At 45.8% G+C, this 144,179-nt stretch overlaps 4 protein-coding genes across 7 annotated transcripts; 1 reads left to right on the forward strand and 3 right to left on the reverse strand.

The window, feature by feature from the left end:
• Positions 1-8,365: 8,365 nt before the first annotated feature.
• On the reverse strand, positions 8,366-25,559 carry ASB14 (ankyrin repeat and SOCS box containing 14). Of its 2 annotated transcripts, XM_077278551.1 has the most exons (10): positions 25,150-25,559; positions 23,918-24,048; positions 23,731-23,783; positions 22,068-22,199; positions 21,616-21,774; positions 20,931-21,176; positions 20,103-20,274; positions 18,083-18,626; positions 16,546-16,699; positions 8,366-9,262 (listed from the first exon to the last, which is right to left on the reverse strand). In XM_077278551.1, exons 2-10 carry the CDS (start codon positions 24,037-24,039, stop codon positions 9,084-9,086), a joined length of 1,761 nt encoding a protein of 586 aa, XP_077134666.1. In that variant the 5' UTR covers positions 24,040-24,048; positions 25,150-25,559; the 3' UTR covers positions 8,366-9,083. The 2 variants fall into 2 exon arrangements, with proteins under 2 accessions (XP_077134666.1, XP_077134665.1); XM_077278550.1 differs by lacking the exon at positions 25,150-25,559 and having other exon boundaries at positions 23,918-25,082.
• A 515-nt stretch (positions 25,560-26,074) lies between these two features.
• Positions 26,075-108,694, reverse strand: DNAH12 (dynein axonemal heavy chain 12). 3 transcript variants are annotated; one of them, XM_077278565.1, is made up of 74 exons: positions 108,604-108,694; positions 107,438-107,625; positions 107,266-107,356; positions 106,828-106,854; positions 104,571-104,760; positions 102,050-102,125; positions 101,808-101,966; positions 101,496-101,691; positions 99,897-100,085; positions 98,575-98,731; positions 97,989-98,080; positions 96,429-96,607; positions 96,064-96,199; positions 95,531-95,656; positions 93,680-93,814; positions 91,512-91,705; positions 90,489-90,738; positions 89,988-90,173; positions 88,889-89,089; positions 88,427-88,621; positions 88,025-88,146; positions 86,917-87,199; positions 86,545-86,664; positions 83,649-83,805; positions 80,955-81,127; positions 80,675-80,827; positions 80,341-80,580; positions 78,931-79,176; positions 78,227-78,346; positions 76,037-76,146; positions 75,757-75,937; positions 74,427-74,567; positions 72,685-72,768; positions 70,356-70,544; positions 70,146-70,265; positions 69,379-69,567; positions 68,811-68,962; positions 68,237-68,375; positions 67,482-67,648; positions 67,127-67,382; positions 66,660-66,959; positions 66,196-66,374; positions 61,859-62,051; positions 61,617-61,778; positions 60,981-61,175; positions 60,757-60,890; positions 60,056-60,218; positions 59,383-59,463; positions 58,049-58,225; positions 57,844-57,975; positions 57,686-57,775; positions 57,477-57,617; positions 57,139-57,380; positions 54,169-54,316; positions 53,652-53,797; positions 53,310-53,524; positions 48,386-48,578; positions 47,593-47,785; positions 45,929-46,101; positions 43,167-43,307; positions 42,912-43,070; positions 40,832-40,976; positions 40,128-40,278; positions 38,981-39,237; positions 38,642-38,782; positions 38,423-38,560; positions 36,469-36,702; positions 35,818-36,006; positions 34,455-34,558; positions 33,122-33,326; positions 32,325-32,462; positions 30,949-31,040; positions 30,053-30,120; positions 26,075-26,968 (listed from the first exon to the last, which is right to left on the reverse strand). In XM_077278565.1, the coding sequence occupies exons 2-74, from the start codon at positions 107,623-107,625 to the stop codon at positions 26,778-26,780; spliced, it is 11,919 nt and encodes a 3,972-aa protein (XP_077134680.1). In that variant the 5' UTR covers positions 108,604-108,694; the 3' UTR covers positions 26,075-26,777. The 3 variants fall into 3 exon arrangements, with proteins under 3 accessions (XP_077134680.1, XP_077134678.1, XP_077134679.1); XM_077278563.1 differs by lacking the exons at positions 106,828-106,854; positions 107,266-107,356; positions 107,438-107,625; positions 108,604-108,694; XM_077278564.1 differs by lacking the exons at positions 38,423-38,560; positions 106,828-106,854; positions 107,266-107,356; positions 107,438-107,625; positions 108,604-108,694.
• An 8,014-nt stretch (positions 108,695-116,708) lies between these two features.
• On the forward strand, positions 116,709-120,787 carry PDE12 (phosphodiesterase 12). The gene is made up of 3 exons (XM_077278569.1): positions 116,709-117,981; positions 119,387-119,465; positions 120,257-120,787. The coding sequence occupies exons 1-3, from the start codon at positions 116,806-116,808 to the stop codon at positions 120,697-120,699; spliced, it is 1,698 nt and encodes a 565-aa protein (XP_077134684.1). The 5' UTR covers positions 116,709-116,805; the 3' UTR covers positions 120,700-120,787.
• A 5,758-nt stretch (positions 120,788-126,545) lies between these two features.
• ARF4 (ARF GTPase 4) lies at positions 126,546-143,006 on the reverse strand. Its single transcript, XM_077278573.1, has 6 exons — positions 142,618-143,006; positions 131,209-131,289; positions 130,630-130,739; positions 129,517-129,588; positions 128,555-128,680; positions 126,546-127,659 (listed from the first exon to the last, which is right to left on the reverse strand). The coding sequence occupies exons 1-6, from the start codon at positions 142,682-142,684 to the stop codon at positions 127,573-127,575; spliced, it is 543 nt and encodes a 180-aa protein (XP_077134688.1). The 5' UTR covers positions 142,685-143,006; the 3' UTR covers positions 126,546-127,572.
• Between the last annotated feature and the right edge of the window lie 1,173 nt (positions 143,007-144,179).

Below are 144,179 nucleotides of genomic sequence, written 5' to 3' on the forward strand. Positions count from 1 at the left end.
GCGTCTCTCTGGAGAACGGGGGGCATGTTTCGTGCCGGTGTGAAAAAATTGGTGGTCGGGCATACACAACTTTTTAAATTGATTTTTATAGTTGTGGGAACCGCTGGGGGCACGTGCGCAGGGGGCGCAAATGGATAGGTGGCCAGGCATGCTCAACTTTTTCTATTCATTTTTATAGTTGTGGGAACTGCAGAGGGCACGTGCACAGGGGCCACAAATGAATAGATGGCTGGGCATGGCCACTTTTTCTATTCATTTTTATATTTGTGAGAACCGCTAGGGGCACGTGCTCAAGGGGCCACAAATGGATAAAAGATGTTTGTAGCACAAAACTGGGCCCAAAATCGACATAGATGCCGACGTGGACAGTCATGAGCCCTGAATGGAGAGTTGGCTGGGACTGCAGTTATTAAGGGACATATTAAACCTAAAGGTTTTCTATATTTTCAGGGTTGTTAAGATGGCATGCCACCTTTGGAGATACGACTCTCACATGGGTTGGGTTGGAAATGCTGCAGATTTGTGCAGAAAATTTGCACCAGATTGCAGTAAGATCCTCGCTGAGGCTTCACCGGAGTCTCCCCGCGGTGCAGATTGTAAAATTTGCAGCAAGTCAATTTTTTTTTGCTGATTTTGACACCGAATTTCATCCTTTTCTATATATTGTTGAATCCACGATGAAATCCACCACAAATCAGCAGCAGAATTCACTTTTTTCCGCATGCAGATTTTACCGTACTCCGGTGGACTTTTTTTTTTTCATCCCGTATAACCATACCCTCTCAGTGGTCTCATCTCCACCTTTTCTAGAACGGCCGTTCATGTCATACATCGTCCCCGGCGTGCGTTTTTCTTACATAGACGTATTTATCAAGAGACAAATTTCCTATTACTACTTCTGCGATTTGGATGATGAACCTATGAATTTCTATGTGAATGTAACGGTTTGCACTAATCTTTGTAAATAGTTTTAATAACTAATTTAAAGGGGTCGGTCCAGGATTTAAAAAGAAAAAATAGTTTTCTTTTACTCTCCAGAAACAGCGCCACTCTTATTCATAGGCTGTGTCTGGTATTGCAGCATTGTTCCAACTGTAATACCGAACACAAGAAGCGGATCAACATGTTGCTGTTTTTGGGGAAGAAACTGATCCTGGACAACTCTTTTAAGTCACGTTTGACAAGGGAGTTTTATGACTAGATGTTCATGTGGAAAGGTTGATATTTTCGGAGCAGTTGGTGACGTATAGATTTGGGGTTATTTGCTTCTCGTTTGATTACTGTGGTGTGTTGAGTCATTTATAATATTTGTAAACTGATCAGCGTATTTGTACACGTCCATATACACCACTGAGGAGGAGGCGGAGGTATTTAAAGGGTTTGTCTGGCTTTGAACAGTCCAAAAATAAAATAGTCACTCGGCTTCTTTTGACTTTTAATGGAAAGTGTCATCAGAAAATGATTTAGGTCTTATGTTAAATGTGATTTATAAAGGTTTTTGGATGTTATTTTATTATTCATATTACTATCTATCTAAAAAAATTGCAATTTTTACATTGACCACTAGGCCTAATATTCGAGTCCTACTTCCTGTTCTTAACATGGATATTAGCGGCAATAAAATTACACAGACCCTGTTTATTTGTAAAGAAGTGTTATCTAGTCATGCTCAAGTCAGTTGAAGAGGTGAGCTGTGATATTGCCTATCGTTAATGGTGGAATCCGTGTTATTCACTATATGTAGATCCTGTCTGTGATGATCATGAGACTTCTGAAAAATCATCTGTACAGAACAGCAAGTATGAGTCTAGTATAAGGGCTAGTGGCCAGTGTGAAAAAGAGTTCTGGAAAAAAAAAATTATATATATATATATATATATATATATATATATATATAATATATATACACATATATACACAGTATATGTATGTGTTAAAAAAAAAATTGGAACCGCACCAAACACAGTACCTTAACAAAGTGCACGCATCCCCGGCCAGCAATCTCAGAAGGCTCCTTGCAATAGTGGAAAAAAAGGGGAAACAGCACAGCAGACTTCCAGAAAAAAAAGTGACGTTTCGGATACAATCCGCACTCGAGAAAGGATTGTATCCGAAACGTCGCCACGCCATTTGGGCAAATAAACATCACATTTTTTTTTTTTTCTTTTTCTGGAGGTCTGCTGTGATATATTATATATATATATATATATATATATATTTGTATGGAGAGAAAAAATTACCAACATGTTTAATAAATACTGAGTTGTACAGTAAGCACCGCCTCATACTGTATCTCTAGAGGTGGGAGCAAAGACAAAAATGCAAAAGTGACCAAACAGCCAAAAAGAGAACAGAGAAATGGTCTGTGGTCACCCCTGCAGAGCCGCTCCTTTATAGGGGTTGTACTGCTAATTTTCTATCATTTCTACCTGTTGTCTGTGCCATTTTCACAACAGCAGGAGAAACTGATTAACAATTGGTGTGGCTTCATAACTGGACAGGTTGGTTTCTTTATCGCCTCTCATTGGGGGACACAGGAACGATGGGTGTATTCTGCTGCCACTAGGAGGCTGACACTATGCAAATAAAAAAGTTAGCTCCTCCTCTGCAGTGTACACCCCACCGACTGGCATTATACTCTTCAGTTTTATCTTCGGGATACAAGATAGAGTTCGTTTCACGACCCCGGGATCGTTTTTTCGAATCTCGACCTCCAAGAGATCCCATTCTAGTCCCGGGTTTCTTCGCAGCCATCACCTCTCTCCTCAAAGCTGGGGTAATTGTTCCCGTCCCAGAAAAAGAACGGTTCACAGGTTTCTATTCAAACCTTTTTGTGGTACCGAAAAAAGACGGCAGGGTGTGTCCCATTCTGGATCTCAAATTGCTGAACAGGAGAGTTCGTCTGAAGCACTTCAGGATGGAATCCCTTCGTTCAGTAATTGCTTCCATGGAGGCTCAGGAATTTCTCTGTTCCATAGATATTCAGGACGCCTACCTCCATGTTGCGATATTCCCAGGACATCACCGATACCTGCGCTTTGCAGTGCTTCAGGAACATTTTCAGTTCGTCGCCCTGCCGTTCGGTCTTGCAACCGCCCCAAGAGTTTTCACGAAGATCATGGCGGCGCTGATGGCCATCTTGAGGGTCAGAGGCCTGGTTCTGTTTCCATACCTCGACGGCATCCTCATCAAGGCTCCGTCCTTTTCTCAGGCCCACAAAAGCCTGTCCATCGTTCTCGACACCCTAGCCCGTTTCGGGTGGCTGGTCAACCGGAAGAAGTCCTGCCTTATTCCTTCTCAGCGCATCATCTTTTTGGGCATGCTCTTCGACACTCGTCAGTCCAAGGTCTTTCTTCCCGAAGACAAGAGATCCATTCTTCGTCGGGACATATGCGTGCTCCAGGGCCCTCGGTCTCCCTCCTTCCGATCAGCCATGAAGGTTTTGGGGAGGATGGTAGCAACATTGGAAGCGATTCCCTTTGCCCAATTTCACTCGCGACCTCTTCAGCAAGCCATCCTGTCTCAGTGGAACAGGTCTGTCTTCTCCCTGGACCGCCCGATCCGACTCTCTCCCCGGGTCAAACGGTCTTTCAACTGGTGGCTCACGTCACCTCTCGTCTCCCAGGGCCGGTCCTTCCTTCCAGTTCACTGGCAAGTGGTGACGACAGATGCCAGCCTACTCGGCTGGGGTGCGGTGTTTCGCCACCTGACTGTACAGGGCCACTGGTCGGCGCAGGAGTCAACCTTGCCGATCAATGTCCTCGAGATCCGGGCCATTTTTCTGTCCCTTCGTCACTGGGAAGGGATTCTCAGGGGCCTTCCAATCCGAATCCAGACAGACAATGCCATGGCGGTGGCATATGTCAACCATCAAGGGGGGACTCGGAGCGCCTTGGCCAAGGTATCCAAGATCCTCCTCTGGGCAGAGGCAACGGTTCCGGTGATATCCGTGGTGCATATCCCCGGCGTGGACAATTGGGCCGCCGACTTCCTCAGCCGCGAGGGTCTCGCAGCAGGGGAATGGTCCTTGCATCCGGAGGTCTTCCATCAGATTTGTCTTCGATGGGGAACTCCGGACGTGGACCTCACGGCGTCTCGAATGAACAGGAAGGTTCCGCAGTTCGTCTCCAGGTCTCGCGATCCTCTTGCAGTGGGCGTCGACGCTCTGGCCATTCCTTGGTCACAGTCCGTGCTGCCCTACCTGTTCCCACCCCTTCCATTACTTCCCAAACTGTTGAAAAAGATCAAAGCGGAAGGGGTGCCGGTCATTCTGATCGCCCCGGATTGGCCCAGGAGAGCTTGGTTCGCGGAGCTCGTCAATCTTCTCGCGGACGCTCCCTGGCGCCTTCCAGATAGGCCCGATCTGCTCTTTCAGGGTCTGATCTGCCACCCGAATTCTCGGTCGCTCAGTTTAACGGCGTGGTTGTTGAGACCGCAGTTCTAAGAGCGTCCGGCCTTTCGGACCGGGTGATTCATACCATGATTCAGGCTCGGAAGCCTTCGTCTTCCAGGATCTACTATCGTACCTGGAAGGCTTATTTCCGTTGGTGCGAGTCCAACCGCGTTTCATCTATGTCCTTTTCCCTGCCTTCCATTTTGGCCTTCCTTCAAGCAGGACTGGATTCGGGCCTAGCCCTTAGTTTCCTGAAGGGTCAGGTTTCTGCGCTTTCCATCCTTTTTCAGAAGACTTTAGCTTCCCGACCACAGGTTAAGACCTTCCTTCAAGGGGTAGCCCACGCTGTCCCTCCGTACAGAGCCCCTGTGGATTAATTGGATTTAACCCTGGTACTGGACGTTCTGAGGGTTTCCCCCTTTGAGCCTCTCAGGGAGGTCCCTCTGTCAGTTCTATCTTGGAAGGTGGCCTTTCTTGTGGCCATCACTTCTATCTGTCGCTTTTCCGAGTTGGCGGCCCTGTCTTGCCGTCCTCCGTTCTTGGTTATCCACCAGGACGAGGTGGTCCTCAGGCCTCCGCCTTCTTTTCTTCCTAAGGTGGTTTCCACCTTCCACCTCAACGAGGACATCGTTCTACCTTCCTTTTGGCCAGCTCCGACTCATCCTCTGGAGCGATCGTTGAACAACTGGACCTCGTCAGGGCAGTGAAGATCTACCTGGATAGAACGTCCACTTTCTGGGAAGACTGATTCTCTTTTCGTCATTCCTGATGGCCCGCGCAGAGGCCAACCGGCTTCTAAGGCGACTATTGCTCGCTGGATCAGAACGGCTATTCTGGAGGCTTACCGGGTCAAGAACAACAGAGTGCCCCCTCCTGGGATCAAGGCTCACTCTACCCGGGCAGTCGGCGCCTCCTGGGCGGTGCACCACAGGGCTTCCGCCCTACAGCTTTGCAAAGCGGCAACTTGGTCTTCCATCCACATGTTCGCCAAATTTTACAAGGTCCATACCTACGCTTCAGCGGACGCCAGCCTAGGCAGAAGGATCTTGCAGGCGGCAGTGGTGAGTCCTCTGGCCTGATGGAAGTCTGTTTCTTCCCGCCCTTGGGACTGCTTTGGGATGTCCCATGGTTCCTGTTTTCACAGAAGTGTGATTGACTTGGAGTCACATTGTGTTGCTTAAGTCTTCCCTTCATTTTTTTGAGCAGTGTGTGTGTGTATAGATCTATCTATATCTATAGATATATAATATCTTGTTTAAAAAGGGTTTTCTTGAGATTTTATTTTCTGATGACACATTCCCTTTAACATGTATCCTTTCACATTATCCAATCTACAGGCATCATGTTAAGAATCAAGAGGAATTGAGTAGATTAATGTATAACTTCGTGGAAAACGATTCAGTATAGCTTTATTGAATTCCCGGACATCCTTGCTCACTGTAAAATTAGGAGTCCGGTGGGCGGAGTTATTCTATGATCGACAGTGATTTTTACAATTTCTCTGCATTTTAAAGATTTTAACTATTAACCAAAAGTTCATTTCACCCAAAAATATTCCAATATTTTTAAAGAATGTGATTTATTTTTTTTGCTCTAAACTATTTGTCTCCCAAATTGTGACTCGCTGCATGCTAGAAGTTGCAGTTTTAGAAGAATTGGAGAGCCCGAGGTTGGAGACCATTCATCTGGACTCCAGGCACAGTATCGGGTGTAGTTCCTTCCGCCTTACTGTTTGCTTCAGTAACAGGTTACAGGAAAGATAGATATAAAAAGAGAATAAGACAAAAAAGTAGAGACCTTTTCTATAGGAACAAATCTGATTCCACTTCTCATTTTTCAGCGACTCTTGGAAAGTAAAGCAGTGATCTGATTGATTGCCTTGTGACGCTGCTCCACTTTGCAACAATTTTCAGAACTCTCTCCTACTAATTTTACAGTCATCTTTGCTTTCCAGCAATTTTTTTTTGTAAAATCTTTTTCTTTAGTGCCTTTAATTGTCCATAATTAATAATACAGGTCATATACTGTATAAATATGATTACAGAATTAAGTGTTTTCCAGGTTTGGGATGAAGTCCTCAGAACGCGCGCTGTTAGGATTCTCCGGTGCCAGTGGCGAGAGCGGACATTCGCATGACCGCAAGTGTGATATTTGCATACTTCTGGCCACATTCCGACTAGTCGTGCACAGCCTCACTCAATACAAGTGAATTGAGCACGTCTAGTCTGAATGTGACTGCATGCAGATAGGCACTGGTGAATCAATACAGCTTGTGATGCAAAGATTCTGAACTTTCATCCCAAACCTGAACAGCCCCTTTTAAAGATGCTCTTATTTTAGGGAGTTTTTGCATTTTATCATTTACTGGAAAGCCATATATTTTGGATCTTGAGGTGCAGGTTAGAAAACATTTTGGCTGATCCTATATATCACAGACTATGAATTCCCGTCTGTCGACTGTATGCTCCTCCATGCCTCGAGACCGCCTTTCCATGCACTGAATAGCTGGAGTTGGGCAATCTTCTCCAGTCATAAAATACACGTAGTATAACGGTTATATGGAACTTACCGCCATGGACACTTCTAGGCGTTTCTGTCCTCCACGCTGGGTGTCCCGAGACTTCGACCATGCCTTGAGATTTAAGTGTTTGCGATTTGTATAGAACACTACGTAGTGGAGACTTTTTCCGACTCTTGTCGATCCTTTCTGGAGATTCTGTGTACTGTATGTATCTGTTATATGTGATAACGGCACAAGAAAGCATTTTACTAAACCGACTGTGTGGATTTATTTGTTAAAATTCCAAGTTCCTTGGTTTACACAAGCTTCTTCTCTTGGCTCTACGTATCCTAGGATGAGCGGGGCAAGATTTCCAGCTTAAAAAAAAAATTAAAAAACAATTATTTTCGGTATACTCTGTGGGGAGCTGTTTATACTATATGTGATATAAATGGCAGCCTGCAAAATAAACCAAGAAAAAAAGGTAAGGGTGGACATATGTGTGTCCTATACCTCCTGGTATTTGGCACGGTTGCACTAGGTTAGATGTTGCATCTCTTCCCGAGCCATCACCTTACTGTAGTAACCTTCTCACAACTCCGACTGAGGAGTTCAAAAGGGTGGTTCCATTTTGGTTTTGCGTCTGCTCTTCCTTGGCACCCATACAGGTGCATCCTCCATAGATGGTGGCGCTTTGCAGCCACTCATCACTATACGGCTGGGTGCACATGCACTTTTTTTAAGCAGAAACGCTCCAAATCTTCCTCTAAATCTAAAAACCTCTCAATAATGGCGCAGTCAGACCAAGATCGGAACGCGGTGCACGGACTGGCCGGCGGCTCTCCCCACCCGAGTGTGACAGCTGCATGGAAATACACGAAGCTGTCACGTTCCAGTCCGGAGAGCCGCCGGCCAGTCTGTGCGCTGCTTTCCGATTTATATGGCCGTCTGACTCCACACACCCTAAGGTTACATTCACACCACCGTATTTTCGGTCTCGGTGATGTCCCTGGGGAAAAAAAAAATCTGACCTCCCACGAACAGCAGTAGTGCCGGTCAGATGGCCGTATTTTCACTAGGGCCGAGTATCCATGTAAAAAATAGCAGCATGTGCAGAATTTGGATGAGACTTGTTTATTCAAGCGTAAGGGTGCACAGTAAAAAAAAAAATTTGGTCCGAGTGCTATCCGATAAAACACCAGATCACACTAGGACCAACATTGGACCATGGGGCTGCGCAAATGTCCGATTTTTGTCTTGGACAGAATCTGGCAAAGGAAAAAAACCGCAGCGAGCTCAATTTGCATCTGATATTCGGATCGCACGCACTCGGCCATGCAAGTCAATAAATAAGTCTGTAGAAAACATCGAGCTGCACTCGGATCACATCTGAGTGCAGTCCAATTTCCATCTGAGATAATTGGATCACACTCTGATCCACATAATCTGCGCTATTCTCTTGGATGGGAGAACATACGGTTGTACGGTGACCCCGGCCTGAAGAATTTCCCAGATATTGACCACATCCAATATTTAAATTATATGCATTTTATTAACATGTCACAATAATTACACGGAAACTGCGCACAATGATCAGCAAAATATCCTCGTCCTCTGATGTCTGTTTTTTATTAGTTTACCAGAAAGACAATTTTTTTAATTTTAATTTTTTTAATATTCAGTCCATGTAGGTACCGTAGTTTTCTCTTAAAGGGGGCTGTCCATGACCGCTCTTGTTTACTTATAGAATGTGATTTAGGAGTAAGTTTCATAGAAAAGAAGACACAAGTCCTTCGTGTCCAACTATGATGATCCAGAGGAAGGCTGAAGACCAATAAGTTGGTGGAGAGAAGGTCCAACCTCTGGACCCCCCCTGCCAATTCGAGGAACCACGAATGTCTGTTCTTGCACTATCCTTTTCCATCGAGATGTCTAAGAGTTTGGAAACTTTTCTGCACAATGCTATAAACAGATTCTCCGAAGCAATGGGGATCTCAGGGGTTGGAGCCCAAGTTTAATAACCACCTGATTGATGATAAAAGTAAAATGGATTGTCCGAAAACAGCTAAAAGTGAACACCGACCCGACGGATTCTCTGCTTCCATCAATAGGGGAAAGTTACCGTTCATGAAAGATGAAGAAGTAGCGAGTTCATCCAGGGAATGTCCGGCCGCTGCACCTTACGGCTTCTCACCAGCTCCGCACAAAGTTCCCTTGTCCGTACAGATCGTATTCCTTGTACAGGATATAATCTTTCAATCTGTTGGGCAGTGGCAGAAATGACATGAAAACCGGACAGCGCAGATGAAGCCTCCCCATACACTTCCGGATCTTCAGACGACACAAGTGCTTCAGGGAGCGCGGATTGGCTGGGGAGAAAAAAAGGAAACTGGGAAATGTCATATCCAAAATGTTTCTGTTCCCCTTTATTTCTCCATTCCTCCATAACAACATATCGTCTTCCCTTTTGCATTTTTTTATGTGAGCAAACCCCCAAACAGTGGTGTTTCCATAGGGGTCCCAGCAGTTCCAAGTGCTACTGGGTGCCTATCCTTCAGAAGTGCAAATTGCCTCTTCAGACAGAAAGAGGGCTTGAGCTCTATAGCGCCACCTGTTGTAAGTAACGATCTTACAAGTCACAACCCTTTAACGAGTCTTGTAATATAACTTAGGATAAAAGCCAAATCAGTATCTCAATTCGCAGACACGGTGTTTCGGGCTGTTGGCCCTCATCAGTGCGAAGCATGAGAACTGATTTGGCTAGGTGAGGGGCTCTGGACTGAGGTCTAAGGGGTAAGGTTTCTCCTTGTGGAGACTGACCTTCAGAAGATAACCAGACCCATTCGGTCTAGTTACACCTATGATGGGGGACGACTTGGCACTATATACCCCCTTATAGTGTTATGTTTTGAAGTTTGGGCAAAGTAAAAAAAAAAACATTGACTTCACTCCACTTCAGAATGGCTTAAGAAAAACAAAATTAAGACTTTGGAGTGGCCTAGTAAAGTCCTGACCTAAATCCGATTGAGTTGCTGTGTCATGACCTTAAAAAGGCGGTTCATGGTTGGAAACCCTCCAATATGGCTGAATTACAACACTTCTGCAAAGATGAGTGGGCCAAAATTCCTCCAGAGCGATGTAAAAGATTAATTGCCAGTTATCGCAAACACTTGATTGCCGTTGTTGCTGCTAAGCGCGGCCCAACCAGTTATTAGATTTAGGGGGCAATCACTTTTTCACACAGGGCCCTGTAGGTTTGGATTTTTTTTTTCCCTTAATAATAAAGACCATCTAAAAACTGCATTTTGTGATTGTGTTATCTTTGCCTAATATTTACATTTATTGGTGATCTGAAAACATTTAAGTGTGACAATCATGCAAAAGAATAGGAAATCAGGAAGGGGGCAAACTTTTTCACACAACTGTATGTCTAAATGTATCAATTGGAAGTGCTAAAGGGAACCGGTCACCTCTGAAAAAGCCATTTATCACAGAAACAGGGCTAATCTGCAGGTGAATAGCATTGCAATGCTTCCTGGCTGCCGGCTTTCAGTCACTGGGTTGCTAAACTGTAGGCGTCAGCTGTGAGTACACCCTGACACTGACAGCTTGCAGTGCGGCGTGTATGTGCAGTGCGAGCTGTCAATCAAGGTGCTGGGTCGTGCTTACAGAATAGTGAGCGTTGACTGTGGCTGCTCCGTGCACGCCTGAGTGACTGAAAGCCGGCGGCTATTGGTAAGAAATAACTTAATTTTCTCCCAGTAGCTGCACTTTCAGTAAGGCGGACAGGTAGCATTGTAACATTATTTACCTGCAGATAAATAACATTTTATCGGTCGTCCATGACAGCACTACGGAGAGAGGGGATCCGCCCTTCAGGAACAGGAAACCTACAGATACATAAGGGCGGCACCTCTCCCACGCATCAGTTGGTTTCCTGTTCCTGGAGGACAGGATTCCCTGCAGATACGACTTCGTTTCTCCTATCAATACCCAGGCCGGCTGTCCGACCCAGGTAGCGAGGGGGTCTCCTACCTCGGGCAGTGCGGGTCCCTGGAAGCGCCACGGTGGGTCCGGGTAGGGCTCCACGACAGTGAGCGGTGCAGTGTGGAGCGACGTCCGGAGGAGGTCCATCCCCAGTGGTCAGCAGGTGAGTATGTCCCCCCCCCGGGGTCCGCTCTCCCCCCTGGGCCTCGGTCTTCCCCACTCTCCCCGTCGGTGCGGTGCAGCGCGGCGTCCTGTGTGCTCCTTTCGATTCGGGACCGGAGCTGGGGGTCGGACGCCGGCCTCTGCCGCGGTCACCGCTGGGCTGCGGCCGTGGAAGCGGCGGTGGCGTAGCGGGGGGGCGGCTGGGGGGTCCGGCGGCGCCGTTCCCAGGCTTCCGGGCACGTTTCTGAGCGTTCTGCCCGAAACCGGAAGTGACGCGCAGGGGGCGGGGCCAAAACCGGAAGTCAAACGCCGGCCGGTTTTTTTCTAAAAACGCCGCTGTCCTGCATGCGGCGGGGGCGTTTGGGTGCAGGGGGGGGTGGAGCAGTCACCTGCAAGTCGGGGGGGTGGATTTGGCCACACACCTGCACTGATTCCGGATCCGGGGGAGGGCTATTTATAGCCAAACAAAATGCTGCAGCACTGCTTGTGAGCCCATCTGCAGCTATGGATGAGCCGGAAGCTGCCGTCGGTCTGCTGGAGCAGGAGCAGGATGGATCCTCGGAGAAGTCCCATGCGAACCCCCAGCTGAAGACCCGCGGACGCAGTAACCAGACCAGTCGCAGATCTAAGCAGAAGGATCTGGACCGACCCCCCAGTAATCCGGTACCTACCGCTACTGCCTGGGTAAGAGATCTTCGTGAATGTACCCTGATGCAGTCTTTTCCTATGTTTATTTCCGTAGGGGAAAAAAAGCGCTGGTAAATCAAAAAACAAGGAGTGCGCGCTATGCGCTTGCCCTTTGCCAGACGCCTACCCTAAGAGACTTTGTCAGTCGTGTGTACGGCAGACGGTAGGAAATAAATTGATGGGAACACTGATAGCGGTAGCGCCAGATAAATTACATAGCCTTTTTCTCCGCTCCCATAGGTGGCGGAAGAGTCTCCTGATTTCACATCAAGCCTTAGGGAGATTATCAGGAAGGAGGTGAAAGATTCCCTGAAATCCCTGTCCCGGGGGGAGTCTTCCAAAAGAAGAAGGGAGCCTAGCGCCTCAGAGTCGGATTTGTCCGCTGGCCCTAGTAGGGAGAATGAGTCAGACGCCTCTGTCTCCTCAGCGTCCTCTTCGGAAGAGGAGTCTAACCGGTTCTGTTTCCCATTGGACCAAATGGACAAACTTATTAAGTCAGTTAGATCCACCATGGGGGTGGCTGATGAAAGGCCAGAACTCTCTACACAGGACCTAATGTTTGGCGGTCTAGACCCTAAAAAACGTAGGTCTTTTCCGCTCAATGACAAGGTCCAGAACCTCATCAAAAGGGAATGGAAAAAACCGGAGAAGAAAGGCTCTTTTCCACCTGCCTTTAAACGCAGATATCCCTTTGAGGACCCCATGGTGAATACATGGGATAAGGCGCCGAAATTGGACGCAGCGGTGTCTAAGGCGTCTAAAAAATCATCTATCCCCTTCGACGACATGGCTTCCCTAAAGGACCCTCTCGATAAGAAGGCTGACTCATTCCTTAAAGGGACATGGGAGATGTCGGCGGGTGCCCTGAGACCTGCTGTAGCGGCGACATGTGCAGCCAGATCGATGATGGTCTGGCTGGATCAGCTAGGGTCTAAGTTGGAAGGCGGTGTTTCCAGAGACTCTATGTTGAAATTCCTGCCAACAATTCAGAATGCCGCTGCCTTTCTCGCGGACGCATCTGCGGATTCGGCAAGAATGGCGGCTAGGGCGGCCGGACTATCAAACGCAGCACGCAGGGCCCTGTGGCTGAAATGTTGGCCAGGTGACCTTCAATCCAGATCCCGTCTGTGCTCTATCCCATGCGAAGGGGAATACCTGTTTGGTCCAGTCCTAGACGAACTGCTGGAGAAAGCTGGAGACGAGAAGAAAAAGTTTCCCAATCTACCAACTACCTCTTACAGGCGTCCCTTCGCAGGGAAGAGATTCTTTCGGAGGAGACCAGCCAGAGACCAGAGCAGATGGGATGAGAAAAAGAAGAAAGGTACTGGATTTATGTTTGGAGGTGGAGGACGTCAGGAGCCATCCCGTGAGGTCAAAAAACCACCCCAATGACTAGTCGCCCCGGTGGGAGGTAGACTATCTGCCTTCTACCCGGCCTGGTCCAAAATCTCCAGTAGTGATTGGATTTTGGGGTTAATAGCTACGGGTCTGCGGCTAGAGTTCTCCTCCATCCCTCAGAACTTCTTCAGAGTTACCCCACTCAGGTCCTCTCCAGCAGAACAGGCGGCCCTGGAAGCAGAAGTTCACGACCTGCTCAGTAAGAATGTCCTGTCAGAGGTTCCGGAAGGAGAACAGGGTAGAGGATTCTACTCTCCTCTATTTCTAATAAGTAAACCTGATGGCTCCTTCAGAACAATTATTAACCTTAGGGCTCTTAATAATTTCCTGACCGTCCAATCATTTAAGATGGAAACTATTAACACCGCAATAAAGCTGCTGTTTAAAAACTGCTTTATGGTAGTATTGGATTTGAAGGACGCCTATTACCATATCCCCATTTATGCAGGTCACCAACGATACCTGAGGGTGGCGGTAAGGTTGGATGGGGTAATCAGACACTTCCAGTATAGGGCCCTCCCCTTTGGTATATCGGTCACCCCTCGAGTGTTTACCAAAGTTATGGCGGAGGTTATGGCTCACTTGCATGAGTCCAACATTCTAATAATCCCCTACCTGGACGATCTCCTTATCGTAGGTAAAACGGCGGATCACTGTCTGGAACAGTTACATAAAGTGATGTCTGCTCTGGAGCGTCTGGGGTGGATGCTAAATGTCAAAAAATCACGCTTACAGCCCATGACGGTGCAGCGATTTTTAGGCCTGACCCTGGATTCCCAGGTTCAGGAATGCCGTTTGCCTCAAGAGAAAATTGATCGCTTGCACCTTCAGGTGCTGAATGCCTCTAAAAACCCCACCATGTCCCTTAGAAGAGCCATGTCTCTGTTGGGCTCTCTCTCGTCCTGTATTCCAGCGGTCCGATGGGCCCAGTATCATACGAGGATACTTCAGGGCGAGGTGCTGTTACAACAAAAAAGGTTGGGGGGATGTCTGGAGAGCCTGATGACCCTATCCCAAGACGCTATTATATCCCTCGGATGGTGGCTAGTCCAAGAGAACCTGTCCACAGGGGTCCCCTGGGAATATAATGTAACTCGTATAGTCACCTCGGACGCTAGCCCTTCTGGATGGGGGGCTCACATGGGGGATACATTGATCCAGGGGCTTTGGGATCGGGATCAGATAGAAATGTCTTCCAACCTAAAGGAGTTAACGGCTGTGGAACAGGCAGTTAAATCACTCCTTGTCTATCTACAGGGCCACCACGTGCGGGTATTCTCGGACAATCGGGTCGCCGTGGCATACATAAATCACCAAGGCGGGACTCGTTCCAAATCCCTAATGTGCGTAGCAGATCGTCTATTCCATCTAGCAGAGCAACATCTTCTCTCATTGACGGCTCTTCACATAAGAGGGGCAGAAAACACTACGGCGGATTTCTTAAGCCGCAACACATTGAGGCAGGGAGAGTGGTCCCTGAACGACTCCATCTTCAACCTCATCGTGGAAAGATGGGGTCAACCAGAGGTAGACCTGTTTGCCACAAAAGAAAACAGGAAAGTGGCACAATTCTGCTCTCTCAACCCCAGAGAAAATCCTCTGTCAGTAGACGCCCTCCTCATAGACTGGAACTTCAGGCTAGCCTACGCCTTTCCTCCCCTGTCTCTACTTCCTCTGGTGGTGAGGAAAATCAGGAAGGACAAAGCCACAGTGATAATAATTGCCCCCTTCTGGCCCAGAAGGACGTGGTTTCCATGCCTGAGGGCTATGTCGATATCCGACCCATGGGTCTTGCCAGACATCCCGGATCTCCTGTCCCAGGGCCCAGTCTACCATCCTCGGGCGGTTGGCCTTCATCTGACGGCGTGGATTTTGAGCGGGCGCTGTTAAAGGATAGGGGGTTCTCTCCGGGCCTCATTAACACTCTGCTGAAGAGCAGAAAAATAATCACCACAAAGATTTATGTTAGGATCTGGAAGAGGTTCCTTCAAAACTCGGGGGTAATAGCTGGTCAGTCAATACCAATAGACCAGATTTTAGAATTCTTACAGAAAGGGTTAGATATGGGGTTATCCCCAAATACACTTAAAGTGCAGGTATCAGCCTTAGGGGCCCTCTTTGGCTGCAACATTGCTGAGAATCACTGGGTCAGCAGATTCATCAGAGCGACAAAACGGTCCAGGCCAATGGTGAAGAATAGGGTCATGCCATGGGACCTGAACCTAGTCCTCTCAGCCATGACAGAGGCCCCATTTGAGCCAATTGCATCAGCCTCTATTAAAAATGTATCCCTTAAAGTAGCCTTCCTGGTGGCCCTAACATCGGCGCGTAGGATAGGCGACATCCAAGCATTATCCAGGGTTCCCCCTTACATGCAGCTTAGGGATGATAGAGTGATACTATCCCCTGATCCAGCATATCTTCCTAAAGTAGTGTCCAGGTTCCACAGAACACAGGAAATAGTTCTTCCATCCTTCCTCCCCAATCCTACTAACGATAAGGAAAGGAAGCTACACACTTTAGATGTAAAAAGATGTATCCTGGAATATCTGGCAGTAACTGATCCCTGGAAGATAGATAACGCCCTATTCGTGTCCTATCAGGGTAGTAGGAAGGGTCACAGGGCATCAAAATCTACTTTAGCTAGATGGATCAGGGAGGCTATCTCGCTGGCATACATCTCAAAGGGCAAGCCGGCGCCTGAAGGTCTAAAAGCGCATTCCACTAGAGCTATGGCGGCTTCGTGGGCAGAAAGATTGGAGGTGTCGATCGACCAAATCTGTAAGGCTGCTACTTGGTCTTCTCCACACACATTCTATAACCATTATAGATTGAACTTGGGTGCCTCTTCTGACCTTTCGTTTGGTGTAAGGGTGCTGCAAGCTGTAGTCCCTCCCTAGTTAGTTACTCTCTCTGTAATTCTCTCCGTAGTGCTGTCATGGACGACCGATAAAGTCTTAGTTACTCACCGGTTAACGGTGTTTTTCGGAGTCCATGACAGCACCTGTACATACCCTCCCGTCTTCTTAAGTTCTGGGTGTACACCTCTTCCTTTATTTATATAATTCACGGGTAGTGAATAGTTAGTTATTTGTATCATTGTTTATTATGTATGCTATTAACCTTGGTGGTCCTCTTGTGCTCTGTAAACCAACTGATGCGTGGGAGAGGTACCGCCCTTATGTATCTGTAGGTTTCCTGTTCCTGAAGGGCGGATCCCCTCTCTCCGTAGTGCTGTCATGGACTCCGAAAAACACCGTTAACCGGTGAGTAACTAAGACTTTCAGAGGCGAAAAGGTTCCCCTTAAAGGGTATGTGGGTCAACATTAATAGGGTGTGGGATTTTAAAGATCTTTCTGCTCAGTTTTAATCTATCTGTGCTTTACACTACAGCAATGGATGACCATCAGTTACTTACTTGTGATGGAGTGAATTTCAGGCCAGAGCTTCTGCTTGATCAGTGTATCCCTGAGCTTAGAGCAAATGTCCACACGGTCAACGTAGTCCAGCATGACCCGAACGACGTTTCCGGAGAGGTGCCGCAGCCACGTCAGACTGATGACCTCACAAAACTGAGAAAGCGATGGGGGAGAATTGGTGAAAAAAAACTTCTACTTATGGTACATGATCGGTTTTAATGGCGTCCAATGGTAACTGCTGTCGTGAGCAGAAATTGGATGGAAAAAGTGGTGTGTGATGTCATATTACTATAAATGTGGGGAGCACATTATTTTACAGGGTCTCTTCCTCTACTGCAAGCAGATCTGTTACCAGATTTCACAATCCGAACTGCAAACGCTATTAAACCTGATGAGGCTGGTGTGCTTACTTAGAAAATTCCAAATCGGTACACCCATTCGATCCTGATATTAAGGTGAGCATATTATATTAGGCAGGGAAACACAAAGGGTTTTTCCAGCCTTCCCTTCTGAAATGAAGTTTCAGAGTAAGTACACCTGTCTCATCAGGTCTTTAAGAGATCTTTTTTTAGTAATCTATTCATAGATTAGAAGGCATTTATATCACGTAAATCTCCTTAGCAGGTGGTTTTCATATTGGATGTCACCCGACAATCTCAAAAGTTTTATTTATTTAGCATTGTATTTAGGAATAACATTTTGGATTTGATAGAAAAGAAAAACTGAAAAACTTGGGATCGGAGTCAGAATAAGATCAATGTAACCGTAGAATGAAGCTTGAACTTTACTTACCTCTCATATCCCAAATACAAAGGAGTTTTCTTGTATGTGGACTATTCAGGCCCAAAAATCTACATAGAAAAACCCCATGTTTTTGGTGTTTTTTTTTTCTGCTTCAGTTCATTCAGAAGTTAAATTTGGAGTTTATTTAAAAAAAAAATTGGAGCTGAAAAACATGTTTCTTTTTCCGTGTGCACTTTACAAGTGTTTTACCATTGGAATAAATTGGAAGATTATGCAAAGAGTATTTGGATCTGGATTCTGGAACAGAATGTACAATTGTGGAATGATCACTAGTGATAAGTGAGTATACTCGTTGCTTGGGTGGTATACTCGCTTATCACTACTAGCGACCTTTTTTCTTGTCCACATGGCCGGTCTGTACAGGAAAGTTCCAAGTAAAGGCTGGAGACCATTCCTGTTTTTGGTACTCATAATGTCGGGGCTACATGGCCATTTAGGCTGTGACACGGGTCACTTGGCCAAGGTTTGCTACATGGCCGCATTGTGTAAGTGAGTCGGGCTGCACTGTGACACTCAAGGTACTGCGACTGCAACAAGGAAGCCACAAAAAAAAAATCTAATTTTTTGTCCCGGTACCTTTCGGGTCACAATATAATCCCATGCACTCGTGCGATGCTGCGGTGGAGGAGCCGCGTGCAGCAACCTCTGCCCATGTGACCAATGTGGCGTGTAGCCCGGGCCTTAATGCCACGCTGCAGATATGTCAGATAACCAGATGAATGTAATAAATACCATTGTATCTTTGATCACTGTAGAAGTCCATCCTTCATAGCCGAGTATAGAATGTATATTATTTCCATGCGGACACTCGAAACACTTATAGACGTCGTAGCCATAGTTGAGTAACATCCGTAGCATGACTTCATCCTTGAGCGCGTACTGCAGGGCCGACGGGAAGTGCAAAGGGTTAACTCTGCACACGTAGTTGACGTTGGCCCCGTGGCGGAGCAGTAAGTTCATCAGTTCGTAGTTGCCCATTCTTAGAGCCACCTGCAGGCAGTTAATGGGGTCTTGGTTGGGGAGAGCTCCAGCGTCTAGGAGAAGCTTAGCTGAAGAAATATCATTATTGCTAACAGCAAAGTACAAGGCCGACTTCCTCTCATCGTCGTAACCTTTGCGAACCCTTTGGGCCAGCATAAAATTTACATCAAAACCAGATCGGACGAGAAGATCCAGGCACTCGGGGTGTCCTCCTGCCGCGGCCGAGTGGACTGGACTGATGCCACTTCTTCTGATCGCGGTAATGTCAGTAACTGGAATCAGCTTTCGTAAAGCCCTGGACATGACAGATGGAAAACGTTACTAACAGGGGACATAGACGTACGGGATCTGTACCACCACCCCAGAACTATCCGAGACTATGCCCAGATACGAATCTCTGCAGTCCTCAAACATCAGGAGAACATATTCTCATACTTGACATTCATGGTGGAAGTATGGACCGCCATGCACGGACTCAATGTGGGTCGGAAGTGGCATCAGTCCGATGGTCTATGAGGCTGAGAGGACCGGTAGCCGGCCAAAATATTGCTGTCCATGCTCAGACCGTGAATGTTGGACGTGTGAAATTGGCCTCCAGATGAGCGTGTTTCATGTCTACGCTGTTCATTAGCGCGAAAAATACATAGCATGAGCCAGGAGGAGTTGTATGAAGCTGGCGCTCTCGCTAAGCTTACCCCATACCTGGTAGGTGGCAGCTATTTTACACCTGTCGATAACTGGTGTAATTGGAGCTGGCTGATTACACCTTAGATGCCGCGGTGAAAATTGACCATAGCATCTAAGTCATTACATAGAGGTTCCGGAGATCATGTGGCGGCCACAACACAATATCCAGTGTCCTGTCTTTTGGGGGGTGGTCCAATGAGGACCATTGATTTAGGGCCCCTGGATATATATGTATCTTGTAGAATGACACTTTCCTTTCCTTGGTGTGAAAACAGTCAAATTCAAGAAATTAACCTATCATGGGCTTTCTTTCTATAGCAAAAGGAACGGATCTGTGGAAAGGGGCATGTAAGGGACCAGTGGTCATCAGTGCACCAGCCCCCAGGTTCTGTCTTTTCCACAAAATCACTAAAAACTGAAAAAGCCACTGATGGTAACGGTGAGTTAGAAGTCATTACATCAATCTCTATTGGTGTCATTCGTACAACTACACGTCCCAGAATAGCCTGATCGCTAATGAGGGTCTGATCTAGTGACGTTTTTGAAGGGCATCAGTGGGATCATTTTAAGTAATGTTACAAGCAAAGCACTTTAAGATATCTCGGCGTTAATGCGCATAATGTTTGGGTGATGCTGACTCTGTCGTTTAGCAGCTACTTTAATTAGGCGCTAATACTACTGGATAATAACACTGGTCGGGGAGAATGATTATTACTGCACAGCTCCACTCATCAGCTCTTCTTCCTGTAAATGACAGACATGTTCTGCAGAAAGCTGGAGCTGGCAGCAGGCTGACTGATCCATTTTGTCTGCTTCATATACAGGACAATACGACCAGGGTACAAGTAGGGCTCGTACAAATCCTCCGTCTGGCTGGCGGAGAGCGATATGTTTTCTTATCTCACTAGGGTAAGTGGCAGACTTCCATAGAGTAGGTAACTGGTATCCTTTAATTTCCAAAAACAGCGCCCTTGTGCATTTACTCAAATAGGGTTGAGCTGCAATACCAAACACAGCCTGCCAGGCAAGGGGCGCTGTTTCCTAATAAAAAGTGCAGAATAGTATAGCAGTAATGCGTACTCACAGGAGATGCCCTCGGTATGCCGCCCTGTGTATGGGTAAGTGACCTGAGTGTTTTGGTATATTGGCGTCTGCTCCATACTCCAGGAGTAGACATACAGCATCCGGGTTACCAGCGGCGGCTGCTTCAAACAGGATGGACGCAGAGTCGGAGGCTTGTGCCATAACGCTGGCTCCTACAGCAAGAGAATAAGGACTGGTAAGTCGGGAAGGAATATATGGGGGAAGCAATATTTGCCTTCTCTGGAATAACGCGGCAGGTCTACAGGTTGAGGTTCATAGTCCGGGGATATGTAAAATGGACTATGGACCAAAATTTAAGGCCACTCCAGCACCTGCCCACCATGCGGATGAGCACAAGGAGCCGGTCATGTCTGCAAGCTGTGGTTGTGACTGGCACGATTTACCGTCTGAACCTGGTCTAACCCGAATCAACAGTTGGGTTACCCTAAAATAGGCCAGGGTCACCCCAGGTTAGACCAGGTGGACTATCTATATCACGTCATTACCCCGTCTGATTTATTGGGCAAAGCGCAATATCCATTTACAAACCTGCGCCCATCTCATACCGTGTGCCAAGTCTTACATAACCTCACTACCTGGCGAGGAGCCTGGATGCCATATGTGCAGACGCATTCTGTATACTGCCCCCTCAGCGTTACCGGGGTACATGGCTACGATTGTCCCTCCTGATCAACAGCAACGTGGAAAATGGTGACAGCCAATTTTTGCCATTTGCGCAAATTTTCACATTTTTCGGTTTCAGCAAATTCCCAAAAATTCAACCCAAATTTGATTCCTAATAGGAGGATAAAACCAGACACCTTTTTACCTTTTTGAACGAGCAGCTCCATCACATCCGTGTGTCCGCTCTGCGCGGCCAGGGCCAGAGGCGTAAAGCCAAAGTTACTGGAGAAGTCGGGGTGGGCTCCTGACCGGAGGAGTAGACCCGTAATGTCCTTGCGCCCCAGCCTCGCCGCCTCATGGAGAGCAATCCTGTTATCAGTGCATGTTAAATTTACGTTAGCATTATGGCGCAGTAGGAGCGACGCTATATCGTAAGATCCATGGCGTATCGCTGAAAAGACAGGAGAAAATAAGGAATAATTAATCCGTGCCGAGCGCTCGGCCCACCGCACGTTCAGTCTGAGCAGAACTAATTGTTATGGGCCTTGCAAGTATTTTTTTCTTATGTCGTAGACTTGGTACAAATTTGGAAAACCCCTGTTCCCCGGCTGTATTTTTAAGTGCCTTATTCACCCTTCACAGGTCCAACAATCAACCTCTACCGCTGCTTCCAGTGTTTTATTGTCTGCAGTGCTGACGCCACGTTGTCACTGCTGCAGCCAGTCAGCTGTCCACATCGGCAGATCTGCTGATCTCAATGATTGGCTGCAGTGTCGATGTGACGTCAGCACCGCAGACAACAACACGCCAGGAGATCCAACCGTGGACCTGGGGAGGGTGGTGAACGTGCCTTTTTTAACAAACGCAGCCAGAAAAACCTCTTCAATTACCTATAAGAAGTGGAGAATCTTCTGTATCGTTTTTGGCGTCCGGGTCGCAGTTATTTGCCAGCAGGAAGCTGACATTGTCTAGTCTGTTGTGATCAACGGCAACAAACAGGGGGGTTTCACCTTTCAGGGTCTCCTGCTCCCAAACTCTGTAGCTGGAAGCTGAGGGAAGAAAATTGGGTAAAAGTAATATAGACCAAACATGTCTGAGCATGGCTGCAAATGTTTCTCCTTTCGTTCTAATATTAAGGCCACACGTTTAGTATTTGGTCAGGAGCAGCGATGAGCGAACGTGAAGGTGTTATCTGAGCATGCTCATGTTTCGGCATTCTCAAAAAACATGTTCCAGTCCCCGTGGCTGCATGTTTCGACAGTCCCAACACCTGAACGTGTGAACATGGCCTTACAAATAATCGGCTATGTTTGTAAATGATAGCTTTGCCCAAGTTCCTCACATTTGAATGTCGTTTGCAGGATGGATTTATCTTTCTGAGCTGCGGCCTCATGAAGTGGAGTCCAGCCTCTGTCATCGGCCTCCTCAAATGCTGACTGATGGACGCACAACTTTTCTAACGTTTGTTCATCGCCTGCAAGTACATGGAGTAATACTGACTCAATAAAGGTATTTCCTGATTTTTTATTGATCAGTTTGTTGACAGCATGGCTGATAGGGTCAGGATAAGCGATAAGTGTCTGATCAATATGGCGCACACCGCGGGACCGGCCCCTCTCAGCGTTGGGGGATGGGGAGGCATGCAGGACCCAAGCTCATCACTACTGTAGGAACGGTGGAAAGAAAATGCAGGGACTTGCCGAGGATTCTCCCTGCCGACATCAATGAGGAAAATGAAAAAATCTGCAATCACACAGCAGATTATTTGCAGCAAACTCCAGAGCAGTAGATTATCACCTTGGATTCAGTTTTGGAGTTGGGGCAAATTTTCAGATTTTGGGTGATATCTGCAATCCTTTCACAATGAAAATTGACCTTCTGCAGATTTTTACAATCATGTAAATTTTCACCAAAGATTTTTAGCAACATGTAGATCAAATTAATTAGGATCTTATCTACAGTCATGGCCGAAAGTGTTGTCATCGTCGAAATTATTCCAGAAAGTAAAGTATTAATCCCAGGAAGTTATTACAATTACACATGTTATATTCCGCACGTTTATTTCCTTTGTTTTTTATTGGAACAGCACAAAAAAAAAAGGCAAATTGGACATCATTTCACACAAAGCTTATATATTTGTCGGACAAAATTGTTGGCACCATTAACTTAATATTTAGTTGCACACCCTTTGGAATAAATAACTGCAAGTATAGGCGGATAGTTCTCGCTGACACTGATGCACCCTGACGCTACAGGACAACTTGCATTTCTTTGGAACTTGATTGGGGCTGCTTATCCACCATCCGGACTATCCTGGGTTGCAACCTTTCATCAATTTTTCTCTGCCGTCCCCTTTATATCTAGTTTCAGGAGTGATTTTCATATTGCCCACACCTGTTACTTGCCACGGGTGAGTTTGAATGAGCATCACATTCTGGAAACAAAGTTGTTTACCCACAATTTTTGTAAACAATTTTGGAGTTTTGTGTGAAATTATGTCCAATTTGCCTTTTTTTCTCTGTTTTTTTTTTTTTTTTTGTATAACAAAACATGTATAATTGCAATCATTTTCTGGGAGAAAGACTTTATTTTCGGGAACAATTTCAAGGGCGCCAACACTTTCGGCCATGACTGTATTTCACTGCTGCTGTATCACGATTCAGATGTTTCTAGAATATACGGAACGTGTGATTGTAGATTTAGAAGCCAAGAAAAAAAGCGATCAGTTGTTGTCAGAAGGTTCACGGTAATTTTAGTCTGGCAATAAGGAACATCTCCTATTTTTATGTGGACAGCTGGCTGAGCGCGGACCATAGGGACACACATTTGATCTTACATTTTACTATGGGAATACCCTGGGATTTTTTTAAAAGTATATATATATATATATATATATATATATATATATATATATATATATATATATATATATAAATTCCTCTGTACTACCCGAATACGAGAGCACTATTTATACAGTGAATATCCTGTTGTGTATTGATACGTACCGACCCGAATAGCCGCTACTATCTTGTCATGTTCAGAACTGATGAAGTAGGAGCTGAGAAAGGTAAGAAAATAAAATCCATATTATTATTTAAAAATTCATTGGGTCATCTATAATTATTAATTATTTTGCAACTAATCTTTATTGAAGCAGATCTTTAAAATAACGCAGAAATAATGACAGCGTACCTGCAGTTCTCAGCGGCTTCCACAATGGAATCCTTCTTGTAAACCTCTCGAAGGCTTTGATGGATGACATACTGAGCCGCGACATCGTCATCCAGATCATCACTGAATGTAGACAAATCCATGATTTCACACTGGTTATAGGGAGAAGAAACAAGAAATGATCTCATCCGTCCCTCTATATTACTACATGCTGTAATATCATGGAAAATGTCTAAAATTATCAATATAGCTGGCTCCCTTGGTCTGTAGTGGTTCATGGCATTGGAGAACTTGCTGTATCTTAACAACTTATTTTATTATACGAGAGATTAGAATATTTAGGATTTTTTTTTTTTTTTTACTTGATGTGAAATAATGTCATTTTCTGGAGATATGTTCACTTTAAGTCATAACATTTTGCCACCACTAGGGGGAGCTTGATGCATGCGGTTTATAGTGTTCAATAGATAAACAGTATCCAGTTTGCTCCCCCTAGTGGTGGCTGCAGGAAGGGCGAAATATATCAATTTAGGGATTTGATTTTCGGATCAGAAAACAACAATCGATCCACAAAATGACTTAGAAATATCATTATATCTCATCCATGCACGTTTTTCATATCCTACATAAAAAAAAAAAATTGCTTATACATGAAGGTGCATGATTAAATAAAATTATGCAGGTACATGGAAAGGTTTGGTTTATTTTAGGGTCTTATATTAAAGGGGATGTCCAGGATTTTAAGAAAGTGGGCTAAGGGAATTAAATTATTTCTAAAATAAGGAAACAACCTATTCTAATTTATTAAACCCCCAGTCCGGTGATCTAGATTCATTATTATTTATGTGACCGATGCAGCCAATCCATATTATAAGCAGCCACTTGATGTATTATTACATGTGACTGTCTGCAGTGGTTATAAATTTGACGATGGATAGGGATTCATCAGTACAGGACTGCAGGTGAGAGGAGAGGAGAGGAAGGGGATTTAACTGGTGAGTAATGGTGATTTTGGCCTCATATCTCACATAATAGAAGTTGATAAAAGCCAATATTCCCTACTAACATGTCTATAATTCACCATTGCAGTGCAGACAGCGCCTCTTTAGTCAGTCATATATAGACTGCAGACAACGCCATTGTTTGCACCTGTTACCGGGACTTATATCGTGTTGTATGTCCGTTACATTTGCATCATGGCTATAGCCCCCTACATCTCCTATGAGCCCCCCGTTCCGGCTCTGACGTCTTACCTCGCCTCCCCGTATTCAGCAGATCTCGAGAATTCTTCATCCACCTTCGCTGATCCGATCTTTACAAAGCAGAAAGTTTCTCCTCTCTACGTGACGGCTCCATTCCTCAGCATTAGTTTTGTTTTGATGCAGACATGAACAGGGACTTTGCCGCTGACCTATAAATACTGGATCATGGGACAGTCGCAGACCTTCTCCTGCCCCCCATCGCAGACCTTCTCCTGCCCCCCGTCACGTGGCTGAGCTATGTTTGGTAACACAATCAGGTGGATTACAGGAGAGGAATTAGAGGAGGCTGCAGATGCCGGACTCAACGCTTCTCCGCGCAGCGCGACAAGGGGTTTATGTGCTAGAAAACGCCAAAAATGATCTGCAGCACAGCTGAGGAACACCGGCTGCCAGCAGTTCTGATAACCCCCGACGCTTCTAAACGTTGTCTGAAAATCTGAATATATACCTAATATATAATGTGTAGAGATGGGGGCCATTATACTGAGGGAGGGGCTGTGAGGGCCCTCATTCTGTGTAGGGACTCATACTGAGTAAGGGGTCCTAAACTAAGTGGGGGGCTCCTATACTGAGTGAGGGACTGTGAGGGCCCTCCTTCTGTGTAGGTACTCTTATACTGTGTAAGGGGTCCTATACTAAGTGGGGGGCTCCTATATTGACTGAGGGACTATGGGGGCCCTCATTCTATGTAGAGACTCTTATACTGTGTAAGGGGTCCTATACTAAGTGGGGGACTTTTGACCACAGGCGTTCCCGTCCCCGGGCTTAGTGGCTACCTCACTGCTCTAACAGAGCAAGGTTTCCCTGGCCTGTAATAAATAAGAAAAATATGACCGTTTTCTCCCAGAAGCAGCTCAGCTCCATTCCCTTTCATCAAGCCAGGCAGGTTAAAAGTGTATTTAAAAAACAGCCATCTTTTTCTTAACCTGAACAACCCCTTTAAATTTTACTTGTAACGTACTTTAAACATAAATCGTACTGTATTTCTGGAGATCTGTCTGCATTGTTCAGACTTTATTTTTAGACATACCGTATATACAGGAAAGTATAAGGAAAAGATTCACTGTCTCGTCTGTATGATGCATTCAATTCTGTATCCAAATTAACATCAGGAAATAAGTCCCCGAGCCATCCCCAACCTGCTATCAGTGATGAGCTTTTATTTTCTATATGTTATACACAGCACAACTTCCGATGCACGCGCAGTGCTGTGAGGTGTCTGACCGGCGCCATCTGTGCACTAAGCATGCGCTAGAGATAGATTGTGTATGACATACTGTGGGACATCTATGAAGCCAGGAAAGGGACCGGCCAGACTGTCTTCTCCCGTAACCGGCTAGACTGTCTTCTCCAGTGACCGGCCAGACTGACTTCTGCAGTGACCGGCCAGACTGACTTCTCCAGTGACCGGCCAGACTGACTTCTGCAGTGACCGGCCAGACTGACTTCTGCAGTGACCGGCCAGACTGACTTCTGCAGTGACCGGTCAGACCGGCTTCCCCTCTGACCGGCCAGACTGTCTTTATCAGTGACCGGAGAAGTCAGTCTGGCCGGTCACCGGTAAAGACAGTCTGTGGTGACTGACTGCCTTTAACAAATAAATACAATATGGCGTTTCCTTAGTCGTCGAGCTGACAGAGAAGAGCGACCCCCCTCTTTATCCAGTGCTGCACGGGTTTGCTTGTCGGCAGCAGCATGGCGATGACGAAGTTGGTGGAGTGTCCGGTGGTGGACAAGGTGCCCTTCCGCTCACTGGTCTTGTAGAGTGGACACACGTACGACTTGGTCTTCTTTATGTCTGACTTTTTATCTAAAAAAATGGAGAAAATAAAGTGGAGAATACAATGATGCATTAGTGAATGTCAGGTCGGCCTCAGCAGGGATCAGCACACTCTTATATTCTCGGCCATTTCATGACCTTTGTCCTAGGGTGTGTTCACACTGCGCCTTTCTTCAGTGGTCAAAAATGTGTTTTTGAAGCAGAAGACACTTCAGGAAACGCTCTTTTTTTCTGGAGTATCTTGCTAACGTTTTTTTCACTGATGATTTTTGTGTGTTTTTTGTCCCCATCATTTTCTGGCTGTTTTTTTTAATTTAGCAATCAATGAAGAAACTGTTAGTTTATTTTTCAGTGAAATGAAAAAAAAAGTGCAAAACCCCCCCCCTCGCCTGGGGCGCCTTTTAGCCTTCCCATTGACTTTTATTGTAAAGTGTAGAGTATCATTCTAATGGAATACGCCAGGAAGAATGGTCAGGTCACTTCTTGTAAAAGTTATCCCCAATCCACAAGATAGGGGATACCTTCTGGATCACTGTGGGTCTGAAAGCCGTGGCCCCCAAAGATCCTGAAAATTGGGGCTTTTTCCTGGCTGAATAATGGAATGGTCAATCCTGCACACGACCGCTCCATTCATCCTCAGTGGGAGCGCTGGAGATTGCTGAGCGCGGTGCTCGGCTGATCTTCATGCTCCTATTAGAATGAATGGTGCCGCAGTCCAACTCTGCTCCATTCATCCTCAGTGGGAGCGCTGGAGATTGCTGAGCGCGGTGCTCGGCTGATCTTCATGCTCCTATTAGAATGAATGGTGCCGCAGTCCAACTCTGCTCCATTCATCCTCAGTGGGAGCGCTGGAGATTGCTGAGCGCGGCGCTCGGCTGATCTTCATGCTCCTATTAGAATGAATGGTGCCGCAGTCCAACTCTGCTCCATTCATCCTCAGTGGGAGCGCTGGAGATTGCTGAGCGCGGCGCTCGGCTGATCTTCGTGCTCCTATTAGAATGAATGGTGCCGCAGTCCAACTCTGCTCCATTCATCCTCAGTGGGAGCGCTGGAGATTGCTGAGCGCAGCACTCGGCTGATCTTCGTGCTCCTATTAGAATGAATGGTGCCGCAGTCCAACTCTGCTCCATTCATCCTCAGTGGGAGCGCTGGAGATTGCTGAGCGCGGCGCTCGGCTGATCTTCGTGCTCCTATTAGAATGAATGGTGCCGCAGTCCAACTCTGCTCCATTCATCCTCAGTGGGAGCGCTGGAGATTGCTGAGCGCGGCGCTCGGCTGATCTTCGTGCTCCTATTAGAATGAATGGTGCCGCAGTCCAGCCAGGAAAAGCCCCATTCTTTGGATTGGTGGGGGCCACAGTGGTCGGACCACCAGAGATCAGAAAGTTATGAGATTTCATGAGATTTCAGCTCTGAGACTTACAGAACTGTGAATGCAGCTGTGGACCATAATACATTCTGTACTGCAGAATCTGTTATCTTATGTAGATCACTTCTGCCTATAAACTGCACGCTGATCTCTGGTGAGCACGCAGCAGCCCGGAGGCGATCCTCTGTATAGCTCCATGTGTACAGCTGACCAGGAGAGTCTGTCATTGCAGCAATTGTCAATTGGCAAGGAGTGGGCTCACAGTAGGGACCCTGAATGTCCCGGACATCAGCGACATAGAGGTCACTGTGACCTGTGATGACACGTGTCCCTTTTATTTGGGATCATAAAGTTAATTCACAAACTGCACAACACAGCGATCCCTCATCTTATAATAACCCCATCGCCTTCTATGCTAGGAATTTCCTTTTTTTTCTATAATTCCAATGCATTTAAAAAGAAAAATTTAAGAACTTTGCAATTTGTCTTGATTACAAATGTGTAACCATGGTAACAAACAACAAATAAACCTTGTGTAGTCTGATTCTGTTTACTCCTTGTTAGTCTACCAAATGTAGCTGATTGCTGAGATTGTACTAAGCCATTAGGATGACGGATATATCCATCATAAAGTGACATGTACACATGACGGATATATACATCAAATAGCGCGAAGGGGTTAAAACTACTGATTATTTTGTTTTTTTCAGGTAATGAGCTGGTGCCAGAGTTGTCTGACAATAGCTTATTACCTTTCCCACATTGAAAACATATGCATGTTTGGCTTAACTGAGCATGCATGTGCGTGAATCTATACTACAATACCGGGAATTGCAATGTATGGAGATGGGGCAAAAAGTAGCCAGAAAACTTATGAAGTGGGTGCTCCTGCTCAAGTGCTCTTGATGTGCGTCTGACCTAGCAATATAAAAATCACACAATTAATCTCACATTGGTGGAGGGTGAATTAATGACAACAGCTGCAGGGTCGCTCATATGTTCCCTATTAAGACAAAGTTCTATATCTAACACTGCGGATTTGCCAGCTGGATCCGGAGCGTACAGTAATGTTCTCATTGTGGACGACTTCCAGATTCCAAATCATGTGAAGGATAATCCACAATTTCTTGTCCTTTATTGTAGCACACAACCTTCCTGTGCGCTGGAGTAAGGTCACAGGACCTAGTGAAGGAGAGCTCAGTATTCCCATTTTGCACATTTATGGCCTATCCATAGGATGCTGAATGCTATACATTTCGGCTGGTTGTTCCGTTCCCATCTCTGGGTTCTGCCTCCTGTAATTTAGAGGTGTCTCGCCATATACAGCTCTCTATTCTGTTCTGAAAAAAGTCAAGCAAGTGTGCTGAGGGTATGTTTCAGAACTTCAATTGAAGGGAACAGAGGAAGCTGCGAATGTGCGGCCACTTCTCTATCCAAGATGACATGAGACAGGCCCGTTCTCAGGAGAGGTGCTGACCCCAAAGGTGACACATGTGTCCATCAGACATTTATGGCGTTTCCACATGTCCGAGGTTGGATCCACGTGATGACTACCAGCTTCATGGTCAATGTTGGTACAAACTAAAGAAATGGCCTAATTTCCGATGCTGTGTTCATCAGCATACCCAGTAGAGTCAGGGGAAGGATTAACATCACCAGCACAACTCATCGCCGACATTTCTATGCCGTGTATTGTATAAATGTCCTGAATTGAATGGATAATACATCTTTCCATCAGTCACTTACTTGGTTTTATCCAGATTATCGGCACGGAGTCAAACAGGATCTTGGGGTGCTGTTCCGCGAGTACGCCACTGCAAAAATGGGATTAAGGAGAGAAATAGGACTTTAATATGAAAAAAACAACCTTTTACCCATCTAATTAATATACAACGATAACGGATATGTTATTGCAAAATTGGTTTTATCATCACTTATTACAGGAGGGTTTTGCATTGTATTATTATGGTGTAATGCAGAATTCTGGTTCTTCTTGGTAACGACCAGAAACCCCCGGATTTGGGATGAATCTTTGCAGCTTAAAAAAATCTGGACAGTAGCCGAGGATTTGTTAATTGGTAATTTGGTGTTGCGGTCTGTACGGGGTTCTAAGGTTTAGATGGACAATTCAATTGAAGCATCAAAATGGTTCTGCCCAAGATTTGGACTAGAAGACTCATTTATTGCTCCATGTTCAGTTTTGTGATTGCGTTATGCCGAGTGCCGGGCTTGAGGGGAGCAGGAGTAATCTCGTTCTGTAGCTATGCACCGTTCCTCTGATGCCTCACGCTAGGCATATATGATATATCAGCTTTTCCTGGAAGATTCCTTTAATTTCCATTACTAGTGGATGCAATTATATGATCAACGGAATCCGCAGCAGCAAAAATAGTAAGTCAGGCAGGAGGAAAAAAATAGGAGGAAAAAAACAGGATTTTTGTGTACTCACCGTAAAATCCTTTTCTCCGAGCCATTCATTGGGGGACACAGTCTGTGTCCCCCAATGAAGCGAAGGAGAAACCATGGTGGTGTCAGTCTGCCTTTCTATCATACATAAGATGGTGGAGTGAACTCTGTCTTTATCCTTGATGATGAATATATAGTGACAATGTATAAATCGTGCAGCCATTGGAGTCACCGACCTCTCTTTGTCCCAGCGAGCTCCATCTAAGAACAACCCATTGATGTAGACGCCATCCTCTGGTGATGTGTCGGAGGTGTCCAAGGGCAGAACCTGGTGAAAAAAACAAAAAACGCTCTTTTAGTTCATGATAAATTGCTTTATTACATGAAATCAATGTCTCTGTCATTGGATTTCATATATTGACTTTGCTATAGAGTCATGGCCGAAAGTCTACACACCCTTGAAATTGTTCTAGAAAAAAAAGAGTACCTTGTACTTTTAACCTTATGATTATTGATATTTTTCAACAATTTTGGTTCTCAAGTCCCCAGACAGTTTTCTTCTCCTCTTTCTGTTCTCCGTGCTTTGAGTCAATTTCTCCTCTATTTATCTGGTTTCAGGTGTGATTTTCATATTGCCTGTTACTTGCCACAGGTGTGTTAGAACGAGCATCACATGCTTGAAACAAAGTTGTTTAAGTACAATTTTGGAAAGGTGACAACAATTTTGTGCCTTTTTCTCTCTATTTTTTTTTGTATTGTTCCAATGCACACAAAAGAAATAAACGTGTATAACAAAAACCACATGTAATTGTAATAATTTTCGGCCATGACTATATATATTTTTCTTTTTTTGTCTGATAGTCACATTGTTAGATTGAGTCAATACGAAGAGCAAAAATAAAACTTAAATGAAAATGACCATTTGGGACATTTATTGCATTTAGTAGGCTCCCCACTTATTGGGATATGGGAGAATATGTTCTTCTTCTACGTTTGCACCCTAAAAATGAATTCTTCATGTATGTGGCGTTCTCCATTCTACTTTATGGAAACTGCTGAATGGGTGGAGTGTTCACCGCTACACTATGGTGACAATACACGCTCATGCATGGCCGCCATTCCTTTCTTGATTGCCACATGGGGTCAGGGGACATGACCATACACTGTACTATTAGTTCTTACCCATCCTTGGTCCCATTTTACGTGCTGCTATGGTTCATTTTGGCATGAAACATACATATGAGCAGCAACCGCACACAGTCGAGCATTTCTGTGACTAAATGTTTGGGGGCCACATGGAATGTCATGGTGGGCCGCAGTCTTTGCACCCTCGCCTTATAAAAATCCCCATTCCAAATGCGTGCACGTGAACCCTACAGCCAATCATTGGCCTCAGTGGTCACGCTATGACCGTCAACTCAACCTTCACTACTAAAGCCAGTGATTGGCTGCAGTGGTAATCTGAGCCTAAGAAAGACTGGACGGACCAACAGAGCAGCTGTGCTGGGGAGGCCGGGGATTTACCTGGTAAGTATAGATGATGTAGATTGCATATAAGGCGGCCAATCCCTTTAATGAATCCTTAAGGCCCAACGTACTCATGCGAACTCACCTGAAATTCGTAGCCTAGCAAATCAATGGGGATTCTGTATTTCCTGGCATAATTCTGCATGGCTCCAGTTAAAAATGCTTGTGTGAAGAAGAAGCCCGACAGCCAGAAGACGTGAGGCTTTCCACAGTCACACCAGGTCTACAAGAAGCCAGACACATATGGCGGTATGTAATCAATAATGACGGTGGATAGATCTCTTTCCTATAGCATTGGATAAAATTAATAATAATCATATAATGCTTTACTGTGGTGCAATAGTGGAGTATGCTGTCCGTATGGGGAGACCTCCCTTTGGGGCTATGTTGGAGACCTCCCTAGGTGCAGACAAGTTTATTTTTCCTCATCTGAGAAAATTGGATCAATTTTGCTAATCACTCTCTGATCAGAATCTGATGTGAAAAAGATAAGAGAGAAAAATTTCTCCATCTTCTTTATTCTGTCAGTTTTTGCAAATCGAACTGCACTCAGATGTCATCCGAGTGCAGTCCAATGTTTTCCACAGACTCATTGACTTGCATGGTCGAGTGTGATTTGATTATCGGGTCAAACTCGAGCATACAGTGACTTTTTTCCCTCGGAGAGACATTGAAGAAAAAAATCAGACATGTGCACGGCCTCATTGAATAACATGGGGACGAGGGCGATCTGTCAAACTGATGGATGGCACTCGCCCGATTATGGTTTTCTGCACGAGCCCAAAGGTATCAGATATTGCTAAGGAAGATGGGGCCTAAAAGAGGCAGCAGCACAAAGACCCCATTTATTGAGGGAATGGGGTCCCAGCAATGATCACTCACCTGCAGGAATCTAAGCCGGGCCAGGAAATCACTGACGTAACTTCCTAGAGGTTTCAGGCTGGGATAAGACCGCTTTGCCCACGTTTCGGGAACCTTCCCCACGATTAAGCTGCCAGACAGGGCTTCCAGTTCGGAGTCCATGACCACCAGACCCTTGATGGCTTTCTGCAGGTTCTGTAGCGTTGTCCTTATAGTGCGGATTAAACTGGAAAGTATAAGACAAGATGTATTGAGTGAGAGCACGAGAAATACATCAATATAATAATAATAATAATATAACATAAATGCTTAGAGAGGTGGCTGCTGGTCACTGTGCCGGCCGTATAACGCCATCGATAATGGCAAAATGCCGCTGATCAATAAATGTCAATCACCTCCATGTACAGCAAATGATCAAACTTTTCCCTGCAATTTTCCCCTCCGTGAGACTCCGCCAAGGCGAAATAAATCCGCGCTATAGGAGCACAATCTGCTATACTGACTTATTGTACAGAGGAATTATCTATTGTCTCTCTCGTTTTCAATTTCTTTAATTCCTTTTATTTCTAGAAAGTTAATGAAACTGATTCCACGTAAGCCTTAACATAAACAAAATAAATAATACTCGCTTTATAATACATTTATTTGCTTTGGTTTTACAACGGATCAGTTTTGTGTTTTGTTTATAATATGAAAAGGTGTAGCTTATGGAAAAGATCTGTTTTGGACACTAAGGCCTTGTTCACACGTTACATCGTTTCTGCGAAAAGAAAAAAAAAAAAACGCAACGTTTTACAGCACCAGCAAAGTGACTGAGAGTTCTGAAATCTCACGCACATGTTGCGTATTTTTTCCTTGATCTTTTAACTCTGCAGCGTGGCAGCGGATTTCACCCATCAAAAAAGGAAAATCGTGCATATTTTCTACAGCTTTTTTCCTGCAAACAGACAAGTTTTTGGTGCATAAACGTCTGCCTTAAATACTTAACGTGTGCACACTCCCTAATTCTGTTTGTATGTTCCCAAGAAAGGACCAGACAAATGGAATGCACGAGTGCAAGTGTGAACACGGCAAATACAGCTCCCAACTGAGACTATTACCTGGCTGTACTGTGCCATGTTACCAGGATTAGTGTGCCCCCTGGTGGTACATCCTGGTATGTATATATTTGGAGTATAATTATTATTATTTTTATTTATCATTATGTAGAATTTTTCAAAAACGCGGCAAAAACGCACCTATTTTACGCAGTGTTTTCCTGCCAAGAAATGGTGCAGAGATTAACACTCAAAACTCGTACACCAGGTGCCAGCCCTGCCCCCGAGAGGTACAATTACACGTAAAAACCCCTTACTTGTTAAACCTCTCCATCTCCTGCACCAGCACTGTGTTCATACTCTCTTCATACCGCACCGGAAACTTCTGCAAAGCGGCCTCGATGTCAAAATCCTTAGGAAGCTGCAGAGATACGTCCGATATTAGGATTTCTTGTACTAATATTATTTCATTTTGCCATTTTTTTTATTTCATTTTTTACCAGATTTAAAGAGATTTTCTGGGATTTGACAAAAAGTTATCCATTAGTAAGGAATGTTAGAAAATAAATCACATTTTGACTTTTCCTGAGTAAATACCGTAATTCTCACCCGAGAATTATAATCGTCTCTGTGTTCAGGATAATCGTCGTGTTATCGATGATTACTTTTTTTTGGCTGTTTCCCATATTTCATTTCTGTATTCCCCCCAAATTTACAAGTTTGGAAAATTTCCGTTAAATATGACATTTTCTTAAAAGAAATCGCTACTCCTAACATATCTCATTCTATATTACCGGCACGAAGGATGTCCCACTAATAATCACGTGATCGCTGCAGCCAATCTCTGGTGTCAGTACATGACAGCTGAGACCAGTGATTGGCTACAGCAGTCATGTGACTCATGGGTGGGACGTCATTGCTCTAAATCAGGTGTGGACCCCCCAGGGAATCGGCATTGGATTCAACGGCTGAGTAATGTGTTTTGTTTTTTTATCTATAACATTCCATAATTTCGTTAAGTTTTTACAGAAACCCCTTTAAGAAGAAAATAAAGGTATACTGTATTTTTAGGACTATAACCCGCACTTTTTTCCCCAAAAAATTTGGGAGGAAAATGGGGGATGTGTCTTATAGTCCGAATGCAGGCTTACCTGGGAGTTGCGGTGGTGGTGGAGCAGGGTCCCTTACTGAGGAAGCCGGCGGCGGCAGGAGTGTGGTGATGCTGCGAGCCCGGGGTTGTCAGCAGAGTGGAGTGCATCATTGGTTTCCCGGCGGCCATTTTGCTGAACTCAATCTGTGCATGCGCCTCCGGAGGCTGCCATTTTCCTGAGGCTGTGGCATGCGCCACCTCTAGCAGCCCACGGCTTCAGGATAATGGCCCACAGCATCGCACCGCTGGGAAACTGCCTCCTCCCACCCATGGCTCTCAGCATTGCCCCACTTCTGCCGCCGCCGACTTCTTGAGCAAGGGACCATGCCTCCTGAGACCCTACTCTACCACCGCCGGCCCCCAGGCAAGAAACCTTAAATTCGAACGATAAGACGAACCCCCATCTTATAAAAATCTTTGTTTTCCTATTTTCCACACCAAAATTTGGGGTGCGTCTTATGGTCCGGTGCGTCTTATAGTCTGAAAAATACGGTATTTGATTGGAATTGATGACTGATATAAGGTCTCACCTTGCCGAGTATATCGTTAGCTATTTCATACAGCGTGTGATCACTGGCCCCGGATGACCCTCCTTGACGACTTCCCCCTTGGGTCAGGAGCAAGGACTCGAAAATGATCTTCGTTTGCTGCAGATCCTTTGATATGTCGACATTTTCGTGCAATCCAAAAACCTCCGGGTGCTGACTAAACGGGAGTCTCTGCCAGACAGGGAGAGAGATGGAAGAAAGTCACACATACGATGTTCTGGGAAGAGAACAGGACGGAGTGTTAGAGATGGAGAGCCCGTAGTATCACTTTCCAGATTCCTCTGCTGATATCATGTAAGGAGGGTATTTCAAGGTCCTATAGAAGGAAAAAAAATGCTGCTTTAATTGATCACAGCTCCGGAGCTGAAATCCCACAACATTCTTTCACCTTGGTTATTTCCATTCTAGGATGTAAACTCTTTAGGGCCAGGTGGTGTACGTTAAAATGAACTCTATAACTAGATGACAGAAGTTGTTGAGAGTGTAAACTTCAAAAAGCATGCTGACTGTTTCCAATAGCTGCAGGAAGGCAGAACTAATCGTATGCGTTCACAAATCGCAGTAATCCTACTGAATCCTGCTAATAGCAGCACTCTGATAATAATACATTGTATAGTGGCGTCTGACAATCACCTTGATAAACTCAATGTAATCGTCGTAAGTGCCTTTAGGGGGCGCTAGGTAGTTCCCACTTGGAGAGAAGGAATAACGTGGATTTTCCACTATGTCATTATTATAAAAATCTGCCAGAGTGGTCAGAAGGAGGCGCCGGTCCCAGTCATCGGTCACACGACCTCCGTAGTTACACTCTCCGGTTAGGTACGATATGGCCTCAAATGGTACATCTTCATAATCCTTCACAAAGAGCTGAAATAAAAAAGGAAAAAAAAAACGTTATTTCATCTTCTCATGTACAGCACCATGGAATTAATGGTGCTATATAAATAAATAATAATAATAATAATTACTATGAAAATAAAAAAAATTCTGCACACTCTGTCAGGTGTGAATTTACACTTTAAGGCTACTACTGGGTGTATGCTGCCATTATAGCCCTTGTATATGTGGGTGTATTAAAGAGGATCTTTCACCAGTTTGAGCATGTTAAATGTCATATCATGGAAGAGTGGCTGCAAAACGGAATAAAATATCATGCTATTTTATATTTCTCACCTATAACCAAAGGGGGCGTTAGAGTACTTTTTCCCCTGCATGAGGTTGACCAATCAGACGCAGGCACTGACATGTAGGATAAAAAAGAAAATGCCCCCATAGAAGAACAGACCCAGCTTTTTCTGTGAGATGAGTGCTGCACCATGTCGCACATATCACACTGAATTTTTCCCACTATCAGGGCATTATTAATGATGACTGGGATAAATGCAGAAAGGTGTTTGTAATAACACGCATTACAAACACCTCATTGCATTTATCCTCAGCTTTCTCTCATCTCTCAGCACTGTCAGATATGCTCTCTTCCCTCTCATTCTGTCAGTGCTGTGAGATGAGTGCTGCAGCAAGCCAGAGATAACTGCAGAGAGGTGTTTGTAATGTGTGGCATCTCACAGCACTGATAGTTTGAGGAGGAGGAGGAGAGCAGATCTGACAGCGCTGTGAGATGAGAGCTGCAGCAGGTCGCACACATCACACTGAATCTGTTCCCACTATCAGGGAATTATTCATCATGCCTGGGATTAATGCAGAGAGGTGTTTTCAATTAAACATATTACAAACATCTCACTGCATTTATCCCAGGCTTGCTGCAGCACTCATCTCACAGCAATGTCAGTTTGAGAGGGAGGGGAGCAATCTGACAGCTGTGTGTCATTATAGATCTTTCCATATCACACAGAGAAAGTCTGTCGATGTCTTGCAGCAGAAAAGAGAAAAAGTAAATGACCCCCAGTGAATAATCTCTGCCACCGTCCACTTGATTATAGTAGCATAGCAGTCATAAAATGTACTTGATAAAAACTCCACAATGGAGATGTGAAATAAAAAAAAACAATGTTTTATTCAGCGCTGCAGCCATTATTCTAAGATGTGGCTACTCTAACACGCCCAAATTGTTAAAAGGTCCTTTTTAAAGGGAATCGGTCTTTGCGACCTATTCTGAAAGATGCGTAATGTATAGACAGAGACCCTGATTTCAGCAATGTACCACTTACAGGGCTGCTTGCTGTAGTTTTGCTACAATCACTGTTTTATCAGCAGGAGATTATCACTAGAGGATTAGTAAACATGCTGCCATGTAGTCCTCCATATTCGTGAGCTTTGTATAACCTTGCCCCCGCCACTGATTGGATGCTTTCTGCCTATGAACAGTGACACAGAAATCAACCAATCAGTGATGCAGGCGGGGATTCACAACGCTCAGCATTCAGAGAACTGCTAGATCTGCATCAGATAAAACAGAGGTTTTATCAAAAGTGCAGCAAGCAGCCCAGTCAGTGACATAACACTGGAATCAGGGTCTCTGTCCCTAAATTATGCTGCTCTCAGATGAGGTAGCAAAAGCCTAGTTACAGAATCCCTTTAAGAGGATAGTGTCACCCTATAACAGTGATATAAAGCATAAAGTAATTACTTGTAGTTGCCGAATGCTGATTCTCAAATCAGACTCATTAAATCCATAGGGGATATTCCATCCCAAAGGACCAAACTTCTTCCTTTCCTGAACCAAAGCGTGGAAGAAACACACCCCAAAAAGTAACTTCTCCCATATCTGGAAGGAAAAAGCAGACGACACGGGGTTAGACTTTAGATCCCTACCATGTCGCATATAATATTAGATCGAGTCTCGTACTTGCTCTTTTCCTGGGCATCCACTGAAAAATTCTGAGTCCGAGATCGGGTCGGTGAGATAAGACTGCAGCAGGTTTAGTCTCAGTCCTGTCGGTGGCTCGTTTGTCATCTTCACACCGTTCTGGAGAATGGTCACGGGAAACTGGGGACATATGAGAAAGATTGTCGAATGCAAAGAAGATTGTACGAAAACTCAGGCCAGTCATGTCTGCACACTGTGGACGTGTCTGGCCCTGTGTGGAGATTGTATTCTTGCATGGCGGCCCACCGGAGGATTTTCCTGTTATCCGGTGGGCCAGTCCGAGCCTGAATACAACGATACATGACAGATTATTCTTACCTTGGGTGAAGGATAACTAGTTAACCACAGTCTGAAGTCTGGGTGACAGTTGTCACTGGTGAACTCCTCGCAGATCTTCTCCAGCGTTGGCATCCAGGACACGGCCAGGTGACAATTCTGCAGACAAACCCACGTCCCGTTGGCCGCGGCTTCCTTGATCATTTTTGCAGCTACTGGCCCCTGTCCCTGTCCTAGGGAGATGGCTTGGAACTTGTCGCCCCCTCCCATATTTTTGTCATTGGCAAATTTTAGCAAACCTGAAACAGAAAAGTTTCAATTGTTTATTAGCGATCTATTTATAAGAGATATATCTAAAAATGCATTATTTACCGGGTAAAATGTACCAAAAGAGGAGATAGAGGAGAAGAAAAAAGGAGGATTTTCCTATTTACCATAAGGTCTTTCTCGTAGCCTTCATTGTGGGACATAGGAGACCATGAGCTGCTCCTGAGCTCCTCACCGCTCCTGTCACCAGGACTCCTCAGCATGGTCTGGTGGGCTGCCTGACCTGGGACCCCATACAGCGCAGTTCACCACGGGTTTACCCGACGGGAACTTTTGCTTACAGGATATGCAAAAGTACAAGACCAGCGAAGGCTGGGAGGCCTGACATATATGTCTTTCAATGAGTCCAGACAGGGTTAGAGAAGAAATAGGGACAGGCGAGACGGGGTTAATGGTTGCAAGGAGAGGATGAGCCTGCTCGGGGGCCATTGTATGGGGTCCCAGGTCAGGCAGCCTACCTAGACTGGAACCTGGGCTGAGAAGCTGGAAAAGAGGTCCCGGGGACAGGTGCAGCGAGGAGCCCAGGAGAAGCTCATGGTCCGTGTCCCTCAATTATATATGTATATACATATATATATACATATATATATATATATATATATATATATATATATATATACATACATTTTTTTTCCAGAAACAGCGCCACTCTTGTCCTCAGGCTAAATGTGGTATTACAGCACAGCCCCATTAAAGTGAATATGCATTGTCGGTCCCTCAGGACGGCTGCTTTAGTTTACATTGCACAGAGAGATCCGTGCTCTGTGTGTTTCTCTGGTGCGGAGGTTTTGGTAGTTTAGAAATAGCAGATACGCTTTTTTTTTTTGTATTTTTACTGATATTTTTTATATAATATACTTACTTGCCATTGGATCAGCTCCAGGAGACAAGACAAAGATGAGCGGGATTGTGGAATTAGAGTCCAGGTAACTTTTCGATAAATCGAATGGAGGCGGCTCCACAAATTTCTTTCCAAGTTTGTCAGTCACGTAGTTGGTCACGGCCGGGCTCATCTGATAGTACAAAAAAAGGAAACACATTGCTCTAAGTATCGCATATTTACCAACAAAATTGTCACCAAAAGTGGACAACCAAGCATTTTTTTTTTATTTAAATACTTGTATTATCGGTTTAAAATCATTTTTGCAATTGGGTTTAATTATAAAATTGTGACTGTTTGGCTTTTGTGTCCCTGCACATTCAGCTTTGATGTGGTCTGTGGTAACAAATCAGCAGAGAGGAGCTCAGAAAAAGACAGCTATAAACTCCTAGTCACACTGCCATTGTGAGCTCACTGGTGGATTCCCAGTGAACTCATTCCGCAGCCAGCAATATTATTATTAGTAGTAGATCTCAGTCCTGGGTAGTACAAGGGGGTCCTGAGTGGGAGCCCTCCTATCAATAACATCCATATGGTCTAATAGGAGATAGGAAAAGGGACTTTCTTCATCAGATAACCCCTATTTGTAATGTAATATGAAAGCAAATATAGGGCAACAACATAAAAAAACAATGCTGGTAAAAATAAACTACAATTAAAAACAATGGACAATTCATATTTCTTACCTTGTCTGGTCTGAGGCATCTCAGAATAATCATCTTCTGCAGCTCATTCAGCTTCTCATTATATGGATTAGGTAATGGGACGTTGTGAGGTTCCCTGCTGTCATACAGCACGTGCCATTCATCGGGATTGTCAATTAAATGTTCCCTGTCCATACAATAACACAGAGACCGTGATGAAATACAATAGATTGCTCAACACATTTATAGTAACCATCTATGTAAAAAAAAATATAACAATCAGTCATTACAAACGTTGTTCTACATCTGACTACAGCTCTCATCTCTCAGCACTGTCATGCTGTGAGATGAATGCTGCAGTTCTTCGATGAGTGCTGGACACATTCAGCACTCTGCATCTGTCCCAGGTATTGGGGCATTATTCTCTGATGCCTGGGTAGATACAGAGTGGTGTTTGTAGCGACACACAGCTCTGCTCTTCTTCACACGCCAGTGACATCTGTTTGACCCTGTCAGCCATATCAGTCTTACCCCATCATACAGAGAAAGCCAGGTCTGGCTTCTCTGGGTGGCATTTTCTTTTATCACCCTGTATGCTGCCTCCTGCTTATGATTGGTGTTGTGAATTCCGTTCTGGAGCTCCCTCCTGTGGTTGCTAATGGTATTTTTGTGAGTTCTGCCCTTTGGCTCCCTCTGGTGGTTTCGAGTGGTACTGCTGCTCCTTTAGGTAGCTGTAGCAGCTGCCTTCACTAATCGCCTTGCCTGGGTTTGTTATTTAAACCTGCTCTGGGCTTTAGTTCATGCCAGCTGTCAATGTCTTAGGTTGGATTTGGTTCTCTCCTTGGATTTCTCATATGGCCTGTCCTTGTCAGCAAAAGATAAGTTTTTGCTAGTTCTTGTTTGTCCATTTGCTTTGGACTCTATTGCTCTGCAAATATGTCTCTTTTTGTCCAGCTTGTCACTATGTCATATTCAGGCTAGCTGGAAGCTCTGGGGAAGCAGATTTGCCCCTCCACACCGTGAGTCGGTGTGGAGTTCATTTTTGTAAACTCTGCGTGGATTTTGTAGTTTTTAACACTGACCGCACAGTATCATTTTCTCTCTGTCTATCAAGTTTAGTATTGGCCTCCTTTGCTGAAATCTGATTTCATTTCTGTGTACGTCATTTCCCTCTTCACTCACAGCCAATATTTGTGGGGGGCTGTCTTTCCTTTGGGGGTTTTCTCTGAGGCAAGATAGCTTTCTATTTCCTTCTTTAGGGGTAGTTAGTTCTTAGGCTGTGACGAGGTGTCTAGGGAGAGTCAGGAACATCCCACGGCTATTACTAGTGTTTGTGTTAGGATTAGGAACTGCGGTCAGTAGAGATACCACCTCCTCAGAGCTCGTCCCATGCTGCGTTTTAGCCACCAGGTCATATCAGTGTGGCTCCTTAACCATCAGGTCATAACAGATTGGGCAATGGCAAACAGGGGAAAAAGTAATTGTCCCCAAGTGAAAAACTACTGCTGTTGCCCCCTTAATTATAATGGAAGAGCTAATATCTCTGCAATGGAGATGAGAAATATGTTTTATTTAGATCTTCAACCACTTCATCATGATGGGGCCAGTTTACATATAAAATGCAGTGAAAAGTCCTCTTTAAGATTCTCTTAAAAAAAAAAAAGTGTCCATACAGGTCCATGAATTCACTTGTTAAGTTGCTAATAAAATGGCTGCAGTTAGAGGTGAGGAAGTATCGCTCTATAACTAAGTGATTTTTCAGTTTAAGAAAAACTTTCTCAAAAACTAATTCCAATATAAATGAGAGCACACAGAGCAAGCCTAAATATAATATAAGTGATTACTCCAGAATAATCAGAAATCAAACAGGTGCATATAAACAATAAATATAATAAATATTTAATTGAGGTATGCAACTATACAATAAAAATTAAAAGTTGATAATTAAAATCAAGAAACAATGAAAGCAAGGGGAGGCTAATGAGAGACACAAAATAATGAAAATAAGACAAAACAAGAGGTAGCCACTAGATGGCAGAATACTACCAAGGAATGATGTATGGCCACAAAATTAATAACAATGCAATTCTGAAAGTTGGATGTGATCTATTAGAACGCTTACCTCATTCTCTTAAAAGAAGGTAAATCGCTTGCACGACAAATCTCATCCCAGCTTTTATCTGGAAGCCAGCCCGGCGCCGGGTTTGCAACATTATTTTGCAGGCCGACACCGCCAGTAAGCAAGAACATAAATTCTTGGTGTTCGATTTCCTTCTTTGCCCTAAAATTATAATGGGTAAAACGTCAGTGTGAAAGATGGCAAACAATTATGTGGCCGTAGTTTATACCGCCTGCCGGCGCTCGGAGGAAGACGTACATGAGGAGGTTGCAGCAGAGCAAGAAGGAGAACAGGAGCTTGTCCTTCTCGAACAGCGAGCGGCACACGTTGCAGTACAAGTTATAGGTGAAGTGATCGATCAGGTAACGGAGACGCTTTTCAAGGATTTTAGATTTGTTGCTGAAAACAAACACATGAATATTATATATACAGTATACAGTTAGGTCCATATATATTTGGACAGAGACAACATTTTTCTAATTTTGGTTATAGACATTACCACGATGAATTTTAAACAAAACAATTCAGATGCAGTTGAAGTTCAGACTTTCTGCTTTCATTTGAGGGTATCCACATTAAAATTGGATGAAGGGTTTAGGAGTCTCAGCTCATTAACATGTGCCACCCTGTTTTTAAAGGGACCAAAAGTAATTGGACAGATTCAATAATTTTAAATAAAATGTTCATTTTTAGTACTTGGTTGAAAACCCTTTGTTGGCAATGACTGCCTGAAGCCTTGAACTCATGGACATCACCAGACGCTGTTTCCTCCTTTTTGATGCTCTGCCAGGACTTCACTGTGGTGGTTTTCAGTTGCTGTTTGTTTGTGGGCCTTTCTGTCTGAAGTTTAGTCTTTAACAAGTGAAATGCTGCTCAATTGGGTTGAGATCAGGTGACTGACTTGGCCATTCAAGAATATTCCACTTCTTTGCTTTAATAAACTCCTGGGTTGCTTTGGCTTTATGTTTTGGGTCATTGTCCATCTCTAGTATGAAACGACGACCAATCAGTTTGCCTGCATTTGGCTGGATCTGAGCACACAGTATGGCGGCTCTGAAGACCTCAGAATTCATTCGGCTGCTTCTGTCCTGTGTCACATCATCAATAAACACTAGTGACCCAGTGCCACTGGCAGCCATGCATGCCCAAGCCATCACACTGCCTCCGCTGTGTTTTACAGATGATGTGGTATGCTTTGGATCATGAGCTGTACCACGCCTTCGCCATACTTTTCTCTTTCCATCATTCTGGTAGAGGTTGATCTTGGTTTCATCTGTCCAAAGAATGTTCTTCCAGAACTGTGCTGGCTTTTTTAGATGTTTTTCAGCCTTTTTATTCTTGATGCTTATGAGTGGCTTGCACCGTGCAGTGAACCCTCTGTATTTACTTTCATGCAGTCTTCTCTTTATGGTAGATTTGGATATTGATACGCCGACCTCCTGGAGAGTCTTGTTCACTTGGTTGGCTGTTGTGAAGGGGTTTCTCTTCACCATGGAGATTATTCTGCGATCATCCACCACTGTTGTCTTCCGTGGGCGCCCAGGTCTTTTTGCATTGATGAGTTCACCAGTGCTTTCTTTCTTTCTCAGGATGTACCAAACTCTAGATTTTGCCACTCCTAATATTGTAGCAATTTCTCGGATGGGTTTTTTCTGTTTTCGCAGCTTAAGGATGGCTTGTTTCACCTGAACGGAGAGCTCCTTTGACCGCATGTTTATTTCACAGCAAAACCTTCCAAATGCAGGAACCACACCTCAAATCAACTCCAGGCCTTTTATCTGCTTAATTGAGAATGACATAACGAAGGGATTGCCCTCACCTGTCCATGAAATAGCCTTGGAGTCAATTGTCCAATTACTTTTGGTCCCTTTAAAAACAGGGTGGCACATGTTAAGGAGCTGAAACGCCTAAACCCTTCATCCAATTTTAATGTGGATACCCTCAAATGAAAGCTGAAAGTCTGAACTTCAACTGCATCGGAATTGTTTTGTTTAAAATTCATTGTGGTAATGTCCATAACCAAAATTAGAAAAATGTTGTCTCTGTCCAAATATACACTCACCGGCCACTTTATTAGGTACACCATGCTAGTAACGGGTTGGACCCCTTTTGCCTTCAGAACTGCCTCAATTCTTCGTGGCATAGATTCAACAAGGTGCTGGAAGCATTCCCCAGAGATTTTGGTCCATATTGACATGATGACATCACACAGTTGCCGCAGATTTGTCGGCTGCACATCCCAAAGATGCTCCATACAAGGCAGGATGGATCCATGCTTTCATGTTGTTTACGCCAAATTCTGACCCTACCATCCGAATGTCGCAGCAGAAATCGAGACTCATCAGACCAAGCAACGTTTTTCCAATCTTCTACTGTCCAATTTCGATGAGCTTGTACAAATTGTAGCCTCAGTTTCCTGTTCTTAGCTGAAAGGAGTGGTACCCGGTGTGGTCTTCTGCTGCTGTAGCCCATCTGCCTCAAAGTTCGACGCACTGTGCGTTCAGAGATGCTCTTAGGCCTACCTTGGTTGTAACGGGTGGCGATTTGAGTCACTGTTGCCTTTCTATCAGCTCGAACCAGTCTGCCCATTCTCCTCTGACCTCTGGCATCAACAAGGCATTTCCGCCCACAGAACTGCCGCTCACTGGATTTTTTTTCTTTTTCGGACCATTCTCTGTAAACCCTAGAGATGGTTGTGCGTGAAAATCCCAGTAGATCAGCAGTTTCTGAAATACTCAGACCAGCCCTTCTGGCACCAACAACCATGCCACGTTCAAAGGCACTCAAATCACCTTTCTTCCCCATACTGATGCTCGGTTTGAACTGCAGGAGATTGTCTTGACCATGTCTACATGCCTAAATGCACTGAGTTGCCGCCATGTGATTGGCTGATTAGAAATTAAGTGTTAACAAGAAGTTGGACAGGTGTACCTAATAAAGTGGCCAGTGAGTGTATATGGACCTAACTGTATATACATGTCCACATATATATTTCACCAAGTGTGATCGTGAACCCTCACCTGTCCTGGATGGAGTTGATATAAAGGTTGACAAACCAGTTGAGCGCATACTGATACATCGGGTCAATGTTAGCAAGGTCCGCGATACTGAAGAACAGCACGGATGAATGTTTGGCGATGGGCCTGTAGCCTTCTCTGGACTCTGCAATTTTTATTTCTGTTTTCTCTGCAATCTATAGAAGCAGACAAAAAAGGATACAAATCTAGAAAATCAGCAATTACTATCCAAAAATACAACTTTACTATGGCCTCCAAGCTGTCTTTTCGGGTGACTTTGCAGAATAAGCTACATGAAAAATAATAAAATTTCTGGTCATTATATGACTTGTATCCCACATTTTGTTCACTAATTTCCCCTCTGCAGACACTAATTTTCAGTTGTCTCTGAGCTAGTGATGTAGAGTGACTCTTTTGATGTGTCCTGTACACTGCACACAGACACGAGGGATTCCTGCAGTCTGTATGTAGCACATGTTCAGAAGCAGCATAAGGATGAAAAATATTATACAGCAGTGAAGGGTGAATCCACCACTGAAATAAAACATATACAGCAGTACTGAGCAGTGTAGAGGTGAATCCACCACTAAAATAAAACATATACAGCAGTACTGAGCAGTGTAGAGGTGAATCCACCACTGAAATAAAACATATACAGCAGTAATGAGCAGTGTAGAGGTGAATCCACCACTGAAATAACACATACAGCAGTACTGAGCAGTGTAGAGGTGAATCCACCAATGAAATAAAACATATACATCAGTAATGAGCAGTGTAGAGATGAATCCACCACTGAAATAAAACATATACAGCAGTACTGAGCAGTGTAGAGGTGAATCCACCACTGAAATAAAACATATACAGCAGTAATGAGCAGTGTAGAGGTGAATTCACCACTGAAATAAAACATTATTAGAAAACAGCAGGATGACCTGTCTGTTTTTCTCTGTCTGTTCTCCCTCTTCCTTCCTGTGCTCACTGTTCTCCAGCCTCATCCCCCCTCTATCCATAGACTTCAACTGGTAGCTATAATCAGTCTGCATTGTTTTACCCAAGATGAAATGTAGCTATTTTTCAGAGTGGATGATGAATTTATTAGATGGAGGAATGGGAGACGTGGAGAGAACTGGCTCCTAAGTGGAGAAAGAAGCATTTTTCTTGATATAAGATATATTACAATATTTCTTATTTTTGCTTATACTATTGATTTATGCAAAGTTTGTTGGCCATTTAAAGGGAACCTGTCATGTGCAAAAGTGCTATTTTCCTGCATATATGGGGTTAATTTTCTAGTAAATAGCGTTAAAATGCTGGTTGGCTGCTTTACTGAAAGTGCGGCTACCAGGAGGAAATTAACATATACTTCTGGGAGCCGCCGGACATGGAATGGTTACAGACGGCTATAATCCCTCCTCGGAACTCTGATTGACAGCTCACTGCGCAGCGTGTGTGCGCAGCGTGTGTGCACAGCGTGTGTGCAGCGTGTGTGTGTGCAGCGTGTGTGTGCAGCGTGTGTGCGCAGCGTGTGTGCGCAGCGTGTGTGTGCAGCGCGTGTGTGTGTGCGCAGCGTGTGCGCAGCGTGTGTGCGCAGCGTGTGTGCGCAGCGTGTGTGCGCAGGGAGAGCTGTCAATCAAAGTGTAGGGAGAAGCTACAGCCATTTTGCTCACCTGTTGCTTTTTGGTGATCTCATTGCTCATGATCTTGGCTGAATCCAAGATCTGAATGGCACTCTCATCTTCCAAGATGTTCCCTTCTGAGGACTGTAAGGTCTCTAATATTTTGTCTTCAATCTCCTTCAGCTGTTTCTTATTGGCGGCTGATTGTAAAATTAAAGCGTTCCTCTCTTCCTCGAGCTCAGGCCTGTAATGAGGAAAGTATAAAGGTAAATATAAAGTATAAATATATATAATAGTAAAACTAAAGCAGAGCAGAAAGCACAATGAAGCTCCGGTTGCACACATGTATTCTTCCCAGTTTTGGTTCTCAGGGGGCACGTTGGTCTTTATGGGGTACTTCCTCGGAGCACATTAATAAATTATAAAATACACTACACCCTCCAGTCCTAGACCCTCTCCTGTGTTTTGTTGCCTCCCCCACTGCACAGCGGCACTAGTGATGAGTGAACGTGCTGGGATAAGGTGTTATCTGAGCATGCTCGGGTGCTAACCAAGTGACTTTGGTGTACTCGAAAAATATGTTTGAGTCCCTGCGGCTGTTCGCCACATGCAGGGATTACCTAACAAATAGGCAGTCCCTGCATGTGTTGTGGCTGTCGAACAGCCGCAGGGACTCAAACATAGTATTCGAGCACGCCGAAGACACTCGGTTAGGACCCGAGCATGCTCAGATAACACCTTATCCCGGCACGTTCGCTCATCACTAGTGCGGAGGACTGGAGATCTGCGACAATGGAATCGGCATAAGACAGTAGAGGGCCTAGGACAGGCGAGGACCGCTCACCTCTCTTTTGCTACTACGATGCCAAGTAACTGATCTTCCAGCCCCTCGGGGGTGATCATAAAGTTTAGCAGGGACACTTTTGTTGCTAACTCAGGCAGATAATGAGGATTTCTCAGTTTCGTTGTGATATAAAATCTGAAGTCCGCAGAATATTCGATGATTGTTTCTCCGAGTCTGATGCAGTCCATGCCGCCTGTGAATGCAAAAGCAATTCATTATACAACGGGCGTAAACGGGAATCACACACGGAGACTTCAAAAAAATACATTTGTTCTTAGGGAAAGTGAAAAAAAAAGCTCTTTTATCCACACAATACTTATACCCCAGGGGTAATTTTTGTACATTGCTTTACTACAATACTTAAAGGGAATGTTTTTACGTAGGGTATGGCTGTATAAGCACTCGTCTCCCAATAAAGATTATATCTTTTGTGCAGGGATCCGTCATGAGAAATCTATTGTAGAAAGCCATATGCAAATCAGACTGGAAGTGCACAAGGGGCAGAAGCTTTACAAGTGCACTGACACGCCCCCATGCACTGACACAACAACATGCACTGACACGCCCCCAGCGTACTGACAAGCCCCCATGCACTGACATGCCCCCAGTGTACTGACACGCCCCCATGCACTGACACGCCCCCAGTGTACTGACACGCCCCCAGTGCACATTCAGCCTTATTTGCATGTGGCTTTTATGCTGAATTTCTCATGACTGGCACATCAGATCTCTACATATCATTTTTACTGCATGCGTGGCCATACATAGTGACCAGACCCCCAGCAATCAGTACATTATCATCCATCCTGTGGTTAGCTCAAAGCTTGCTGAGATGAGAATAAGCCTTTAAAGTGGTCGTCTCATCTTGTTAAATGGGTAAAATTGCAAATCGCATGTAAAAATACGCAAATTTGCAACTTACCCATTATTAAAAATCAGCTGCGCTCCTAAAGGCAACACAAGACCCCCTTAGCACAATATATCTAACATTTTACATGCTTCACCCACAAGTGGGGTCACACAAATTGACAAATAAAGACACGAATGACACTGCTCTAATGTTTGTAGGCAGGAACATCTAATGGCAAGATGTGGATTACCTTCATCTGTTCCAAGGAGGCAGAAATAGAGAGAATGGCGACAATAAAAATAAAAAGTGATTAGAGTGAAGTCGATGAAGAACTGATGTCAACTTTTTTCTATAACTAATTTTAAAAGGTTTTTTTTTTTTTTTCTTCAGAAAGACCACCCCGTCTATATCCCCAAGAAATTACCGCCTCTATAAGGGCAGAGTCAGATGGGCGTATAAATCGGAGCGAAATGTGAACGCAGTGCATGGACTGGCTGGTGGCTCTCCCTACGCGAGTGTGATGGGCTCATGTATTTCTTTGGGTCGGAAGAGCCACTAGCCAGTCCGTGCACTGTATTCTGATCTCGGTCCGATTTAGGCTGGGGTCACACTTGGCGTAAGACAATACGCCACGTATTATACGTCCGTACTACGGCCGTAATACGGAGAAATGTTCCCAAAATAGTGATCCGTAGGCAGGGTGTGTCAGCGTATTTTGCGCATGGCATCCTCCGTATGTAATCCGTATGGCATCCCTACTGCGAGATTTTTGCGCAGGCTTGCAAAACCGACATCTAATGGATTTATGTGCTCAAATGTTCATTAAAACATATATACAGTATATATACATATATATATATGTCATTGAGACACATATATATATATATATTCTGTATTTAGATTTCATTCAGCGCGATATCTGTGAAAAGCCGGTAATTCAATTGCCGGCTTCTCATTTCTCCTGCACAAACCCGACAGGATATGAGACATGGTTTACATACAGTAAACCATCTCATATCCCCCTTTTTTTTGCATATTCCACACTACTAATGTTAGTAGTGTGTATGTGCAAAATTTCAGCGCTGTAGCTGCTAAAATAAAGGGTTAAATGGCAGAAAAAATTGGCGTGGGCTCCCGCGCAATTTTCTCCGCCAGAATGGTAAAGCCAGTGACTGAGGGCAGATATTAATAGCCAGGAGAGGGTCCATGGTTATTGGCCCCCCCGTGGCTAAAAACATCTGCCCCCAGCCACCCCATAAAAGGCACATCTGGAAGATGCGCCTATTCTGGCACTTGGCCACTCTCTTCCCACTCCCGTGTAGCGGTGGGATATGGGGTAATGAAGGGTTAATGCCACCTTGCTATTGGAAGGTGACATTAAGCCAGATTAATAATGGAGAGGCGTCAATTATGACACCTATCCATTATTAATCCAATTGTAGGAAAGGGTTAAAAAACACACACACACATGATTTAAAAGTATTTTAATGAAATAAACACAGCGGTTGTTTTAATAATTTATTGCTCTCTCAATCCATCAGCAACACCCTCGCTTGGCAAAATAATAAACGCACAAGATACATACCCTCAGCTGAACCGTCACGTCCCACGAGGTAATCCATGATCTGAAGGGGTTAAAATAATTTACAAGCAGGAGCCCTGCAAAGGCAGCTGTGCTCCGTGCCTGTAATCCCCGGCGAATGAATGAAATGTAGGTAATTGACCTACATTTCCTACAGTCGCGGTGATGCGCCCCCTGGTGGATGTCCTCATATGACCTGGAGCGTGGGAAAAAGTTCCCAGGCTGCAGTTCATGAGAACATCCAGCAGGGGCGCATCACCGCGACTCAATGTAAGTACAGATCCAGCTTTCCTTTCAGCACCCGGGGATTACAGGCACGAGCGAGTGGTTTATCGCAGCTCGTGCCTGTAATATTAGTTAACCCCTTCAGATGGATTACCTCGTTGGACGTGATAGGACATCAGAAGGTATGTATCTTGTGCGTTTATTATTTTTCCAAGCGAGGGCCTGGAAATGGATTGAGAGAGCAATAAATTATTAAAGCAACCGCTGTGTTTATTTCATTAAAATACTTTTAAATCATGTGTGTGTGTGTTTTTTAACCCTTTCATACAATTGGATTAATAATGGATAGGTGTCATAATTGACGCCTCTCCATTACTAATCTGGCTTAATGTCACCTTACAATAGCAAGGTGGCATTAACCCTTCATTACCCCATATCCCACCGCTACAGGGAGTGGGAAGAGAGTGGCCAAGTGCCAGAATAGGCGCATCTTCCAGATGTGCCTTTTCTGGGGTGGCTGGGGGCAGATGTTTTTAGCCACGGGGGGGCCAATAACCATGGACCCTCTCCTGGCTATTAATATCTGCCCTCAGTCACTGGCTTTACCATTCTGGCGGAGAAAATTGCGCGGGAGCCCACGCCAATTTTTTCTGCCATTTAACCCTTTATTTTAGCAGCTACAGCGCTGAAATTTTGCACATACACACTACTAACATTAGTAGTGTGGAATATGCAAAAAAAATGGGGATATGAGATGGTTTACTATATGTAAACCATGTCTCATATCCTGTCGGGTTTAGGAAGGAGAAATGAAAAGCCGGCAATTGAATTACCGACTTTTCACTAACACCGCTGCGTATTTCTCGCAAGTCACACTGCTGGTCCGTGTGGAATCCGTATTTTTCTCGCCCCCATAGACTTTCATTGGCGTATTATTTGCGCAATACGCTGACAAACGCAGCATGCTGCGATTTTGTACGGCCGTAGAAAGCCGTGTATTACGGATCCGTAATATACGGCTGATAGGAGCAGCCCCATTGAGAATAATTGTGCCGTATGTAATGCGAGTTTTACGGACGTAGTTTCTGCGCTCTTACGTCCGTAAAACACGCATGTGTGACCCCAGCCTTATACAGCCGACAAACTGGCTGGCAGCTCTCCCGACCCAAAAGTGAGAGCTTCATGAATTTATTTGGGTCGGTAGAGCCGCTGGCCAGTCCGGGCACTGCATTCCGATCTCGGTCCGATTTATACAGCTGACAAACTGGCCGGCGGCTCTCCTGACCCGAGTGTGACAGCTTCATGTATTTCTTTGGGTCGGAAGAGCCGCTGGCCAGTCCGTGCACTGCATTCCTATCTCGGTCATATACATACAGCTGTCAAACTGGCTGGCAGCTCTCCCGACCCAAAAGTGAGAGCTTCATGTATTTATTTGGGTAGGGAGAGCCGACGGCCAGTCCGTGCACTGCATTCCGATCTCGGTCCGATTTATACAGCCAACAAACTGGCCGGCGGCTCTCCTGACCCGAGTGTGACAGCTTCATGTATTTCTTTGGGTCGGGAGAGACACCAGCCAGTCTGTGCACTGCATTCCGAACTTGGTCCGATTTATACAGCCAGTGAACTGGCCGGTGGTTCTCCCGACCGTAGTGTTAGAGCTTCACGTATTTATGTAGGTCGGTAGATCCGCCGGCCAGTCCGTGCACGGCATTCCGATCTCGGTCCAATTTATACGGTTGTCGAACTGGCCAAAGGCTCTCCCAACCCGTGAGGGACAACTTCATATATTTCTTTGGGTCAAGAGAGCCGCCGGCCAGTCCGTGCACTGTGTTCTGCTCTCAGTCAGATTTATACAGCTGTTGAACTGGCTGGCGGCTCTCCCGACCAGAGCGTGACAGCTTCTTGTACGGTATTTCTTTCGGGAGAGCCATCGGCCAGTCTGTGCACTGCGTTCTGATCTCGGTCCGATTTATACAGCTGTCAAACTGGCCGGCGGCTCTCCCGACCAGAGCGTGACAGCTTCATTTATTTCTTTTGGGAGAACCGTCGTCCGGTCTGTGCACTGCGTTCCGATCTCGGGCCGATTTATACGGCCGTCAGACTGCGCTCTAATCGAAAGTGGACAGCGGCTAACAAGCAGTAGCCCTTGTTCAGGAGGCCTGGAGCCTCTTATACGTCACGTAGATGACCACTCATGTAAGTGGCCACCATACTACCTGCAGTGACCACTAACATTACAAAGCGACCACTTTCATTGTCGCACGTGCCTTGTTTAAACGTTTGCTTTAATAATAAAGGCTCCAGCGACGGATCCAAATCTTCTCCCACGTTCTCCAATAACAGTGGCGTCCCGAATTGGATGCAGTTCTCCAGGGTTCGCATGTAGTCTGAATCTGTCAATTTGATGACACTCAGTTGGTTGTCTCTCTCTGAATTCTTAATCCACTTGTTGGCTTGGCCCTGAGGGTCTATCATTAAAGGCCTGAAGAAGAGACACACCGGGGACATTAATCTTGGTTTTAGTCTTCTTCTATACTCGACAACTAATATGTAATAAAACATTCAAAAAATTAAGATTAATAACTTGTTAAAAGCGGCACAGTACTGACCAGCGTCTTGAGTTGCTGACAATGACGCCGTTATCTACCGAGAAGCTGTCCGTCGGTAATCCGGCGATATTCCAGGCTCTGATTTTGATCGGGTCACCGAGAGTCTTACTCAATGAAAAGTCATCGGAGCATGGAATATTTTTACTCTAAAATAAATAAATAATATTGCCTTTAACTTAAAGGGATGTTCCAGGATTAGTTTTTTTATGCTTTTGTGATGCCTCGAGGTCACAACCCCCAGTATTTGTTGACAGGCTGCAGGGGTGATATTAGAACTACAGCATAAGTGACCTCTGCAGCCAATCACTGAGCTCAGTAGTGATGTCGAGTTGCTTGGCACAAGAGAGCTGAAGTCTAGTGACTGGCTGCAGCGGTTGCATGCTATCCTTCCCCAACAATACAGATCTTGGTGCTAGGACTGATATGATGAACTTTTGGATTGTTCTTACCTTCTCCAAATTAGTTCAGACCAAAATAAAGAAAAAAAAAAGAAATACCCCCCTCCCGGTACATTCACCTTGCACAGCTTGCTCCATTCTCTGGTACATTCTTGTCGGAAGCCGGCCGTGAAAGCTCCCAGGTAGGCAATGACGCCGGCAGATACCAGGACGTCTCCGGTTAGGTTATCATACATGTTTTGAAGTGAATCAGCGGCATTGGACCATCTAATGATCGATGCAGTAAAATAAAAAAAACTTAGTGCTAAATACAACATCCAATATCCATAAACAAAGAAACAAGTAATATAATGCCAACGATGACGGGACAGATGCTGGACCACAAAAATTACCGTATGTCTAGAATTTATAGGTTAGTGGTAAAATATAAATTGAGAATTAAAAGGTATTTTTCCCTAAACCCATTTCCCAGGTTCAGGCTTTTTTTTTCTAAAAATGGGCTATACTCACCCTTCCTGGGTCCAGTGCTGCGTCTTCACCGCTGCTCGCGATGTTTGTTATTGTCTGCAGCGCTGATGTAATGTCGTCAGCATCGCAGCCAATATCTGAGCTCAGTGACTCTGCCTGAGTTTATGGGAAGAGACGCTAAGCTCACTGATTGGTTGCAGCGCTGTCAACGTGATGTCATGGCTGGACCCAGGGATGGTGAATAAGGCACACTTAGGGAACAGTGCTTTCCAAACCTGGAAAACCCATTTGGGAAATAGGTGGTGCCCAAACTGTTTAACGGATGCTAAATAGAGCTGGCAGCTGTTGGGCAAAAACTACCTAATGTGGATGGAAAAGAGTTAGAGAAGAGTTGGAAAGTCAATCGCTGAAGCTTTAGATCGTAAGGACGCTTGCCATCAGTTTTTCAGACCAAATCATAGTTATACAGTACAGTGCGCTCCTCTGAACTCTGGGTCTCTGCTTTAAATGAGATTTTGCTGCAGATTTTATTTTTGCAGACATGCTGCAGACGTCATCATATGCATCATAATAGTGAGGTGCCAATTAATTCTGAAAAAAGAATCAGAATCAGAATCACAATTTATAAACAGGAAGCGTCCACATTGATGAGGTTTCTTAAAGGGTTAGTCCCCCAAAAATATACAACTGATTCTTGGATCGCTGAAGATTCATCCGATCACTGGAAACTCCAGCAATCCTGAGATCAATGCTCTGGAACAGACATAAGTGAATACATTGGTGGAGGATGGGGCCGCCGACTCCAACTTCCACCAATCAGAGTGTGAGACAGCTGACGCAATGACGTCCTTTCATCTTCTGCTGAGCAGGAGACAGGAGCGCCGCGGGAATGGGAGCGAGGTGAGTATGTGTTGGTTTCTTTTCATGTGTATGGGATATTTGTATGTATATAGGAGGCTATGTGGGGCTTACACCGTATATATGGAGGCTATGTGGGTCTCACACTGTATGTAAGAGGTTATGTGGGGCTCACACTGTATATAAGAGTCTATGGGAGGCTCACACTGTATATAAGAGGCTATGTGAGGCTCACACTGTATATAAGAGGCTATGTGAGGCTCACACTGTATATAAGAGTCTATGGGAGGCTCACACTGTATATAAGAGTCTATGGGAGGCTCACACTGTATATAAGAGGCTATGTGAGGCTCACACTGTATATAAGAGGCTATGTGGGGCTCACACTGTATATAAGAGTCTATGGGAGGCTCACACTGTATATAAGAGGCTATGTGAGGCTCACACTGTATATAAGAGGCTATGTGAGGCTCACACTGTATATAAGAGTCTATGGGAGGCTCACACTGTATATAAGAGGCTATGTGAGGCTCACACTGTATATAAGAGTCTATGTGGGGCTCACACTGTATATAAGAGTCTATGTGGGGCTCACACTGTATATATGGAGGATATGTGGGGCTCATACTGTATATAAGAGGCTATGTGGGGCTCACACTGTATATATGGAGGCTATGTGGGGCTCACACTGTATATATGGAGGCTATGTGGGGCTCACACTGTATATATGGAGGCTATGTGGGGCTCACACTGTATATATGGAGGCTATGTGGGGCTCACACTGTATATATGGAGGCTATGTGAGGCTCACACTGTATATATGGAGGCTATGTGAGGCTCACACTGTATATAAGAGGCTATGTGGGGCTCACACTGTATATATGGAGGCTATGTGGGGCTCACACTTTATATAAGAGACTATGTGAGGCTCACACTGTATATAAGAGGCTATGTGGGGCTCACACTGTATATAAGTATCTATGTGGGGCTCACACTGTATATAAGAGTCTATGTGGGGCTCACACTGTATATAAGAATCTATGTGGGGCTCACACTGTATATAAGAGTCTATGTGGGGCTCACACTGTATATATGGAGGATATGTGGGGCTCATACTGTATATAAGAGGCTATGTGGGGCTCACACTGTATATATGGAGGCTATGTGGGGCTCACACTGTATATATGGAGGATATGTGGGGCTCAGTATCCCCGTAGAAGCGCTGGTATAGCGCGAAACGGCCGTCATTGTTCACACCTGCTCACAGAGGCTCCTGTTCTCACTCTCCCGGCCATGAATTTTTAAAGAAGTTTCAATAGAGCAAGAAAGTTTTAGATCGGTGAGTGCCTTCTTCCTTTTTCTTATGCAAGTGGATTTACCTGTTGTTTCTGTGATCTTTTGGTATAGCATACAACCGTGCAGGTTGGTTGTATCACCTGTGGACTGTATCGGCTTATGGTCACAAATGTGCAGCAGTGCCATCTATTTTTTTCTTTCTTTTCTGTACATTATAATTAATATGTTCTTATTAATATTGAGCAGAATTTATTTCAGCCTATTGGCTTGGCCCTCCACAACAGTCACAGTTTCTCATGTGGCCCCTCGGGAAAATGACTTGCCGACCCCTGCTCTATAGAATAGGGGATAAATTGTTTCTTGGGAATAACACTTTAAAACTTATACTGCACTGAACTACAAGTATAAGCTTAGCAATTGTGCATGATGTGCAGAGAGCCTAAAAAAGTCATTTTAAGAAGACGAACCTGTGTTTTTCCCCACCGAGCCCTCCTATCAGCTTCTCCGCTCGTTCCAGTTTCTTAGCACACAGATCTACTTGGAACTCAAGTCGAACTTTCTCCTCTGTTTTTTCCCGAAATGTCTCCTGAAGGGCAGCGAGTCGATCTTCCACTTCTTTCAGTTCTGCCCTCTTCTGGTTGAGCACTGACATTGTTTCAGCCAGTGACTGCTGGGCCTCTGCTAGACGAGCTTTCTTGGGTGCGACAACCTATACATGGCCGATGGTAAGTAAACGGAACATGAAGAATCCTTAGAAGGTGAATCTCCGATGGGCCAATTTATCAGCCGCGACCAATCCCGCTACCTTTGCCACTCTGTCATAGACTTCCATGGCGAGGATCCATCGGCACAACCCTTCTGCCGCAGAAGACGCTTTCACTACTTTGGCCGGATCAAAGTCGGGATTGGTGATATATTCACTGCGGATCTTCTGCATCACTGACACCTGCAAAGAATGAAAATATTACATACGGAGCAGGTACAGGTTATTAAATTTTTTTATTTTTTATTTACCGGAATATTATCCTTGTCGTATTCCCGCAGGTCTTTGAGAAAGTTCATGTCTCCCAGCACTTTTTTACTTGGTCCCCAATAATCAAGTATCTAGAAAATATTAATAATTATACAAAATCATATATCATTGACCACACTATATAGAGGAAGGCGATTACCTTCTGTCCCGTCCCGGCCGGGTCATTAATCCTCTCTGGTTTAACTTCTTTCATGACGCAAATAGCCGCCATGACGAGCTTCACCCCCGATGGGGGATTCTTCATGGTTTTGACAATGGTGATATCTGCTGGCTGTATAGATAGTAATCATCAGTCGACATTGCTATGATATTAGCAGATAAAGTGGCGTCTCTGCAGATCTTACTTTCAGAGTGTCCAGGGCCGACATGGCCGCCTCCAGGGCAGGAATGGCTTCGGCCAATTCACTCTCACATTCGTTTTTTAGCGCTTGGGCCTCGGTGGCTTTATGGGTGGCCACTTCTTCATCTGCTCGGACTACTTTACTTTTTGCTTCCACCTCTGCCGACTCTTTTTCTATGATCTATAAAAACAAGACAAGTTGTTAGGACAGTTCAGATTTTTAAAAAAAGTAATATGCAAGGTCCAATTTCTATGCAATATAATTTCATCATATAAAACAATTATTAATTTGACAGTGAAAAATTAAATTAATTTTCCGCTATATTTTCCACAATAATTTTTTAAGATTTTCTTCGGGGTGTTGAGTACGATTTTCACCCATTTTTTTGTCTGTGTGTCATTTTTCCTGTATGCAAAATAAAAAATCCAATCTTCTCCTGCCCATTAAGCAGTAAAGGAGGGACGACCTCGGCTGACATCTGTCCGCTGTCCATTGCTTCACAGATCCATCGATTTGAATGAGTGATTTTGATCCCCGACTTGGATCAAAATCGGACATTTCTCAGTTTTGTGTTGCAATTGATCCACACACAAAAAAACCACAGACAATTGAACAGCCCCAAAGACTACAAAGGGTACGAGAAATGTGAAAAATGGTCGTCTGAAGGTTCTAAGGTGTATGGAGCTACATCTGTTTGCAGTCCGATGGTTTTCACGGACCCATAGACTTGCATTGGTGATTTTGATCTGACACTCAGATCAAAATAAAATATGTCACCGATTTTTTTTTCCTTGGATCACTTGGTCCAAGGAAATAATTGGGCATGTGAATAACATGGGTACGAGTGCTATCCGTGAAAACCACAGAGAGCGCTGGTCTGATATCATCGGAGCCCTTACACCCAGAAACAAGTTAGCCCGCTCTACATTTCAAAGTAGGATAAAAGACTCCTTTATAAAGTATCATCCCAGGTTATACCCACCATGTGACGATATGTCAGCCCTTCATGAAAGTACTTACGTGGTTTGGTACATGTTCTAGGTCCCAGCTTGGTGCATTGACCTCTGCGCTTGTAGCTCGCCCTTATAATGATCAACTTTCTTATTAAAAATTATGATCACTAAAAATGTTAAATATTCCATACTGACCATTACAGGTGCCCGAATGTTCCGCATCTTATTACTGGTATCAAGAAGATATTTTGAAGACAATTGTTTCCAATTAAAGCAAATAATTTGTGAATATCTTATGCGTGATAATTACAATTAAAATATCATAAAAAAGCCTGTGTTACTCTATTCTGCATCGTTAATGTCCACTGCGAATATCACAATCACCTTCATCATATTTGCATTTTCAATCTTGGCCTCTTCCAGTTTGGGCTGTAGGTCGACCAGCTCCTTCTTCATTTCTCCAACCTACATAAAGCATAGTAATGAATCAATGATAAGTCAGGGACTAGAGGAGTCTCCAGTGTCTGTGATTGTCTGCAGCGCTGACGGCGTGACAGCGCTGCAGTCAATTAGTGAGCTACAGCAGCTCTGCACGAGATGACGACATGAGCCGCAGAGCTCGGTTATTGCTTGCAGCGCCAGAACTACAGACAAAAATAGAGGACAGCGCCGGACCAGGGGAGGGTGAGTAAAGGACCTTTTTTGTTTGTTGGGGTTTTTTTTTTAGAAATTACAGCTGGGGGAAAGGGGTTTTCCAAAACCGTAAAACCCATTTAACTAGGACTTTGATAAAAAGTTCCAAAAAGAAATGGGAAGGGCTAGGAGAACCATATATAATGTCCCCGTTGATGGCAATTACTTTACAGAACTGTGGAATTTCTACTTTCGGTTATTCTAAGGCATAAATTGACACAATGCAATCTGGACACACGATTTTATAGATTTTTTTTTACCCTGTTATAGGAACTTTACCTGCGGCCGCTACTGTTAGTGGTATTGGAAAAATAATCAGTCCTGCGGAAAAAATGGTAGGGGTGTAAGTCACCCTAATACCAACCTGAGACTCGGCGAATGCCAGCTTGTCCAACCCATTTGTATATCTCTTTTTTGCTTTCATCACGGTGTCTCGCTTCTGAGATAAGAGCTGGCGGAAAGCAGCGATCAGCTCAAGGTAAGACGTCGGTGTGACATAATTGTGTCTCCCCAATTCTCTCAAAAACCTGAATAAGGTAAAATAAGGATCCGTACAGTGGTAGCAGCATTCATTTTACTTTCTATACAGAAGTTTTAGTTTTGCTCCAGCCATGTCACACACTGCAGAAATTGCTGCTTGCATGAATCGCTTGCAGCGGATGATTTTCGCTGTATATAGGAATACAATAAGACGTGATTTCGGTAAGGTGACCTTATTCACTCCATTACACCGCTGGAATGGCGCCGGCACTGGAGGGGAGTATAATGGCGGAGTCAGATGGCCGTATAACACGGACGAGGATCGCATCGCAATGCTCGGACTGGCCATCGGCTATTCTCACCCAAGAGTGAAAGATGCATAGAAATACATGCTGTCACGCTCTGGTGAGAAGAGCCGCCGGCCAGTCCGAGCATTGAGATATGACCGTCGTCCGTGTTATACGGCCGTCTGACTGCACCCTGAAGGAAATATGAGGCTTTAGTGGACACACACAATAGTGAAGTGTTTCCTACTTTCACAATTATATTTGAACAGATCCACAATACAAGAAATAGATGAATTACTTGTCGGACAACGCTATGGCTGATGTGTGGAAGTATTTGCAGATGGGAACCACTTCCTGGTGCTCAGTATTGGAGAGTTCAAGGGTTTCCAAAAACTTTACGGCCACCCTCTCGAGGGCATCCTCTGGCCACGGCTGTAAGAAAAGAAAACAAACAGCAGTCAATGAGCGAAGAACTGAATTTCTAACAGTCTAGAAGTGACACCGTGAAGACTCTGAACTCACCTGGAACCAGTCAATGGTGCAGCAGTTGATAAGTGACGGGAACTGTCGGAGGCGGTTACGAAAAGCATCGCCGATTGGGCTGAAAGCCACCACAATGTGAAGGTTTTCCTTGCAGCGGTTCACAAAAAAGGCAAAGAGAGACAACGGGCTGAGCTCGACGTTTTTATTTCCAGCTTGGGCGGCAGGACGGACTCCCTGTAATCATCAATATAATCCGGGATAAAGGAGGGACGTAACGAGGAGCAGACAACTTTCTGCTTTTTATTCACTGGAACATTATTTTTCACTATTTATAGAATTTAATATAAAAAAAAAGAACCAGCATTTTTGCAAGTCTTTCAGGAGGCCCGACAAGAGCAGCCTGCCTCTTCCTACTAGAGAAGAAGCTGGGCCTACAAGTGATGGCCGTCTAGCCCGACGATGCCCCCAGACAGTTTCTCCCCACGCAACTTAAGTTGATTGACAGGTCTTTCCCTATCAATCAAGTGGAGCGGAGTCAGGAGAAGACAGTCAGGGGCCACGCCGGACTAGTCAGGTCACTCCCTATAGTCCCCATCCAAGTTTTCTCTGAAATGCCGAGTGCTGTCTGATTTGTACATAGTAGAGTGACAGTCATTGATCAGCCAAACACTTTACCTCCATTATTTCTTGCTTTTCATCTACGGCAAAAAGATTTGGAACCTCCCCGGTGTTGAGGAGACTGTCCACATCCTCCAGGAAGGCCTCCTGTTTGATTTGCGTGTCAGTGATCAGGAAAACCGTCTTGTGTCCTTTCATTCCTGCACTCCTCAGTAAACTCTGTAAAGAAGGAACCACGGAGAGGATATTATAACACATGGCCGTGTGCGCCCACATCAACCATGTACCAGGAGGCTTACCTTCAGGTCCTCCCTCCATTCATTCATTCCATAGCTCTTTGAAATCTCAGGTTGAAAGATACTCATTTTTGCCATAGAAGTAGCCAAGCGAGTCAGCGATTGACGTCCGCTCCCTCCAACCCCAACCAACAGGGCGTTACCCCCGGGCTGCTTTAAGATCCGACAAATCCGAGATAAATGTTCCAATACGTATCTGTTGGAGAATTCAGACAAGATGGAATGACATAGCAAATAGGCTGATATTAATTACTACATCTGACGAAACATGCAAATGATGGCAAATGATGCCGTGTCGGACAGGGTCATTGGTGGGATAGGCTATTTCCGAATATGCCCACCACGCAGGTCCCTGAGGTTTAGCAGGACTGAGCTCAGAGCGATCCAATCTGATGCATCAAGTAGCCACATTGTCATATGGGCCGCAATTTTTTTAAAAGTGGTAATTATATGAATACATCACCAGAACCAATGTTAGTACAATAATACATCCTCAGAACCAAGGTTTGAGTATTTGAGAAGGATTTGGAGAGTTTATGCTTTAACCCCTTTACCCCCAAGGGTGGTTTGCGCGTTATGGACCGGGCCAATTTTTACAATTATGACCACTGTCCCTTTATGAGGTTATAACTCTGGAACGCTTCAACGGATCCCGGTGATTCTGACATTGTTTTCTCATGACATATTGTACTTCATGATAGTGATAAAATTTCTTTGATATAACTTGCGTTTATTTGTGAAAAAAACGGAAATTTGGCACAAATTTTGAAAATTTAGCAATTTTCCAACTTTGAATTTTTATGCAATAAAATCACAGAGATATGTCACACAAAATACTTAATAAGTAACATTTCCCACATGTCTACTTTATATCAGCACATCAGCACAATTTTGGAACCAAAATTTTTTTTTGTTAGGGAGTTATAAGGGTTAAAAGATGACCAGCAATTTCTCATTTTTACAACACTATTTTTTTTTAGGGACCACATCTCATTTGAAGTCATTTTGAGGGGTCTATATGATAGAAAATAACCAAGTGTGACACCATTCTAAAAACTGCACCCCTCAAGGTGCTCAAAACCACATTCAAGAAGTTTATTAACCCTTCAGGTGTTTCACAGGAATTTTTGGAATGTTTAAAAAAAAATGAACATTTAACTTTTTTTCACAAAAAATTTACTTCAGCTCCAATTTGTTTTATTTTACCAAGGGTAACAGGAGAAAATGGACCTCAAAAGTTGTTGTACAATTTGTCCTGAGTACGCCAATACCCCATTTGTGGGGGTAAACCACTGTTTGGGCGCATGGTAGAGCTCGGAAGCGAAGGAGCGCCATTTGACTTTTCAATGCAAAATTGACTGGAATTGAGATGGGACGCCATGTTGCGTTTGGAGAGCCCCTGATGTGCCTAAACATTGAAACCCCCCACAAGTGACACCATTTTGGAAAGTAGACCCCTTAAGGAACTTATCTAGATGTGTGGTGAGCACTTTGACCCAACAAGTGCTTCACAGAAGTTCATAATGCAGAGCCGTAAAAATAAAAAATCATATTTTTTCACAAAAATTATATTTTCGCCCCCAATTTTTTATTTTCCCAAGGGTAAGAGAAGAAATTGGACCCCAAAAGTTGTTGTGCAATTTGTCCTGAGTACGCTGATACTTGATATGTGGGGGTAAACGACTATTTGGGCGCATGGCAGAGCTCGGAAGGGAATTAGCGCCATTTGACTTTTCAATGCAAAATTGACTGGAATTGAGATGGGACGCCATGTCGCGATTGGAGAGTCCCTGATGTGCCTAAACATTGAAACCCCCCACAAGTGACACCATTTTGGAAAGTAGACCCCCTAAGGAACTTATCTAGATGTGTTTTGAGAGCTTTGAACCCCCAAGTGTTTCACTACAGTTTATAACGCAGAGCCGTGAAAATAAAAAATCTTTTTTTTTTCCACAAAAATTATTTTTTAGCCCCCAGTTTTGTATTTTCCCAAGGGTAACAGGAGAAATTGGACCCGAAAAGTTGTTGTCCAATGTGTCCTGAGTACGCTGATACCCCATGTGTTGGGGTAAACCCCTGTTTGGGCGCACGGGAGAGCTTGGAAGGGAAGGAGCACTGTTTTACTTTTTCAACGCAGAATTGGCTGGAATTGAGATCGGACGCCATGTCGCGTTTGGAGAGCCCCTGATGTGCCTAAACAGTGGAAACCCCCCAATTATAACTGAAACCCTAATCCAAACACACCCCTAACCCTAATCCCAAGGGTAAACCTAACCACACCCCTAACCCTGACACACCCCTAACTCTAATCTCAACCCTAATCCCAACCGTAAATGTAATCCAAACCCTAACCCTAACTTTAGCCCCAACCCTAACCCTAACTTTAGCCCCAACCCTAACTTTAGCCTTAACCCTAGCCCTAACCCTAACCCTAGCCCTAACCATAGCCCTCACCCTAACCCTAGCCCTAACCCTAGCCCTTACCCTAGCCCTTACCCTAGCCCTAACCCTAACCCTAATGGGAAAATGGAAATAAATAAATTTGTTTAATTTTTTAATTTTTCGCTAACTAAGGGGGTGATGAAGGGGGGTTTGATTTACTTTTATAGCGGGTTTTTTAGTGGATTTTTATGATTGGCAGCCGTCACACACTGAAAGACACTTTTATTGCAAAAAATATTTTTTGCGTTACCACATTTTGAGAACTATAATTTTTCCATATTTTGGTCCACAGAGTCAAGTGAGGTCTTGTTTTTTGCGGGACGAGTTGACGTTTTTATTTGTAACATTTTCGGGCACGTGACATTTTTTGATCACTTTTTATTCCGATTTTTGTGTGGCAGAATGACCAAAAACTAGCTATTCATGAATTTCTTTTGGGGGAGGCGTTTATACCGTTCCGCATTTGGTAAAATGGATAAAGCAGTTTTATTCTTCGGGTCAGTACGATTACAGCGATATCTCATTTATATAATTTTTTTATGTTTTGGTGCTTTTATACGATAAAAACTATTTTATAGAAAAAAAAATTATTTTTGCATCGCTTTATTCTGAGGACTATAACTTTTTTATTTTTCTGCTGATGATGCTATATGGCGGCTCGTTTTTTGCGGGACAAGATGACGTTTTCAGTGGTACCATGGTTATTTATATCCGTCTTTTTGATCGCATGTTATTCACTTTTTATTTGGCGGTATGATAATAAAGCGTTGTTTTTTGCGTCGGTTTTTTTTTTTTTTTTTTTTACGGTGTTCACTGAAGGGGTTAACTAGTGGGACAGTTTTATAGGTCGGGTCGCTACAGACGCGGCGATACTAAATATGTGTACTTTTATTGTTTTTGTTTTTTTAATTTAGATAATGAAATGTATTTATAGGAACAATATATAATTTTTTTTTTGCATTTTTTGGGGTTTTTTTTTTTTTTTTTTTACACATGTGAAATTTTTTTTTTTACACTATAACACTGCCCCAGGGGGGGGCATGATGTTATAGTGTAAGATCGCCGATCTGACACTTTGCTGTGCACTGTGTCAGATCGGCGATCTGACGTGCACAGCTCCTGGAGGCTTCCCGGCACCTGCTCTGAGCAGGTGCAGTGAAGCCACCTCCCTGCAGGACCCGGATGCCACGGCCATCTTGTATCCGGGCCTGCTGCAGGGAGGAGGAGGTAAGAGACCCTCGGAGCAACGCGATTACATCGCGTTGCTCCGGGGGTCTCAGGGAAGCCCGCAGGGAGCCCCCTCCCTGCGCGATGCTTCCCTATACCGCCGGAACACTGCGATCATGTTTGATCGCAGTGTGCCGGGGGTTAATGTGCCGGGGGTGGTCCGTGACCGCTCCTGGCACATAGTGCCGGATGTCAGCTGCGATAGTCAGCTGACACCCAGCCGCGATCGGCCGCGCTTCCCCCGTGAATGCGGCTGATCGCGCTGGACGTACTATCCCGTCGGTGGTCATACGAGCCCACCCCACCTCGACGGGATAGTACGTCCGATGTCAGAAAGGGGTTAAAAAAAAAAAATCGCTGTGAACACGCGCTAAATTAAACCGAGTTTTTGGAGCATAAACTTGTCAAATCCTCCTCATAATACTAAATCTTAAAAGCTTTGAGGATTTTTAAGTTTTATCATAGCCATGAAGAGTGTTACGGATTGCTATATGTTTACAAGAACAGAACCACCGTCAGCATGAATGCAGCACCAGGACCACCGTCAGTACATGAATGCAGCACCAGAACCACCATCAGTACATGAATACAGCGCCAAAACCACCGTCAGTACATGAATATATATATATATTATCCTATGTTGCTTATCTACAGCCCAATTACAAGCATACCTGAATATAACAAGGTTCATACGGGTTTTGTGGGTCTGGTTGTATTCATCCAGACATCTCTCCACAACATCGTTGAACTGATGCACACTTGGTATCTCGGCATACAAACGTTCATCGCCTTCGAGATCAGGATTCATGTAGTCGCCAAACAGCAAATTTCTAATATCTTCCTCTACGAGCTAAAAAACCCCCCACAATTATGTATCGGATTATTATAGAACACCAAATATCATAGCTTGTGCAGTTATAGCAAATGTATTTTAGACTCCATGTTACATTGCTTTTCCCAGTCCTACCAAGGATCAGCCGGTCCCAAACTAACAGCATCAGAGATGGGTTATGAGGCTATGCTAGTAAAAGTCAGGACGGTCGGCCAGGAAATTGCATCCATAACACGACGGACCGTAGAACAAGCCCGCTATATGGGCGTCTGATTCTAGGCTAGTCAGTATTTCAGTACTTACAGGTTTGGTTTCTTGTTTTAGGTTATCAAAAACAGAATCGAAACTTTCTTTGAAGTGATCTTTCACCACATCTTTCAATAGTTTGTACAGCCAGGATCGGTCCTGGTCGTCGACTAAGCGGTCATAAAACACTCGCAGGACTTCGTGGACAAAGAGTCGCACCATGACGCGTTTATTTTCCGTTGACTCTTTCTTGATCAGTAAGCATCCCTGCACCACTCGGGAGAAATCCCGCAGATTAAAGGTATAGTGGGATTTAGCCGGGGTGGGTAATAGGTTCTCCATGGCTTTCTTGTACACCTAGAAAGAAGTAAAACCATAAGAAAGTTGGATGAGCCATCAAAATCTAATTAGTTGGGGTCTGAATTCAGGTATCCCCACCAATCATCTAAATGGAGGGGCCGCAGCACCGCAGGGACACTGTACAGGTTATAGTTAATTGATCTAAAAAATGTAGCATTTCTCACCTCCATGGTGCCGTTAACTATTTGGTTCCCAACAGTAAAAAATTCTGGTGAAAAGTCATTGTTGCGCAGATAGAAGGCCACCACGGCGGAGAAGATGCGGACCATGGTCTCGTCACTGAAGGAGTTTATCGTGCAGATGTTAAAATGACGCAAAAATCGAGGTGTAACTGCGTTTCTTCCACCGCCAGGGGGACCCATTGCTGCAATCAGCTGTACATCAACCAATGAGATTTTGGAGGTGTCCTTTAAGTCATACCTAAAAGGTGTGATTTGTTTTTTTAAATACATATTGTGGAAAAGATAAAAAAAATAATTTAAATAAAAAATACATCATTTTTTTTTCCGTGTACATTACCAATTCCCGTGGTCGAAGAACTGCCGCAGGAGCTCGATAGGTGGCTGTGCACCATATTTTTCTAATGCCGGCATGTTCATATCATCCACAAATATGACGCATTTCTTCCCCATCTGAGGTCCGTACACGCCTTTCCGTCTTTTATCCAGTCTGTCCATGACGATATTCTAGAATATGATGCAAACTATGTGTAGAAAGATTCAATCGGTTGACCACTACTGCCTGTGTCTCATTTTCAGGTAGGAAACATTGCATGACCGCTGCAGCCAATCAGCAGCTACTGATTGGCTGCAGCATTGATGTTTCATCAGAGGGAAAAAAAACAGCCTGCTAGCTCTCTTTTCCGGCTCAGAAAGAAAGTCACCACTGCAGGCGATCATCAGAAATTGGTTGGCTCCATTGATATCTCCTGGTAGAAAAGGAAGTGAAGAGACCAATGGGGGACACAGGCAGCAGCGCAGAGAAGCATCAGGGGGTCTTTTTTGTTTAAGGACTCACATGGATCCATCACCCTATTTCAATGTATGGCTTTTAGGACACACATGGATCAATCACCCTATTTCAATGTATGGCTGACCACGTGATACATGCATCTTCAGGGTCTGCGAGAGAGACCTCCGTTGTTTGTGGGTCTACTCTGTGGCTCATAGCAGAGGGTCCGAAGTGGCGTATCCCCCCCAAATGACATCTATATATCCTACTGAGGCAACCTCTTTCATTTATCAGAAATCAGGGTGATAAAAAAGAAGACAAACCTGAATCTGATTGGCACTGGTACGAGCAGAAAAGTTGATGAAGAAGGGAAAGAATTTTTCTTTGTCCAGATTGTTCATCAGTTTGTCTTTGACGTAAACAGACTTGCCTGTCCCCGTCGGTCCCACAAATAAGAGTGGTCTGCGAAAAAAAGGAAAGCAGCTTGTAGGAAAACCATAAAATATAGATAATAAAACGACTTATTTAGGCCAGAATTTAGATGTCTGTTAATCCATGAGTGGAGCATGATCTCCCGACCAGAACTCGCCCGCCCCATGTTTGTCTATGAGGCTGTCAATTTCAAGTCAGGGGTCCCGCGTCCAGTCCGTCCATCATGGTCCGTGTTTCACGGACTTAAGTAATTAGCAAACTATCTGCATTTATAGAAACAGTCAGAAAACCGTCAGTTGTGCATGTTGGCCAGTATTCTGTTAACAGACCCATAGGGTTTCCTAATTATTCCTGGATTTCCTGCACCATTATCTGAATGGTTTTCCCATACAATAAGTAATTATGATGGCAAAATGGATAATTTTCAATGTGACTTCCTAATAAGAGTCATTGTATTATTCTTACTTGGTGTTTTTGATGCACATATCCATAAGGAAGGTGTATCTGACAGTATCCATAGTTGGCACAATGATATCTTGGATTTTGGTGCTTTTGTCCCACGTGGCGGTGCCTTTAATAAACTCATTCCAGTGAACCCAGCGCCCGCGGCCTTTTAGCTTCAAAGAATAAAAAAAAAGCTGATAAACCATATTCAATCACATTTGATGTAGGGATGAGAGAGCACTGATACATTAAATAAGTTTGACATTTAGGTCCTGTTCACACTGACTTCATGGAGCACACTCCCTTTATGCAGCACACTCCCTTTATGCAGCACACTGCTTTTATACAGCACACTGCCTTTACGCAGCACATCTATTACTCTGCCGGGGGATCTGACGGAATCCACTTAGGTCATTACACTCTATGTCTCCTTCTTAATTCAGTTTTTCGAGGATTTAGTCAGAACCTCTGGCAGAATCAAAGACGTACTGCATAAACACAGTGTGAACAAGTCCTGAGAGGCCTAAAATAATAACCCAAAGTTCTACGTTGTTGAGCATCAGGCTAGATGTCCATGAAATCACTTTACCTCGTACGTGTAGTCATAGACCAGGCCTTTATCATCCAAAGGACATTCCCATTTCCCCACGGAGGACGGGAGAGGGTTCTGATCGTTCTTTCCTGCCACAATTTCTTTGAAAAAAGCATCAAACTTCACTCGGCTGTCGGCGTCACAGCAGCCGCCAATGGACCAAACCAGGGAGAAAGCAAAACTGGCCTAAGGGAAAAGAAAGGTGCTATTGACATGACATTCTCACCAGTTGTTGGTAAAAACCCATCCAATCCACACAGACAAAGAAGTCATCTATAGATGTCCATACATTAAGTTATGTGTAATAATAAAAAATGACACAGGGACAAAGTATTCAACACACGAAGCAAGAGAGGTGCAAAAAGCCCTGGAAAGTCATGACACCCACTGAAATCTATCAGTCATTAGAAAGCAATCCTACCACATAGTGAAAAATAATATCAGCTGGTTCACCTGATGGCCTATAAAAATGTGTTTCATTAGCAAGGTGCCACACAAGAAACATCTCATGATGGCTAAAACCAGTGAGCTGTCACGAGACCTTTGCAACCTTATTGATGCAAAACATACTGATGGCATTGGTTACGGAAAAATTTCTAAACTACTGAAGGTTCAAGTGAGCACTGTTGGGGGCCATAATTCAGAAGTAAGACTTGACAATAAAATGTAGCTTATAGAAGGTAGACTGTGCCATAGGAAAGCATTGTCCAATCTGCATATGCATTAGTAATACTGTGTGTGGGATCAGGAGATCTTCCACTTACCATGATCCATATACGAATGTTCTTATTATTTGGATCCTCTCTCACCACATCAAAAATCAGCATCTCCAATAATCTGGTGAGTGATATCACCACATTGCCATTGCTGGTTGTCACCAGTTCCTGCGAGGAAAGACATTGGGACACTAAGCGTAGATGTAGACCATAAACTTGTGCGATGCACCTACAATTGGGAGAACAAGAGGCCCTCACCTTGCACTGTTTTCTGAGGAATCGGAGGGAAGGTTGGACGAGCCACTTAAAGAGTTCCTCTAAAAGAGCGAGGTGTTCCTTAGTCTTCAGTGCATCAGGAAGGGTGATAAGCCAGGACTTCACCAGGGGGCTCCAGCCCAGTTGTTGGGGCTCCAGATAGATCATACCGCAGCGGCTTACCGTGGCAGGCTGGAGAGAGAAATCCACATATTACATAGACATCCATTTATTCGAGTAGCAGCTATGTAACATTACATTTTCATTCAGTGCTGATGTCAGAAACTGGATCCTCACCGTTTAGCTGATTGTTGCAGTAGCACCAGAATGAAAGGGATTAACAACCCCTCTAATTATAGCGATTAAAGTGAATGTAGAGATGACAGTCAGTGGCGTAACTGGAGTCCGATGGGCCCAGGTGAAAGATTTGGACCTCTTTTCACCCCCCGGCCTCCCACATGTTGATTTATGGACCCTTGTAGATTTCTAAATCCTATAAGGACATACAAGTTGCACTCCCTCCACCATTAGGTAGTAATCATCCTGGTATATGTATCCCTTATCCTAAGCCCCATCCTGGTATATATATACCCCCCATCCTGGTACATATATCCTTTATTCTGAGCCCAATCCTGGTATATATGCCCCCATTCTGGTATATATATATCCCTTATCCTGGTATATATGTCCCTTATCCTGGTATATATATCCCCTTCCTGGTATATATATCCCCCATCCTGGTATATATGTCCCTTATCCTGGTATATATATCGCCCATCCTGGTATATATGTCCCTTATCCTGGTATATATATCGCCCATCCTGGTATATATGTCCTTTATCCTGGTATATATATCCCCCATCCTAGTATATATTTCCCCCATCCCGTTATATATGTTCTCTTCCTAGCCCCATCTTGGTATATATGTCCGTTATCCAGGGACCCATCCTGATCTATGTCCCCCATTCTGCTGCTGTTCTTTAATGCATAGAAAAAAAGAAATGATTCTACTCACCTTCTCTCCGCTCCCCTGCCACACGGCGTCCTCTTCAGAAGATGGCAGCTGACTTCAGCACGCAAGCGATGGGAGCACACAACGTCATTACTATGCGCCCCTAGTCATGTGCACATTGACATCAGCTTCTGGCCTCTTATTGGCCGGCAGCATGCATTGTCGCACAGACTCGGCGGGTCTGTGTGCCACAATACACTTCAGCTGCATGTCTGAGGACACACATCCAGGTGAAGTTTGTGCTGTTGTCGGCCCCTAACCTGCACGGGCCCGGTCGCGACCTCTGTGACCGCGATCGTTACGCCCTTGATGACTGTGTATGTGGGACTTCCAAAGAAATGAACGAGAAGTGTTGCAAGTGCTGCCAATTCTCCTTTCACAGCAGCACGGGATGGGGCCTCGTATTCAACAAAGGTTCAGGTGTGTGCCAGAGGTGAAACCCTAATCTATCAGACATTTATGACTTACCATATTTTTCGGACTATAAGACGCACTTTTTTCCCAAATAATGTTTGTGGAAAATGGGAGTGCGTCTTATAGTTGGAATATACTTACAAGTAGTGTGGCAGCAGGAGTTGTGCGATTCTGCGGCGGTCCGACGCTGCAGGGAGATGAACACACTCCCTTCCCAGGCTGGTGCGGCAGGTTTGGCAGTGCTCTGTGGTGCGGTGGGCTCCGCCGGTATTTTGTGAAAGCCCGGAGCCCCCTGCACATCCTTTACTGCGATGCGGTGGCCTCCGGGGGCGGCACATGCTCAGATTGAGATCTTGGGAGATGAGATCTCAATCTGAGCATGCGCCGCCCCAAGCGGCCATTTTTCCGGAGGCCACCACATCGCAGTAATGAATGTGCGGGGAGCTCTGAGCTTTCACAAAATGCCGGCGGAGGAGCCCTCCGCACCACAGAGCACTGCCGAACCTGCCGCACCAGCCTGGGATGGGATTTCCCAGAAGCCACTGGATGCCGGCGGAGCCCCCCACACCACAGAGAACCGCCATATCACCGGACCACCAAGCGCCCCCTGTGACCAGGCTCCACCAGCGTTGCCAATCCCCTCTGGTAAGCAGAATTCGGACTGTAAGACTGACGCCATTTGACACATTCATTTTTTTCCCTATTTTCCTTCTGAAAATTTGGGGTGCGTCTTATGGTCCAGTGCGTCTTATAGTCCGAAAAAACACAGTACTTTGTGGATATGCTATAAAAGATGAGAATACTTCTAAAAGACAATTCTATAACTAAATCTCATTAGTTAGCATTAGTTACCCTGATGTACAATTATATGGGAAGTATTCTCCTATAGGATGGTTGAAAACCTACCGATGCCTGGGAAAGGTCCATTGTTTCAAAAATCAGACTCATTTGAGGTGACATCTGAATGATCTCCCCACTCATCAAGCAAAGCTAAAAAAAAAGGGACATATTGTTTAAATGTTGAACAAATGAATAATAACTTACTTAACCCACGGAGTCAGATCAGTAACCTCATAAAGGATTATTGTAAGCTTTAGGCAAGAAAATACAATCATTATATACACAAAATAATATCTAAAAGAAGTGTCAGATAATGCTTATAAATACACTCACTGGCCACTTTATTAGGTACACCTGTCCAACTTCTTGTTAACACTTAATTTCTAATCAGCCAATCACATGGCGGCAACTCAGTGCATTTAGGCATGTAGACATGGTCAAGACAATCTCCTGCAGTTCAAACCGAGCATCAGTATGGGGAAGAAAGGTGATTTGAGTGCCTTTGAACGTGGCATGGTTGTTGGTGCCAGAAGGGCTGGTCTGAGTATTTCAGAAACTGCTGATCTACTGGGATTTTCACGCACAACCATCTCTAGGGTTTACAGAGAATGGTCCGAAAAAGAAAAAAAATCCAGTGAGCGGCAGTTCTGTGGGCGGAAATGCCTTGTTGATGCCAGAGGTCAGAGGAGAATGGGCAGACTGGTTCGAGCTGATAGAAAGGCAACAGTGACTCAAATCGCCACCCGTTACAACCAAGGTAGGCCTAAGAGCATCTCTGAACGCACAGTGCGTCGAACTTTGAGGCAGATGGGCTACAGCAGCAGAAGACCACACCGGGTACCACTCCTTTCAGCTAAGAACAGGAAACTGAGGCTACAATTTGTACAAGCTCATCGAAATTGGACAGTAGAAGATTGGAAAAACGTTGCTTGGTCTGATGAGTCTCGATTTCTGCTGCGACATTCGGATGGTAGGGTCAGAATTTGGCGTAAACAACATGAAAGCATGGATCCATCCTGCCTTGTATGGAGCATCTTTGGGATGTGCAGCCGACAAATCTGCGGCAACTGTGTGATGCCATCATGTCAATATGGACCAAAATCTCTGAGGAATGCTTCCAGCACCTTGTTGAATCTATGCCACGAAGAATTGAGGCAGTTCTGAAGGCAAAAGGGGGTCCAACCCGTTACTAGCACGGTGTACCTAATAAAGTGGCCGGTGAGTGTATATGCAATTTTGCAATTTACCGCTACCGTAATTAAAATTTTCAACCATTCTTGAGATATTAACACTTTTCTTTTGTTTACAGTTCGCTGCCTTGGAGACCGACCACTGCTGTTAAAATCCAAAACATGTGCAAGCGCTCTTCTTTTGAGCTTGTAAGCACAGTTTTGTAGCTGACCAGAAGTGCGCTTTTACCTCCTAATCCCGGCCAGCTTCACAGTTCACAGTGCTTGCAGGCAACACAGCAGTGGTGGTCAGTTTCTTGGGCAAGCAACGCTAAACAATAGAAAAGTGTTAATATCTCAAGAAAGGCTGCGAATTTTAATTAACAAAAAATTGCAATATTCATCTGTGAAAATGGGAATAGCTCTTTAACTATAAAACCTCAATAATTATAGGAATAAGGTAGACATATAACTAGTAATAAAGATGCATACAAATTGATTGTTTTATATTTTCCTGCATGGTTATAGATATATATGGCAGATTAGTTTTTCTGTAACTTTTTGTTATGCTACATGGGGATGAAAACATAAAAGGATGTGAATAAAAAAAAGTTTTTACAAAGTAAAATCTAGAGTTACCTTTTTATTATCATCTAGGACTGTGTTCATACTTTCTATCCATAGAGTATCAATAGGTCCATCAAAAATAACCCACTTTCTTTCCGGGGTCTCAGATAAAGCAAACTCACGGAAAGTGTTAGCGACAATCCCATCGGTCCACTGCAAATGAAGAGGGGCATCAATGAAAGAGCACTTCCTGTAAAATCCCACAAGTAACAAATGGATTATTAAAGGGAATGTCTGGGCTTATGATATTGATGATACACTATGTATGGCCCCTATTGAAGTGAATGTGAGCGGAGCTGCGGTTCTTGGCAATGGCCACTACACAGTGGAAGGAGCTGAGCTGTTTCAACTCATTCACTGTTTACCGGAACTAAAATGGCCGATTGGTTGAGTGCTACCAATCCCAAGAATAACATATGCCTGGACAACCCCTTTAACATAGATGCACTAGATCAAAGGTGCACAACCTGCATGTCAGGAGCTACAAGCACCCCATGATGTTTAGGTACCCCCCATTTATCAGGGGCAAACATATTGTCTGCGTCTTAATAGTTCCATGAGACACAGTGGTTGAGTCAGTCCCATCCTTATGACACAGATACTAAAGGGGAAAATTGTTAAGACTGGTATTTAATACACCAGACTTAAAGGAGCTTTATGTGACTGCAGACTTGTGAATCCTCACATCACAAGCACTGCATGCTGGGAGGAATCTCAGGTGCTGGGAGTGGGCGGGTGTGTGACTGCAAGAATGTGGTCACACGCCAACTAGACTTGTGCGGCAAGTGTATCGAGTGAGGCCAGACGCAGTCTAGTCAGAACGTGGCTGGAAGTTTGCAAATTGCATGATTGCGGTCATATGACCGCCTGCTCTCAGCGCCGGCATTGGGGAATCATCACAGCGGGAAGTACGCACAATGTGAGGATTCACAAGTCTGCAGTCACAAACACTGCAGACTTGTAGCCCAAGGCTGGACAACCTCTTTACTTAAAAGCCAGCTGATGTAAGAGGCTTGTACAGTCCGAGTGTCAGAAAATAAAATCAATGGCAGCCTCAGGCTTGCGTAGACTTGTGCTATAATTTACGCTAATTTCTGGCATAAATTATATAAAATTTGTTGTTACCATGTCTGATGGGGAAAATAAAAGTTTCCAATTTTTGTGCAAACAGGGAGTAAGCCATAATAAAATGCATGGCTGCGGTCTATCAGGAGGCTGCTCTCCACTATGCCTCTGAAGGAACCTCTTCCATCATGTCCATAAGCCATAAAAGGAGAGATTTCCCCATTTTCGGGAAAGCTACTATTACCATTTTCAACAATAATTCCAACCATAGACGAACCTCGTGTGACACTGGATCAAACTGTCCGAACAGCTGCCCCATGGTGATGGCTTTAGGATTGACTGTCCGATAAACAACTTTTTCTTCTTCGCACCCGCGCTCGTTCATAAGAGACAGCGTATCAGCGAGGACATGGAGGACCTTCGTTTTTCCAGAGTACGGCTCTCCAACCAACATAAAGCTGTACGGGATAAGCACAACGCAGCACGGTCCATTGTATAAGATGTGAGCAGTGAAGAATAAAACACCCGTCCCAGTGACTTTTGTAGTTCCAGCTCACCCGTGTCTGACAATCATCATTTCATATGTCTGTATCATTTTCTCCAGGAAGACCTTCTCCGGCTGGATGTTGTGTCTGGCACAGCACTCGAGTGCGCATTCGAGTAAATCCTGAGCAAAAGGAAGGTAAAATATATCATCAGTATGTTTCCAGTGGATTATTTTAGAGGTGAGAGAATACATTTTCAGGACCCTGATCAGTATTCTGTGAGTGCTGGATGGGACCCCCAAGAGCCGCCTGTTACATGCCAACACTTCCAGCTCCTCTTCTGATTAGCCGACCTGGTATGGTTCATGCTGCAACCATAATGTCATGCCAGGGCGGCTAATCAGAAAAGAAGCCGGGGGTGCGGGAAGATATAGGGCGGCTCTTGGGGGTCCCAATCAGTGCCCATGGAGTACTGACCGTGCCATGTGAATTGATTCATTCATCTAAAAATTACATCAAAATAAAATGTACCCACAACCAAACTAGTGATAAATCACTCACAGATGTTTAAACCATTTTTTTTTCTACATCAGATCATCCGGCTTTGAAGGTATGTGAGCCCCCTTACCTCTTGGGCCCCTGTGTGGCTCCCCAGGTGGAATTAATGGGACTGGACAATAAGTGACAGGGTCATGTAACCCAATCGAAAAGCAGTGGATTAGGATCTGCCGATTTCGATGGGCTTGGTCTACCATCTACTGTGTATGGGGGCCTCCTGAATGTCCCCGAAAATATGTAACCCAATTCTGAAGCAGTGGATCAGGATCTGGCGATTTCCATGGGATTGGTCTACCATCTACTGTGTATGGGGGCCTCCTGAATGTCCCCGAAAGTATGTAACCCAATTCTGAAGCAGTGGATCAGGATCTGGCGATTTCCATGGGATTGGTCTACCATCTACTGTGTATGGGGACCTCCTGAATGTCCCCGAAAGCATGTAACCCAATTCCGAAGCAGTGGATCAGGATCTAGCGATTTCCATGGGATTGGTCTGCCATCTACTGTGTATGGAGGGATCCTGGCTGTCCCCCAAAAGTATGTAACCCAATTCCGAAGCAGTGGATCAGGATCTGGCGATTTTGATGGGATTGGTCTACCATCTACTGTGTGTGTAGGGCTCCTGGTTATCCCCCGAAAGCATGTAACCCAATTCCAAAGCAGTGGATCAGGATCTGATGATTTCCATAGGATTGGTCTGCCATCTACTGTGTATGGAGGTCTCCTGGCTGTCCCCCGAAAGTATGTAACCCAATTCCAAAGCAGTGGATCAGGATCTGGCGATTTCCATGGGATTGGTCTGCCATCTACTGTGTATGGAGCGCTCCTGGCTGTCCCCCCGAAAGTATGTAACCCAATTCCGAAGCAGTGGATCAGGATCTGGTGATTTCTACTGTGTAAGGAGGGCTCCTGGCTGTCCCCCGAAAGTATGTGACCCAATTCCAAAGTAGTGAATCAGGATCAGGTGATTTCCATGGGATTGGTCTGCCATCTACTGTGTATGGAGGGCTCCTGGCTTTCCCCGAAAGTATGTAACCCAATTCTGAATGAGTGGATCAGGATCTGGTGATTTTGATGGTATTGGTCTACCATCTACTTTGTGTGGGGGTCTCCTGACTGAGTATGTTGGGGGACATAAGAATCGGGCAGTTGGAATTGAATCACCCAATCCTTTGTTTCCGATCCCGAAATTAGCAGCTGCCACATGACTCTGGTGGTGACTCTCTCATAGAGAAAACAGAAGCGTTCCTGAATATGGAGGAGCCAGGAACGATGACATACATCCTAAAGATAGCTGGCCGGCTAAATAGGACCTATCTCTTACTATTAATATGTAATTTTATTACCTGGTGTAAATGACGCTGTTCTCCTGAATAAGGCATTGTTTTTCTTGTGTTCCTGTGCCTCTGCGTTCCTGAGATATGGTCGCTTTATATAAATATAGTTAATTGGTTTTAATAGCCAAGTGGGCGTGGTCACCAAGTCCTCTATATGGAAGTCTTCAGGAAGGCCATGCCCAGTTAGCTTAAAAGTCTCGATTTACACAAAGGGAGGAGAGTGACAGATGTCTGGAATGGAGAGGAGCAGGAAGAAAAGAAAAACGATGCCGGATTCAGGAGAACAGCGACATTTACATATTTATGGTGAGTGACGAGTCCTCTTTAAGTCTTGGAAAATTCCTTTAAGACACTTATATTTGTATACCTTATAGTCGGCTTCTGGGAGCTGAATGCCAGGGAACAGGTCACTGGTAATCCCATTAAACAGAGGAATATCATGAGACAAAAATTTGGGCTCGTTTACATCCTTAATTGACCGTAAAAGCTAAAAAGAATGAAAAATAATTAGATGAAAAAATAATTCATATACAATATAACATCAAACTATATTAAAAAGAGCAGTCAGTCCTTGTGGTACGTCTGTATTAGTAAAGAATAGTCTTCTCCATAAAATAAGTTTGAAAAATCTTTTCTTAAAACTATATTGTATCATTCCTCTGTTATACCTCTTGGAAATGTATAAATTATATTTAATGTATATAGGGGACAATCCTATACAATCTGCGCATTGTATCAAAGAGCTGGTGAAAAACAAATTTTTAATAAAATCCAACTGCAAAAAATGATTTTAGCCTAAAATACATGTGTTTAAGTTAAAAATCAAAACTGTCCCAAAAGATGAACAACCCCTTTAAGCTACACGTTAAACAACTATAGTTTTTATATTTTTGCACTGCTGAGATCTAACAAGCCAGGAACAGCAATGTGCAGAAATTATTGATACGTCTCTGACTGCTATTCTACACTCAGACATCTCTAATTTTTGTGATTTGTGATCCAAATGCCTCTCGGTAAGATGGTAATGCTGTCCTATACGAGATGTGAAGGATCCAACAGCTCGGAACTTACGAGAATATCTTCATTTTCATGGGGGAATTTCAACTTCAGATTCCCAGCAGCGATCAGCACGGCCTTCACTGCACGCATCCCATAATCATAGTGGAACTGGGATGAGAGCTGCTCCGAGCACAGCCGGTAGGTCATGACGATCTTCACCGAGAGAGGCTTAGCGTGCAGAAAACCGTAAGAATAAAGGGAGATCTCCGCAATCAGGGCATAGTTGGGGACCATCATGGCTACCGTCCGGAAAAGAACCTGAAATGCGCAAACCAGATGAGTCAGTCAACAAATGAAACTAAATGACTGTAAACCCATGATGTCCATTTACACTAACCCAAAAGTTAAGCATCTATTTTGCAAATGAAAGCCATGCAAGGTGTGGTTAAAAGGGTATCCCCATCTCCAAAATCCTATCCCAATATGTAGTAGGTGTAATAATAATATTAGCAAATACCTCCAATTAATAATGAAGTATAGTTCTTCTGATTCACTATGACACTTACCCCATGTGCAGGACAATGCAGTAGCTAAGGTATCCATGGCTACGACCACTCATAATAACAGTTAGTTATTTGATAGTGGTCGTAACCATTGATAACTAAGCTACTGCAATGCCCTGCACATGGGGTAAGTGACATAGTGAATCAGAAGAATTATACTACATTTCTATTTGGAGGTATTTGCTATTATTATTACTACCCCTACTACATATTGGAATGGGTTCTTGGAGATGGGAATACCCCTTTAACAGTTTCCAAATCTCTCGCTCTCTGCTGTGTCCATTTTGAAAAAGAGGAGAATAGGCCATCAATGTTACGGAGGCTCCAGAAAGGAGGGAATCAGGAGTTGTGATTGTACATGGGAAATGTACAATCACACATATGTTCGGGGGTGAATAGTCACTTTGATGAAATCTTACATTTGTTTTGTAAACCTATATTTTTTTACAGTGTTACTTGAAAGTTTGTGAACCCCTCAAAAATGTCTGTACTACTGCACAAATGTGACCTAAAACTACATCAGTCTGCGCAGTCACAAAGGAACTCAAGGTAACCTCTAAGCAACTAAAGGCCTCATATTGACTAATAATAATGTTCATGAGTCCAGCATCAGGACACTGAACAACAATGGTGAGCAAGGCAGGATTGCAAGGAGAAACTCAATGTAAAGTTTTGGAAAAGCCGAGTAGTAGCCCAGACCTTAATCCTATAGAAATGTTGTGTAAAGACATGATGGAAGCAGTCCATGGGAAACAACCCATCAACGTGATAGAGGTGACGTTGCTTTGTAGGGAGGAATGGGCTAAAATTTCTCCAAGACAATTTGCAGGACTAATCAACAATTATTGGAAACGTTTAGATGAAGTTATTGCAGCAGAAGGAGGTCACACCAGATACAGAAAGCACTGGGACCCTTTACCTTGAGGTTATCCGGCAGCTCGGAACGTCCCGCGTAGCCAGGATTCATGGTAATGGCTACAAAGCAATTTGGGTTAAGCTTCAGTTCTGTTCCTTCGAAGTTGAACATGTCCATCTTCGTCTGTATGGCTCTCTGGATGCAGAGAATCTGTTGGGCCACCACGGACAACACCTCCAGCTCAATACGGTTAAACTCATCAAAACATGCCCATGCTCCCGATGATGCCAGCCCTTTGAAAAACTAAAATAATTTATATATAATGGAAAGATGTCAGCTAAACCTCGGTTGGAGTCTGTTTATTATCAGCTGTGGAGCAGCTTATCACTGAATGTACCTTCGACATAGCTATGTAGTCCAAGCCATCAGAGCAGTTAAAGACCACACACTGCACGGCCAGCGCTTTGGCCAAATCTTTGGTGGTCTCGGTTTTTCCTGTACCAGCCGGACCTTCTGGAGCTCCACCCAGGTTTAGATAAAAAGCACCGATCTACCAATAAAACATGAAAGAACCGGTAAGGAATGGCAATAAACTGGTTAATAAGTTTCCTGATATTTTTCTATCCCGGTATCACACAAGTCAAAAGGTTTTCCGAGCACAAGCCATCACATCCTACCAGAGTCCGGTAGCATCTGTCAGTGAGCGGAGTAATGACCAGGCGTGGAGAGTTGCCCAGGTACTCATAGGCGTACTTCACATTGCAGTTGATGATTCGCACTCTCGCATTCTCATTCTCCCAGTAATAGCGGAGTTGGGCAAGCCACTGGAAATCTGTTTCATGGGAAACTCCTGAGGAATGTAGGAGAAGAAAGTCAACTTCTAAATCATTGCAGAAGTACACGGAAGAATTTCTGAAGTGAAGACAAATGCACAAACAGTATAGGACAAAACTGCGAATCACTGAATTCCACTTCTTCATTCTGTCCCATTTCCCCGATGTCTAACCTCCGTTCCCCAGCCCCGGTATAAAACATATATGCCCTTGCCCACAGAATATAACATCCAGCATCTCACCCACAGTGTATAACATCCATGCCCTCATTCCACGGTGTATAACATCCAGCCCCCCAGCCCCGGTGTACAACATCCAGCCCCTCGCCCCTGGTTAATAACATCCATCCCTTTCCCCCTGGTGTATAACATCCGTCTCATCACCCCTATGTATAACATCCGAACCCTTGCACCTGGTGTCTAATATCCGTCACCTTACTCCCCATGTATAACATCAGTCCTCTCGCCCCTGGTGTCTAACATCTGTCTCCTTGCCCCCCATGTGTAACATCTGTCTCCTTAGCCCTGGCGTAGAACATCCATCATCTTGCCCACGTTGTATAAGATCATACCTCTTGCCTCCGGTGTATAACATCCGGCCCCTCTCCCCTGGTGTATAATATCAAGCTTCTCGCTCCTGATGTATAACATTTATCCCCTAGCCCCAGTGTATAACATCCAGCCCCTCCCCACCGGTGTATAACATTCAGTCCCTCCCCCCGCTGTATAACATCCAGCCCCTCCCCCCATTGTATAACATCCAGACATTCACCCCGGTGTATAACGTCCAGGCTCTCCCCCCAATGTTTAACATCCAGCCCCTCCCCCAGTGTATAACATCCAGCCCCACCCCCAGATGTATATCATCCAGCCCATCCCCCAGTGTATAACATTCAGCCCCTCCCCCAGTGTATAACATTCAGCCCCTGCCCCGATGTATAACATCCAGCCCTTCAACCCGGTGTATAACATCCAGCCACTCCACCCGATGTATAACATCCAGCCCCTCTCCCTCTGGTGTATAACATCCAGCCCATCCCCATATGTATAACATCAAGCCCCTCCCCCGGTATATAACATCCAGCCACTCCCGCCGATGTATAACATCCAGCCACTCCCCCCGATGTATAGCATCCAGCCCCTCTCCCTCTGGTGTATAACATCCAGCCCTTCACCCCGGTGCATAACGTCCAGCCCCTCCCCTGATGTATAGCATCTAGCCCCTCCCCCAGTGTATAACATCCAGACCTTCACCCCGATGTATAATGTCCAGCCCCTCCCCTGATGTATAACATACAGCCCCTCCCCCAGTGTATAACATCCAGCCCCTCCCCTGATGAATAACATCCAGCTCCTCCCCCAGTGTATAACATCCAACCCCTCCCCCTGATGAATAGCATCCAGCCCCTCCCCACCGGTGTATAACATTCAGCCCCTTCCCCGGTGTATAACATCCAGCCCCTTTCTCCTGGTGTGTGCTGTCACTAACACGTGACATATTGGCGGGGGTGCAGAGCTCCCTTATACCGGCGCGGTCCTGTAATAGGAGCCACCGGGGTACCAAGTCCGTTCATGATATTTCTTCCTACTAAATCTTCGCTATCACCTGTGAGTGATATTACTGAGGGATGAAAGGAACCGCAGCAACTCAGCCATGAAATGGAGACCCTGTAATGTTACAGAGCGAGGTCACTAAGTGCTGAGGGGCAGAGGACAGAAAAGTCACCAACGCTCTGCTGACTCCAGAACTGCAGAGTACAAATGACCTCTGGAATTAACATCAGCACAAACACTGCGCCCCGCCGGGAGCTTCATGGCCAAGCAGCTACATGCAGCCTTACATCACCAAGCACCATGTCAGCGTCGGATGGAGTAGTATAAAGACGCCACCACTGGACTCTGGAGGAAACGTGTTCTGTGCAGTGACAGACCACACTTCACTATCTGACGTCTGATGGAGGAGCCTGGGTTTGGTGACTCCAGGAGAACGTTACCCACCTGACTACATTGTGCCCATTGTACAGTTTGGTGGTGGAGGACGTATGGCCTTGTTTTTAGGGGTTTATCCAGGCTCCTGAGCTCCAATGAAACGATATCTTAATGCTTCAGCAAAGACATTTTAAACAATTGTAGCTTCCAACCCTAAGGGAATCGGTAAGAAGGTTTGGTGTAGAAGAGCATGACTGTTTCACGCACAACCCCAACCTCAACCCCACTAAACACCTGTGTGATGGTCTAGACCGGAGACTGTGAGCCCTGCCTCTACCCATCATCAGGGTCCCTGCTGGATAAAGGGGCAAAAATTCATACAGACCCCTCCAAAATCTTGTAGGAAACCTTCCCAGAAGAGCGGGAGCTGCTACAGCTGCAGAGGGACCGACTCCATTCTAGTATACTGTATATGGATTTAGAATAGGAGGTCACAAAAGCTCCTGTAGGTGTAATATGGGGGGGACACGACACCTTTGTCCATGTAGTGTAGAGTACAGAAACATATTGTATTGGAACCTTTCATACCATCCATAATTTTTGCACGAACCTGTTTCGATCATTTCCATGACCACGTCACGAGCGTGCACATCTATGGTGACGAGAGCTCCCAATGTCGTACGCGTCTGCTTGGACAATTTGCCTCGAACAAGCTCAACGATATCATTTAGCTGAAGCTGCAGCTTATCGTAGTAATTTTTCAGGCCCTAAAAGAAGGATGTAACGGTAAAATCATAAAATCATCTGCAGAAACACACACAGAACATACATATGAAAAGTGATCTGAAATATATACAAATTATAAGCCTGGACCCTAAAGTGAGAACTCCAGAACACGCAGTCACTTTTTATGTATGAAGGAATTTTTCAATATATCTTTATAGAAGTTGGAGCTCCAAATACCCGGCTGTACCTCACAAACTATAAAACTCTGTCACAGCAACCAGCAGGGAAAAGTCAATGTATAAGGATTCATTTTATGCAGGTACTATGGGAAATTCCATACAATGTCCTCCCTTAGTGGAAGATATGACGAGAGTAAAGATGAGCTAATCGATTTGCAGGACTCTGTTCCAGCGGCCAAGTCAGTACTCCACGGTCACAGGACCAGAGCCCTGTGAACGGCCTCCTACCTGCCGGCATTCTGGGCTCCTCTTTTGATTTGTTGGCTTTACGCAATGTCATAGTTGTGGTGTGATGCACAAATGACATCGCGCCCGACCGGCTAATTAAAAGAGGAGCCAGGGATCCCGGCAGGTAGGAGGCCGTTCACAGGGCGGATTGCAAGGCTCCCGTCCAGCAGCCATAGACTACTAACCTGCTTGATGGACCATGGTCCTGCAAATGTATTCGCTCATCTCCAGACAAGAGGCAAGAATCAATGTAAAATCCCATCTATCAAATACTGCGGGACAGAGGGGCCTTTTTGGTACCTTCAGGATATTGAGCCAATGTACAACTGCAACCTCCAGGGGTGGTCACATACAGAAGAGGACCCCTGAGCAAGAACAGTAAGTGGGCCATTTGCAGTTGCATAATGTACCGTGGCATAAGCTGCTTGCATCTTTTGATGTGGATGTGGCCCCCTTACCTCTTGGGCCTCTGTGTGGCTGCACAAGTGGCACCATTGGTATGTCCGCCCCTGACAGCCCCTATAAGCTGCGTCCCTGGGTATGACTGTCTATCAGCAGGAGAACTCATTAATTCTGTATATATATATATATATATATATATATATATATATATATATATATATATATATATATATATATATATACACATACAGTACAGAGCAAAAGTTTGGACACACCTTCTCATTTAAAGATTTTTCTGTATTTTCATGACTATGAAAATTGTAAATTCACACTGACGGCATCAAAACTATAAATTAACACATGTGGAATTATATAATTAACTAAAAAGTGTGAAACAACTGAAAATATGTCTTATATTCTAGGTTCTTCGAAGTAACCACCTTTTGCTTTGATGACTGCTTTGCACACTCTTGGCATTCTCTTGATGAGCTTCAAGAGGTAGTCACCAGGAATGGTCTTCCAACAATCTTGAAGGAGTTCCCAGAGATGCTTAGCACTTGTTGGCCCTTTTGCCTTCACTCTGCGGTCCAGCTCACCCCAAATCATCTCGATTGGGTTCAGGTCTGGTGACTGTGGAGGCCAGGTCATCTGGCGTAGCACCCCATCACTCTCCTTCTTGGTCAAATAGCCCTTACACAGCCTGGAGGTGTGTTTGGGGTCATTGTCTTGTTGAAAAATAAATGATGGTCCAACTAAATGCAAACCGGATGGAATAGCATGCCGCTGCAAGATGCTGTGGTAGCCATGCTGGTTCAGTATGCCTTCAATTTTGAATAAATCCCCAACAGTGTCACCAGCAAAGCACCCCCACCATCACACCGCCTCCTCCATGCTTCACGGTGGGAACCAGGCATGTAGAGTCCATCCGTTCACCTTTTCTGCATCGCGCAAAGACACGGTGGTTGGAACCAAAGATCTCAAATTTGGACTCATCAGACCGAAGCACAGATTTCCACTGGTCTAATGTCCATTCCTTGTGTTCTTTAGCCCAAACAAGTCTCTTCTGCTTGTTGCCTGTCCTTAGCAGTGGTTTCCTAGCAGCTATTTTACCATGAAGGCCTGCTGCACAAAGTCTCCTCTTAACAGTTGTTGTAGAGATGTGTCTGCTGCTAGAACTCTGTGGCATTGACCTGGTCTCTAATCTGAGCTGCTGTTAACCTGTGAGTTCTGAGGCTGGTGACTCGGATAAACTTATCCTCAGAAGCAGAGGTGACTCTTGGTCTTCCTTTCCTGGGGTGGTCCTCATGTGAGCCAGTGTCTTTGTAGCGCTTGATGGGTTTTGCCACTGCACTTGGGGACACTTTCACAGTTTGCCCAATTTTTCGCACTGACTGATCTTCATTTCTTAAAGTAATGATGGCCACTCGTTTTTCTTTACTTAGCTGCTTTTTTCTTGCCATAATACAAATTCTAACAGTCTATTCAGTAGGACTATCAGCTGTGTATCCACCAGACTTCTGCACAACACAACTGATGGTCCCAACCCCATTTATAAGGCAAGAAATCCCTCTTATTAAACCTGACAGGGCACACCTGTGAAGTGAAAACCATTCCCGGTGACTACCTCTTGAAGCTCATCAAGAGAATGCCAAGAGTGTGCAAAGCAGTCATCAAAGCAAAAGGTGGCTACTTTGAAGAACCTAGAATATAAGACATATTTTCAGTTGTTTCACACTGTTTTGTTAAGTATATAATTCCACATGTGTTAATTCATAGTTTTGATGCCTTCAGTGTGAATGTACAATATTCAGTCATGAAAATGCAGAAAAATCTTTAAATGAGAAGGTGTGTCCAAACTTTTGCTCTGTACTGTATATAGTGAAGCAAACTTGATGGAGCCTTATACTGTACCTCTGGGCCACTGCCGATAGCTTCATGTACTTCACTTGTCCAGAACATCTGAGACACACAGAGCACGACCTGTCCGGGCCATTCTCTGACCCAGTCTTTTCTTGCAGTCTCAGGGTATGCCTTAAAAAAGTTAAATTACATTGACAAAAACATTTAAGAGAGAGACAACCTTACAAATATTACCCAGGAAATGCAATTCTACCATTTGCAGTGTCACCCTAAGAAGATCAACTACCCGGCTCCATTGTAGGAGATACATATACATCATCCACAAATCATTCACTGCTGCCAAATAATCAGTTATAACTATAGAAATATAAAAGTACTAGATTAGTTCCAGTTAAGGCTTTTGGTCTGTAGGTAGATCCGTACCATTCGTGACCGAGCAATAACATCATGAACGCTCCTTAACATGACATCTTCCACTTGGATGAGCCACTTCTCCACGGCCCCCCGAGCCTCAGAGGTGGAGATGGTCTGGATGAGTTCTACACGCTCCCCCTCAGTGCTGTACATGGCTTTGATATCCAGGTTAGGAAGGAACTCCAGTTTTGCGATCCCTTCAAAGCATTTCTTTAGATGTGGCTGGACCCGCAGAGGATCTTTAGTCTCCGAGAGAATTTCTAGCATTTCATCGTTGGACAGGAAGAAAAAGCTATAACAAAAATGTCATTAAATCATTGAGTCAGGCACCATGTCTGTGTGAGAACCTAGAAAAGCAAAGTGTAACAGTAAAGATTCAGCTACTTTTATCGATACCTAGAGAACTATTATTAATTAGACTAATAACACATAGGGTGCAGGAGAGGAATGTTGGGCAAATCTGATGATATTGGTGGAACCGGCCGACTATCTACTGTGTTCTAAAGGTTCTCATATACAATGGATGAAAGTAGGTCAAACTTGACAATTGCAGGAAGACCAGCCTACCCACTGATGGGGTATGGGGTCTCCCAACTCTCCCCCAATAGAGGATGTGAGGGACGGAAAGATCGGGAAGTTGGAATATCAATACCCATATACTTCCCGATGTGTTCGGTACCGGCTTTCTTCTCTCTCCCCATTAAAAACACAGAATATGCGAGAGTCAGGTGACAGGTATCTCATATCTGATGAGTATGGTCAGCTTTAAGGGGGCTATCCAGGTTTGAAGCCTTTTGTGTTACGTAAATGTGAGTATTTGCAGGTAAAAAATCATTATTGCAATTCAGTTTTATTAAAAAATATTGCACGGTTTGGCCTTTCCAGGCTCTTTGTTTCCCACACATTCAGCTTTGATGTGGTCTGTGGTCATAAATCGGCTAAAAAAAAAAAAAAGACAGATAAAAAAAGCCCATTTTGCAACCAACAATAACCAGGGCAACGCAAACTCTATAGACAAAAATCGGTACAAAATTTTTAATGAAACCCAATTACAAAAATGATAAAAAAACACTTTAAGGAGTATACAGAATCATTGCAACCAGTGAAAGGACTATACCGTGGGAAAAAAAGCCTTTTCTTCTCCAGATAGGCATTCAGACCTTTCATGATTTTATCCAGAAGCACGTTGCTGTCCTGAAGTTTTTCCAGAAGTCCGGTCAGAGAAGTTGCACTTAAAACCTAAAACAAAGTAGATAGCCCATAAGTAAGATTAGATTATATAGTTCTATAGACGGAAAAAAGGGCACGTTCATCCAATATTGTACCCAAAGATCATATCAAACATATTAAAACCTTTTTGGATAGAAAATGGAAGATGCAGAATGGCGCACGAGTCCTGGAAATGCAGAGATCCGTGTGATGGAAGTATCAGGAGCTTGTAGAAGAACCTGGACAATGTCGGATTACATCAAGATGGCCGTGCTTTCTTGTATCATTCCACTATGAAGCATCCATTTACCTTCGGGTCTTTAACGCAATGTTTCATGATCTCTCTCCAGTTTCTGTCCACGGTCTGGAATAATCGTCCTTCTTCAGGCATTTGCTGCATGATGTCCTCAGAAGAGAAGATGGGGTCTAGATAAAGCCACTGGGCCTGCACCTTCAGCCATTCATCGATGGTTTCCTGGATCTTTATCAGTCGTTCCTCCCATTCCTTAAAGGAGGAGAGTAAAAAGTTAAAAGAAAGTCTAATTACATATAATATCAAAATTTTGATAATATGCAAATGATGGGAAAAAAAGTCCAATCATTTTAGAAGATGTTGGACATTGTTGGACATTTGAAGGCCAAGTTTAGTGAGATTCCTTGATGCTATCCCCATTACATGTACTATATGTAAGCTGGAGCCGCATGTAACTTTAGCCTCGGAGCTCCTAAAGAAACCTTAGCGTCTGCTAATAAGCAAGTGAATATTTTATACCTTGATTTCTTTCTCATAGGGCTTGATGAAAGGCGATCCCCTCATCGTCTGAGTCTTCACAATTTGGTCATCCAGAGTGGTTTGGATTTCATCCACTGCTGATAGAATAGAGACCCCAGATTCTCGATAGGGACTAGTATTAAAGGATATGGAGTCCCACATTTCTTCCATGGTATGCATTGCTTTCTCCAGGGAAAACTCCTAATAAGAAAACACAGAAACGTTTCACTAGTAGCAGATTCCTCTTTCCTCCAACATCTGCCACCAGGGGATAGTGAGGCGGGTTTCATTCACATTGGATCGTTGGCCGATTTAGTCGACATTTATCCATAGTAGGAGCAAGCTTTAGGTTGGACAATAAGGCTACCCAAAGGCTACCTCTCCCACCCTATCTCTCAAAATACACATGCATGGTCATCTGATCTGAGCATGCATGTCCTGTGCATGAAGTAAGCGGATTTCAGCCTCTAAAAAAAGTTTATCTGGTCACACTCTTGAGGCAACCAAAGGCGAAACTGTCACACTCTTGAGAAATCCACTGGCGACACAGTCATACTCTTGAGATATATACACTGGCAAAACTGCCACACTTGTTAGATAACCACTGACAAAACTGTCATACTCTTGAGATAGCCACTTGCGAAACTGTCACACTCTTGAGATAGCATTTGAGAGACTGTCGCACTCTTGAGATAGCGTCTGGTGAAACTATCACACTCTTGAGAGAGCCACTGGCGGAACTGTCACACTCTTGAGATAGCCACTGGTGGAACTGTCACACTCTTGAGAAAGCCACTGGTGGAACTGTCACACTCTTGAGAAAGCCACTGGTGAAACTTCCACACTCTTGAGAGAGCCACTGGTGAAACTTCCACACTCTTGAGATAGCCACTGGCGGAACAGTCACACTCTTGAGACAACCACTTGCAAAACTGCTAAAATGTAAAAAGCTCAAGCGCTTATCCCTGAGAGCTGTTGGCTTTTTTTAACTCAATTTTTCTTCATTTTTTTTTTACGTTTTCCATTCTTTGTTATTAGTTTCAATCACAGGATATTATTTTCGACCTCTGATGCACATTTATTAGACAAAGATGCTTACCTTACTAGCTGCCGCACTAATCTGCTCAAACTGGTCTAAGTACGGATCCAAGCTGAGCTTCAGAACCTTCCTCAGGCTGGTGCCAGAATTCGGAGTGAGGTCATAGCCAACTATCTCAGACATCTGGAGCCAATGTCGGGCTCTGATTCCTGGGTTGCAAAGGATGCTCACCAGAGGGATATATTCCTGCAAAGAAGTCAATCAATATCAGTGTCCAGGGATTACGGCTACAAAAATGAATTAAAGGGTTATCCTCATCTTCATAGATAGATATTGTAAAAACAAGCACGTTTGCAATTTACTGCTTCTTAAAATTGTCAGCCGTTCTTGAGATAGTAACACTTTTCTTTTGTTTACAGATCGTTGCCTAGGAGACCGACCACCGCTGCTGTCTGGCTAGTAAGCACTGTGCTGATGAAGTTGGCTGGGATTAGGAGGTAACAGCTCGCTCCAGCAAACCTGGCCCAGATTACTGATCTATCCATTATTTGATGCACCTACCTTAAAGGCCTTGATTTGCTCGGTGATGGCAGAACACATGAGAACTATGCGGCTTTCCTTCTTTTCCTCGTCCACCGTATCCTTATCTTCAGACAGTGTTCGGTGTTGAGCTGCCCTTTTCTTCTCCTCTTCCAACTTCTTCTGCTTCTGCTGAAAAAATTTCATCATCTTGTAGACTTCACGGAAAAATTCATCCACCTCTGCTTCCATGCTTTCTCCGTTCAGGTCAAGGAAAGCGCCGTCGATCCACCTGGAAGCGTGAGGTTTTTTCCAAGAAATATTTTGATAAATTTCATGTTTGTAATCTATAAATCACTGGGTTCTATAAGGTAAAACACTCCCTCAGGTCATCTACTTGTATTACTGTCTATGCTTATTTTTTCTTTTCTACATCTACGCCTATTTTATGTTTCTTAACGGGGTTGTCCCATAATGTTTAATCAACTATCCACAAGGTCGTTGATAAATGTCTGATCGCTGGGAGTCAGAATGCAGGAGCCCCCCAGCAGTTTTGAAATTGGTGGTCCTAGAGACAGCTTTGTGAATGAAGCATGTGTGCATCTATGGGAGAGGTGGTCATTAGTGATGGGCGAGTATACTCGTTGCTCGGGTTTTCCAGAGCACGCTCGGGTGGTCTCCGAGTATTTATGACTGCTCGGACATTTAGCTTTCCTTGCTGCAGCTAGATAATTTACAGCTACTAGCCAGGCTGAGTACATGTGGGGGTTGCCTGGTTGCTAGGGAATCCCCACATGTAATCAAGCTGTCTAGTAGCCGCAAATCATCCAGCTGCCCAGATGAAAACTAAATCTTCGAGCAGTCCTAAATACTCGGAGACCACCCGAGCGTGCTTGAGAAAACCCGAGCAACGAGTACACTCGCTCATCACTAGTGGTCATGCATGCACATGATTATCAGCTTATCTAAATGTGCCAATTACTCTCCACATCAAATAACATATGGTGTTAATTAATTAAGGTATGTCAAGAGTTAACTCAGAATTCCCCAATAGGGTGCACATACTTTTTTTCAGTTTTTTGCCATTTGTAAATCAGTGCAAAAAGTTTCTGGTAAGGTTCGATGTTGACTTTTGCAGAATCCAGCTGAGGGTATGTAGTAAGATCCCATTTATACAGGGCTTCTTCTTTGTTAATATAAGACACCGCCTCCTCTGCGTCTGCTATTCGCTTCTGTACAGTCCTCACATCTGTCACGTACTGAAACCAGACAGAAGAAACACGGATAAATAAAGGGTTAACCGGACTGCGTCCATTAAAGAAAATGAGTTCTACATTCACAAGTTAGAGTATGAGACAGACACCTGACCGCTGCTTCCTTCACGTCTTCCCTTTACTTCTCATTTCCTGAATACAGACTCCTATATTCTCCACTTTATAGACAGCTTATGTCAGAGGTGTAATTCCAATTCGCATTTCAGGCCTAGTGGAAACAACGCGTTTCAGGCCTACTGGAGGCAACGCATTTCAAGCCTAGTGGAAACAACGCGTTTCAGGCCTACTGGAGGCAACGCATTTCAGGCCTACTGGACACAATGCATTTCAGGCCTAGTGGACACAATGCATTTCAGGCCTAGTGGACACAACGCATTTCAGGCCTATTGGACACAACGCATTTCTGGCCTAGTGGACACACGAGTTCCAGGCCTACTGGACACAACGCATTTCAGGCCTATTGGACACAACGCATTTCAGGCCTAGTGGACGCAATGCATTTCAGGCCTAGTGGACACAACGCATTTCAGGCCTACTGGACACAACGCATTTCAGGCCTATTGGACACAACGCATTTCTGGCTTACTGGACGTAAAGCATTTCAGGCCTACTGGACACAAGGCATTTGAGGCCTACTGGACACAACGCATTTCAGGCCTAGTGGACACAGGAGTTCCAGGCCTACTGGACACAACGCATTTCAGGCCTACTGGACACAACGCATTTCAGGCCTATTGGACACAAAGCATTTCAGGCCTACTGGACACAATGCATTTCAGGCCTAGTGGACGCAATGCATTTCAGGCCTAGTGGACACAACGCATTTCAGGCCTAGTGGACACAACGCATTTCAAGCCTTTTGGACACAACGCATTTCTGGCCTAGTGGACACACGAGTTCCAGGCCTACTGGACACAACGCATTTCAGGCCTATTGGACACAACGCATTTCAGGCCTAGTGGAAACAATGCATTTCAGGCCTGGTGGACACAACGCATTTCAGGCCTAGTGGACACAACGCATTTGTGGCCTAGTGGACGTAAAGCATTTCAGGTCTACTGGACACAACGCATTTCAGGCCTACTGGACACAATGCATTTCAGGCCTAGTGGATACAATGCATTTCAGGCCTAGTGGACATACGAGTTCCAGGTCTACTGGACAGAACGCATTTCAGGCCTAATGGACACAACGCATTTCAGGCCTAGTGGATACAATGCATTTCAGGCCTAGTGGACATACGAGTTCCAGGCCTACTGGACACAACGCATTTCAAGCCTAGTGGACACAACGTGTTTCAGGCCTAGTGGACGCTTTTATACACTGGTCCACTAGGACCTGCCTTTGTTTGATTGCACTTCAGGTTAAGCACCAGGGACTGCCTCTATAAAAACTGTTCTGACTGATAATGATGTTCAGGCGGGTTTATGTATTTTTCATAGCTTTTTTTCTTGTACAGCAAAAACAATGCTACAGTTAAGGGCCTAACTACAGTGAGTTCTGGGGCTGCAGTCGCACGTGGAGCTAAGGGGGTGCCCAAAAGGTCTCTTTAGCTCATATGAGAAGACCACCACTATTAAATACCTGCGATAATTGGGGACCCTGATGGAGATTTTGCATTGAAAACCACAAGTTTCAGGTTATACTATTGGTTGTAGTCTTGATTACCTTGCCTTTCAAAAAAGATTAAAAAAAACACAAATAACATAAAAAAAGCCTAAAGCATTTCCAAAGCGGAGTTAGGGAGCATTTTACAACGGCTTCCCAGGAACGCTCGTTTAAGGATAACGAATGAGCTCAACACTTGTTCGTCGGGTGAAATGATCTTTTGTGTTGCACAAAAAGATCATTGATCTCGGCAACGCATCGTTTTGGGTAAAAAGGACCTGTACAAATATGAACAGGGAGTAATGAGAATAGGAAGAGGGAAAACTATAACAGAGCCCATGATTATCATACCTGCTGCATCATGTCCAGCTCAGAGCACTCTGCAAATTCGTCCATCCGACGCGAGAGTTTCTCCAGTTCCAGCATAAGCTTCTCTCTTTTCCCCAGCAGCTCGCCCTCTCCTTTACGCTTGGCGTTTTCAATCAGCTTTTTAGAAAGGAACAGTTATCGAAAAAAGCTGTTAGAATAAACATACAGTACAGACCAAAAGTTTGGACACACCTTCTCATTTAAAGATTTTTTTGTATTTTCTTGACTATGAAAATTATAAATTCACACTGAAGGCATCAAAACTATGAATTAACACATGTGGAATTATATACTTAACAAAAAGTGTGAAACAACTGAAATTATGTCTTATATTCTAGGTTCTTCAAAGTAGCCACCTTTTGCTTTGATGACTGCTTTGCACACTCTTGGCATTCTCTTGATGATCTTCAAGAAGTAATCACCAGAAATGGTTTTCATTTCACAGGTGTGCCCTGTCAGGTTTAATAAGTGGTATTTCTTGCCTTATAAATGGTGTTGGGACCATCAGTTGTGTTGAGCAGAAGTCTGGTGGATACACAGCTGATAGTCCTTCTGAATAGACTGTTAGAATTTGTATTATGGCAAGAAAAAAGCAGCTAAGTAAAGAAAAACGAGTGGCCATCATTACTTTAAGAAATGAAGATCAGTCAGTCTGAAAAATTGGGAAAACTTTGAAAGTGTCCCCAAGTGCAGTGGCAAAAACCATCAAGTGCTACAAAGAAACTGGCTCACATGAGGACCGCCCCAGGAAAGGAAGACCAAGAGTCACCTCTGCTTCTGAGGATAAGTTTATCTGTGTCACCAGCCTCAGAAATCGCAGGTTAACAGCAGCTCCGATTAGAGACTAGGTCAATGCCACACAGAGTTCTAGCAGCAGATACATCTCTGCAACAACTGTTAAGAGGAGACTGTGCAGCAGGTGAACGGATGGACTACATGCCTGGTTCCCACCGTGAAGCATGGAGGAGGAGGTGTGATGGTGTGGGGGTGCTTTGCTGGTGACACTGTTGGGGATTTATTCAATATTGAAGACATTCTGAACCAGCATGGCTACCACAGCATCTTGCAGCGGCATGCTATTCCATACGGTTTGCGTTTAGTTGGACCAAAATGTATTTTTCAACAGGAAAATGACCCCACACACATCTCCAGGCTGTGTAAGGGCTATTTAACCAAGAAGGAGAGTGATGGGGTGCTCCGCCAGATGACCTGGCCTCCACAGTCACCAGACCTGAACCCAATCGAGATGGTTTGGGGTGAGCTGAACCGCAGAGCGAAGGCAAAAGGGCCAACAAGTGCTAAGCATCTCTGGGAACTCCTTCAAGATTGTTGGAAGACCATTCCCGGTGACTACCTCATGAAGCTCATCAAGAGAATGCCAAGAGTGTGCAAAGCAGTCATCAAAGCAAAAGGTGGTTACTTTGAAGAACCTAGAATATAAGACATATTTTCAGTTGTTTCACACTTTTTTGTTAAGTATATAATTCCACATGTGTTAATTCATAGTTTTGATGCCTTCAGTGTGAATGCACAATTTTTATAGTCATGAAAATACAGAAAAATCTTTAAATGAGGTGTGTCCAAATTTTTGGTCTGTACTGTATGTCGTACCTGTGCATTATGGATGTCCCTACACCCATTCCCTTTATACTGTACTAGCTATGTACCTATCTACATTATCTGATGATAAACTAAAAACTAGTATGAAAATAAAAATGTATTTAATTCATATAGCACAATCTAAAAATACAATGCTATACCATACTATTATTGGAAGGTATTAAACCCACCGCTGGCACCTGAGACCCCATTTTCAGAAATGAACCCACATACCTGGTCATTTTCATCAAACACTGGATTGATATTTTTTGGCCAAAGTAACACTGTTGAGTTCAGGGCGATATCTTCAGGTAAAAATAAATGAACATCTAGAAGATAATTCATCCTACGCTGACACTCCTGAAATTAAAAAATGAAAATCACAGTGTACTAATGTATCTACCATCTACAATCCCAGGGGTTGCCGATCCAATTATTTTTTTTCCAAAAACCGCTTAGGTTATAAAATTATACTGTTGCTCCACAACTCCAGCTCCCCCCATCGGTTTGTGTTCTTCCTGCTCTATCTGGACATGTGATTTCTGTAGCCAATCACTAGCTGTAGCCGGTTACAACTGTAGTCTGTGATAGGCTGCAGCAATCACATGATCCTGTTGGAAGATCTCATCACTGGAACCTGGAGGGGGACTGGTAAGTATAGCTAGCATGACATGACCTATATGAAAAAATACATAGTAAACAAAACACAAGAAATATCGGAATAATCCTACACATTACAAACTAATTATACCCAGGGACGTACGTACAGCAATTCGGGATTTTAGCTCCACCAGGCTTTTATTCTTCGCCTGCTCCACAAACGCAATCTCCTCTATGACATCTTCAGTAGTTTCGGGAACCTTTAATGCTTGTTCTTTGATTTTCTCAAATTCCATGCAGATCCTAAGATTATTACATATACGGGATTATACACTGGAAGGTGACGATATTTTGTAGTATTATAAGCAAAGTAATGCGAGATTCATAACTTTTATTGTAGCATCATCTATATCTGACTGTATGAAGTCATAGCAGAAGTAGCACTTGACCTCGAACCCAAGGGCCCCTGAATGGCACATGCTAGGTAGGGGCCCATTACAGATTGAAGGAGGGAATCCAGGATTTTACTCACTCTTCGTTCTCCAATCTGTGGTCTGTCACCAGTCTTTCCAGTAATATATTAGCGAAACTTTTTGCTTTGTCGGCCAGGCCTTGCTTTAAGTCATCGCAGTCGAGGTGGACCATCGTGAAGTAAGCGCGGGTGGGCAGCCCCATGATATCTCTGGCCAGGGTGTGAAATTGTTCTATAAACTGAAATACAAACCGTTGATATAAATCAGTCTCGTTTACCCTTGAGATTTCTGATTTGACCCTCAATCATTATCCAGAGTGTGGGATTGGTTAGGTAGCGCCCCTCGCTCTGTAGGACATAGGACACTATTGATTCTAATGGGAATGGCAAGATAATGATTCCTGCTGCACAACTTAGTCCTTGCTGCTGCGTCCCCCGTCACTCCCCGACTACAGCTTATGTTGGGGCACCCTTACCGTCAAGGGACCCTTCCAATGAACCAAAGGAAGTCCCCGAAAAGTGAACCTGTCAGGTCCCACAGGTTTGCCAAACTGCTGCTATAAAGGTAAATTCCTACATTGACATCCATGGTTGATATCTCGTAAAAATGTTTCTACCTTGAAAAACTAAACTTCTTATGTGCCGGTCATTATATGCAAATTAGCGTTGGCATCTTATGACTGCCGGAAATCTTGCTTGTGTCCTGCTTGCTTGCGCATGTGTAATTAAGCATTACACACCCAACCCAGGTATCCTGGGCTCTGCTTCCTTCCTCCTCGGTCCGCTGCCCTCAGTTGTGCTCCACGTTGGGTTTTGCAGGTGGCCAGCGTGCCTCAGAGACGTCATCTCCCCAATCCTGTTTAAGGACCTAAATTAGGACACACACCTGGGCCTTAGGATTGAGGTTTTAGACTTTTGTTTGGTGTGCTCCACCTACTGCTTTAACTTGCTTTCATTCCTGTTGGGTTATACTTCATCTGTCCTGATTCCTGAGTGTGCCAAGTCCTTGCTACCCATGTGCCTTCCTGCTTGAAACATCTACACTTGGGGTCTGTGTGCCCACCCGGACCTGAGGCTTAGAGGATCCACCTCACCAGGTAAGCCTAACCATTAACTTGGGTGTGTCCTCCTTGGTTTCATTGGTGCACTGTGTATGCTCTGGAGAGGAGAGCAAGGCATTGTGCATTACGAAAAATAAAGATCTCCTCTGCGGTTGCTGGCCTGAGCAGGACTTGACATCAATATACCGTTCAATATTCCGTATTGGGTATGCTCAGTGAGTCAATGAAACCATTAAGGGAACACCTGTCTTCATTGCACATGCCCAGGTAAGAAGGTAGGACGCAGGTGACATTTCCATAGGTTCTAAGATGCCATGGTTTGGGTGGAAGATGCCAATCATGTATGCCCCCCAGGGTGTGATCACAGCATCTGAGGCCGGATTTGTCTGGGGGAAGTGACGTCCCGCTGGACTAGTCCTAGATAACTTTCATATGATGAATGGCACATAAGCAGTCAATTTTTACAGAACCATCAAAGACAGTGCTGCCGTGCCGGAATCAGCCAATTTAACATAAAGGTGGTTGGAGATAACAGGCAAGCAGGTCCACACATACGTACCCCTGCGTATTCATCAAAACTGCGCTCCTCAGATAAGAAAGTTTCTACCTTCTCGGCAGCTGAACCATCCACCAGCCAGCTGAAGCTTTCCACTATCAAATAATAGAACACAGAATTTTTAGTTGTATCTAGACTCATCTTAATATCGGACGATGAAAACTTTCAAAGAGGATTATACAGCTAATCGGACATGGATTTTTAAAGTAAGTTCACCGGCTTCATCAGGTCTAAGAGATCAATTTAATCATCTAGATTTATATGGTGAAATCTAGTGACAGATCCTCTTTGAAGTGCTTGATAGACCAATCATATGTATATTATTTCCTGATAATAGTTGAGGGTCTCACCTCTGGGAAACCCTGACCCGGGGTTAAATGGCTTTTTGGAAAGGCATCAGGGTCAAAGCATGCACAGGTAGGGTACACTGCAACGCTGGCAGGAGATTTCTGATTGTGATTGCTCCATCCACTTACGTACTGTATGTACCATCCCTTTAATGATTCACATCCAGCTTACTGTACCATCCCTTTAATGATTCACATCCAGCTTACTGTACCATCCCTTTAATGATTCACATCCAGCTTACCATACGTTTGGAAGTGCCTGAATGGCTCGTGTAGATTGTGGCTGACGGCCTCCTTCAGCTTCAGCACGGCAGAATCAAAGATGTAATCAGGGAGTTTGGCCTCGATGATCTGAACCGTGTTACTACCAGAAAGCCACGACTGAACCGTCTGAATGTTCTGGACAAAGAAGAATGTTTTATAAAGTGACATAATTATTGCAGAAGTCGATAATATAAACCCCCTGAATTACTGCTGTGTGCGTCAAATATAAGTACCCCCCAACTAGTGAAAAAGAGGTTCAAATAAACAGAGTATGTGCAAATGAGGGGTCCTCTGCGTACCCTGGATGTGGCCAGGGGCTCAGTGCATGGTTCCACCTCCTCAATGACAATTGTCCGCTTCTCCTCTAATGTTGATTGACAGCTCTTACATTGTTGAGCTGCATGGTTTGAGTCCCCAGCCCTGCACACACTGACACTGCAGGAGAAGAGAACACACACAGTGTCAGTGGAGGCGAGCTCTCATCTCGCTCTCCTGTCTGCAGCGACTGCTAACTGCACACAGGATCACAAGGTAGCGGGCGGCCGATGTTGACAGGCGAGGGAGATGAGACCGGGCACGCACTAACACTACAGGAGCTGAGAGCACACAACTTCAGCTTGTGTGCACTTTCAACCCTCTCTCCTGTCAGAGGAATGAGAATGCACCAGCAGCTGCAGACAGGAGAGGAATGAGAATGCACCAGCAGCTGCAGACAGGAGAGGAATAAGAATGCACCAGCAGCTGCAGACAGGAGAATAATGAGAATGCACCAGCAGCTGCAGACAGGAGAGGAATGAGAATGCACCAGCACACACTGACACTGTGTGCTATCGGCTCCTGCAGTGTCAGTGTGTGCAGGGCGGGGGAATCAATTCAGTCAGCGCTCCAAAGCAAGCACTGTCAATCAATATAAGAGGAGGTGCAGAGGATTGCAATTGTGTGGGTGCAATGGAGCACTGAGCTCTTGTCTCAAGGGTGCACCGGCAACCCCTCATTTACATATGTGACAAAATTATTTTTATACAAAATGAAATTAGTGAAATGTATACTACAGGTATGATTTTTATAGGGGATAAAGTCCTCTATTTGTATAAGTGGTTTGAGTCTTGGGCCGGCAGACCCCATTTATGAGCTGAACGCACACTACACTGAGCTTAATAATATCACAGTATACAGTCTGCTCCCGAGCTCCCTCTAGTGGTGGCTGCAGGCAGCAAAGTATGTGTGGATCCAGGGAATAGGATTATCTATATTAAGAAAACAAAGGTGTCTAGACCATTGATACAAAAATCCTAAATACCTGAAGGGTCTTGGAGATCCGAGTTAATATAAATAGTACAACTTCTTCTACATCCTGGAAGCTTGGATAGAAATCCATTTTCTCATCATCAAACGTAAGTTGCATTTTGAAGATCGGTAAAAATTGCGTGTCTTTCAGGTCAAATAACTGGACAAAAGCTTCTACGGTTTTCTGCAGAAGGTCTCTCACCTGTGAAATCAGCAAAGATATATTAGTGTTCATGAGAAAAATCAAATACAAGACTAAGAGAGCGGTGCAGAAAACAGAGAGACAGTCAGGGCCATAACAGGAGGAGAAAACTGTGCAATTTTTTGTTTTGCATTTTTTCCTTCCCTTCTTCAAAGAACCATTTTTTTTTATTTTTACATTTATACAGCTGCAAGAGGTTATGTCAAGTGCTGTAGCTTAACCCCTTCCCAACATATGACATACTGGTACGCCATACGTCACGTTCCTGTGTATGTGCAAAATTCGGACCTGGGCCCCCATCTGCATGTTGCCCTTGTGACATTCTAGATCCTGTATTGACGTGTGTGTTCACCTCGTCCTGGCTGTTTCCTGTAATATTCCCCCCCCTGTAGCCCCCATCCTGTAATATTGTCTCTCATCCTAGGCCCCTTTCTGTTATAATATCCCCCGTGCTGGGCTTCTTTCTGTAATAATGTCCCCCTTCCTGGTATAATGCCCCCTTCTTGAGCCCCTTTCAGCAATAATGTCCCCATTTTGGGCTCCTTCCTGGTATATTGTCCCTGGTCCTGGACCACTTACTGTAATCATGCCTCCCATCCTGGTCCCTTCCTGTAACAATGTTCCCTATCTGGTATAATGTCCCCCATCCTATAACAATATCTCCCATCCTGGGCCCCTTACTAGCATAATGTCCCCATCCTTCAACAATGTCCCCCCATCCTGTTATACTGTCCCTCATCCTGCACCCCTTCCTGCATCAATGTCCCCAATCCTGGAATAATGTCCCCTATCCTATAACAATATCTCCCATCCTGGGCCCCTTACTGGCATAACGTCCCCATCCTTCAACAGTGTCCCCCCATCCTGTTATACTGTCCCTCATCCTGCATCTCTTCCTGCATCAATGTCCCCAATCCTGGAATAATGTCCCCCATCCTGTTATACTGTCCCTCATCCTGCGCCCCTTCCTGCATCAATGTCCCCAATCCTGGCATAATGTCCCCATCCTTCCACAGTGACTGAGCAGCGGCGTGTATTGCTCTGCAAGGACCCGGCAGTTCAGCTGAATGCGCATACGCGGATGCACATTCATCTGAAATAGACGCTTTCATCGGCGGTCCCCCACCCTCTGCGATCGCGATCATTACGCCCCTGGTTGTCGATGCATCTAGAGGCCTGCTGAAGGTCCCCATGGCTGCCAACGTTGTCCTCCCATGAAGCCCATAGACGATGTGTCCGGTTGTATTGTCCCTACTAGCCAAATGTGTGCCATTTTGGCTAATAGGAGAGAGGACTGTGGCTGTGCCATAAATGTATAACATGTGATGCCCCTTTGAGGCTATGTTTGATCCAGAGACACAACAATGAATATGAATCCTCATAGATCACAGATCTTGCAGCCGCCTTTACCTGGTTGGACATAAGCGTTGAGACGCAGTTATAAAAGGAATCCCATTTGTCTGCTTTAATCAATTGCAGGGCATCTTGATTGGCAAACAGATTGATCACTTTGGGGTACCAGGTGTTCAGCAACTTTTCTTCTGTCTTGGCACAAGCCAAGGAAACGCTGTTCCTCAGGGATTCACATTCTACAGGACCCCTGGACCTGACAAAGAATAAAGAACTTTATCATATTTGTGATGGCAGGGCACACCTACTACCTTTATAATTACTAAATTACACATAAAAGTGGGGAAATGGATCAATCGACATCTGTCCAACCTGTATCCAGACAGATCAACAATGAGCAGATTGGAGAAAGTTGTGTATCCCAAATCAAGCATAGTGCGAATGGTCGGGTGGATCAGATGTAGGTTTTTAATGATCTCATTTCTTGCTTGGACGAAGCTCTGATGCCACGGCTTGGAGAAATCCAGACCTCTGAAAGGGCAAGAAGCAAAACTGAATATTTATTGATTAATGAGTGATGACATTATGCGAGGAGCAGATAGAGAAAGACTCACGTGGGAAATTCAGGTAATAGACCCGACTCTTCTGCTTCTAATCCTTTAACCTCTGGCTTCACTAGAGTACTTTTCACTGAAAATGTAAAAAGGGGAAAAAAATGGAAATTATTCCACATAGCAGAAAGCTTAAATGGGTTGTTACATATTCATTCTTCAGAAGCGCACTGATCCCCTGCCTCCCGGAGCGAACTGATCCCCTGCATCCTGGAGCACCCTGATCCCCTGCCTCCAGAAGCGCACCGATCCCGTCTCCCGGAGCGCACCGATCCTGTCTCCCGGAGCACACTGATCCCCTGCTCCCTGAAGCGCACCAATCCCCTGCCTCCCGGAGAACACTGATCCCCTGCCTCCTGGAGCGCACCGATCCCCTGCCTCCCAGAGCACACTGATCCCCTGCCTCCCGGAGTGCACCTATCCCGTCTCCCGGAGCACACTGATCCCCTGCCTCCTGAAGCGCACCTATCCCGTCTCCCGGAGAACACTGATCCCCTGCCTCCTGGAGCGCACCGATCCCCTGCCTCCCAGAGCACACTGATCCCCTGCCTCCCGGAGTGCACCTATCCCGTCTCCCGGAGCACACTGATCCCCTGCCTCCTGAAGCGCACCTATCCCGTCTCCCGGAGCACACTGATCCCCTGCTTCCTGGAGCACACCGATCCCCTGCCTCCTGGAGCGCACCGATCCCCTGCCTCCCAGAGAGCACTGATCCCCTGCCTCCCGGAGTGCACCTATCCCGTCTCCCGGAGCACACTGATCCCCTGCCTCCTGGAGCGCACCGATCCCCTGCCTCCCAGAGCACACTGATCCCCTGCCTCCCGGAGTGCACCTATCCCGTCTCCCGGAGCACACTGATCCCCTGCCTCCTGAAGCGCACCTATCCCGTCTCCCGGAGCACACTGATCCCCTGCCTCCTGGAGCGCACCGATCCCCTGCCTCCCAGAGCACACTGATCCCCTGCCTCCCGGAGTGCACCTATCCCGTCTCCCGGAGCACACTGATCCCCTGCCTCCTGAAGCGCACCTATCCCGTCTCCCGGAGCACACTGATCCCCTGCTTCCTGGAGCACACCGATCCCCTGCCTCCTGGAGCGCACCGATCCCCTGCCTCCCAGAGAGCACTGATCCCCTGCCTCCTGGAGCACACTGATCCCCTGCCTCCTGGAGCACACTGATCCCCTGCCTCCTGGAGCACACTGATCCCCTGCCTCCCAGAGAGCATCGATCCCCTGCCTCCTGGAGAACACTGATCCCCTGCCTCCCAGAGAGCACTGATCCCCTGCCTCAAGGAGCGCACTGATCCCCTGCCTCAAGTAGCGCACTGATCCCCTGCCTTCTGGAGCACACCAATCCCCTGCCTCCCAGAGTACACCGATCCCCTGCCTCCTGGAGCACACCGATCCCCTGCCTCCCAAAGCGTGCCGATCTCCTTCCTCCAGGAACGCACCGATCCCCTGCCTCCTGGAGAACACTGATCCCCTGCCTCCCGGAGTGTACCGATCCCCTGCCTCCTGGAGAACACTGATCCCCTGCTTCAAGGAGTGCACTGATCCCCTGCCTCCCAGAGAGCACTGATCCCCTACCTCAGGGAGCACACTGATCCCCTGCCTCCTGGAGCGCACCGATCCCCTGCCTCCCAGGGAGCACTGATCCCCTGCTTCAAGGAGTGCACTGATCCCCTGCCTCTTGGCTTCTTGCTTGCCAGGAGTTTTTGCGCCCCTGACTGGCAGTGTAGACCAGTAGTTTGGTGGCGCCGCTGTATCGTACTGTGCGTTCTCCGATGCAGCATCAGGGGAGCACAAGAACACTGAACCTGTCTGGATCCAAGCTTTATAGAAAAGACCTTGCAAACGCTGCGCTCCTTGCCAAGAGGACCGGCCAGGGCTGATAGACTGCAGTGGTAGCCGGCAACATAGACAACAAGCAGTAATCTATAACATTAAAAATTCCTTCGTTTTTGAGAGAGTATATTTAATAAGAAATAAATTCCAATTTTTCGAGAAATTCCTAACGAATTGACCTAATCAATTAACAGGTCATTTTCTGATGACACATTCGAAATGAGCAAACCATGCATTTTCTTAGGGTTTGTTCAGATGGCAAAACTGAAATTTCACCCCTCTACATTAAATAAGTAAATTGCCTCTTCAGAGGACTATAATGCTTGTGGAGCATAGCATGGCCTAAAAGTCTCCTTACACTGACATGTCAGGATGTCGCTCTGCACAAGGAGAGAGGTTACCCCTTATGCCCCAATACATTTAAATGTGTGGTTAACAACAACAGAAATTACCAGTATGTGGCTGGTACTGTAATACGCTGCAGATTTTCTGGGCAGATTTGTGCAGCATTTATGCTCCTTGTGCATTTGTCCTAATATTGAATTGTAGCGGCTCCATGGGCCGTAATATTGGCTTTGTGCAAATGGTGCTGTTACTGGGTGATAAGTAATGGGGGCTTTAGTCTACAAGTACGGGGACATGTTTGGCTGCAGGGCAATTAGACTCGTCGGTAGGACTCACCCAAGTGTGTCTTCATACTTTTCTCAAAATCTTGGGAAACTTCCTCCAACAGTTCTGCGACCAGAGCCTCCCTGTCCTTTCCCTTCTGGAGAGTCTGGGGCACAAAGCTGAGCATGGAGTCCAGCCAGTGCTTCTGAATGGGCACCACGGGGCCGCGCTCGACACTGCTCTTCATGAACAGATAATTCATCTGCAAGGGAAAATAAGAGTATGAAATGCAAACCCTGACCCCCAAACAAATGTGAAGCATAGTGACCAGGAGAGTGAAAGTCCGGTCCGTCAACCAGCATAATAAAAATAACAAAAGGCAACCAGCAGAATAGTGAGTGCAGCTCTGGAGTACAATACAGGATGTAACTCAGGATCAGTAATGTAATGTATGTACACAGTGACTGCACCAGCAGAATAGTGAGTGCAGCTCTGGGTACAATACAGGATGTAACTCAGGATCAGTAATGTAATGTATGTACACAGTGACTGCACCAGCAGAATAGTGAGTGCAGCTCTGGGGTATAATACAGGATGTAACTCAGGATCAGTAATGTAATGTATGTACACAGTGACTGCACCAGCAGAATAGTGAGTGCTGCTCTGGAGTATAATACAGGATGTAACTCAGGATCAGTAATGTAATGTATGTACACAGTGACTGCACCAGCAGAATAGTGAGTGCAGCTCTGGGGTGTAATACAGGATGTAACTCAGGATCAGTACAGGATCAGTAATGTAATGTATGTACACAGTGACTGCACCAGCAGAATAGTGAGTGCAGCTCTGGGGTATAATAAAGGATGTAACTCAGTATCAGTAATGTAATGTATGTACACAGTGACTGCACCAGCAGAATAGTGAGTGCAGCTCTGGGGTATAATACAGGATGTAACTCAGGATCAGTAATGTAATGTATGTACACAGTGACTGCACCAGCAGAATAGTGAGTGCAGCTCTGGGGTATAACACAGGATGTAACTCAGGATCAGTAATGTAATGTATGTACACAGTGACTGCACCAGCAGAATAGTGAGTGCAGCTCTGGAGTATAATACAGGATGTAACCCAGGATCAGTAATGTAATGTATGTACACAGTGACTGCACCAGCAGAATAGTGAGTGCAGCTCTGGAGTATAATACAGGATGTAACTCAGGATCAGTAATGTAATGTATGTGCACAGTGACTGCACCAGCAGAATAGTGAGTGCAGCTCTGGGGTATAATACAGGATGTAACTCAGGATCAGGAATGTATGTACACAGTGCCTGCACCAGCAGAATAGTGAGTGCAGCTCTGGGGTATAATACAGGATGTAATGAAGGATCAGTAATGTAATGTATGTACACAGTGACTGCACCAGCAGAATAGTGAGCGCAGCTCTGGAGTATAATACAGGCTGTAACTCAGGATCAGTAATGTAATGTATGTACACAGTGACTGCACCAGAGAATAGTGAGTGCAGCTCTGGGGTATAATACAGGATGTAACTCAGGATCAGTAATGTAATGTATGTACACAGTGACTGCAGCAGCAGAATAGTGAGTGCAGCTCTGGGGTACAATACAGCATGTAATGAAGGATCAGTAATGTAATGTATGTACACAGTGACTGCACCAGCAGAATAGTGAGTGCAGCTCTGGGGTATAATACAGGATGTAACTCATTATCAGTGTAGGATAGGAAATACATAGAAGAAACATCTCCCTCCCTGAGCACAGAAAGTCTATGAGCTCATCTGCTGCTCTGTATCTGCAGGATCTCAGTGCTGATCAGCTGCTGCCAAGTGATTTTTGAGCAATCAGGGAGGATCTCAGGTCCTGGACCCCACTCAGCTGCAAGGCGTATAAGTTAGGCTAGGTTCACATTGCGTTAGGGCAATCCGTTTAGCGCTAGCGGATTGCGCTAACGCAATGTATTTTTAGGGGTCGCGTTTGGGGGTCGCGTTAATGTCCCCGCTCTCGCAGATCCCCGATCTGCGAGAGCGGGGAACGGACCTCGGGCGCGCTGCGGACGCTGCTTGCAGCGTCTGAGGCATGCTACAAAAGAACGGCACATCGCTAGCGCGAGCCGAAAAAGGCACGCGCTAGTGATGCGCTGCAGGCAAAAAGAACATTGCTGTCAATGGGTGCGCTAACGGACCCGTTGCACGGCGTTAATTGCGACAATTTCGCCGTGCAACGCTGTCCGTTAGCGATCACCCAATAACGAAATGTGAACCTTAGGGAAATACATAAAAAACATAGGTATTCTTTAAATAAAACTCACCCTCAGTTTTCTCTGCTCACTGTTCATCTGTCAGAAAAATATAAGAGAATTTCACATTATAAATCTCAAATAAAGTAAATGTTATCAGTAAGAAGAGAGGTGTAATGTGGGGGATTCCTGAGCACTAGGATCGGCGGTGATCGGGGCACTGCGGGCCGTACGACCCATCACTACGATCAAGATTCACATGGTTTGGCATCTGTGTTTGGCTGCAGCGGTGACATCATGCACATCACTGCTGTGGCCAATCACTGAACTCAGTTGCTCCGCTGTTGCTAACGGCAAAAGCTGCCAAGCTTAGTGATTGGCAGCAGCGGTGATGTTACCACTGCAGCAAAACACTGGACCGGGGGAGAGTGAAGTATTATTTCTATTTGTGGCTTTTTACTACTAATTAGTTAGAAAAGTGATCTAATGAAAACGGATGTCTGATCTTACAGTAGATGGTAGCTGGGGCTCAGGGGGCGAGGGGATCCTGCGCTTCTGCTCTGTCACAGTTTCTTCATAAGCCTTTAATGCCTCCTTCATGCTGTAAAGGGAAGACATGACGGTAAGAAATAAGAAGAGACGACGTCGACGACACATCTGCCTCCTATCACCAGTGACGTACATGATGCCACTGAGGGCCACCTGCGTCTCCCGGCTTCTCTTGTGTCTCATCAGCTTCTTGCCTGTAGTGCTCAGGGAGGTGGTCGGGAGGGTGAGGGGAGGCAGGTGAACGGTGAGGCGGTCCGCGGGAGGCAGGTGAACGGTGAGGCGGTCCGCGGGAGGCCGGCGCGAGGTCCTGTTGGAAGCCATCTATTAAAGGGACAAACGTTAAAGAAATATTAAAGGGGTTGGGCTGAGGAACCATTGAAGATAAAAGCAGGAGCCCTTGAGGAGGAGGACGGTGTATGATACGGGATGAGACAACTCATGTGAAGGCGAGTTTACAGAGCGCACTGACACATAACACTTCATGGCCTGCCATGGGTTTGCGTTTCCGCTTTTAGCTGGGAAGGTTTTACTGATGAAAAATATTTATTTCATTTATCAAAAACTGTATTGTAAGCGTGCAACAATTTACTGTAAACTGTGCGTGGCCATGCAGGGTATTGACTGCTTTATATAAAACAAAATGCATAAAAAGGCACGCGACTGAGCTGCGGCACTAGACTCGGTGGCACGGCCAAAAGTGTCGCCTCCTTTCCTTGATGTTGAAATTAATATAATTGATGGACATTTGCCAACTACATTATACTGTAAACCTTCTGACCACATATACAGTATATATATATACACATACATAGAGTATATATACACAACACATACTATATATATATATATATATATATATATAGACACATATACAGAATATATATATACACACACATATACAGTATATACACACAAATACATAGAGTATATATTCACAACACATACTATATATATATATAGACACATATACTGTATGTACACAGATATAAAGTATATATACACACATACAGTATATGATAATGTGTGCAACTTGCAAAGTGCTGTGGAATAAGATAGCGCTATATATAAAAATAAAGATTATTATTGTTATTATACAGACACATATACAGTACTAGATGGTGGTCCGATGACATAACACATGACTGGAGCCTTTTCGCGCAGACGAACAGTATATACACGGTATATACAGTGCACACAGCGGCTATGGGGGGCGCTCACCTGTGCGGACCCCTGGGCTCCGGCTGCTGTGCAGTATATACACGGTATGTACAGTACACACCGGCCATGGGGGGCGCTCACCTGTGCGGACCCCCGGGCTCCGGCTGCTGTGCAGTATATATACGGTATGTACAGCACACAGCGGCTATGGGGGGCGCTCACCTGTGCGGACCCCCGGGCTCCGGTGCGGTATATACAAGGTATGTACAGTGCACACAGCGGCTATGGGGGGCGCTCACCTGTGCGGACCCCCGGGCTCCAGCTGCTGTGCAGTATATACTCGGTATGTACAGTACACAGCGGCTATGGGGGCGCTCACCTGTGCGGACCCCCGGCTGCTGTGCGGTATATACACGGTATGTACAGTGCGCACAGCGGCTATGGGGGGCGCTCACCTGTGCGGACCCCCGGGCTCCGGCTGCTGTGCAGTATATACACGGTATGTACAGTACACAGCGGCTATGGGGGGCGCTCACACCTGTGCGGACCCCCGGGCTCCAGCTGCTGTGCAGTATATACTCGGTATGTACAGTACACAGCGGCTATGGGGGCGCTCACCTGTGCGGACCCCCGGCTGCTGTGCGGTATATACACGGTATGTACAGTGCGCACAGCGGCTATGGGGGGCGCTCACCTGTGCGGACCCCCGGGCTCCGGCTGCTGTGCAGTATATACTCGGTATGTACAGTACACAGTGGCTATGGGGGGCGCTCACCTGTGCGGACCCCCGGGCTCCGGCTGCTGTGCAGTATATATACGGTATGTACAGTACACAGCGGCTATGGGGGGCGCTCACCTGTGCGGACCCCCGGCTGCTGTGCAGTATATATACGGTATGTACAGTACACAGCGGCTATGGGGGGCGCTCACCTGTGCGGACCCCCGGCTGCTGTGCAGTATATATACGGTATGTACAGTACACAGCGGCTATGGGGGGCGCTCACCTGTGCGGACCCCCGGGCTCCGGCTGCTGTGCAGTATATACTCGGTATGTACAGTACACAGCGGCTATGGGGGCGCTCACCTGTGCGGACCCCCGGGCTCCGGCTGCTGTGCAGTATATATACGGTATGTACAGTACACAGCGGCTATGGGGGGCGCTCACCTGTGCGGACCCCCGGGCTCCGGCTGCTGTGCAGTATATATACGGTATGTACAGTACACAGCGGCTATGGGGGGCGCTCACCTGTGCGGACCCCCGGCTGCTGTGCAGTATATATACGGTATGTACAGTACACAGCGGCTATGGGGGGCGCTCACCTGTGCGGACCCCCGGGCTCCGGCTGCTGTGCAGTATATACTCGGTATGTACAGTACACAGCGGCTATGGGGGCGCTCACCTGTGCGGACCCCCGGTTGCTGTGCAGTATATATACGGTATGTACAGTACACAGCGGCTATGGGGGGCGCTCACCTGTGCGGACCCCTGGGCTCCGGCTGCTGTGCGGTAAATACTCGGTATGTACAGTACACAGCGGCTATGGGGGGCGCTCACCTGTGCGGACCCCCGGGCTCCGGCTGCTGTGCAGTATATATACGGTATGTACAGTGCACAGTGGTTATGGGGGGCGCTCACCTGTGCGGACCCCCGGGCTCCGGCTGCTGTGCGGTAAATACTCGGTATGTACAGTACACAGCGGCTATGGGGGGCGCTCACCTGTGCGGACCCCCGGGCTCCGGCTGCTGTGCGGCATATACACGGTATGTACAGTGCACACAGTGGTTATGGGGGCGCTCACCTGTGCGGACCCCCGGGCTCCGGCTGCTGCCCCGCTACTTGTCTCCCTTGCTGACATTAAACATTTCGGTTGTCATGGCAGCGGAGGCGGGGTGTTGGTAGGGGGCGCGTCTGATCTGAAGCAGATTGGGGCGGGGCTTGTCTCCTCGCTGTAATTTCCTGCTGATGCCACCTGGCGGTCAGGATTGGTCATTACACACTGAGAATGTTACATGTGCATTGTACTGTGGGACTGCTGGTACTAGTGGTGCTTCCCGACTGCTGTCCCTGTGAGGTATGCAGCATGTCACATGGGGGATGTGATGCATCCCTCGTACTTTTTATGCATTTTTTCAGCTTTTTTTGTGTGAACTCTTCCATCCTATACTCCGGCACTGGCTGTACATTGTTGTGGCCCCTGGTACTTCCATAGATTTGCCGGGTGGCATTACCAGCTACACTGAAATCCCGCATTCATCCAGTGCACAGGTACGCTTTATTAATCCCAGACAATGCATTAATGGAGTAGTATAATGATGATTGATCCCGGTGATAGGTTATCACTATTTATCAGATGTGTGGGGTCCGACACGCGGCACCGGATCCACCATCATCCGCTCCATTCACATGTCATAGGAGATGATCTGCGGCACCAGGACGCGGCCACTACACAGCGAACGGAACCATGATGCTCAGCAATATGTCTGTCCCTCCTGTACATACTATGCATATAATATATATACACTTCTCAAAAAAAAATAAAGGGAACACTAATATCCCACATCCTGGATATCACTGAATGAAATATTCCAGTTGTAAATCTTTATTCATTACATAGTGGAATGTGTTGAGAACAATAAGAAATGAAAGTGATCAATGTAAATCACAACTAATATCCCACGGAGGTCTAGAGTTGGAATGATGCTGAAAATCAAATTACAGGCTGATCCAACTTCAGTGGAAATGCCTCATAATAATAATAATAATAATCTTTATTTATATAGCGCCAACATATTCCGCAGCGCTTTACAGTTTAACAGTTTCAAACACAACAGTCATAGGTAACAATGTTAACAGTACAGCAATAAAGCAAAATAAGACGACCCTGCCCGTGAGAGCTTACAATCTACAATGAGGTGGGGAGATACAAAGTACAGGTGTGTATTTACAATGATGGTCCAGCCATCTTCAGGGAGTGGGGGGTAGATGGAGATACTGAATGGGCTACACACACACAAACATAAAATGACTGATTAGGGAACGTGATAGGCCGCTCTGAACAAATGTGTTTTGAGCGAGCGCCTAAAACTATGCAAGTTGTGGATGGTTCTAATATCTTGGGGTAGAGCATTCCAGAGGATTGGCGCAGCACGGGAGAAGTCTTGGAGTCTGGAGTGAGAGGTACGGATTAGTGCAGAGGTTAGTCGAAAGTCGTTTGCAGAGCGCAGAGGTCGGTTAGGCCGATATACAGAAATGAGGGAGGAGATGTAAGGGGGTGCCGCACTGTGGAGAGCTTTGTGGGTGAGAACAAGTACTTTGAATTGTATCCTGTAATGAATGGGCAGTCAGTGTAATGACTGGCGAAGAGCAGACATGTCCGAGTACCGATTAGCCAGATGGACGACCCTGGCTGCTGCATTAAGGATAGACTGGAGAGGGGAAAGTCATGTGAGGGGGAGGCCAATTAAAAGAGCGTTACAGTAGTCCAGACGGGAGTGGATTAGGGCGACAGTGAGGGTTTTTGTTGTCTCCATGGTGAGAAAAGGGCGGATTCTAGAGATGTTCTTTAGGTGTAAGCGGCACGAGCGGGCAAGAGATTGTATGTGGGAGGTGAAGGAGAGATCGGAGTCAAACATGACACCCAGACAGCGTGCCTGCTGCCGGGGTGTTATTATGGTGCCACCCACGGAGAGGGAAATGTCAGATTTAGGGAGGTTAGTAGAAGGCGGGAGCAGAAGAAGTTCAGTTTTGGAGAGGTTGAGCTTCAGATAGAGAGCGGACATGATGTTAGAGACTGCAGACAGACAGTCAGTGGCGTTCTGTAGTACAGCGGGGGTAAGGTCAGGGGCTGACGTGTATAGTTGTGTGTCATCAGCGTAAAGATGGTACTGAAAGCCAAATCTGCTGATGGTCTGTCCAATTGGGGCCATGTAGAGGGAGAAGAGAAGGGGGCCAAGGACTGAGCCCTGGGGTACCCCGACAGTGAGAGGAAGAGGAGATGAAGTGGAGCCGGAGAACAGAACACTGAAGGAGCGTTCAGAAAGATAGGAAGAGAACCAGGAGAGGGCAGTGTCCTTAATGCCTAGTGACTGGAGCCTAGAGAGTAGGAGAGGGTGGTCAACAGTGTCGAAAGCTGCAGAGAGGTCGAGGAGAATGAGCAGAGAGTGGTCACCATTACATTTTGCTGTCAGAAGGTCATTGGTCACCTTGATGAGTGCAGTTTCTGTTGAATGTAGGGGGCGGAAACCGGACTGTGAAGGGTCTAGGAGGGAATGAGTGGAGAGGTAACGGGTAAGGCGGGAGTAGATCAGGCGCTCCAGGAGTTTTGAGATGAAGGGGAGATTGGAGACCGGTCTGTAGTTGTTTGCACATGATGGGTCAAGGGTGGGATTTTTTAGTAATGGAGTAATGATAGAGTGTTTGAAGGAGGAGGGGAGAATGCCAGAGGAGAGGGAGAGATTAAAGATTGCAGTTAGGTGAGTTGTGACGACTGGAGAGACTGGAGGAGGTGTGAGGGAATGGGGTCGGTAGTGCATGTAGTCGGACGAGAAGAGGAGAGGAGCTTGGAGACTTCTTCTTCTGTGATGGGATCGAATGTGGAGAGTGAGCCAGGCGAGATGCAGGGAGGGATGGGAGTCATTGCACTTGGTGTCTGGGAGCGGATTTCCTGACGGATATTGTCTATTTTCTCTATAAAGTGGGAGGCCAGGTCATCAGCACAAATGTCTGTGATAGGGTCTTGTGCTTTTGGCCTGAGGAGGGAGTGAAATGTGTCAAAAAGTTTCTTGGGGTTGTTGGATAGTGAGGAGATCAGGGTGGTGAAGTAGGTCTGTTTGGCAAGGTGAAGGGCAGAGTTATAGGTCCTTAACATAAATTTGAAGTGCAAGAAGTCTTCTAGGGTGCGAGTTTTCCTCCATAAGCGTTCAGCACACCTGGAGCATCGCTGGAGAAATCGGGTTTGCGATGTGAGCTGTTATGACCCCAATGGCAGAGGGTCTCAGAAACAATTACTAAGTCTGCAAACACAGAAAACCAGCTCATAGGGCAGTGGTAACTGGGCTGACCATATATCTAATCCTAACACCACAAATAACAGCAGCCGGGGAACGTGCCTACGTTGATTCTAGACGTCTCGCGCCAGCCGGAGAACTAACTAACCCTAGAAGAGAAAAGAAAGACCTTTCTTGCCTCCAGAGAAAAGACCCCAAAAGTTGGATACAAGCCCCCAACAAATAATAACGGTGAGGTAAGAGGAAAAGACAAACGTAAGAATGAGCTAGGTATTTAGCAAAGAGAGGCCCACTAGCTAATAGCAGAATATAGTAAGATGACTTATACGGTCAGCAAAAACCCTATCAAAAATATCCACACTGGAAATTCAAGAACCCCCGAACCGTCTAACGGCCCGGGGGGAGAACACCAGCCCCCTAGAGCTTCCAACAAGGTCAGGAATCACATTTAGTACAAGCTGGACAAAAATGAGAGCAAGCAAATAACCCAAAAAACAAAGAAGCAGGACTTAGCTTAATTTTGCACGAACCAGGACCAGCAGATAGGAGCAAACAGAAGGTGTCTGATTACAACGATGCCAGGCACTGGACTAAGGATCCAGGAGGGTTATATAGCAACACCCCTGAACTAACGACCCAGGTGGGTGTAAACTGAGGGAAGAAAATCCCAGAGTCATATCACTAGTAACCACAAGAGGGAGCCAAAAAGTCTAATTCACAACAGTGAGCCATGACAAGGAAAAGATGCTCAGTAGTGTGTGTGGCCTCCACGTGCCTGTATGACCTCCCTACAACGCCTGAGCATGCTCCTGATGAGGCAGCGGATGGTCTCCTGAGGGATCTCCTCCCAGACCTGGACTAAAGCATTCGCCAACTCCTGGACAGTCTGTGGTGTAACGTGATATTGGTGGATGGTGTGAGACATGATGTCCTAGATGTTCTCAATCAGATTCAGGTCTGGGGAACGGGCGGGCCAGTCCATAGCTTCAATGCCTTCATCTTGCAGGAACTGCTGACACACTCCAGCCACATGAGGTCTGGCATTGTCCTGCATTAGGAGGAACCCAGGGCCAACCGCACCAGCATATGGTCTCACAAGGGGTCTGAGGATCTCATCTCGGTACCTAATGACAGTCAGGCTACCTCTGGCGAGCACATGGAGGGCTGTGCGGCCCTCCAAAGAAATGCCATCCCCCACCATTACTGACCCACTGCCAAACTGGTCTGTCACATGCTCAGCATGAACCTGCTGTCATCTGTGAAGTGCACAGGGCACCAATGCTGAATCTGCCAATCTTCGTTTTCTCTGGCAAATGCCAATTGCCCTGCACAGTGATGGGCTGTAAGCACAACACCCACCGGTGGACGTTGAGACCTCATACCACCCGCATGGAGTCAGTTTCTGACAGTTTGAGCAGACACATGGATGTCAGTGGCCTGCTGGAGGTCATTTTGCAGGGCTCTGGCACTGTTAATCCTTGCACATAGGAGGTAGCTGTCCTGCTGCTGGGTTGTTGCCCTCCTACGGCCCCCTCCATGTCTCCTGGTATTTTCTCCATGCTCTGGACACTACGCTGACAATCACAGCTTCCCTTCTTGTCACAGCTCGCACTGATGTGCCATCCTGGATGAGCTGCACTACTTAAGCAACTTCTGTGTTGTAGACACCGCCTCTTGCTACTGTACAGTATCTCTAGGGGTGAGAGAAATGACAAAATGCAAAAGTGACGCAAACAACAGAAAAAAAGGATGAGAACAGAGAAATGGTCTGTGGTCACCCCCTGTAGAACTGGTCCTTTATAGGGGTGTCTTGCTATTTATAGGGGGTGTCTTGCTAATTACTGAACATTTCTACCTGTTGTCGGTTCCATTTGCACAACAGCAGGAGAAATTGATTCCCAATCAGTGTGGCTTCATAACTGGACAGGACGGTTTCACAGAAGTGCGATTGACTTGGAGTCACATTGTGCTGTTTAAGTGTTCCCTTAAGGATGCTATGTATAAAATATATAAAGCACAAGGTGGGAAGGGGTTAATCACAGGCTCATAAGACGGACAAAACACACAAATATTGGTTCTCTCTTTTACACATTTGGGGATGAGGGGAGAGACATAGAGGATGAGGAAACCCCTCCGAAATCAATATCCTGCAATTTACCCCCACAGAAAAAAAAACAACTATACAAAAGATGTACAAAAAAATTATGTAAAGTAAGATCGGTTTAAAAAGTTGAAATATTAATGATTTATTTAATCAGTTAACAAAATACAAAGTGAATGAACAAACGAGAAATCTAGGGCCAATCAGTATCTGACGTGACCAACTACTGACTTTACAACAGCATCAGTTATTGTAGGAGAAGCTTGTACAAAGTCGGGGATTTTGTAATAATATAGTTATTATATCAGTCCATAATAATAATAATCATTAACTGTAATAATATAGTCATTATATCAGTCCATAATAATAATAATCATTAACTGTAATAATATAGTCATTATATCAGTCCATAATAATAATCATTAACTGAAACAGCCGTGTAGGAGGCACAAGACTGGATGAGGAACAGCCAAACTCTGCCACAAAGGTGAGGTTCTGGGCGACGGGTCCTGAGGGGCGCGGTCATCTCCTGAGACTGCAGCAGTGGTCGGTCTCCAAGGCAACGAGCAGTAAATTGCAGAAGTGTTTGTTTTCTGCCAATATCCATCTCTGAAGATGGGAGTAACGCTTTAACCCTTTCCTGCAGGCGTGTGGTACTAGAGGAGTAAATACCGCACAGACCTGTAGTGACGCTGTACCGCCACCATCACCTGGAGGTAGACGAGCCATTACAGGTGCCGTGTACGGCCACATGATGCTCATGTTTTCTGTCTATTGGATCCCTTTAAGGCTACACAGTGACTGATTTTTTGAGACTTGCTTGTCACAGTGCCGACCCTATTATTGACGGCTGTTGTAATCAGTCACCGTATAACCATAGAATTGTGTGTAATCACAACATCATAAAACCGCAGTAACTCAGTCCCCTAGTGTGAACCAGCCCTTTAACAGTTACAGGCCAGCGTCACGTGGTGTGCAGGGAGGAGCGTCACGTGGTGTGCAGGGAGGAGCGTCACGTGGTGTGCAGGGAGGAGCGTCACGTGGTGTGCAGGGAGGAGCGTCACGTGGTGTGCAGGGAGGAGCGTCACGTGGTGTGCAGGGAGGAGCGTCACGTGGTGTGCAGGGAGGAGCGTCACGTGGTGTGCAGGGAGGAGCGTCACGTGGTGTGCAGGGAGGAGCGTCACGTGGTGTGCAGGGAGGAGCACTGGCCGCCGCCGCCAGCAGAGGGCGCTGCGATGAGCGGCTGCTCGGGCCGGCTGGTTGGCGGCGTGCTCAGGCTCCTAGGCCGGGCGGGCAGCATGGAGAAGGCGGTGGTGAGGGCCGTCCCGTCCGAGGACAAGCTCAGCATCTCCCTCACCCTGTCCGGCTCCCAGCGGCAGCTGCAGCGGGATCAGACGGAGCCGCTGAGCAGAGCCCTGGCCCGGATCTCCGCCAGCGCCACCAAGACCAAGAAGCGCAAGGAACCTCCGGCTCCGGGGCCCCCGGTGCGGCTCTTCTACCGGGGGCAGCCGGTGTGTGAGGCCGCCCCCAACGCCGAGGCGTGGCAGGACGGCGCCGAGCTGCTGGTGGGGAACGTGCTGTACCGGGTGGAGAGGAACCCGCCGCTCTGCCAGGAGCTGGCCCTGCCCCGGCACGTCATGGCCGGCTTCCCCGTGTGTCCGCGCCTGCGGCTGGAGTTCTCCGACCCCGAGCACTCGCTCTTCACCTGGTACAGGCAGCTGCAGGCCCGGAGCGGAGCCGGGGACTCTCCTGGGAGCCCTGCCGGGCAGCAGTGGGAGGAGGCCGGCCAGGAGCGGGTCTTCACCCCGGCGGTCGGGGACATCGGGCTGCGGCTGAAGGTGCGCTGTACGCCCGGGGACGGGCAGAGGCTCGGGGAGAGCCGGGAGCTGGAGGTGGCGGGCCCGGTGGAGGCCGGCCCCGGGGCCTGCACGTTCGATGAGCGGCACCTGTACACGCAGCGGCTGACGGAGGAGCCGGTGACCCGGGCCGTGTCCTACAACCTGCTGGCCGACGTGTACGCGCAGACCGAGCACGCCCGCACCGTGCTCTTCCCCTACTGCGCCCCCTACGCCCTGGAGCTGGAGTACCGCCACTGCCTGCTGCGCAAGGAGCTGAGCGGCTACCGCGCCGACCTGCTGTGCCTGCAGGAGGTGGACCGCGCCGTGTTCTCCGACAGCCTGGCCCCGGCGCTGGAGGCCTTCGGGCTGGACGGAATCTTCCGCCTCAAGGACAAGCAGCACGAGGGCCTAGCGACCTTCTACCGCCGGAGCCGCTACCGGCTGTGCAGCCAGCACGACATCCTGCTGGGGGAAGCGCTGACCGGGGACCCGCTGCACCAGGAGACGCTGCAGCGCCTGGCCGGCTATCCGGCCGCCAAGGAGAAGATGCTGCAGAGATCCTCCGCCCTGCAGGTGAGCGCGGACTGCGAGCTGTGGGGACGGGACCAGCTGCTTTATACCTCAGGGAGTTTACAAAAGCAACCAATTACATTCCGGCTTTCATTGCCCTGAAAGGATAGAGAATTAAAGCTGTGATCTCATTGGTCGAAAACTGACATAAAAAAGTTGTAACCAATAAGATTATGGCTTTCATTACTACTAAGGCTGGAGAATGAATAAACCCTGATCTGATTGGAGAAAAAAAATGGTGCAACCAACCGTATTCATTGCTGAATAATAAAAGCTGGTATCTGGTTGCTATGGGCAAACATGAATAGCTGATGCTAAGGAGTGGAGTTGTTACCGTAGTAACGAGTAGCTTGCTGCTTCCCGTCCCTTTTATAAAGGGGGTTAAGGCGATACCTTTTTGGCACTGGGTTTAATATATCCTTACATAATTGATCCTAGGTATTGGGTGTCTCATAAGCTGTAATTGAGGCATCCGTGATGCTATTGCCACCATAGTGAATTTCAAAAATACCTCCAAATGTGACTTTCAGGAGAAAATTAACTTGTTTCCTCCTGGAGACCGCCGGCTTTCAGTCATATTTTGAGCCGCGGCTGTAAGCACGCCCTGGCTCTGTTCAGATGTGCTTCAAAGCCGTCCGTCAATGAAAGTGTCAGGGCTGTCTTACTACGGCTGCTCACAGAATAGTGAGCGATGACTGTAATCTCTCCGTGCACACCCCCATGACTGAAAGCTGGCGGCTCCGGAAGGAAAACAAGTTAATTTTCTCCTTGTAGCTGGTACTCTCATCAGTTAGCAAGAGTTGAGAGCAGATATAAAACCGTCCCTCTCTCCGGAGAATCTGCCGTGTCCGCCCACTATGCAGATATCCCAGCGGTGGTAATGGACAGGCGCTGCCGGCGTCCCCCGCGCGCAACGGACAGGCGCTGCCGGCATCCCCCGCGCGCAACGGACAGGCGCTGCCGGCGTCCCCCCGCGCGCAACGGACAGGCGCTGCCGGCGTCCCCCCGAGCGCAACGGACAGGCGCTGCCGGCGTCCCCCCGCGCGCAACGGACAGGCGCTGCCGGCGTCCCCCCGCGCGCAACGGACAGGCGCTGCCGGCGTCCCCCCGCGCGCAACGGACAGGCGCTGCCGGCGTCCCCCGCGCACAAAAAAGTCATATAAAAATGTCATGCTCTAAAAAGTCATAAAAATGTAAACGTCAAAGCATTTTTGATTTTGCGCAAAATTAACAAACCGCTCACAACACTTTCAGGAATTGATTGCAAGAAAACAGCATTGAATACCACAAGGCAAATAAAAGAAAAAATACTATATAACAAAAAAAACACCAAAACAACGCAAATGATGACTAGGGCCTGAATAAATGTTTTATGTGACTTATAATGCATGTTATGTCATCTTTCTAGGTGTCGGTCCTCGAGTCCACGACTGATCCTTCTAGAAAATTCTGTGTGGCCAACACTCATCTCTACTTCCACCCAAAAGGTGAGAGAACGTGCGCTCTTCTCTCTACGGACGCACGCGCCGCTTCTTCCATCCTGGTTTTCGGCCTCCGTAAGGCTACGTTCACATTTGCGTTGTTGGGCGCAGCGTCATCGACGGATACCGACGCATGCGTCATGCGCCCCTATTTTTAACATGGGGGGCGCATGGACATGCACTGGTATGCGTTGTAATGCGTTTTATGACGCACAAGACGGCGCAGAGGACGCTACTTGTAGCGTTTTCCCTACGCCGAAATTCCTGATCTTTACTATCTTATGACAACGCATGTGTCGCAAAACGCTGCGTTGTGTACATGCGTTGTTGGTTGCGTCGCCGACGCTGCGCCCAACAACGCAAATGTGAACGTAGCCTAACTCTTTATAGAACTCCTCACTGAAGGCCTCCGTTCACATTAGAGCAGGGATCGGCAGCCCGCGGCACTCAGCTGTTGTGAAACTACAACTCCCAGCATTCCTTGACAACCACAGCCGTCAAAGATTTTTCGGAAGTTGTCATTCACAGTAGTTGGAGTGCCCACATTTGCTAGTCCCCCCCCACTAGAGACCTGACCTGACAATTCTGATGGCAGCCGTGGACTTGGAACCGATACTGGACGGTCTGCGTTCAGCTCCATGGTTGGTCTCCACGTCCACATTGGTCCCATACGTCTTCTCCATGGACGGGATGCGCAGACTCCTGGCACTTCTGGTTCCCCCAGCATCCACTATGGATTATGGATGGATTTTGGGATTTCCAGCCATTTTCTCCATTTATTTTTTTCTCTTTTCCAGGTGGCAACATCCGATTACTGCAAATAACCGTTGCGTTGGCTCACATCCGACACGTGGCGTACGAACTGTACCCCGGCATTCCCATCATCTTCTGTGGAGACTTTAATAGCACCCCTTCCACGGGGATGTACAGTTTTGTAAGAGATGGGACCATCTCGGAGAACCACGAGGACTGGACATCTAACGGAGAGGAGGAACGCTGCAACATGTCTCTCAGCCACCCGCTCAAGCTGAAGAGCGCCTGCGGGGAGCCCGCCTACACCAACTACGTGGGGGGCTTCCACGGCTGCCTGGATTATATATTCATTGACTCCGAAAGTTTAGAAGTGGAACAAGTCATTCCTATGCCAAGTCATGAAGAGGTCACCAGCCACCAGGCGTTACCCAGCGTCTCGCACCCGTCTGACCACATCGCTCTTATATGCGACCTGAGGTGGAAGTAGGAGCCATCGATATCTCCAGATTAGGGTATAAATGTGGTATTTTTATGCTGCTGATACTAACACTGACCACCATAAAATGTCTTCAGTATTGCTGTGGGTCTTCCTTCTACAGAAAGGTATCCTGAAGAGGGAAAAAAAAAAAAATATATATATATATATATATATATATATACACACACACAGTGATTCGCAACACATGACCAGAGACCAGACATCGTCAACAGGCTCAGCCTGATTACACAGGACGATGATCTTCTGTGTAGCACAAAAGATCATTTCACCCTACGAACGACAGGTGATAGTCAGCCTGTTCAGACCGCACAATAATAATAGCGTTCGGCTCCATATATTTCTATGCAGCTGAACGCTCCGAGGGCCGGGTATTGAAGCGAGAGACTCGCGTGATTTACCGTACTTGTAATTGTGACACCGGCAGAATACAGGCACGGTGCATAATAAGTCATAAAAAGCAATGCCCCTGTGAAAGAATAAGGATTCTAACAAAAAACTAACCACAGACTGCAGTTCTGATGGCAGCAGGTAAGGGTATGACACTGGATCGCGGGAGATAGGTCTCATGTTTGATGTAACGAGATGCAGATTTGGTTTCCGGCTCCCATTTTTTTTCCACTGAGAAACTGATAAGTCATCAATATTCATTGCTGAATATGAGGAGAAGCGGTGCACACAGGGCGGGTGGTCTGGCATATAGGGTACTACATCATTCAAAGTCTACAGGGCTTCATGGTGGGGCCAACTAAGAGTGATGGAGAAGATACTTGAGGGAAAATGACTGCCGGCTCTAGAGGACTCGTGTGCACCTGGCCTAAGTGTGAGTGATGGGTCTGAATGATTGGGTTTATTATATGGACGTCAGGTCTGGTTCTGGTTTTCACCAAATGCTAAAGGAGACCATGAGCCACCACTAAATGACCACGGGCTCCTCATCAGAGGAGGATCTCTCCGGCTATAGAAAGATCACAGCTTTGGTTATCGTCTAATTTGCAGATGATTATGCGTTCTGAGGATCAGTGGCAGCTGTAGGGGTCTGATCTCCCACCAAATACAGGTCCTGCAGGTATGCCGTGAGATGTACCCTAAATTAGAGCTAAGGGGGGGCTTTAGGTAAGCACAGGAGCAGCACACAATTCATTAGTTACATGATCTAGCCCTGTAATATCCTCCATGACAATGGGTAACGTGTAGGAGCAGAGCTCCCATTATCCTGGTTAAAATCCTGCTGGGAATCTACTTATTCCAGAGGAAGAAAATCGCCCTAACCAGTGTGCGGGGGAAGGGCTGCGATGAGCCGATGCCCAAGGCCTGACCCAGGCTGGTCTAAGGGATCCTGGCTGGCTGTGCGCCGTGGAAGCATCGGTGGCCATAGAGGTGTCTTGTCACAGTGGCACCTAGAGGGGGCACAGTTACTCAATACTCCCCTGCAGGGCCGTGTCTGCCCCTGACCCTCCAATGTCTGCTATACCGACATAGCCGTGAGTCTTTGATCCCCTCATCTGAGACCAGGGGGATCGAGTGGTCTCTTTCGGCCCGATGCAACTTACGACCACTAGCAACTAGTTAAGGCTACGTTCACATTTGCGTTGTTGTGTGCTGCGTTGGCGGCACAACGCACGCAAAACGCAGCGTTTTGTGACGCATGCGTTCATTTTTTTAGCGCAAAAAAAATGCAACATGCAGCGTCCTCTGTGCCCTGATGCTTGCGCCAAAAAAACGCAACACAACGCATGTCCATGCTCCCCCCATGTTAAATATAGGGACGCATGCGTCGCTGCGGCTGCGCCCGACGCAACGCAAATGTGAACGTAGCCCAACTCACTATATCAGTGGTCATACCATGGATACCTAAAGTCCTGCACATGAGGAAAGCGACATAGTGAATCAGAAGAACTATACTACATTTCTAATTGGAAGTATTTGCAAATATTATTATTATTACACCTACTTTTTGGGATAGGTTCTTGGATCACCCCCTCCTTTAATGACTGTTTGGGACACTATGAAGAATTTTTTATTTTTTTTGAGGTGCTAATTGGTGAAATAAAAACCGCAAAAGAATTTGCGTAAAAGGGGTGGGGCTGGAGGATAGAGGACGGGTGAGCGAATCCTAAGTGAAAATAAGTGTCCTGAAAATTCAACAAGAGAGAAAGAGGCCCAAAGGCATCTAAAATCATTGTTACTGGAACATGACGACAATAAATGTGTTTGTAAAACAGTTCTATGAGGAAGTAGAAACTACTGGTCAATTACTAGGCAAAACAAGCAGAGCATGCTCAATAAGAGGGAGCGCGCCTGCAGGCTCAGGACGAAGGAACACGTGCAGGCTCAGGAAGCGAGAGCGCGCTCTCAAGACGAGGGAACACGTGCAGGCTCAGGAAGCGAGAGAGCGCTCTCAGGATGAGGGAACACGTGCAGGCTCAGGATGGGAGCGCGCTCTCAGGACGAGGGAACACGTGCAGGCTCAGGAAGCGATGGAACACGTGCAGGCTCAGGAAGCGAGGCCCGCTCTCAGGACGAGGGAACACGTGCAGGCTCAGGAAGCGAGGGCACGCTCTCAGGACGAGGGAACACGTGCAGGCTCAGGAAGCGAGAGCGCGCTCTCAGGACGAGGGAACACGTGCAGGCTCAGGAAGCGAGAGCGCGCTCTCAGGACAAGGGAACACGTGCAGGCTCAGGAAGCGAGGGCACGCTCACAGGACGAGGGAACACATGCAGGCTCAGGAAGCGAGGGCGCGCTCGCAAGCTCAGGACCAGGGAACACGCGCAGGCTCAGAGAGCATTAATTTATTAACTAAGGAGAGGGAAATATCCTCCCCTAAAAAGTGATATAAAGCCGTTTAAAATCAGTTCTTGCCACTCTCCTGCCTGGTTTCAGACAGTCATGAAACAGCGTGCGTACGTATACACATATATATACACACACACGTTAGCCCTGATCAGGAGACCGGCCTTATGTGCATATAAGTATTTTCTATAGCCATGTGGCCGATTTGCTGAATTGTGGTCACAACTGGAAGCGGAGTTTGATAGATCTTAATGTAGTTGCTGTCGACAACCCCATCCACATGAATGGGACACAAGCGGTGGCGCCACAGCTGCCTATAGGAAGGGCTGTTCTGTGACTGAATTGATTGCAGATTTGTTGATTACTGCAGTAATTAAGCAGTTATGATCCTTAGGCTGTAGTGTTCACACATTGCAGCTTCAGAGCATTTACACAAGTTTTTTTTGTGGTTCACATTTTTGCTGAAATTTTACAAAAACGGTGTCACTGCTGAAATATTTTATTTTTCAGCCTGCGTTTTTGGAAAACTGTTCTGTATCAGCAATGCGAGAACACAACCTTGTAGAAGTACTCACCTCAACTATTCATTATTAGTGATGAGCGAGTGTACTCGTTGCTCGGGTGGTCTCAGAGTATTTGTGACTGCTCGAAGATTTAGTTTTTGTCGATGCAGAACATCCACTGTAGAGATTAGCAGTTCCAGCCCATGGCACATCCCGCTCTGGGGGTCTGTAGTTGTGACCACTGCATACAGACTGGTATTGTCATGGCGGAGATGGGAATAGCACTTTTTGTAGTTCACTTCCTTTTAACACTTCCCTAGTCTTTATTGTCTATCGTTTGCTGCTTGTTGGACTTTAATTGAGCCTAGCTGTCAGCCTAGAACGACTGATCAAACAAAGCTCAGGCACTCTGCACCCTTGATGGGGCCAAACCGTTCAGTGCGCCTTCCCTCCACTTGCTTTTCATCTCCAGTGAGAGATAGATGGAGAACAAGTGGAGGAGGGTGGGATGCAGAGAACTGTTTGGCCACACTAAGGCCACGTGCACACGTAGGTGGGATGTCTGCGGATTATTCTGCACCAGTGTTTGTAAATCTGCGGATTAACCACGGATTTTATGCAGTTTTTGTGCAGATTCCACCTGCGGATTCCTATTAATGGAGCAGATGTAAACCACAGCGGAATCCGCACAAAGAATTGACATGCTGCGGAAAATACAACGCAGCGTTTCCGCACTTTTTTTCTGCAGCATGTGCACTGCGGATTTTGTTTTCCATAGGTTTACATGGTACTGTATAACGCATGGAAAACTGCTGCAGATCCACAACAAAATCCGCAGCGTGTGCACATACCCCAAGGCTACTTTCACACTTGCGTCGTGTGACGTACGTCACAATGCGTCGTTTTGGAGAAAAAAAACGCATCCTGCAAAGTTGCCCGCAGGATGTTTTATCTTCATAGACTTGCATTAGCGACGCATGGCCACACGTCGCATCCGTCGTGCGACAGATGCGTCGTGTTTTGGCGGCCGCGACGCACAAAAACACGATCAATGTAATGGTTTTTTTGTCCGTCAGTTCCGCATGCGCGGTCGGAACTCCGCCCCCCTCATCACACTGGGCAGCGGATGCGTCGTAAGACTGCATCCGCTGCCCACGTTGTGCTACATTTATTTAGCACACTGTCCGTTGGGCCGACGGTTTGCGACAGCCCCGTATCGATGCAAGTGTGAAAGTAGCCTTAGGCTATGTGCACACAATGCGGATCCGCAGCAGATTTTTCCGCGCAGAAACGCTGCAGATCCGCACTGTGATTTACAGTACAATGTAAATCAATAGTGAAAAAAAAAAAACTGCAGAAAAATCCATGCGGAAATACTGCAGTTTTAAAAGAAGTGCATGTCACTTTTTGTGCGGATCTGCAGCATTACTGCACCCTTCCATTATAGAAATCCGCAGTGGTAAAAACCGCAGAAAATCCGCATCAATTCCGCGGCAAATCTGCACCTGCGGTTTCTGCCAGGAGATGCGGATTTTGTGCAGAAATTTCTGCACCCCATTCCGCAACGTGTGCACATAGCCTAAGGGTTCACAGAGTGCCTGTGCTTTGTTTGAACAGTAATTTTTCTGTAGACAGACTCCTATTAAGAAACAGTCAGTGACTCAAATCTAAAATTAACTACTTATCCTCCATGCTTTATAGTGCAATACTGTTTGCAGGTGTGCTTTTTTTTTTTAATCACACCAAGTACAAAAATTGAATAATCCCTTTGTGTTGCCCATATGGGCTCACACTGCACCTATGATTTTACATTAGTGCCGTCCTTGACATCGTAATGATTGCAAAGACGTGGATGGGTTGTGAGCCAATGGGCCAATAAAGGAGGGCAGAGATTGCTGCATATTTCACAGTCCAAATGTGACAGCAATATCCGGGACTGACGGTCTCTCGACCCAAACGTACAGCATCCTATGCGTGAGGGTGTCCCGAGCCAAACATACAGCATCCTATGCGTGAGGGTGTCCTGATCCAAACATACAGCATCCTATGCGTGAGGGTGTCCCGACCCGAAGTTAGGGTATGTGCACACATTGTGGATTTGGCCCTGCAGATCCGCAGCAGTTTTCCATGCGGGGTACAGTATCATGTAAACCTATGGAAAACCAATTCTGCAGTGCACATGCTGCGGAAAATTCCACACAGAAACTCTGCGGATTATTTTCCGCAGCATTTTACACTATTCCATTATAGGAATCTGCAGGTGTCAAAACACAGGCGAAATCCGCAGGTAAAACGCAGGTCATTTTACCTGCGGATTCTGCAGAATCCGCAATGGAATCCGCAACGTGTGCACATACCTTTACAGCTTGCTATGGGTCTATGAAGCTGTAAGTTCAGGTTGGGAGAACCGCTGTCTGGAAATTGCAGGCTGTACACAGATCTGAAGTCGGCCTTAGGAGTAGAGAGGAATAGTATTTTTTTTTTTTTGCATAGAAATAACTCATTCAGATTCATTAGAAACAAACGCCACAAAAGAAAACTTTTTGTTATTTTATTAGGAATAATTTTTAGTGGGGTATGAAGAAAACGTCAATTGTTCAGAGGAATTCCAAAAACAAAAAATAATAAGTTTTGCATCATGAAGATATGTTCACCAATAAACAATAAAACATCAGCAGAACTATGGTACAATGGGCAAAAAAACAAAAAACAGCCAAGCTGAAAGCAACAAAGAAAATAAAAATATACCCCCCAAATTGAGACAATCTGCTGAGAAATAAAACAAGCCGGGGGGCTCCTTCTGCTGCGGGCGCTCTCAGCAACAACAACAACAAAAAAAGGCGTTATTGCAAACTCTCTGCAGCAAAGGCCTTTATTACCAACCCTCATTGCAAAGGCATTAGAAAGTTTAGTCTTGGCCAACACATGGTTAAAAGAAATGAAAATTGGTGTTGATTCATAGTGTTTTTCTTGATCTCCGAAAAAGGTTTTTTAGCAAAAAAAATTTGTATTTTATTTTTTTGGCATGGATGAAAAATAAATAGGTATGGAATGATGGAATGCTACGTTTTAATTCAGCAGAAAGTCTTAAGGAATGACACAAAGATGGAGCAAGGGGGACAGAAGAAAACATCAGTAAAGCAAGAATTCTGCAAAGTGTGCAATAATTAAAACAGCCCGACTTTACATAGGAGAGCTGCGAGCGACTCAGGAAGGACATTGTGTTCGTCAGGAGAGAAAGAGAGGGCATTACAAGGGGAGGAGGAGGGGAAGCAGTCAGATCTATAGCATCACAATAATCATTTTCCAGGCATGTAAAGGAGAAGTTAAACCAGAAAAAACACTTTCACAAAAGGGAGAATTTATTATTTTCCGCTTTATATCTAGCCACATTGCTCTGAAGGCAATATGAAAACCCGGCAAAGTAACCGGCAACAAAAGAATCTGGAAACTTTAGAGTGTTTGCCGCCCCCCATTCCATTTCTTTATACCATTTTAGAACTAGTTTGGATGTTACGCGCCTAGACCACTTCTATTCGTTGTGTCCTCTGCTGAACGCCGACTGCCTTAACGCTTGGAGAGCTCGTTTGATAGCCAGTCCAGTCCTTCATACAGACCGGTCCCCTGAGTTGCGCATGTTGCTTGCACGTACCACTAAAAGACGAGAGAAAGAGAATAAGTCGCAAACTTTTCCAAAACTTTCTTAGAAGCATTCAAAATCAAATATAAATGTATTTTTAACCCTTCCCGACATGGGACATATATGGACGTCCTACATCAGATGTTGAACAGCAGGGCCGGCTACATATGAAAGACTTAAAGGGGTATACCTGTCGTTAAGATCCTTTCCCAATATGTAGTAGATGTAATAATAATATTAATACCTCCAATTAGAAATGTACTATAGTTTTTCTGATTGGCTACGTCTTTCCTCATGTGCAGGCATTGCAGGACCTTAGGTATGTAGGCAAGGCATTGCAGGACCTTCGGTATCCATGGTTATGACCACTAGAAACTAGCTAACGGTCATATCAGTGGTCGTAACCATGGATATTTAAGGTCCTGAATGCCGGCACATGACAAAAGACATAGCCAATCAGAAAAACGATACTACATTTTTAATTAGAGGTAGTTGCTAATATTACCTCCTTCCTCTCCTCTCCCCGCACCTTACCATCTAAGATGAAAGTCATGAAATAAAGGACTTTTCATTCAAGCTGCCATGGTGAGTAACGCATTCTTTTTTCGGAATTATTATTATTACTACTACACCTACTACATATTGGGATAGGATCTTGGAGATGTGAATGCTCCTTTAAGTCCATCGAGTTCAACCTATAGCCCAACATGTTGATTCAGGAGGAAGCTGAAACCCCCCATAAGGCAGAAGATCATACTTTCAGGATCATGGGGTTTCCAGCGGAAGGACCCGCAGTGATCATACATTTAACCCGTATCCTTTGACTATACATAACCACTAAGTTAGAATACATTTGTAGATTAGGGACGCCATACAGAACACTGATAATGATGATGATGATGTACTCACAGTCCTGTTGCGCAGACACTGAAGCGTCAGCTTATCGGTCATCTCGCTGATGGCCATAGCATTGGGCAAATCTTGTTTGTTGGCGAACACCAGCAGCACGGCATCCCGCAGCTCATCTTCTTGGAGCTGAAAACAAATGCAGCCATCTGTTAGGGACCGTATTTACATGGAGTAGGGACCGCGATACAGCGGATGTAATTCTGGCTGCACAGGATCGCCCTAGAAGACGCCCACACTGCAGCAGTGGCGGAATATCTTGTACCAGCCCCATCCACAATGCCATCTGCTGCAGTAATGCTGCTCCAAGAAGTCAGATCTTAAGACCTGCAAGTTAGTTACTAAAATGGGCAAGCTAATAACATTATGGACCTTCTTCTCATACAACTGCTGTGCCATTCCTCTGTAGTTCCTCCTGGAAATGTATGATTGGGGTGGGGGTTAGTGACGAGCTTCCTGTAAGCTTGTGATAAATGATGCTGTTAGATTGACGGCATGTAAACAGCCACAGGTGGATTGCGATTCCACCCGCAGCTGTTAGGGGCACATTACCGCTAATCAAATCAGCAGTCATGTGCCAGAAAAGATGCGGGCTCAGCTCCAGAGCCTGCACCAAATGCCAGGACACGACTTATGATCTACCTATACGTCACAGGTAATGAAGGGGTTAAAGCCAGAAGCCCACAGTGCAGGAGTGGGGGACGACAGACACACCCACCTGCAACCACCAATCGGTGCACACGTTTGATTCTACTGAGGCGTTACACCTGCAAACTCGTCTGCTCATTGGCCCCTGAAGGTGGGCGTGTCCGGGTGTGATCGCATGTAAGCCGGCAACAACCCTCCCAAGAGGAGCGTCCATAGCCTGACACATTACCAATGAAGACGCTCATACAACCCAGGAAATTGCACAGAAAGACAAAAGTGGAAAAAAAAAATTTAACCTCATCTACTTAGGCTCTTACCATCTTCTGTAACTCCTCTGCGGCTTCCTGGATTCGCTCTCTGTCATTACTGTCTACAACAAAAATGAGGCCCTAGAAAAAAAACCCAACAAAAACAATGAGCACCATGCCAACTCAAAATACATACACGCATATACCACCAAGATAAAATAATTATATACATATTGACATGTCATGCAGTAGCCAAGAGTCACCATGACCTGCGGCCACTGAATGCCTCATAGAAGGTCCATCGCGCAGTGTAACATCTACAATGGGCTATGCATGTATTGCATTATTGTGCTGATACTGAGAAAAAAAATATATATATATATATATATATATATATATATATATATATATATATATATATATATATATATATATATATATATATATATATATATATATAATTTTTTTTTTTTTAATAAGCCCACTTTTTCATCCACATGCAGATTTTGTTGCCAATTTCACCCTACACATTGCCCAGGGCGGGTCCACAATGAAAACCAACACAAAGAAATGACATGCAACAGATTTAAAAAATCACAGAAAGTGACTTTAGCAGTTTTCTAAAAATCCCATCTCCTTAGATAGGAATATATTCTGCTGAGTATTTTTGACAACGGGGGGCATTTACCCTGATGTGGGTTGTCAGCTTTCAACACAAAAGCAGCAAATAGTATAAAATACACGCAACACTCCTCATCTCCAATCCAGCAATGATGCCAGCGTGTAATCGTGGTGATGTACCGTACTGCTGGCATCACTGCTTGGCACTGAGCCATGATACCAGGCAGTACAGCAGGTGACCACTGAGATTGAAGCAGTTTTTTTTTTTTTTCTTTTTGAACGAAGTGATGCTCACCCACCAGAAAGCAGATGTTAATCCGTGGTCAGCTCTAAACATAAAGACAAGATGTCACCGCTCCACTAGCAGCAGTTCTGCTGCAGCTTGTGATTGACAGGTGGAACGGTGACGTCTTGTCTTCCTGTGTCAGCACAGCAGCCTGCACTAGATCCAGGTAGACATCACTTGGATTGATATTTTTACAGCTCATTTTTTTTCCCAGTTGACCCTTAATGTTTTGTGAATTCAGAAGCCATGAGGCCAGTAGCGAGCGCATGCCTCACCTGTGTATTCTGGAAATAATGCCTCCAGAGGGGTCGGATTTTGTCTTGACCGCCGACATCCCAGACGGTGAAACAGATGTTTTTGTATTCTACAGTTTCCACATTAAAACCTTTAAAAACAAAAACAACAAATATATAATTAGCTTAAAGCATAAAAACTAGAGCCTGTAACTCCAAATGATTACACCATCCCCCAACATCATGGGGGAGCTCAGTAACCTAGCGCGGCAGACATCACAGCATGTGCACGGAGGTATTGCAGAGGGACGGCTTATTTAGGAATATCTGCACTTACAAGGGGTGCGCAAAAAATGTAAGTATCAATATAATAGGGGACAGGTTGCTCAGATTGCTCAGTAGATATACATTACATTTTGCTGGTATGCATACCGCCTATAGTAGAATTCAGAGCTGCATTCAAAATTCTGCTACTTATCAGAACCTGTCAAAAAAGCTTATTGACAGGTGCACTCTTAGGTTATCTACAGACCGCTTTTTCACAACGCTCACTGCTAGAGCTCTGAAGATACTGAGCCAGCAAGGACCACTGTGACATTTCAGCTCTGGAAATGGACTCACCGATGGTGGGGATGGTTGTGACGATCTCTCCCAATTTCAGCTTGTACAGGATTGTTGTTTTACCGGCAGCATCAAGACCAACTAAAAAGAAGAACACCTACATTAATACATCAGACGTAAACCTCCTCCTGCTATAAAATTATATAGTTACAGTGTGAGGAAACACAAGGAGGCAGATAATAAAGTGTGAACTAGAGCAGGAGGCGCAGAGCCCAGAGCGGAGCGACAGCCACAGGACCAGCAGGACCGGTTCAGTCTGCGGCGAGGACTTCCCCTACTTATTTTTTTTTTTTACAATTTAACCCATTTATGACAGAGGCAACCTCTAGATTCATCACCGGTATCGCATTCCACTGATCAGAATTACTCCAGTTCACCATTTCACCTTTACAGGGAATTTAAGACGATAACTAGGTGTATAAATTCAGGATATTAAACCCCCTGGTGCATCTACAGCGGTAATTGTTTCACCAATAGATTGACTTTATATAGCCAAAATGTATCTTTTAAGTATAAGGATGACTACATTGTAGTTACTGGTAAAATAATGTGTGGCACTTAAATTAATTTTTTTTTTTTACTTGGTGTAAATGCCGCTGTTCTCCCGAAGCCGGCGTAGTTATTCTTTTCTTCCTGCACCTCTCCATTCCAGAGATACGGCCTGCTCTTTACTGCATGCAAATCTAGTATTGTTAGTGAAAGGGGCTTGGCCCTACGCTGTTCTCTGTGGGCGTTGTCAGGAGTGCCACGCCCCCTCTGCGAAAATGACGAATTTACATACAGGGAAGACGGGTTCATATCTGGGGTACGAATCAGTGCAGGAACAAAAGAAAGACAAAGTCGGATTCAGGAGAACACGGGCATTTACATCAGGAAAGAAAAATGACGCATTTATGGCAAGTGACAGGTCCCCTTTAAAATGGTAATATCTTTCTAGGATAGTTCAACTACGGGTTTCTTCCATACTTATTAATGCAATTGTTCCCAGATTTAAAGCTGGCCATGCAAGCAGATATATTCTTTTCCCTAATATGGTTTTTACATTTATTTAAAGGGGTAAAGAAAGAAAAAAAAAAAGAAACCCCAGTAGTACAGGACTGAAATCAGCCTGGCATGGACTGCTGGAGGCTCTGTAGTCATGACTTTTACAGAAGGGTGCACAGATCTACATAACGGAGCCCATCTTTTGGATAGTGGGGGGGGGGGGAAAAAAACCTGCAAGACTGTTGGCGATTATAACCGATGTGGCGGCTCAGGAGGGAGGATTGGATGCCCTTAGTTGGTTGTCAGAGTAAATACACAACTAATCAATGATAATGACAGCGTAAATGTCAAAGATATAAGGTTACTCATCTCGTTAACAGAGCAAACAATCCATTGTACCGCGACCAGTGCCAAGAATAACGTGTGCGGTAGAATCGATCCTGATCATTGGGACAGAATAACGTCCTCAGCCCACCAGAGAGGGTCAGTTATACCCGTTACACCGGGTGTATAAAACTCCTACATTCCTCAATAAAATAGGAGCGAGAGCAGATGATGTATGCACAAGATGAGGGATGGGTCCGGCTGATACTTTACACATGTTTTGGGTGTGTCGTTTTTGGAAACACACTGTTGGTTACTTAAATGGCGTCTTTGGTGTCAATATCCCGATGCATCCTATAGTGTGTGTGCTGGGGGTAAGTAGATGGAGGAACTGAAGACGAAAATGAAAGATTGGCTATTAAAAAAGCACTTTACCAAATAAGAAAAATTATAGCAGCACAGCGGTTAAGTAAATCTCCTCCAAAATGTAGAGAATTTAGTGAGAAAAAGCATACAAAAAAGGAAATCTGCACAACTATAAGTTAGGGGGCGGATGGAGAACCCATCACAGTGCCTCGGTTTGGTCATTACTAGGTGCTACATCTGGGTAAGGGTCTCACTTTTTAATAGGGTATAAGTTGGATTGTTAAATATATAAATCTAAGTTACATAGGAGTAATATGGGTCTACGGGAAACAGGTGAGCACATGACGAACCGATAGGAGTGCAGCAATCTGCTCCCACGTTACTATGGACATGTTCATAGTCTTTGTATTGATAGTGTGATAACTAATATACGGTATGTGTAATTACCTTTAGATAATATTGCAGCCTCTTAATATTTATACCAATAATTCTTAATCTGTATCAGTGGAAAAATTCGGAAAAATTCAATACAAATATCATCGGAAAAAATAAAAATTGATGAGCAGTCCAAAAAAAAAACACAAAAAAAACAACAAACAAAATATTGGTCAGAATCAATTAGTCACGTCTGATCATTCATTGAAGAACGGAGCTTTGCAGTTATTTAAGAGGCAGATGTTGCACTTGGGGATGGAAAGAAGAGCAATGTGTCATCACTATCCCAATACTAAGAAGTAATAGTAAGTCCTATATGGAATGAATGGGGAGGTGGGGTGCATCATTGCGAGTCCCAATCTTTATAGGGGGTTTCAGAAGTTGTTCCTACACCAATCAGATGAACACCTCTCTCAAGGGATACATTGTGTTGGGAATGCCTGGTCACTGTCACTAGGTGGTCTAAGTGGGGGGGCAACCAACAGTGACATTCCCAGGAGTCTACTGGGAGATCACACCAGGCCTGGCTCACATTAATCGCACCTCCCCATGGTGTGTTCAGTCCAAGAATAGGTGTGTGGCTGGGACGTCCCTGGAGCTTTGTAGTGAAGGTTGTTGGAGCGTTTCCCGCTGCTTCTCCTGGAGACTGAACAGCTCAGCTGTGTAATAGGGGACCTTCACTCTGCCCCCTTTGACGGACGCCCTCCAAATATTATTGTCCATTGCAATGCTCTATTAGATTAGAGGTCGCAGTGAGACCGATCCCAGCAAATCTCAATCCTCTGGTGTTTCTGCAGTTGCCAGCGGTGGGTCCTTCAGACAACTTGTACATCATCTAGTTGCAAAGCTTTTGTCATTTACATACATACTGACCGACCAAGAGTCCGTAACAGTCCGATGCTAACAAGCAGCACACGCTGCAAGCCACACAGTAAACGTACGGTCACCATCACCGGTGTCAACATCAGGACGGCTCCACCTGCAGCAGCAATGCCCCGTTACCACGCCATGGGCAACGCAGTCACACGAGGGTTCCCCCAGCACGCAGACGAGCGCAGGAGCAAGGCCACCTGTTACTACAGGCAACGGAGTCACACGAGGGTTCCCCCAGCACGCAGACGAGTGCAGCAGCAATGCCACCTGTTACTACAGGCAACGCAGTCACATGAGGGTTCACCCAGCATGCAGACGAGCGCAGGAGCAATGCCACCTGTTACCACGCCATGGGCAACGCAGTCACACGAAGGTTCACCCAGCACGCAGACGAGTGCAGCAGCAATGCCACCTGTTACTATAGGCAACGCAGTCACACGAAGGTTCACCCAGCATGCAATCGAGTGCAGGAGCAATGCCACCTGTTACTACACCACGGGCAACGCAGTCACACGAGGGTTCACCCAGCACGCAGATGAGCGCAGGAGCAATGCCACCTGTTACTACAGGCAACACAGTCAAACGAGGGTTCACCCAGCACGCAGACGAGCGCAGGAGCAATGCCACCTGTTACTACAGGCAACGCAGTCACACGAGGGTTCACCCAGCACGCAGACGAGCGCAGGAGCAATGCCACCTGTTACCACGCCATGGGCAACGCAGTCACACGAGGGTTCACCCAGCACGCAGACGAGCGCAGAAGAAATGCCACCTGTTACTACAGGCAACGCAGTCACAAGGGGGTTCACCCAGCACGCAGATGAGCGCAGGAGCAATGCCACCTGTTACTACAGGCAACGCAGTCACACGAGGGTTCACCCAGCACGCAGACGAGCACAGGAGCAATGCCACCTGTTACTACACCACGGGCAACGCAGTCACATGAGGGTTCACCCAGCACGCTGACGAGTGCAGCAGCAATGCCACCTGTAACTACAGGCAACGCAGTCACACAAGGGTTCACCCAACACGCAGATGAGTGCAGCAGCAATGCCATCTGTTACTACAGGCAACACAGTCACAAGGGGGTTCACCCAGCAAGCACACGAGGGCAGGAGCAATGCCACCTGTTACCACACCATGGGCAATGCAGTCACACGAGGATTTACCCAGCATGCAGACAAGTGCAGGAGCATTGCCACCTGTTACGACACCACGGGCAACGCAGTCACACGAGGGTTCACCCAGCACGCAGACGAGCTCAGGAGCAATGCCACCTGATACTACAGGCAACGCAGTCAAACGAGGGTTCACCCAGCAAACGAGCGCAGGAGCAATGCCACCTGTTACCACACCACGGGCAACGCAGTCACACGGGGGTTCACCCAGCACGTAGACGAGCGCAGGAGCAATGCTGGTAGACTGCACACCACAGGGCCTGCATCTATCAATCCTTCACAATCCTCAGATACCAGCGACTAGTGGTGCGGTGCCAAGCCTGTCTACAGTATGGGGGCACACCGACCAGCTCCGACGGGAACTACTGTTTTGACACATGGTCTGATTTTTTTCTTCATTTTTCTCAGGATTAGTACAATCTGAGGATTATTAAAAAGGGCATAATGATATAATACGGCATCAGTCCATAATGGTGGGGGTCCTTTAACAGGGACCCCCGACCAACAGGGGATGACTCTGGCAAAAGCGCTGATTCACCGATTTCCACTGCTACTTCCTGCAGTGTCGCACCCAAGCACTAAAGTGAACAGAAAACTTAAAAAGAGGATCGGTCAGCAGTTTTCACAATACGAACTGCCTTCATTAAGATTTTTTGTTTGTGTTTTTTTTTTGTTTTTGTTTTTTTTACACTTGATGATGCTGGTGTACTTATTGTGACAACAAAAATATCCATGTCAGAATGGCTGGAGACTCATTTTGGAAGTGTTAAACTCGATCTCAGCATGACCTAGATTCCTCAGTGTCCCTCCTCCCCGCTGTTAAGATCTCACTGCTCAGAACAAGCTGCAGCTGTCAGTCAGGGTTGGTGGAGACTGAAAACACTGAATAATGAGCTTCTCACCACCCTTTTTCGTGTATGCAGAGGGTGTGCCAACAGCAATAGTGTGAATTGTATACAAGGATGTGATCATCGCACTAAACCCTCATAATTACAACATGTGTCGGTAACCATTGCCCAATGCCTTTCTATACCATTGCAGGGTGGATTGATTTAAATCACGCCGATTTAAATCATGATTTAAATCACGATTTAAATCAAAAGATTTTTTTCTATTTAAATCGGATCGATTTAAATCATGATTTTAATCATGATTTAAATCACTGATTTAAATCAAAAGGTTTTTTTTAATATAAATCACGATTAAAATGAGAAGTGAGAGCAGTGCGCATGTGCGCCCATAGTTACACGGACGAAACTAGGGGCAACGATCTAACGCCAGGGTGAGGGGGGGACCCCAAAGTAAGTAAAAATATTTTTTGTTTTACTATATGGCAATAGGTAGGTGTTTAAAAGCAGCATGTCTTAATTGTATAAACTATTAATAGCCTCCACATTTTGTTCATACTGCCCCTTTAATTCCACACTTCTAGCTTGGTTTCATTTTTGGTTTACTTTCTTTTTCCATTCAGTTGACATGCCCAAACTTGTTGGATAGTCAGCATCCTACAGAAACCTCTGGAAGAGCATGGCATTGTGAATGTTAGGCTACGTTCACATTTGCGGCCAGCGCCGCAGCGTCGGGCGCCGCAGCGGCGCCGCATGCGTCATGCGCCCCTATACTTAACATGGGGGCGCATGGACATGCGTTGTGCTGCGTTTTGCGCCGCATGGCCGCAAGCGTTGGACGCAAGAAACGCTTCAAGTTGCATTTTTTTTGCGTCCAACTTGCGGGCAAAAACGACGCATGCGGCGCAAAACGCAGCGTTTTAGCGTGCGTTTTGCAGCGTTTTTGTTTGCGTTGTGCGCTGCGGCGCCGACGCTGCGGCGCACAACGCAAATGTGAACGTAGCCTTACACATATACAGCCTTTATTCTACTGAGTTAAACAACTCAGCTTTATCTCATGATGGAAGAACCTTTGGATGGTAAAATATTTTCCTCAAAAAGCAGTTTATTGAAAAAAATCCGATTTAAATCAAAAAAATCCGATTTAAATCAAAAAAATCCGATTTTTTTGATTTTTTTAAAAAAACATTGATTTTTATCCACCCTGTACCATTGATAGCAGCTCCTTATCTGCCATACTGTGAGAGCGCTCAGTCCTTCCTCCAGAGATTAGAGTCGCCCAGACTGCAGCAGCGCCGCTTGTCTCCCCCGCTCCACAGACAACCGACAGGCATATTCTATAAAGACGGATTACACCGCATCCCTGGCTATATGCATTACTAATCCGCCATTGATCCACACGTGAGCTGATAGGATCAGCCATTAGCTGACGTATGACGACACAAAAGGAACCGATCTGATGGGATCTTTACCAAAAGCCTCCTTATTCCTCCTGACTCCACGATAAACTACTGCTGTGCTTTAAAGAGGGGGGTGAGAAAGCTTGGACATGCTGAAATCAGACATGTGTGATCACAGAAAAAAATATATAATCTCTTATTTAAGGACATAAGTTTCATAAATTGGAGAAATTTCTACATTAACTGATCTAGCCTAAGGGCTTGTTCACAGTTAATGCTTCACCTGTGTTTTTTTTTTTTTAGGAAAGAATGCTTTTACAGTAGCAGCAAAATGAATGTGCGTTCTAAAATCTCATTTACACATAGCATTGTTAAACTTTTTTTTTTTTTTTTTAGGGGGAAAAAAAATAATCAGGGTGTATTTTTTTCCACCTCATTGAGGCCAAGAAAAAAATTGAATAAAAATTAATAAAAAAGCTGCAAGTGAACAAACTCTTAAAGGGTTCTACTCTGCATTGACAGGTGCCTTAAATTGTTGATTGACTGCCATATTCTCCCTTTCCGCCCCTCAACACACGATTATTCTTTTCCCAAAACTAAGAAAAAATAAATAAATAATTGAAAAGGATGAAAACGTACAAAAAAGATGGTAATTGACAATGCAGAGCTGCGGTTTGCAGAACATTTTTTTTTTTTACTTAAGGATTAAAATTACTTATTGACTAATGGATTAAATGAATAAAGTTAAAAAAAAAAATTTCTAGACTGGGAGAACTGTATATACCCCCTTGGATTAATAAAAAAAATAAGAAATATTAAAGAGGAGCTGGAATATATTTGTGCCGCCTCTGCTCACCCCATTGTCATTCGCTGTAAATAAATTATTAGGAGAGCTGTAAATCTTCATCACTATCCTCCATTACTATACACCAAGTGTGCGGCAGATCGGCCTCCTTCCACATCACAAAGGACTCCCGAAACAGGAAGAGAGGATTGCATAATGCTGAATGGAGACAATAAGGAAACACCTCAAACTACCGCTCAGTCACTGGCAGACCGCACGCCCGGATCAGTCACTCGCAGACCGCACGCCCGGATCAGTCACTCGCAGACCGCACGCCCGGATCAGTCACTCGCAGACCGCACGCCCGGATCAGTCACTCGCAGACCGCACGCCCGGATCAGTCACTCGCAGACCGCACGCCCGGATCAGTCACTCGCAGACCGCACGCCCGGATCAGTCACTCGCAGACCGCACGCCCGGATCAGTCACTCGCAGACCGCACGCCCGGATCAGTCACTCGCAGACCGCACGCCCGGATCAGTCACTCGCAGACCGCACGCCCGGATCAGTCACTCGCAGACCGCACGCCCGGATCAGTCACTCGCAGACCGCACGCCCGGATCAGTCACTCGCAGACCGCACGCCCGGATCAGTCACTCGCAGACCGCACGCCCGGATCAGTCACTCGCAGACCGCACGCCCGGATCAGTCACTCGCAGACCGCACGCCCGGATCAGTCACTCGCAGACCGCACGCCCGGATCTGCTGGATCCCATTCCTGGATCAGAAGGGAATCTGCAGCCTGGAGTGAAAGTGATGTGGACAAGTCAGCGGGTGGGAGATCCTATACAGTAGTGACACCTGGGATTAGAAGAGTCCGACCACTGTTCTTCCACAGGGTATCGTACTTGTGTCCCCAAGTCATCCTCTACAGGACGGCTACCAGGGGACATGCTGCACCCGCAGACCTCATCACTAGTGCTGACCCTTTTAGAAGCCTCGTAGGAGACCGATTTGGGGGCATCATCAATATAGAGATGAGCGATTTTTGTTGTGGGAGATGACTATGTATAAAGTATTAGTGAGAAAAAACAAACAAAAAAAACATACAAATATGCTCTATCCTGGAAGAAAAAACAAAACAAAAACTCTTGCTAGTACTGCCTGGAAAAGGTAGCCACCACGTAAAGACCCCTGTGGTGGCTCTGCAAGGAAATGTAACACTTGTCGCCCCTCACGTTAGTGAATTACCCTTTAGTCAAATTTTCACTGGAACAACCTATAAGGCTGTGTGCACACGATGCGGATTTAATTTAGTGCGGATCCGCAGCGGATTATTCCGCACAGAAACGCTGCAGATCCGCACTGATGTACACAGTACAATGTAAATCACTGGGTAAAAAAAAAAAGCTGTGCAGATAGTGCGGAAAAATCAGTGCGGAAATGCTGCGGATTTAAAAGAAGTGAATGTCACTTCTTTTGTGCCGATCTGCAGCGTTTCTGCACCCTTCCATTATAGAAATCCGCAGTGGGAAAAACCGCAGCAAATCCGCATCAATTCCGCAGCAAATCCGCAGTTGCGGATTCTGCCAGGAGATGCAGATTTTGTGCAGAAATTTCTGCACCCCATTCCCTACGTGTGCACATAGCCTAAAAAAAAAAAAAGCAGAGAATGCTTCCTAGTTGTTAGAAGAGGGTGTATTTCTGCCAGCAGAGCAACACTAGCTGCCCATGTAGTCGGATGCCAGGAGTGCCCAAATTTACTCTGCTTGCTCAAAACTACCCACATTGTTCCCACAGGGGACGTCCAAGACTTGGATACTCGAGCAAACACTTAGGATGGGTCACCATCATCAGGCGCCCAACGGATCAACCATCCCTGGAACACTAAAGCTCCATGCAGTGTATAGTGGCCATAACAGGGTACTGCAGCTCAGCTCACATTGAAGTGAACGAGAGCAGAGCCGCACTACCCAAGAATGGCCACTATACAGGGTGCAGAGCTTTTCTGTTCCTGTACTTCTGGCGGCCACTAGACCTAGTAATTGCTGATCATTGAAACGTCAGACTCGCACCTGGCTAGTCATCAACATCTATGTGCTGCACAAAAGGCATTTCACAAAAAAAATGCTGGGGAACCGACATGTTCGGTGTGCCTTTTGGGCCCCGAGTGTTTTCCCATATTCTAAGGGTGATTTTTTTTTCTCCTCTTAGACTTCCTATAGAGTAAGAAGCCGCCCATGAGGGATAACGCTGACTTCAGTAATCTTACTATGTATCGGTGAATCATCAAATGGTCTGCCGATAAGTCTCATTAATGGCCAGAGGAAGATACAATTGGGTTGTCACGCACTTTATTTCACACGTTCTCCGTTACTTGTACCACCAGGACAATCAGACCTGACCTCTATGTAGCCATTTATATATTCCTACACTATCCACATTGATGACCAACCTAAATATCAAGAATTTGGGAAATGCTGATCTAGGAAAGCTAGTGCAGAGCTACAGATGATGTAGACTTTTCCCTCCTACCTTTCTTCTGCTTCCAATTTTCTGCAGCTCCGAACCCCCACCCCAATGACGTGCGTGTGCTCTCCAAGGTGGTCTGCATTTTCTACGCACACACTCCTGACATGCAATGCTAGACTGGTCTACGTGTTGTCAATGGTGATGAGGGGCGGTACCGCATCGTGACAGATCGGGTATATGCAAGGCATGCCTAAGTGTCACCTGGGGCCCACCAGGATCACAAACGCTGTACGTAATGTTACAGGGCAATATTGCAGCATTAAAGCATCACTCCGAAAAAAGCGCTACCACTTCCATTTATATTGGAGATACAATACATTGGGCTTTTAAAGGGTTTGTTGGGGCCAAAAAGATGAGTTTCCCCACAGGGTCAGAGCTGTAAAAAAAAAAAAAAAAAAGTGATATTCACCTACAAGAGCAGGCCGCTCATTGGTCTGCAATGTCACTGTTCCATCACCTATGATTGCCTGCAGTGGTCAGCCTATTTGAGCAGTGGATGGTTTTCAAGATGCCGGACTGGTCAAGTCACCTGCAGTCAATCACAGGCCGCAGCGGTCCTGCTGGTGGTGTGACATCACTTCCTGGGACACACTGATCACACGGCTGCCTGCACTAGATGCAATGTGTGCCAATAGGCAGGCAACACTTATAGCTCCAAGCCCCTGGGGAACTTTTCTCTTTGTCTGCAAAACCCCTTTAATTTTCTTACAGATTGCCGTATTCTCACTCTGTTCCTCCAGAGATCCCCTTATTCTGGGGAAGGGGGGGAACCAGAAGTCAGAACCTGGGAAAATCTGATGCCAGCGCTGAAGACAGTAACAGACACTGGGGGAAGCGGTGGAGACTCAGTCATGGACCTGGGGAGGGCGAGTAAAGCTTTATAAAAAACCCAGGGAGAACCTGAAAACCCCTTTAAGTCCTGGACACCACCTTTAACAATGCAGGAATAAAGTAATCCTTTAATAAACACTTAGCACAATTCTGTACAGCATGGACAAAACAAACGGAGCTAAACCAAAAATTTTCCCTGGAGCGTTTATCACAGATTAAAGGGGCAGTCGACAGCAGTGCAATCCTTGTCTTAGCCTTGTAAAAGGGACAAGATGAGAGAAGGTGGCTGGTCAGCTTCTGACAGGAGCCCCCCAGGACCAGCACAGAAGCCATATAGACACCTGGCCGGGGGCCCCACAGGGACCAGCGCAGAAGCCATATAGACACCTGTCGGGGCCCCCCCAGGGACCAGCGCAGAAGCCATATAGACACCTGGCCGGTGCCCCCAGTGTCCAGTGTAGACGCCCTATACACACCTGGCCGGGCCCCCCAGGAACCAGCAAAGTTGATATATATTACACACACGCACAGACCTGGCCGGAGCCCCCCAGTGTCCAGTGTAGAAGCCATATAGACACCTGGCCGGGGCCCCCTTTAGCTGTGACTAGAGACGCCCCCCAGATGCTGGCCCCGTGCCCCCCCCAGATGCTGGCCCCGTGCCCCCCCCAGATGCTGGCCCCGTGGCCCCCCAGATGCTGGCCCCGTGGCCCCCCAGATGCTGGCCATGGCCCTCCAGTCACGTCCTCACCGCTCTGTGGCCCTTGTGCTCCTCCCGCGCCCAGCTCTGTGCCAGGAGGCCCCTCAGCGCTGAGCCCACACCGGCCTCTCCCCGGCTGTCACAGGCCCGCACTCACCCATTAGGATTCGCATCTGCTTCTTGCCGAAGAGCCGGGAAAAGAGCGAGGAGATGGTGAGGCCCATGGTCGGTGCTCGGCGGCCGCTGTGCTGCGCTCTGCTGTTACCCGGCGGATACTCGTCTCTCTGCCACGTCACGCTCAGCCCCGGCAGCGCTTCCAACGCGGTCCAAATGACGTCACGAACGCCACATCCCGAACTGCACCGGAAGTGGGGGAAGGGAGTAGGCGCGGTCTTGGCCACATGACCTGAGGGCGTGGTTTAGACAGAAGGGAGCGGTTACTAAGAAACGCGTGAGGGGGCGGGGTTTATAAGAGGTTCCACCATGCCGCTTCCAGCGATTCACTTTCCAACCCGGCAGATCCACGGTGGCTGCTGCGCATGCGTCAGTTAGACACCTGCACGGATGTGTTAACTGAGCATGTGCAGGGCCGCCAGCGTCACGTGACACTGTTACGTTACAGAATGGGGTCACTGAGTGCTGAGGGGCAGAAAAGTCCCCAATGCCTGACTGACCCCGTAACTGCAGAGTCCAGACCTCCTCTGGTAGTGACATGTAGTGATGAGTGAGCGTGCTTGTGGCTGTATGTATCATGGCTGTTAGACAAACGCAACACATGCAGCCGCGGGGACTCGAGCATATTATTCGAGCACGTCGAAGACACTCGGTTAGCACCCGAGCATGCTCAGATAACACCTGACCTTACCCCAGCAATTCCGCTCATTCACAAATAACGCCAGCAGGAGCAGCTGCCTGCAGCCGTACATCACCACGCACAATGCCGAGCGTCGGACGGAGTGGTGTGAAGCCATCCCCAGACTCTGGAGGAGACGTGTTCTGTGCAGTGACGGACACACTTCACTACCTGACGGAGGGGTCTGGGTTTGGTGCTGGCCAGGAGGACAGTACCCCCTCACTGCATTGTGCCCGCTGTACAGGTGGTGGAGGAGGAAGACTACGACTATGGGCTTATTGTTCAGGGCTCGGACGCGGCCCCTCCGATCCAGTGAAGGGAAATTTGAAGACATTGTGTCCGATTGTCACTTCCAGCTTTGTGGGAACAGTTTGGGAAACGCCATTATCTGCTCCCCATATAGACGGGGTTGGGGGGAGCTTGGTGGAAACACGACCGGCCGCACAGACCTCAGCCGACTTTTTTGGGACAACTAGAGCGGAGCTTGTGGTCCCGGCCTCCCCACCATCAGTGTGTGACCTCAGTCATCGGGATGGCGGTGGACTGTGGACGGGACACCATAGTTTCTGTCTTCTTATTGTATAATACACCTGGGCGGACAGATTAGGCGTTTCCACTTCATGATGCCATTTTTCTCATCTTTACTTTTCGGCCTTATTAGTCCTTCCCAACGATCAGGAGATCCTGGGAGCTGTCAGCAGCCGCCACACTGAGGACTGTGCAGCGGGTTCGTGAGTGGAGAACAATGCTGCCATTGCCACAATCACTTCCTGACGATTATTGCCAAATCAAAAGGGAAATGGCCGCGGCAGTGTGAGGGAACGCTATCCATTCCTTAAAGGTTGGCTACAGGGGGTGACGGACTG

This window comes from Ranitomeya variabilis, chromosome 8 (genome assembly GCF_051348905.1).
Source record: "Ranitomeya variabilis isolate aRanVar5 chromosome 8, aRanVar5.hap1, whole genome shotgun sequence".
NCBI classification, from domain to species: Eukaryota; Metazoa; Chordata; class Amphibia; order Anura; family Dendrobatidae; genus Ranitomeya; species Ranitomeya variabilis.

What these genes read in the sequence shown, in the direction of transcription:
- ARF4 (XM_077278573.1), bottom strand. Translation starts at nt 142,684, where the DNA reads ATGGGCCTCACCATCTCCTCGCTCTTTTCCCGGCTCTTCGGCAAGAAG. An exon ending in CACAACCATCCCCACCATCG is followed by an intron (nt 130,740 to 131,208) that starts GTGAGTCCATTT and finishes TTGTTTTTAAAG; the next exon opens with GTTTTAATGTGGAAACTGTA. An exon ending in CAGAGGAGTTACAGAAGATG is followed by an intron (nt 128,681 to 129,516) that starts GTAAGAGCCTAA and finishes ATTTGTTTTCAG; the next exon opens with CTCCAAGAAGATGAGCTGCG.
- PDE12 (XM_077278569.1), top strand. Translation starts at nt 116,806, where the DNA reads ATGAGCGGCTGCTCGGGCCGGCTGGTTGGCGGCGTGCTCAGGCTCCTA. An exon ending in AGAGATCCTCCGCCCTGCAG is followed by an intron (nt 117,982 to 119,386) that starts GTGAGCGCGGAC and finishes TCATCTTTCTAG; the next exon opens with GTGTCGGTCCTCGAGTCCAC. An exon ending in TCTCTACTTCCACCCAAAAG is followed by an intron (nt 119,466 to 120,256) that starts GTGAGAGAACGT and finishes TCTCTTTTCCAG; the next exon opens with GTGGCAACATCCGATTACTG.
- ASB14 (XM_077278550.1), bottom strand. Translation starts at nt 24,174, where the DNA reads ATGAACCACTACAGACCAAGGGAGCCAGCTATATTGATAATTTTAGAC. An exon ending in GAAGCCGCTGAGAACTGCAG is followed by an intron (nt 23,784 to 23,917) that starts GTACGCTGTCAT and finishes TACCTTTCTCAG; the next exon opens with CTCCTACTTCATCAGTTCTG. An exon ending in GGAGCTGCTCGTTCAAAAAG is followed by an intron (nt 20,275 to 20,930) that starts GTAAAAAGGTGT and finishes CTCTTGCTGTAG; the next exon opens with GAGCCAGCGTTATGGCACAA.
- DNAH12 (XM_077278565.1), bottom strand. Translation starts at nt 107,625, where the DNA reads ATGGCTTCCAACAGGACCTCGCGCCGGCCTCCCGCGGACCGCCTCACC. An exon ending in AAAGCAAACGTTTAAACAAG is followed by an intron (nt 48,579 to 53,309) that starts GCACGTGCGACA and finishes TTGCATTCACAG; the next exon opens with GCGGCATGGACTGCATCAGA. An exon ending in ATCGTAGTAGCAAAAGAGAG is followed by an intron (nt 47,786 to 48,385) that starts GTGAGCGGTCCT and finishes TCCTCATTACAG; the next exon opens with GCCTGAGCTCGAGGAAGAGA.